A 134,433-nucleotide genomic window follows, 5' to 3' on the forward strand; every position below is an offset into this window, starting at 1 on the left:
TCTGTCTGTCTGTCTGTGTCTGTCGCTAGTAGACCATGCCCTCCCATGTGTGTGTGAGTGTGTGTCCTGGCAATGTACGCACCACTCACCTGTTGCACTGTAGTGTTTCTCCTCTGTAAACCCCACATTTGGTGATTGTTCAAGCCGATGGAAATTGCCTCTTGGCAACTGAGCGAATGACCTGATTTGGGCAGGGTGAAAGATGATGAGTGGGTTTGGGGCGGGGGTATCAAAGGATTTCTGCCGAGTGGCAGAAGTCCAGAAGATTCCATGTTCAAACAATCAGAGGCCCATGTGTCAAATGCTCTATTTTGGGTCCTTTAAGACCGTGGCAGAGTCCTCCCACACACAGGGAGCAAGGTGTCCAGCATCTGCTAGCAGCATTTTAGAAGCTGCCTGTCTTTTTATAGCTGGGACTGTCTTTATGGAGCTACAGCCAAACTGAGGTGAATGGCAGGTGCAGTGCAGTGATGTGTTGGTAGCTAGCGCTTCACGCTGACTGGGGGTATTTTTAACCCAGAAGGAGGTTATTGCTGTAGCTGCCTGCCTGCTCTCTACTGTGCAGCTCTGCCTCCCTCCAGGAGTACAGTAGACACGTGTAACGCTGCTTGACCCCATGTTGACACAGTAGCTGTGGTGTAACACCTCTCAACAGACCAGGAGACAGACAGGCATCCTTAAAGACAGCAAATCACTCCCCAAGGTGCTCCTCTTGTGAGAAGCCATGCAGGCTACAAAGTGTCAGCATGTTTCAAAGGGTAGCACCAGTCCCATGGTGTGTCTGTACAAGGTGTGATCTCGGTGGGAAAGTGACGAGAGGGCCTCCATGCTCCCAGTGTGTAGGTAGGTCGACCTCCATGTTGCATGCTGGGCCCTGTAGTTCAGTACTGTAGACTCATGCTGTTCTTGTTCTGCATGGGAGAGAATGGGATGGGAGGGGGATGATTATACTACTGACGTGATTAATGTGATGTGATACATGTTGGTGCTGTCCCAATATGAAACTGTGATCAAAGGAATCCCTGACATTGGAGACGGGATGGTTGCTACTCTGCTTGTGATATCATTGACCAGTGTTAATCCTGCAGCTCCCTATTTTACTGCAGCCTGATTGGTCACTTAATGGAGGATGACTACACACCCCAGCACCTAATAATCCCAACTTGAACTAGCCGCTGTCTACTTAACAGGCTCCACTTTAGAGGGTGACCATGTAACTTGAACTATTTTACTGTTGTGCAATACAACGGGGACCAATTCTGACTGAAACCATGCTGTAAGCATGCTTTTACCAAGATTTTGGACAATTGGATTCATATTTCAATATTATTAAAAATTATTCTTATCAAAAATAAATATCAGAACTATATTTTCTTTGCTCTGCTGTAAAATACAAGCGTTTGTATGGACAAGTACAGATGAAACAGATCAGACAGTTTAGCAGAAAAACTTTACAACAAGCTTTTTGTAGTGATCCAAAATTCACACCCAACACAACGTAAACTCCAGGCACCTCCCTTCAATGCTTTCATTTGTATTTAGGCTCCTCTAGAATGCAAAATAACAAGTCTTTCATTCAAACTGGGTCTATACAGTAGAATGTGTATATATATAAATATACAGTATATCAATGCCAATGGTTACTGGACAGTATACAGTAGGTTGCCGAGTTACAGCAGTTCAAAATAAAGTACAGCATGCAGCGTCCTGCTGACTACTACCTCATCACTATTGTCGATACTTTCGATTTCAAGACGTATTCTTCATCAGTATCATCATCATCATGGCTGTATTGAAATATACATGAGCCGTCCACGTTTCTATCAAAGATTTATTGTCTAGAAATGCCCCTGCAAAGATACACTATATATACAAAGGTATGTGGACACCCCTTCAAATTAGTGGATTCGGCTATTTCAACCACACCCATTGCTGACTGTTGTATAAAATTGAGCACACAGCCATGCAATCTCCATAAACAAACATTGGCAGTAGAATGGCCTTACTGAAGAGCTCAGTGACTTTCAACGTGGCACCGTTATTGGATGCCACCTTTCCAACAAGTCAGTTTGTCAAATTTCTGCCCTGCTAGAGCTGCCCCGGTCAAATGTAAGTGCTGTTATTGTGAAGTGGAAACATCTAGGAGCAACAACGGCTCAGCCGCGAAATGGTAGGCCACACAAGCTCACAGAACGGGACCGCCAAGTGCTGAAGCACATAGCGTGTAAAAATCACTACCAAGTTCCAAACTGCCTCTGGAAGCAAGTCAGCACAAGAACTGTTCGTCAGGAGCTTCATGAAATGGGTTTCCATGGCTGAGCAAGCCTAAGATCACCATGCGCAATGCCAAGTGTCGGCTGGACTGGTGTAAAGCTCGCCACCATTGGACTCTGGAGCGGTGTAAACACGTTCTCTGGAGTGATGAATTACGCTTCACCATCTGGCAGTCCAATGGACAATTCTGGGTTTGGCGGATGCCAGGAGAATGCTACCTGCCCCAATGCATAATGGTCTGGGGCTGTTTTTCATGGTTCGGGCTACAGTAGGCCCCTTAGTTCCAGTGAAGGGAAAGCCTAACGCTACAGCATATAATGACATTGTAGACAATCCTGTGCTTCTAAGTTTGTGGCAACAGTTTGGAGTAGGCCCTTCATGTTTTAGCATGCCAATGCCCCCGTGCACAAAGCAAGGTCCATACAGAAATGGTTTGTCGAGATCGATATCTAAGAACTTGACTGGCCTGCACAGAGCCCAGACCTCAACCCCACCGATCACCTTTGGGATGAATTGGAATGCCGACTGCGAGCCAGGTCTAATCGCCCAACATCAGTGCCCGACCTTACTAATGCTCTTGTGGCTGAATGGAAGCAAGTCCCCACAGCAATGTTCCAACATCTAGTGGAAAGCCTTCCCAGAAAAGTGGAGGCTGTTATAGCAGCAAAGGGGGACCAACTCCACATTAATGCCCATGATATTAGAATGAGATGTTCGACGAGCATGTGTCCACATACTTTTGATCATGTAGTGTATTTGTAATTATAGTCAGCAGTAGTCTCTTACCATCCATATATCTGTTTGTAAAGGTAAAGCATGCTTAAAGTTGAATTCATGATTTGGCTATCAGTGGGCGAGACTCATTTTGGTTATGAAGCGGGTACATGTTTTTATTAACATCAATGTGTCAGAATTGGTCCCTTGATGATAAACTTGCATTAAGGAACAGGTACTTAAAATTATTTCCTGTTCCTACAGTATAAATATTAATGGTGTGAATTATATCATTTGGCAACAGTGTACATTGTGATCTCTGATTGTTGAATCACCAATATCTGTCACCTTTATGTTTTGATTTGCTAAAAGGTAAAGGAAGAAATAATTAAATAACTCCCAGAAGTCTGTGATTCATTTATTATCCCACTACACCAAGGACCATCAACTAGATTCACCCACGGGCTGATTTTTTGGAGTGGATGGTCGGGGGGGCCGGAACATAATTACAAATAATTTGTAGACAGCAAATTGACCGCAAGAAGCCAAAACAGATCATGTTTGACTAAAAAATAATAATTTCAAACCTTGCTTACATTTGTATACAATCACGTCTCTATTAGGTGTGGGAATACCTGGGAACAGATTTCTTAAATTAAAGTCATTTGGAGCTTATTTCCTGGTGTCTTTAGTCTTTTTTGTCCAACAATGAAAAGGTGTTGTTATTTATATTTTTTTTAATTGCTCAAAAAACTTGGGGAGTCAAATAAAACCACCCGCGGGCTGCCAGTTGGGGAAGCCTGCACTACACTATTGATGATGTTGTGATGCATTTAAATGTACATTTAAAAGATCCCAAACAAACCTGACCTCTTTCAGCACAGTACATACTCGTGTAAGGATATGTCAATCATAGTGCATTTATAAAGTCACATTTGTGATGATGAGGGCACATTTTTAGTAATAATATCATTCGACTCAGAAAGAGGATCAGACAGAATACATATCTGTGGCCAATCCAAATAACTTCACAGGTCTTCATTGTAAAGAGTTTAAACGCTGTTTCCCATGCTTGTTCAATGAACCATAAACAATTAATGAACATGCACCTGTGGAACGGTTGTTAAGACACTAACAGCTTACAGATGGTAGGCAATTAAGGTCACAGTAATGAAAACATAGGACACTAAAGAGGCCTTTCTACTGACTCTGAAGAACCCCAAAAGAAAGGATGCCCAGGGTCCCTGCTCATCTGCGTGAACGTGCCTTAGGCATGCTGCAAGGAGGCATGAGGACCGCAGATGTGGCCAGGGCAATATATTGCAATGTCCGTACTGTGAGACACCTAAGACAGTGCTACAGGGAGACAGGACGGACAGCTGATCGTCCTCACAGTGGCAGACCACGTGTAACAACACCTGCACAGGATTGGTACATCCAAACATCACACCTGCGTGACAGGTACAGGATGGTAACAACAACTGCCCGAGTTACACCAGGAATGCACAATCCCTCCATCAGTGCTCAGACTGTCCGCAATTGGCTGAGAGAGGCTTGTAGGCCTGTTGTAAGGCAGGTCCTCACCAGACATCACGGGCGGTGTGTCACAGCATCATCAGTCTGAGCTTGTTGTCATTGAAGGCAATCCCAACACTGTGCGTTGCAGGAAAGACATCCTCCTCCCTCATGTGGTACCCTTCCTGCAGGCTCATCCTGACATGACCCTCCAGCATGACAATGCCACCAGCCATACTGCTCGTTCTGTGTGTGATTTCCTGCAAGACAGTATTGTCAGTGTTCTGCCATGGCCAGCGAAGAGCCCGGATCTCAATCCCATTGAGCACGTCTGGCACCTGTTGGATCGGAGGGTGAGGGCTAGGGCCATTCCCCCCAGAAATGTCCAGGAACTTGCAGGTGCCTTGGTGGAAGAGTGGGGTAACATCTCACAGCAATAACTAGCAAATCTAGTGCAGTCCACGAGGAGGAGATGCACTGCAGTACTTAATGCAGCTGGTGGCCACATCAGATACTGACTGTTACTTTTGATTTTGACCCCCCTTTGTTCAGGGAGACATTATTCCATTTCTGTTAGTCACATGTCTGTGGAACTTGTTCAGTTTATGTCTCAGTTGTTGAATGTTGTTATGGTCATATAAATATTTACACATGTTAAGTTTGCTGAAAATAAACGCAGTTGACAGTGAGAGGACTGAGTTTGCTGAGTTTATATTATTCCATGTTTCCAGTGCCTATTTTAGCATGTAAATCTTGGTGGGGCAAGAAAGAAAAAATGTGGGATGCATGACAGCAAAGCCACTACACAATACAACACTAAACAATACAGTAATTGCACTATTACAGTGACAAACGGTGCCCACAAACTGTTAGGGCCTACATAAAGCTATCCCAACACAACCACTGCTACACCTGGCTATCAGCTGAGCCTTGGCTGGCAGCAAAACAGTTAATTCAGCCTCATTAACTGCTTTTTCTTTTAAAACATAGCTGATATTTTTTGTATTTATTTAACCTTTATTTAACTAGGCAAGTCAGTTAAGAACAACTTCTTATTTACAATGACGGCCTACCCCGGCCAAACCCTAACCCAGACGACGCTGGGCCAATTGTGTACCGCCCTATGGGACTCCCAATCACGGCCGGTTGTGATACAGCCTGGAATCAAAACATGGTCTGTAGTGACGCCTCTAGCACTGAGATGCAGTGCCTTAGACCACTGCACCACTCGGGTGCCCCATGACGGACTTGCTATGGCTGACTTTCTTAAAGAAATTTGGTTTCTACTGACAATTGCGATATACAAAGTTTGTCATAAGGGGACAACAAGCAGATAAGAGGCCATCCGTAATTTCGATTAAGACATTAATGAGCGAGCTAGGACGTCCGTAGTCAATATAACTATTTGTTCAGCACTCTTGAAGTGTACAGCGACAGAATTCAGAACATGGGCTGTTCTTACAGTGTTCTCCCTGTACACCAAGTCAGAACTGTAGGATAAATAAAGGGGGCATATAATATAAGCAGACAATGAAAGCTCTTACAATATTCAATGATTAAATTTCTAAAAAAAACAGCTGCACCACCAAGTCAGGACAGTAGGCCAAATTTAGAGGTGATAATAGACCAAATTATTAGGGTGAGGCACATGGCCTACTAACAGCTTACTACACAACATACACTCAGTATTACTTTCTTAACTATAGTATTTTTTCTATTTATTTAACTAGGCAAGTCAGTTAAGAACAAATTCTTATTTTCAATGACGGCCTAGGAACAGTGTGTTAACTCACTTGTTCAGGGGCAGAATGACAGATTTGAACCTTGTCAGCTCGGGGATTCGATATTGCACCCTTCCGGTTACTAGTCCAACGCTCTAACCACTAGGCTACCTGCCGCCCCACAGGCATATTACATCATTTATGCAGCAGCATACAAGACATTTTTGGACTCACCTTGTTGTGCTGTGCTCACTTGAACAGGAAGGTGGTAAGACAGTCCTTCGTGGTCATATTTTGTTATCAAACTTTGTCATCAAAATCTGACATTCTCTGGATTTATGGTGCTTTCAAGACAACTGGGACCTCGGAGAAAAAAAAGGTTGAATCATGATGATGTCAGTGATCTTCAGGTCGTAGCTCTAGAAAGAGGCCCGAGTTCTGGATTTACAATTCTGAGTTGGATGAAAGTTAAAAACGTATTTTCCCAGTCGCAACTCGTTTTTCCCGAGTTCCCAGTTGTCGTGAACTCAGTAAAGTCAGATTTTGCAGTTCCGAGTCAACAGTTGTTTTGAGCGCGGCACAAATCATGCTTCATTGATAGCATGTGAAATGTTGCATGTTTAAAATTTTAAACTAGGAAAAGAGATCCTTAATCTTAGGCTTGGGACCACACAGCCACTCCACTGAATAGCAGTCTAATGATTGCTTTGCAATGCTTGCAGTTAGCCACTGATTCCTTCCAAACCACTCATTGTTGAATTTGCGATTTCCAAGTTGTTGTGTAATGTTTGTCCAATGGCCGATGAGCACCAATAGGTTTTACCTATAATTTCTCTTCTTTATTTCTCTTCATATGACAAGGATTAAAAATGATTTTCCAGTAGATTGTCGACTTGATTCATGATGACTGCTAGCTAAGATTCTGAAAGTATGATGTTGACATGATCAGTCAAATCAAAGCTACTGTACATATAACGTGATTTGGCGTAATTTTATCTGTGACCAATGACCTTGAGCCTTCTTGGATGGGCATTTCTAATGTAACTCTATGGCAGCACCCAAGGGGCTTGAATTTTCTAGCTCTACCCTTAGACTTGGCGGTGATGTAGTGTCCCCATGAGTGACAGAACACTAAGCCAATCATGGCGCAATGCTCCTTATTTTCTGCTGGCTTGCCCCCCAACCACAGAAAGCACTGTATACATTTAAACTCAGTTTTCACAATTCCTGACATTTAATCCTAATAAAGATTCCCTGTTTTAGGTCAGTTAGGATCACCACTCTATTTTAAGAATGTGAAATGTCAGAATAATAGTAGAGAGAATGATTTATTTCAGCTTTTATTTCTTTCATCAAATTCCCAGTAGGTCAGAAGTTTACATACACTCAATTAGTCTTTGGTAGCATTGCCTTTAATTGTTTAACTTGGGTCAAACGTTTCGGGTAGCCTTCCACAAGCTTCCCACAATAAGTTGGGTGAATTTTGTCCAATTCCTCCTGACAGAGCTGTTGTAACTGAGTCAGGTTTGTAGGCCTCCTTGCTCGTACACACTTTCTCAGTTCTGCCCACAAATGTTCTATGTGATTGAGGTCAGGGCTTTGTGATGGCCACTCCAATAGTTTGACTTTGTTGTCCTTTGGAAGTATGTTTGGGGTCATTGTCCATTTGGAAGACCCATTTGCGACCAAGCTTTAACTTCCTGACCGATGTCTTGAGATGTTGCTTCAATATATCCACATATTTTTCCATCCTCATGATGCCATCTATTTTGTGAAGTTCACCAGTCCCTCCTGCAGGCCCTCCTGCAGCAAAGCACCCCCACAACATTCACGGTTGGGATGGTGTTCTTCGGCTTGCAGGCCTCCCCCTTTTTCCTCCGAACATAACGATGGTCATTATGGCCAAACAGTTCTATTTTTGTTTCATCAGACCAGAGGACATTTCTCCAAACAGTACGATCTTTGTCCCCATGTGCAGTTGCAAACCGTAGTCTGGCTTTTTTATGGCGGTTTAGGAGCAGAGGCTTCTTCCTTGCTGAGCGGCCTTTCAGGTTATGTCGATATAGGACTCGTTTTACTGTGGATATAGATACTTTTGTACCTGTTTCCTTCAGCATCTTCACAAGGTCCTTTGCTGTTGTTCTGGGATTGATTTGCACTTTTCACACCAAAGTACGTTCATCTCTATGAGACAGAACGCGTCTCCTTCCTGAGCGATATAACGGCTGCGTGATCCCATGGTGTTTATACTTGCATACTATTGTTTGTACAGATGAGCGTGGTACCTTCAGGCGTTTGGAAATTGCTCCCAAGGATGAACCATACTTGTGGAGGTCTACAATTTTTTTCTGAGATCTTGGCTGATTTCTTTTGATTTTCTCATGATGTCAAGCAAAGAGGCACTGAGTTTGAAGGTAGGCCTTGAAATACATCCACAGGTACACCTCCAATTGACTCAAATGACGTCAATTAGCCTATCAGAAGCTTCTAAAGACATCATTTTCTGGAAATTTCTAAGCTGTTTAAAGGCACAGTCAACTTAGTGTATGTAAACTTCTGACCCACTGGAATTGTGATACAGTGAATTATAAGTGAAATAATCTGTCTGTAAACAATTGTTGGAAAAATGACTTGTGTCATGCACAAAGTAGATGTCCTAACCGACTTGCCAAAACTATAGTTTGTTAACAAGAAACTTGTGGATTGGTTGAAAAACAAGTTTTAATGACTCCAACCTCAATGTATGTAAACTTCCGACTTCAACTGTATATTTGACATTGTTTGTGTCAAATATGTGACACGTATTAATGCCAAAATAACATGCAAAACAGGCAAGCCCCCAAATATATATATATATATATACTGTATATATATGTTGGGCTCAAAATGTGACGGGTCGCCACTGCATGTTTCACTCTCTCATGTCTAGGCCACTTACTCATTGAGCTTACCCATCCCCCCTCAGTGTATTTACCCAATCTGCAGGGACACTAGCATGTTGCTTGTCCAAAGGGTTGACAGACACTCAGATTGTGCTTGACTTAACGCTGTGAGTTCAAAAGCGGTGAGAGCAGAGCAGAGAGCAATAGTCCCAGCAGACCAGAGGAGAGCAGCCGGGGCGGTAAAGTAGCCAGGCCACCGGCGAAGAGCAGACGAGCTAACAGCCTCGGCCTCCATTGAGCCAGACCAGGAGCTATGGAAGTGAACCATAGAAAATGCATTCATCACAGAAAACAGGCAGACACGCTAACACTACCGGGGGAGGTGGAGGACTGGGATGGGATGGGATGGGGGAGGTGTGGTGGAGGGAAGATGGTTCCATCATTTCAGGAAGCTGAGATTCCCTGACTTGCGTATTCCCTGCTCTATATAATTATAAGAGGCAATTTCCTTTTTTGAAATAATGTCTGGCTAACCAATTAATTGTAATAATCCTCCATGTAAAAACGGCAGTATTAAACGACACGAGACAGCGCCAGGGTGATGGTGGCTTTAGGTTGACTGAAGGAAGAAAGTAAAGGAAAGACGGGTGTATTCTCTCTCTGTCGCTGTGGGGTCTGGTAGCTCCTACACATACTGTGTACATATCTGAGATGTAATGGGTACATTTAGAGTTATGTTATTTTCATGCTAAATGAGGATCACCCAGCCTTTCCAGATATCCCAAGCTGTACAGCACCCTCTCAACTGAAAACAGGCAGCTGTACAACCAGCCAGCTATTGACAAGTAAAAACACCTTTCATTAAGGTTACAACGCATCTCATCAGAATGCAATCTCGATTGCAGGTGTATGACGGCTGTGTATTGCTTAAGTGTGTTTCATTATTCTCTGAGCAGCACTGATGATGTGGAGGGAAAGGATTACACGTCAGTGTGAGTGATTGGGTTTGAACAGAGCTGCTGCACAGACTTTGCATCAACCAAAGGCCCGAATTACACTTAGGTTGAAAACGGAGCACGCAAATACCCAGGAGAACATGTGGCACAGATATAAAGCATGGGCCACCATCTCTCTCCCTGTCTCTCTCTCGCGCTCTCTCTCTCTCTTGCTCTCTCGCTCTCTTGCTCTCTCTCCCCTCACCCGGTCTAATTTTCTTTATCCCTTTCTCCTCTCTTCCCCTCCTTTCTCTTTTTAAATCCTCAGCTGCTCTGTACGATAAGGTTGAACTTATAGTGAGACTGGCTTTATTGTGCTTATTTATTGCTCCATTTGTGAAATTTGAGGCATTGCCAGACAAGTCTATTATTATTCAATAACAGGAGCGCGGCATATTTCACAACCTAAGGGTATCAGTGTCTAAGGCAGCACAATGTACAGAGAACTTTTATGTCATTTACTTCTAAAAGTAGGGTCAAATACTGTAGTATTGTGTTATATTTTGTGTCCTCTTAACAGGGGAAAGCTGACTAAGATTTCCCAGGACAGGACCATGTATCCTGTAGTGTTCAGTACTCAGGTTGACTAATGTAATGTGTAATGTAAGTGCTCAGCTGAATGAGGTTGTGGCCAGGGGCCAGGGGCCAGTGGTAGGTGTTACTTTGGACCAATAAATCCTATTGCCCTTTTAGCCTGGCATCGCTCCATTCACTGTGCCTAAATAAACACTGGCTCCATCCCCATCTCTTGCCCGATATTTTGTTCCGTACACCCTCAGTTAGTTGTACCTTGTACCTGATTCATCTTATTCTACTGCAGTATACTATATAAAATATATCTAACCAACCATTTTTTCAATGTCATGATTTTTGTGAATCGCTCTCCCATTGTACCTGTTACTCAAGCATAAGATGATCCATGAAGCCAACACCTCTGACCCTCCTTTGGACTCTGTGTGGCTAATCAATAGCCTCTAACTGCCTAGCAGGCAGACTGGGCTACAGCCCGTCTGAGATTTCCTCCTTTCCCTGTCCGGCTTCACTGTTTTAAGTGCATTTATCAGGTTACACGCCTACTGTCCTCCCCATTTAATGCACTGGAAGCAGGGAGGTCAAGCTGTTGTGCATACACGGCCCTCACTGAATCAGCATGCAGGAGTGTTTTGGTCCTGATATCCACTCAGGCCTCACACACACACACACACACACACACACACACACACACACACACACACACACACACACACACACACACACACACACACACACACACACACACACACACACACACACACGCACACGCACACGCACACGCACACACACACACACACACACACACACACACACACGCACCCACACACACACACACGCACGTACAGAGGCTGGGGAAGAGTCAGCCGACACTCAGTTGAAAACATAGCCCATTCTGGAGCCTGTATTTCTAAAGTGACATACCAGTCGAGTGCATCCTGTGAGCTGATATGGTTTCTGGACAGAGCACTCACTGAGGTCATTCACACCAATTGGAGAGCGCTGGCTGAATGGCCCTGCCATTTCAGCTGATCAACACCATAGAAATGAAGTGATCCAAAAAATCCCTTGAGCAATGGTCCTGAGGGAGCAGACAGAGGGGAAAACGACAGCAGTCCTCAGAAGAGAGAAGCAGGCAAGCATGCACGTCTATATAACAGGGACTCCACTAATACTAAAACGTACTGCAAAACAGTGCACACTTTCCTTATTTGTTTAGTATAAGAAGTATTTCTGAGACTATAACAATGCAAACACACACACACACTACATAATCCTACCTGAAGTTTTGTTCCTTCATTTGAGATTTATATGGCTGGCTGTATCTTTATCTATACGGCTCTATATGGTGCTGTGGGGAGCAGAAATATCCTTGCTATCTGTGGAGTCTATCTTCTATTGCCGAAGCAAAGCCCTGGTGTGGTGGGACTGCTTCTCCCTCTGTTTTATTTTATTGCCTCTGCCATGTATTCACACGTTCTTATGGGATTTTCCAATTTAGCCACTGGTTTGGAAATAATGAAGGTAGATAAGGAGCTCAGATAAGCATGAATACGTCCATCAAATGGAGAAAAACTCAGAGAGTATGCTCACTTCACAGGAATTGAACACAATCACCATGGCATTAAAGACCAGTACTGTAATGTGTACACTTACAGCTAGATAAAGACATGCATTTGATTAATGTGTGCAAGAACACTTGAGCATACCACGTGCTGATTTTAGTATACTATTGCCTAGTATTTCCTCAAGTGTTTTCCTTGTAATACAGTATTTTTATCTCAAATGTGGATGTCTCATACATAGTTTTTTCAGATGTGAATTAATTCAAATATTTTCACCACTGCTAAAAACCCAAATTTAAGATGCATTAATATTTTTTCAAATGATCAAATCTGCAAAGGATTTGTTTGATTTTAAGCAACAAAGAAATTTCATACTCAAGGAAATGCTTTGTGTATAGACCTCATAGAAACACATTTTGATTTAGTAAATTATAACCAATCCTTACTCAGCAAGATCTTTGCATTGTACTCGTATATTTATTTAGAGATATACAGAATATCACCTGTTCATGCATTTGTGTTTGTCGTGACCATGTGACTTTCTCAGTGATAGTAGCAGTGGCAGTAGTGACAGTGACAGGGTGGTGGCAGGATGGGAAATTGTGTTTCTTCACTTGCATGCAGACTTCAGGCTCCTTCAGAGCCCCAGCCAGATAATAAAATGGTCAGGAGTAACTCACAGGGGGAAGCCAGGGATGGACGTGACCTTTTCTGCATGTCAACCAAAGGTTAGAAATCTCCCCTGGCCTTAAAGGAAAGGCACTTGTATGCCATAATGGAGGAGGCCCCTGCTTATTCTGGCAAACAGGGAGAGACCAGGTCCAATCCCAGGAGAATAGCCCTGGCTGCTGAGGAATTCTTTCTGCAACTACACATACATACTGTCTATCCTCCCTTCACCTTTCCTTCTGCCTCTCAGTCTCATTCTATCGCTCTCTCACCCTCCCCTCTCCGCAGCCTTTTGGTTTCTGATATCAAACAAAGCCTTTTGAGAATAAAAATACTGTGTTGCTGCTCAAAAAGGAGGGTGAAAATATAGCTGGTCAAAGACAAAAAAGGTGTACATATTTTTTTTATTAACAGGAATTCATAAGTATCTTGTAAGTCAGAATATATTTACTTACATTTCCTACCATTTTATATTTGAGGAGGTTTAATTGTCAAACGTGTAAGGAGATGATAAGAAATCATTTGATGGAAGGAAATAGGTGATCAACTGCCTAAAATAAATCGCTCGTTCCTTATCCTCTTATGAGACATAGAAATCTAGTAAATATTGGCGTGGGACTTTGTCTGGAGCCCATATACATATTGAACATCATATAACACATATGACCGCTCTCAATTCAAATATTTATATTCAAAAATGGGATTTTGTATTTAAAATATGACTCATAAACCATGATATATGGAAATTGACAGATCATATGTGATTCCTAAATTAAATATCATATAGATGACATGTTTGATGTCCTTTCCTTTTCCTTTTCGCCTGAGAAAAGAGCCTTGACCATGCAGGTAATTTACAGTGTTATCGGAGTGCAAAACATGCTGTAAATAAATAAGAGTCAATCCATTTCATTTTAGAACAGGGGGAGGTTAGCCCCCCAATGTCCCCTGAAGTGGTTGTCCCTTCACAGTGCACATCTGTATATCACACAGAGAGGACTGGACAGCAAATGTGGCAGCAAGCGACACTCTTCAGTCCATTTGCTAATTTCAATATGGTGTCTGTCTGTGTGGTTATGGCCTTGGGCACGGTACAGTAGCAACCCCCCTCTTACCACACCACTCACCCCATCTCTCCATCTCTCCCCCTCTCTCCCCGTCTTTCCCGTCTCCCATATGTCCCTTTGACCTTGCTCTCAATCACAGAGAGACGTAATAAACACACACACACACATACACACACATGCACACACAAACACACACGCGTCACACACGTGCAGATGCTACATTTCGATGTCATGGACATAATGCCATTTAGGAAGCCTTTCAAGCCTTGTTAAAGACTTGGTGTAAACAAACCATCTCTCAATCACATGCCGACATAGCCTACACACACAAATCCACAAACAAAGTGTAGATGGCACTCTAAAGAAAAGGTTCAATGTGAAATATAATAACAACAACAAAAATAGCATGACTTCCAAATTCATTAATTCATAAAAAAAATGTGACAGTGCTCTTCAGATACGTTTTTTTAACCATAGAAATACTGTAGAAAGTGTCTTTTGCATTGTCAGTCTAGAGCTGTACGATGTGAGACACAAAAGGTACCTCTGTCAAGTCCTGACATCCATCAATACCATCAAGCTATAGCTGCGGGGCTGGACTATTGTCTTTGTGTAGTTAAAGCTCACATATCGGCAGGTATTTTAGGACACTTTTCACTGGAATTAACACTGTCACTACACAGCTAATGAGAATGGTCAGAGAATAGATTATTGTAGAATAGATTATTGTAGAATAGATTATTGTAAGCACTTCAATAGGTAAATGTAGCTTAATTGTCCTTAGTCTCTGTCTGCAGCTGCAACATGTTCTGTGCATGGGCATGTTTGGACTGTCCTGATTGACTCAGTAGCAGAATGATGGGACAGCTGCAACATGTTCTGTGCATGGGCATGTTTGGACTGTCCTGATTGACTCAGTAGCAGAATGATGGGACAGCTGCAACATGTTCTGTGCATGGGCATGTTTGGACTGTCCTGATTGACTCAGTAGCAGAATGATGGGACAGCTGCAACATGTTCTGTGCATGGGCATGTTTGGACTGTCCTGATTGACTCAGTAGCAGAATGATGGGACAGCTGCAACATGTTCTGTGCATGGGCATGTTTGGACTGTCCTGATTGACTCAGTAGCAGAATGATGGGACAGCTGCAACATGTTCTGTGCATGGGCATGTTTGGACTGTCCTGATTGACTCAGTAGCAGAATGATGGGACAGCTGCAACATGTTCTGTGCATGGGCATGTTTGGACTGTCCTGATTGACTCAGTAGCAGAATGATGGGACAGCTGCAACATGTTCTGTGCATGGGCATGTTTGGACTGTCCTGATTGACTCAGTAGCAGAATGATGGGACAGCTGCAACATGTTCTGTGCATGGGCATGTTTGGACTGTCCTGATTGACTCAGTAGCAGAATGATGGGACAGCTGCAACATGTTCTGTGCATGGGCATGTTTGGACTGTCCTGATTGACTCAGTAGCAGAATGATGGGACAGCTGCAACATGTTCTGTGCATGGGCATGTTTGGACTGTCCTGATTGACTCAGTAGCAGAATGATGGGACAGCTGCAACATGTTCTGTGCATGGGCATGTTTGGACTGTCCTGATTGACTCAGTAGCAGAATGATGGGACAGCTGCACTACATGATACAGTACATGCATCATCATACTGGAGAGCTAGTGAACGAGGATCGCCCCGGTGTATAAGATGTTTATCTCATTTTAAATCAATTTTATTTGTGTTGTTTCCCATCTTTTTACATTTCCCATAAAAAAAACACAAATATGTCTCTTATTACTTCTTCAGTTCCATGATCTAAGATGGAGGTGATGGTTTTGCCAACACTTGGCCCCAGACATGGAGACTGACTGACTTTACTGGCTCAGAAATAATGATCAAAACCCTTCCAATGAATTTCTTTATTGTTGTTACTGTTTCATTTGTGTGTGTGTGTGTGTGTGTGTGTGTGTGTGTGTGTGTGTGTGTGTGTGTGTGTGTGTGTGTGTGTGTGTGTGTGTGTGTGTGCGTGCGTGCGTGCGTGCGTGCGTGCGTGCGTGCGTGCGTGCGTGCGTGCGTGCGTGTGTCGAGGTAAAACAGAGAAAAGATTACCCAATCCTCTCCATGCATTATTGTAATTATATTTCCCAGGATAGCTCAATTAAGTCATACTGCTCCAGGGAACACAGTGGTTTATGGTTTGACACTCACAAGGGGTCCAGTCTGTTAAGTAAGAAAAAGGAATACAACTATTAAAATGGCCGCAATATCTATTTAATGAAGAAATCATTTTAGGCCCCCCAGTTAGGTGTGGATCATATGTTTTTAACCACTTTGTGCTGCTCAAGGTCAGATAAAGGTAGCTTTCTCCTCTCTGCTCTGACCGATGCTCCATGGGAGATGAACGGACACAGTAACATGAAGACAGGCTTTTAGCGTAATGTAATGTATTCTAATGAGAAGAGCTCCATCTATGGACCACCTGTTGAACTGCATTTATTATAGAGAGCAGCTTGACAGCTGGATTTGTCAGTTCCATCACGATCATGGACTGATTCTGAAGCTTGGAATTAAATTCAAGAATGTCTAAAAGGAAATGCTTGCACTATTTTCTATTGTCCGGTTTCTCTGAGTATAAATGACAGTCAGCTTGAAAAATATTGGAGGTCAGACAGTAGCCTTTATGATTATATATTTGTGTGAATCAGAACAAATGTGAATATTTGAAGGAATTGCATGTCATGCCCGATGACACAGGTATATTCAGCACTTTAGATGATATGTGGTTACATCACTGTCCTCAAGGCTGGGCCTCAAGGCTGGGCCTCATGCTGGGCCTCAAGGCTGGGCCTCAAGGCTGGCTCCCAAAAATATCCAGTAACATTTCCTTTTATTTATAGTATATTCGTAGACCTTGGCTGAAATAAATGAGTTGAGACAAGTGTGAGGAGCTGATGTTATCAACAATTTCTTCCTGACATCGGGAAATGAGTATGCGCGAAACATTCAACTCTTTCACTGCCAGTGTCTGACAGGCAGCAGCCCCAGTAAGACGGGGGGATGCACCATCGTAAAACTCGTTGTGTCATTCATTATCTTAAATCTTAACTATCCTGCTGGATGGAAGTGTGAGAGACAGCCATATCTGTCAGGGGTGAGCAGAAGATGCTTTATACTCTGTGTACAGTGAGTACACCCCCTCACACGGTGAGATTAGCAGTCTGAACCGCAGACCACTGCACTGCATGGCACTCTAAAGGGGTCATTCTTGCAGCGTGCCTTAAATTTACTACCTCTTTTAATATTCTGTCATAGTTAAACATTTTATTGGTCTTTTTTATGACCATATCCTTATGTCCCAAGCTTATGAACTTCTCTATGCAAATCACTCACTTCTCTCCCTATCTTTACAAAAGTGGTGGTCTTCTGGTATCCTTTTTGTTGAGGAAGGACATTATTCAATGTAGCCTAGTCTCAATTTGGTGAACAGGGTTGCTCTTCATACAAACAATATAACTATTTGTTGTGTTTTACCTATCCCAAATGCAGTGCTTCAGGGCTGGTGTATGTATAGCACAGCTCAGCAGAGAGCTGGCTATTAAACCATTGGAGTTATACTGTGAGTTCCTGTTCCAACATATTACTGCTCTGGTGAAGTTAATTGTAGCCAACACATTTCTCCACCTCATTTGTCAATGTAAGTCTTTGCTTTAACTTTGTCGATTTCCTCTTAACCCCCTGAATTAGAGGCAGCTAAGGCCCTCACAGGGAGATAGAGGGAAGAGGGGGCAGCTGTGGTCGGCTACAAATGACTGAAGGAACTGGTGCCTGCCTCAGCCATAAGGAATTCATGACATTGCCTCTCCACTGTGACTGTACGCTCTTTGTGTTGGCCACTGTAGGCTCAAGACAGGCAGAGGAGAGGAGAGAAGCTTTGTGTATACATCAAAGGTGGCTGGTGGGAGGAGTTATAGGAGGACGGGCTCATTGTAATGGCTAGAATGGGAAAAATGGAACAGTATCAAACACGTCAAACAAATGGAAACCACACGTTTGACTCCGTTCCACTAATTCCATTCCAGCCATTACAATGAGCCTGTCCTCGTATAGCTCCTCCCACCAGCCTCTTCTGGTGTACATAGACTATTGTAAAGCTGGAGCATTATGGTGAGAGCTGAAAGAAAATTATGAACTGACACTGTTTTTCAACCCCTTGTCTTGAGTTTTCCTTGTGGTTCTACTGCACTGCACTGCTCTGGACTGTAACACACAGGGGACTGGCTTCTCTGAGATCAACACTTGTACTCACTTCACCTCTGTTGCTCTCTCCATTCTTGTTTTTCTTTTTCCCCCTCTGAGGCCAGATGAGCCAGCAGCCAGAGACAAGGGGGGAGAGGATGAGCAGGAGATTTACCAGCGTGAATCTGACACTTTGGGCAGGGGTTTATGAATTAGATTTTGTCCCCTGACTTTGACTCCCAGTGCACTGCTCTCTCAGAGATACACATAGAGAAGAGAACGTGGCTACTTTTACAGATAGAGCAGTCAGGCTTCATAACCATGTGTTGTTGTTTTTGTCTGCGGCCGTGTGGATCCTTTAGAGACAGGCCAGTGGAGGGAGGAGGGGGCCCCGTGGAGAGCAGAGTGCCTGCCTGCAGGCTGCCAGAAGACAGAAGAAGAGAGGACTGACCAGTGGCCAGGGACCTGAGCTATTGTCCTGGTGCCATGGTGACTGTCTGGGAGTGATCAATATTACATTAGTAAAATCTTGCTATATGTATTCAACTCTCTCTCCCTCTCTGCCCTCCCCCTCTCTCTCCCTGCCTCTCTCTCCCTGCCTCTCTCTCCATCTCTCTGTCTCCTGCATGGTTTTTAATGGTAGTTATTTGATTGGGGAAGGTGCTTTAAGGAGAGAGCAGCCTCTAAGTGTTCCTGAATGGTCCTAATGAAGGTGGCAAATGGAGACATAAAGAGGGAATGGGTACACTTTTCACTTTGCTCTGACATACCGTCACTGCCCCCCAAAGCCCTTGAGGGGGCATTTGGAGAGGGTGCGACCATGCTTAAAATTCCCCTCCTCCTCCTCAGACTAATCTTTGAGGATATTGACCTTGGAAAGGAGCGAGTATCGGAGAGGGGGTTGGGTGAGGGCCGGGGTAGAGGTGGCTCTCTAGGTAGAGAATATGCATGGGTTAGTTGACCTACAGAGAAGCCACGCCCTGATACAGTACAACCTGCCTGCATGCGCCCAGCCTGAGCCTACACACATGCGTGTTGCTCACAAACAGGAAGTCAGAGGAGAAATCAAAAGGAAAGTCACACAAATCAAAAGGAAATCAAATGAACATGGCATCATAACTGCTGGAATCAATCATTCCAATTTCAGTCCTCATCTCCAGCCCTTGGCTATTGATTGGAGCGTGTCATAGTCACACACAGCACTATTGGATCCATGGCCCAGAATGTGGGTGTCTCTCAAACACCACTCCCCCTAGCCCCTGTCCCTCGCCCTGACCCATCTCCATGTTAGACAAGTTCACCATCCTGTTCTCTCTCAAGCCCCAGTCAATGGGTGTCAATACTGTGGATTGTCTCAGCGACAGGGGGCTGGAAGGAGAGTCGATGAGGGGCTGATAAGCGAGAGGCTGCTTTGTTTTAGTAATGACGGATTAAAAGAATGCCACTGCCTCTTCCTTTAACCTGCAGCAAAACCTCAAACACAAAGCAACATCAATACATGGCTGCTGGACACAAACCTTGATCGCTGTGTTAGATCAGACATTCTGCATGTCCACAGAGCACTCACACTGTATTGGTGAAAGACTGCGTTTTTCAATTCTATATTGAAAGTGATGTATAGGATACTGCATAGCTTGCAGGTTCTTTTCTTATTCTGTAGTTTATGATAGTTACGGCACATGATGCATCCTCTCAGAGGAATGTTTGTATGATTCTGTTGAAAATGGTGCTGAGCTTAAATCCCAAGTGGGAGTAGTACTGAAGCATAGTCTACAGGGATTTATCCTGAAACACTCAATGGAAGGAAGAGGGCAGAAATCTATAGAATTTGGGGCTATAAAATAGTTCATTTTATTTTTCGAGCTGATTAATTGCTAGGTTAATGATATTTTATAATGTTACATTAACACTTTAACGATTTAATACTCTTGCTTCTGCACTGCAATATCCAAAGTTCATTAGAAATTAATCAAATCTCACTGCTGATGGTGCAGCAGTCATTAAATTTGTTGTAATTATGATCTACTTCTCAATAAGACACTAAGTTTGGAAAAAATAGTGGTGCTTTGACTTTATTTTGGACACACAGTCATGTGCAAACACACACGCACGCACACGCACACGCGCGCACACACACACACACACACACACACACACACACACACACACACACACACACACACACACACACACACACACACACACACACACACACACACACACACACACACACACACACACACACACACACACACACACACACAAACAAACAAACACACACAATACAGTACACTAGAGACGGCACTGTGCAAACGTAAATCAGAATATATGTTTTGGTTTTCACAAGCATTGATTCAGTCTGCTGTTTGTTTTGTGTCTGGTCTGCTCAGTCCCTTGTCCCCACAACCAACAAATCACATCTCAATGTATTTCAATACGGCCACAAGAGACCCACAGTGAATGCTGAAACCATGCAACTACTACTACCATGCAACTACTACTACCATGCAACTACCACTACCATGCAACTACTACTACCATGCAACTACTACTACCATGCAACTACTACTGCAACTACTACTACCATGCAACTACTACTACCATGCAACTACTACTGCAACTACTACTGCAACTACTACTACCATGCAACTACTACTACCATGCAACTACTACTGCAACTACTACTACCATGCAACTACTACTACCATGCAACTACTACTGCAACTACTACTACCATGCAACTACTACTACCATGCAACTACTACTGCAACTACTACTACCATGCAACTACTACTGCAACTACTACTACTCTACCAAACATTTCTGGTATCGTACCATACCAGTGGTACATGCTTCCTCTACTGTTAGGGGACAGAAACGGCATTGTCTCTGCTGTTACTAAATAGGGGTAGCTATGATTTTATTGCAATATTCATAATAATGGGTGCATGAATGATTGTGTCCAGTATTTGATAGAGGACTATCATCCTATATTCAGTACACAAAGAAAGAGACAGTAGAAAAACACAATGATCTTTTAAAAGGCTCATTGGTTCTGTTTACATTTTGGTGTAGGGCGGATTCTCCCTTTCTCTAACCAGATTCTTCCAGCGGTGTTAGCCTGCAAACAATACAGTCTAACACTAGAGTCCTCCTCTTCTCCAATGACAGGCCTTTTATGGCGTGACAGTTGCACTATACCTCCGCAATTACTTTTCAATTAGCACGATGAACATTTCCAACACTGCGGAGCAATTATTTTATAGCCCAGTGTCTTAGCCCATTAATGGTGCTACCAACAGCACAGGAGTGATAAACCATCTGTCCAGGCTCCCAAAGAGATAGAGAACACTTAATGGAGTGAAAAAGTAAAAGCAATTAATGTCACATTAATATAATGATAATAATGCCTTCCCTTGCAGCACTAGTGAGCAGGGGGCCTGGGGACTAGGAACTGGGCTTCCACTGGGGCTGCTGCCCTGCTAAACAGAGGAGAGGGGACCCATCCTGCCCAGGCTGTTGGTCCCAAAACAGCTCCCACTATGGGTTGGAGGCCAAACAAACCCCGCTTAAAGCTGTACTGTAAATCAAATCAAATGTATTTATATAGCCCTTCGTACATCAGCTGATATCTCAAAGTGCTGTACAGAAACCCAGCCTAAAACCCCAAACAGCAAGCAATGCAGGTGTAGAAGCACGGGGCCCGTTTTTACTCTTTGAAAAGATATATTGGTGAAATATTGGTTTACCTGTGTTTTAGTGCCCGTATGTTAGTGCTGAATTAATGGAGAGATGGCTGAATGGCTGAAATATTGAATTGAAGAAATAAAACTCAAGAATGCATGAATTCCTGTATTTTAGAGTTTTAGGTGATCCCACTATGTCCTCTGTGTGTTGGAAAATATACACTGTAGGTGAGGCTTTGGAGTTTTGTGTGCTTTCAAGGCATACGTTCTTTAGGGATTTAAGTTATATCAGTCCTGTGGGAGGGTGTATGTATTCATGCAAATGTGTGTGTGTGTGTGTGTGTGTGTGTGTGTGTGTGTGTGTGTGTGTGTGTGTGTGTGTGTGTGTGTGTGTGTGTGTGTGTGTGTGTGTGTGTGTGTGTGTGTGTGTGTGTGTGTGTGTGTGTGTGTGTGTGTGTGTGTGTGTGTGTGCTGTCTCCTGAGTGGCTCCCTTGTCCCCTCCTATCTCCTGACCCCTCTGTGTTCCCACCGCCCTGCTCTGTTTTTGTTAATTCCTCTACATCTCCTGGGTGGCTTACATTAGAATATCTTAACCACTGGGCTGCATTAGCATAGCGTGATGGATGCCACTGAATCTCCGTGCCAGATAACGTCCACATTTTGCATTTTAAACTAAGCTACGCCATGGACGTGCTATCCATTTTCACATGGGGAAATTAGGCCCTGGTGGGAGAACGCCTGGCACTCTGTCATCCCAGGCAAAGCTCCCTGCCCAGGTTTTATGACACCTCTGGGGCACCATACTGAGACAGGTTGAGGGTCACTGACTGTCCAGAGCTATGATGTCATTGAAAAAACATTGAATAAACTTTCAAATTATTCGACTTCTTGTTGTGAAGACTGAACAAAGTAATGGATGTTGGGTGTTTTCAGACAGAGGTATGTACTTCCTTTAGTTAGGTCTATGTTTTCTGAACTCCTATGGCAGTCAATAGCAGTCCCATTCAACACTGAGCTACATACAAGTGAAGCAACATACATCATACATCATGTTCTATTTAATCTGTATAATTCTCCAGATGCCACCTGCGCATTGGTCTCAATGCATTCAGGCTCCATCTCCTGTGTGACTGTGAGAGGCTGGGTGTTGATTTCCTTTACAAGGCTGTCACGGCCCCCAGCAGCTGATCAATAGGAATAAATCAGCTCACTCCTTTATGTGACATGAGATAGTTGTACATTTATAAGCCTCTTTATGAGATAAGATCTTGAAACTTGAGCTTACGTCATACTTAGCGACACACTCACAACCCCAGCAGCAGCTCACAATGTGCTGCAATGCTTAGTGGGTAATAGAGAGGCAGAGTCTATATCAGACCTCTGCTAAAGAGGACTAATGGAATAGCAACTTATGAAAAAAAAAATATCATACCGATGTCGTTTTCAAAATTTTAGAATTCTGTTCATATTCATATAAAAAAAGTCAAACTAAATAATTGTGATCTGTACAATTATTGTTCAGCAAATGTGTATGCATCTACTATTTTAAACATCACACCTTAAGCACTTTAGAATTAATGTGTCTGTAATACTGTACTGTATGTGAGACTGATGAATTGTGTCTCTCCTTGCTTTCTCCTTATAGAAGCATGAAATACATTCCAGAGCAGCTCAGTGATTCTGTAATGTTCCGCTAATTACGTTTGACTAATTATGATTCTTTTACGTGGCAATATTATATGCTGGGAGTTTCCCCCCTCATAATGCTGTGGCACCTCTTTCTGCTTCATTGATCATGATTGGATACAAGGGCCTCTGTTGTTTTGTTTATTTTCTAATTAAATATAAGCTTTGACCCCTTTATGGGTGATAATTAAACTATTAATTCCCCACTCATTGACCGCCCAGAATGTGATCAAGTGAGACTTGGGAATTAATGTGATGGCTGGACATATTATTTTTTTCCTTCTAGGTTAGGAAAACCCAGACAGGATGCTTTCAACGTTGAGCACATTGACTGGGATCAAATTACATCCGCTTCTACAGTAAGTACAACATTGATCTGAAAGAAAAGCCTGTCTTTACAACCTAAGTGTTTCTGAATACAGCACCACACATTGCTCCCCTCTGTCCTCTCACATGCCCCATGAAGACAGATCCCCTAGAATGGAGTGTGGAGTATGTGAAAAACAGGGTAGCTAATTTAACAGCACATGTGCTGCAGATGAGGAGGAGGACCTACAGTGGCAAATAAAAGATGTCTCAACAGAGTGGTGCTGAGAGAGAGAGAGAGAGAGAGAGAGAGAGAGAGAGAGAGAGAGAGAGAGAGAGAGAGAGAGAGAGAGAGAGAGAGAGAGAGAGGAATGGGAGGGAGAGGGGAGGTCGAGGGAAGAGAGCACGGCTGTGCTTTCCTCTGATGATGGATAGCAACAGTGGGGAGAACAAAACCAAGCATTCCTCATGCTGTCACCACAACGAAACAGGGACATAACAGGATTTGGTCACAATGCGAGCAGAGCACTTCAGAGAGATACCAGGCCATCATGCCATTTCTACTGGAAGTCAACGACTCCATCCATCACACTGCATGTCCCCTCAGCATCTGACTGCCAGGGCTCCCCTCTCCACTCTTCTCCATGTTGTCTGTCTTTCCTGGGACTTCCCAGAGTAGCTCCAGAGCCTCTTTGATGCATTTATTTTTGTGGTCATTGTTGTTCTGTTGTTGGTATTCCATTGAAGTTGAAGGCAGGCGGGGGAGAGGAGTGAAGGGTGTAATGTACTGTATGTGTACAGCTGGCTGTGGTCTGAAACACAACACAACTAGTTTAGTTGTGATGGTTTAAGCTGATCTCATCAATCTTACTGGACTCCTCCAGTACTGAGATCAGTTTCTCTAATTCAGATAAATTATGCTTTGCCTACCGCATATTCAGACTAGCATTGGTCAATCTATTCCTTATTCACCCAGGAGTTCCCAAACAAAAAAATAGGATTAAAATCTTCAGTTGTTTAAATTCAAGATTCTGACATCAATAATCAATTGTTTTATTGCATACAAATGTTCTATGACAACATAATTGTATTTAATATTTTTTTTTACCTTAGTAAGAACTTTACAAATAAAAGTCACACAGAGCATCCCATGATTTGAATTGACTTGTGGACAGTCCATCTGGGGGAGCAATGTGACAGCTGACTGACCCCTCAGTGTCCAGAGGTAAGAGATCAGCACTATCAGTATAGAGGGTGAGATCCCCTCTGTAGAGTGTAGCCTCCCAGTAACCTCCCAGCCACACCATAGCAGAAAATAACAGGGTAGGAATACCACTTCTTCACAGAGCTGTATGGATGCTGGTTGTTCATTAACATGATCGCGTAATCCTCCGATGTGATATGAAGGATTAGGAGGGTATTCTCAAAATTAAAAGTTGTAGCCTATTAGTCTGTATTTGGTAGCTGAGCATGCTCCCATGCCTAGCACAGCTGCTAATAGGAAAAGATGTCTGGAAGTGTATGATTTATGGTTGCACGCAGGCAGGGGTGGAATAATTTGGTGCAGAACGGGTACTTACTGAACGGAAACAACTCAGCTACTTATCCGTACTTTCTGGTGATAAATTAGCTCTTGTTTAAAGTAGCCGGAGACCCATTTTTCATTTCGATTACTACACTTGATATCTCTTTCTTTCTTACTCTTTCTTTGTCAGCAGTGGTCCTTGGCAATTGTTGTGTATTGAAGCAATGTGTTTCAGAAGCTCTGTGCTCAGCTCAGGGCTGGTTCTTAATACTTCTCTGCCTGGAAGCTGCTCTGTGTTTTATTCTCTATCCCCACCATGTCGTTGTTAAAAGCAGTCATTTGGTTAATTGTGTTGTGGCCCAACATGAGAAGGAAGCAACATGGCTTCTCTCATTGACCGTGGGCTGTCCTGTCCTGCTGCCAGCTGGAGGCTGGGGTCCTGTCAGTCACTGGGCGACCCCTGCCAGGACCTTCCCCTGCTCAGACAAGGTTCCCATTGATCCCCCCGTCGGCCCTCTGACAGGAAGCAGCCTCGGCAGGGGAAATAAGCAGGTGAAATATTAAGTTATAAGGCAGCTTCCAATCAATAAACAGGGCTGGGACCGCGAGGGGCAAAGCCAGGTCCCACAGCAGCAGCTACAGTGGTCCGAGTTAATACGATTGAGGACTGTGGATCACCCCAAAAGACCTGCAGGCAGAGCCCCCCTTCACTGACTGGAGCTATCACACTCTGTCCATGGGCAATTATCTGTAGAAGTCTGGCACCTGCTCCTATTGTCCTCTCCCTGGCAGTGCCAGCCGTGCCCAGGCCCAGCCTATTGCTGGCAGAGCTGGACACTCTACAGACAGCATAAATAAAACATATGAGAGCTGTAATGAGGACAGAGCTGCTGGGCCAACACAGCCAGAGAGCTACAGGCACAGCCACAGACAGGTTCAGGGTCCACTGTAGGGCCAACAGAGCCAGAATGCCGCAGGTTCTCCAGATCCACTGGCTCCACCTTTAGTTGTCATTGAGAGCTACACTGTGATACTAACCATACAGTCAGTCCAGTGTGTGTCCAGATGTGTCTCAAGTCCATTGTCCAGACGTGGCTTTGTGATTAAGTGTGTTCTTGGCCCCTGAGTGCAAAAGCTTGGCAGGTGTCATTACTTATCTTAGCCTTTACACTTTGAACAGGACAGCTGAAGTCATGGCATGCACCCTCCTGTCAGGCCTGTCCCCTGTCCCTGTTAGCCCCTGAGGGGACAGGGGAGGAGGGGAGGAGGGCCAGGCCAGCGGGGCAGGGCGGCTCACTGAGAGGGCCCTCGGTCCAGGAGGGCTGGGTCTCCAGGGCCCCTCTCCCCCTCTCCCACCCCACCACTGCTGACTGACAGCTATCTTCCAGCTGCGGGACACGCACTTCAGCAACCCGGCGCTGATAAAATGTTAATGTAATTAACAGATAATGGCTGTTGTTTTTAGCTGTCAATACTCGGACCGTGAAGGGATAAAGGATTGGAGCTCACAAAGTCACATTCAGATATCTGCTAGCCATTGTAGAATTCAATTATTTCGCTAACACTACACCCACCTGTCTCCTGCAGCCCCTCCACCCCTCCACCTGTCTCCTGCAGCCCCCTCCACCCCTCCACCTGTCTCCTGCAGCCCCCTCCACCCTTCCACCTGTCTCCTGCAGCCCCTCCACCCCTCCACCTGTCTCCTGCAGCCCCTCCACCCTTCCACCTGTCTCCTGCAGCCCCTCCACCCCTCCAACTGTCTCCTGCAGCCCCCTCCACCCTTCCACCTGTCTCCTGCAGCCCCTCCACCCCTCCACCTGTCTCCTGCAGCCCCTCCACCCCTCCACCTGTCTCCTGCAGCCCCCTCCACCCTTCCACCTGTCTTCTGCAGCCCCTCCACCCCTCCACCTGTCTCCTGCAGCCCCTCCACCCCTCCACCTGTCTCCTGCAGCCCCCTCCACCATTCCACCTGTCTCCTGCAGCCCCTCCACCCCTCCACCTGTCTCCTGCAGCCCCCTCCACCCTCCCACCTGTCTCCTGCAGCCCCTCCACCCCTCCACCTGTCTCCTGCAGCCCCCTCCACCCTCCACCTGTCTCCTGCAGCCCCTCCACCCCTCCACCTGTCTCCTGCAGCCCCTCCACCCCTCCACCTGTCTCCTGCAGCCCCTCCACCCCTCCACCTGTCTCCTGCAGCCCCCTCCACCCCTCCACCTGTCTCCTGCAGCCCCCTCCACCCCTCCACCTGTCTCCTGCAGCCCCCTCCACCCTTCCACCTGTCTCCTGCAGCCCCCTCCACCCCTCCACCTGTCTCCTGCAGCCCCCTCCACCCCTCCACCTGTCTCCTGCAGCCCCCTCCACCCCTCCACCTGTCTCCTGCAGCCCCCTCCACCCCTCCACCTGTCTCCTGCAGCCCCCTCCACCCCTCCACCTGTCTCCTGCAGCCCCTCCACCCCTCCACCTGTCTCCTGCAGCCCCCTCCACCCCTCCACCTGTCTCCTGCAGCCCCCTCCACCCTCCACCTGTCTCCTGCAGCCCCCTCCACCCTCCACCTGTCTCCTGCAGCCCCCTCCACCCCTCTACCTGTCTCCTGCAGTCCCATCCACCCCTCCACCTGTCTCCTGCAGCCCCCTCCACCCCTCCACCTGTCTCCTGCAGCCCCCTCCACCCTCCACCTGTCTCCTGCAGCCCCCTCCACCCCTCCACCTGTCTCCTGCAGCCCCCTCCACCCCTCCACCTGTCTCCTGCAGCCCCTACACCTCTCCACCTGTCTCCTGCAGCCCCTACAATCCTCCACCGGTCTCCTGCACCCCCTGCACCCCTCCACCTGTCTCCTGCAGCCCCTACACCTCTCCACCTGTCTCCTGCAGCCCATACACTCATCCACCTGTCTCCTGCAGCCCCCTACACTCCTCCACCTGTCTCCTGCAGCCCCTACACTCCTCTACCTATCTTTATCTTCTGCTCCACACATGTGATCGTCCTCATGTGATATTGACAGCATCTCACCTACAGCCAGCCTGCTTTGGACGTGTGGATGAAGGTCTTCTCTCTGCTCTCTGCCTAGCACTCTGCCCTGCCTCGTTAACTCTTTCATAGTCAGCCACGTTTCAGAGCCACATCTCAGAGCCACATCTCAGAGCCTCGTCTCAGAGCCACATCTCAGAGCCACATCTCAGAGCCACATCTCAGACCCTCGTCTCAGAGCCACATCTCAGAGCCACATCTCAGACCCTCGTCTCAGAGCCACATCTCAGAGCCACATCTCAGAGCCACATCTCAGAGCCACATCTCAGAGCCACATCGCAGACCCTCGTCTCAGAGCCACATCTCAGAGGCAGATCACAGACCCTCGTCTCAGAGCCACATCTCAGGGCCACATCTCAGACCCTCGTCTCAGAGCCACATCTCAGAGCCACATCTCAGACCCTCGTCTCAGAGCTAAAGTCAGTACAGCTAGGATCATACATCATGTGACTGAGGCAGGCATGCAGCCACTGAGCCCCTCTCACCTCAGACACAGCGGCAGGCGGATGGTGACGCGACAAGCCACAAGACAAATGTATTTATTTTAAACCAAAAACACAACGCCTAACAGGACATGGGCAGTGCTGCTTTGGGTGTCTGCTCCCTCACTATTCTCGTATTTTAATAAGTATCAAGCCCAAACAAGATTAGGCGCTTCCAGTTTACGAAATGTCAGGGAAGGCAGCGCTATCGCTCATAATAAATGGGTTTATGCAAACAGTGGGGTTTTTGCCATGCATAAGAGCTTGTTTGGTGCGCACTGCTGTGATGCTGTGTGCTGATATGCAATTATTCTAAAGAGTATCAAAGTTCAGGTGTGAGTCTGCCGCCTTGCTGGAGAAGCCAGGGATACTCTGAGCAGCTACAGATTACCACAGGAATATTTCATGAATAAAGAGATGGGAAAATATCTAAGACAACAAGCAGAAACCTGAAAGTATGATAAAAATGCATTAAATAATGGATGATTGGCGGTGTATTCATAATAGTAAATAGATGTTGTTTTGGTTACAGTTAGGTAGCTGATAGAAATGATTACAACAGTGTGCTTGTGTTAGGTTGGGTTACCCTTCATGACGGTGGACCTGAACTTTGATCAGTCCATCTAAAATGTTTGCGTGTCTGCACTCTAATTAACCCAGTTTATGTGTGCTGCTAATGATGCCTAATTATCATTTGTGTAACAAGATTGCTCTCATTGGCTGCTTACAACTGGCTTTCTCCACTTATTAGTAGAGTGTTTATGCAATTATGGCTAATTGAAGTGTTAATTAAATCAGGAATACAATTTTTCTAAACCAAGATGCTAACAACACAAGTGCAGGGAGTTCTGTATACATAACAACCATGCAAACCACCCGGTTCTCCTCCCCTCCTCTCCCTTTAACCCCATCACAGTGTACAGACCAGCTACCCTTCACCTACCTGCTCCCCTAACATCCACACCAGGGGGACTCAAACCAATCACAGCTGATTGGCACTTTGACTGGCTACTGAAATCAGCTCTCTCCCTCCCACTGCTTCAGCGTTAATTGCCATGCAGGAGAGGCGTGAGAGGCAGGAGGCCCAGCGGCTCTTGACCTTGTCTCTACTTCTCTGAAAATATAGTTTACCAAGCTACTAATTACTTCACACTGGAAGAAGTTAAGGTACACTAAAGCTACATTTAGAAAAATATAGTTTAATTAATAAAGACATTGTCACGCCCTGAACTTAGAGAGCCTTTTTATTCTCTATTTTGGTTAGGTCAGGGTGTGACTAGGGTGGGTACTCTAGTTTTTGTATTTCTATGTTGGCCTGGTATGGTTCCCAATCAGAGGCAGCTGTCTATCGTTGTCTCTGATTGGGGATCATATTAAGGCAGCCTTTTCCCACTGGGTTTTGTGGGATCTTGTTAATGTATTGTTGCTTGTGAGCGAGCACTGCATAGCGTCACGTTCGTTTTACTCGTTATTGGTTTCTGTGCGTTTCACTGGAATAAAGATGATGAAACCATTCCACGCTGCACCTTGGTCCGATTCATACAACAACGATCCTGACAGACATGCTCCGGAACCTTGGCGACTACTACTGTAAGTATTTTTTTTAACTTCCCGTTTTGGGCTGGATGTGTCAATGTGTAGTTCATACATGCATAATCTATGAACAGAATGACTTAACTCAATTAGCCAGGAAATCCCTAGTTTGAAAGATACTGTTTTTCTGGAAGCTGGGCCAGCCCCTAGAAATTCGAGTTCTAGCATAAGTCCCACGCCATTTGAGAAACAGCTAGCAAGATGCACACACAGCAGAGCGAGAGAGAGCGCAATGACCTGGTGCACATTTCTGCACATACAGTATGTGACATAGTACACAGTGTTTGGGGACTACTTTTGGCTTGTGAGCACTACTTTCAGAGGTAAAGTACTGAAGTATCTCTTTAACTAAAGCTATTTTGAAAAGGTAGTTCACTACTTCATGAAAAATTATAATGAAATAGAATACTATTTGCAAGAACAGATCACTGTAGTCAGATGTTAATAGAATGTGTAATTTATCCTATTAAACACAAAAACAATGTTTCAAGTGAGAACTAGACAGGTCTGATGCAGAAAATAAAAGGAATTCTTGCCTACTTCCACCATGTTTAATTTTTGCATAGAAAAGTTGTGTGTAGTTCACGTAGATAGCTACACCTCTACATGGTAGAAAAGGAATTAACTACTGACAACTACCAAGATTTAAATTTAGTTTAATTACTTAAAATATGAACCAGCCATCTATCAGATGGAATGGTTTCTACATTTATATTTTACATTCATGTCATTGGGCATTTAGTGGAAGAACTTGGGAAGGTTGAACACCAGGCGGGTTGCAGCGTTCTGGATGAGTTGCATGGGTTTGATGGCACAAGCGGGGAGCCCAGCAAGCAGCCAGTTGCAGTAGTCCAGACAGGAGATGACAGGATGCAGAATACACACAGGATAGACAGGATGCAGAATACAGGGAACCGGAAGAGGAAAATGGTGGATGATTGGATCAGTCCTCGTTCAGAGATTTTCACACACATAGGACAGGGTAATAACTGATGTTTTCTCCCCATGTCAATAGGGTTATGTCCTCATCTGATATCATACTGTAGACATTCTGTTTCTCCATTGCATCAGGAAGAGAATTAATTCCATCCCTCTCCTCTTCATCTTAAGTCATCCTACACTCATGTCTCTACCTGTCCCACTCTGCTCCTGAAGAAACCCCTTGGTTTTGATTCATCATCTGCATTTGACTTAATGAGAGGTCATTCACATATCTGGTCACAGTGGTTAGATCAATCGATGATGGGCGGCCAATTGGCAGAAATACCCCAAAAACTGGATTGACATCGTCTGCTTACTGTGTAATAGTATATCTTCAGTGGTGCAGGAAGTTACATTTTATGTGACTATATCGCCGTCTGAGTTGGAGAGGTAAGGTGAACCCAATGACTTAGATAGTGTGCCTCTGTATGTAAAGTAGATTCTATAAACATGTGATAGGTCAATCAGTAATATTTATATTATACACATACTGTGGACACACCTACAACAGACATCGTACACACACACAGCCTGGTCTCATAGACTAGACGTAACATAGTAAATGTAAATCCAGGACACTCAGGTTAGTATTATATGATACGTTTGGTATGGTTACATAAGACAGAAGGTTACCTGGCCCTTTTCTGCAGTAAAATGACCTTGTGGTCTCATGGGTGGAGTGTTATAAATATTTTTCAGAATGTCATAATTAATAAACATATACTATATTTTAAACTGACTAAAATCCAGTGTTTATACAGTATGTTAAACGGTTTGTTATATTTCAGGCTTCTGTGATGTATATAACATGTAATATTGGAATGCAAATTCAAAATGTAATACATTTCAACTCTATATCTGACATGGTACAGGTGTCTTATTTTTTTAAGCCCATAACCATGTGTGTGAGGTGTATACTTTTGTTTCACAGTAGATTTGTTTCAGACTACCAAGAAACACCCTGTGTGACCCTGATTTAGCTCACTGCAGTAAAAGGTTAAGGCAAAAACAAAAGTAGGGTATGTTGGTCGATTGGTGGATGTGACACGAGCGTCTAGCAAGCCAAAGGTTTCATGATTCCATCACGGACAACTTTAGAATTTTAGATAATTAGCAACTTTTTAACTACATACTACTTTTGTTAGCTAACCCTTCCACTAACATTAACCCCTAGCCGAGCTAGGGGTTAGCTAACGTTAGCCACAACAAATTAGCTAACGTTAGCCATAACAAATTGGAATTCAAATTAAATGTTATCTGTCACATGCTTTGTAAACAACAGTGAAATGCTTACTTACGAGCCCTTCCCAACAATGCAGAGAAATTATATACATAATTTAACCTTTTAAAAATAACACCAGGAATAAATACACATTGAGTAATGATAACTTGGTACCGAGTTGATGTGCAGGGGTACATAGTAACATATCATACATTTTGCAAATTTGTAACATTTAATATGAAATGGATGATGGACAACCACAAATGAATGCAAACCATACAAAACGTAATATGTCATACTAATTGGAGTGTCCCGGATTTACATTTACTACGTTACATCTACCCCTGAGTCAGGTTGCACCAACACACCATACACACACCAGTACACATGAAAAGAAAAACATTCTGGTAGGAGTTTATTCATTGATTTATTCTGGCCTATAATGCCGACGTCTTCCTCCCTGAATGCCGTAATGTGTCCACTTGACCTTTTTTTGTGGCTCCTTCCTGGTGAATTGACTCTTAAATGTTTGGCCCTGGCCTTTTCAGCACCATTGGTGTCCTCCATCTGCAGTGTGGCCTACCTGGCAGACATCAGCAGCCTGTCAGCACATCTCACATATACACAGCACTGCTAAGCTAGAGATCCACACAGCACAGAACGGTGCATATAGCTTACTGTAGAGAGGCTACTCACAGTACAGTCCATATAGCTTACTGTAGAGAGGCTACTCACAGCACAGTACAGTCCATATAGCTTACTGTAGAGAGGCTACTCACAGTACAGTCCACATAGCTTACTGTAGAGAGGCTACTCACAGCACAGTACAGTCCATATAGCTTACTGTAGAGAGGCTACTCACAGCACAGTACAGCCCATATAGCTTACTGTAGAGAGGCTACTCACAGCACAGTACAGTCCATATAGCTTACTGTAGAGAGGCTACTCACAGCACAGTCCATCTAGCTTACTGTAGACAGGCTACTCACAGTACAGCCCATATAGCTTACTGTAGAGAGGCTACTCACAGCACAGTACAGTCCATATAGCTTACTGTAGAGAGGCTACTCACAGCACAGTACAGCCCATATAGCTTACTGTAGAGAGGCTACTCACAGCACAGTACAGTCCATATAGCTTACTGTAGAGAGGCTACTCACAGCACAGTACAGTCCATATAGCTTACTGTAGAGAGGCTACTCACAGCACAGTACAGTCCATCTAACTTACTGTAGAGAAGCTACTCACAGCACAATACAGTCCACCTAGCTTACTGTAGAGAGGCTACTCACAGCACAGTCCATCTAGCTTACTGTAGACAGGCTACTCACAGTACAGTCCATATAGCTTACTGTAGAGAGGTTACTCACAGCCATGAAAAAAAATGTTAAGATCTTATACCATGCTTATAAACCTGAGTCTGTACAAATACTGTATATTCCTGTGATTTGTCGCTGTGATATTTAAAATGATTGTGTAAATAAATGGTATTTACTTTTTTCTTTGTAAAATGTTCTAATTTCTGGAGCATGGCGAAAGAGAGGGCTGGTCAGTGCCACCCGGGTCCTGGGCATCTGAACTGGCATCTGCTGCAGCCGGGAGCAGCTCAGCGGTCGCCCTGTCCTCACCATTGGCCGACACCACTCCGCACTCTCAAATGTCTGTCACACCCAGCATCCTGCACAGTTAATTGTGAATTGGACTGCGCTGCCCAGGCCCCTCTCAGTAAGCAGCCCCTAATGACAGGCAAAGAGACAACTACACATGTTCTCCTCTCTCCCTCTGGAGGACGCTACAGATAGCGGGCCATGCAGACACTGCCCTGTCACAAACCTGTCAGCAGACAGACTGTCAGACAGCAAAACAGCCCAGGCCCAGCACGTGGGCCCTATCACAGGTGCACCGGTGACAATCCCTCCCTCCCTCCACCCTGATCTGCTCTGTCTCCTGCTCTGCCGAGCCTGCTGCAAGGATTCATTAACACTTTATTCTAATGCCTCACCGTGGCCAGTTCATTATCAACACACCAAAGAGACATATTGGACATGTTTAGATTCAGAAAATCCAGCAAGAAATCCCCGAAAACGCAAATAATCCAGCCAGAGGAAATTAAATAAGTAGTGATATTACCAGTTCAGTTGTTAGTCTCTATAATAATCCAAAGGAAAATAGTATACAGAGAGAACCCCCAAATGTATTATAGATCTTAGAAATAGCCTTTCACACGTTGGTTCTTGGAAGTCAATAGTCCACACAAAGGAAACTTCTGCTGGTGATCAATACAATATCCCATTGAGAAACCTATCCCTTGGAAAGGTTCTCATAATGGAAAACCTAGGCTTTTTAAGTTTTCTACTGTAGTTACCAAACACTTCTGACCATGACATAAAGATGACTTCTGCACTTTGACACACCCACTACCTATTTCATTCAAACCAGGAAGTGACTATGGGTGTGGCTAGGGAGTGACTGGGGCAGAGCCCACAGCCGATCAGTGGAGGATCCTCAGAGGAGGAAGGGGAGGGCCATCCTCAGTGAATTTCATAAAAATAAACATTTTAAATAATTTAAAAAGTTATCCTTTTTAGATAAAACCTATAGTAAATATATTCACGTCATCAAATAATTGATTAAAACACACTGTTTTGCAATGAAGATCTACAGTAGCCGCAACAGCACTCTGTAGGATAGCACCATGGTGTAGCCGGAGGACAGCTAGCTTCTGTCCTCCTCTGGGTACACTGTCTTCAATACAAAACCTAGGAGGCTCATGGTTCTAACCCCCTTCCATAGACTTACACAGTAACCCATCAGAGCTCTTGCAGTATGAATTGACATGTTGTCCACCCAATCAAAGGATCAGAGAATTAATCTAGTACCGAAAGCATAAGCTAGCTACAGCTAGCTAGCACTGCAGTGCATAAAATGTGATGAGTAGCTGACTCAAAGAGAGAAAAAGACAATAGTTTAACAGTTTTGTACAAATTCAATTCTCCAAAATGAAGGAGAAGCTAGAGAGATTTCGCCATTTTTTTCACTTTCAGTTTCAGTTTCTTAGCTAGCAAATGCAGCTAGCTAGTTTAGCCTACTCAAACCCCCTGCTCAAACAGAGGGATGCTATGTTAGCTGGCTATGACTATCCAACACATCACTGGAACTCTTCCAAGTCAAGTTAAGCTTTTGGTTTGACTAATTTATTGCCCCAGGGCCCGCCGGTGTAACTGCTTACTGACTATACACGTTACTGCATGATTGTAAGTGCACAAGTGCACAAGCAAAGGGAAAAGGTGAGAAGAGGAGAGCGCATAGACGCGAGAAGGAATACAATGTGGCTGCTATAAAAGTGAACTGTGTTTACGCGTGATCAGGGGTGTATTCATTCTGACGATTCTGTGGAGAAAAGAAATCTTTAAAGGAAGCAAACGGAACGAAACAGGGATAAACATACCTGAATTTGTCCAATAGAAACTTTTGTTTGCAACTGTTGAACTAATGATTACACTCTAGATCAGCTAGATGCAAGGCGGTATTGAATGTGTCACTGTCTGTCCGTGTGTCACTGTCTGTCAGCTCAAATTTTTCTCTCGATCTGTGTGCACCTACGTTGTTAATGTTCATTCACAGGCTAGGTTGTAGCAACCTCATGATGTGTATAGGACAAAATTTGAGGATCATGTAGAAGCCTAAAGTTATCACTTTTACATTGAACTGGGTGAATAAAATATGAATGACAGTCATCCAATATGCTGTAATAGAAATAAGGCCAGGCTCATGAAAAAAATTGTTTTCCTCCCTCATCTTAAATGGCAGCGACTGCCACTGCAGCCTATGCACATCTCAAGGAACCATGGAACCTTGTGGGTTACAGATTAAAAATAATAATCATACAATAAAAACACATGCCTTGACACTGTTGTCGGTCTATAAAAAAGTGTTCAGATGAAGCAGATGCTAAACTACATGACTGTTTTGCTAGCACAGACTGGAATATGTTCCGGGATTCTTCTGATGGCATTGTGGAGTACACCACATCAGTCACTGGCTTCATCAATAAGTGCATCGAGGAGATCGTCCCCACAGTGACTGTACGTACATACCCCAACCAGAAGCCATGGATTACAGGCAACATTCGCACTGAGCTAAAGGGTAGAGCTGCCGCTTTCAAGGAGCGGGACTCTAACCCGGAAGCTTATAAGAAATCCCGCTATGCCCTCCGATGAACCATCAAACAGGCAAAGCGTCAATAAAGGACTAAGATTGAATTGTACTACACCGGCTCTGACGTTCGTCTGACGTGGCAGGGCTTGCAAACTATTACAGACTTGCAAACTATTACAGAACGTGATCAAGACAAAGGAGATGATGGTGGACTACAGGAAAAGGAGGACCGAGCACACCCCCATTCTCATCGATGGGGCTGTAGAGGAGCAGGTTGAGACCTTCAAGTTCCTCGGCGTCCACATCACCAACAAACTAACATGGTTCAAGCAGACCAAGACAGTTGTGAAATGGGCAGGACAAAACCTAATCCCCCTTCATGAGACTGAAAAGATTTGCCATGTGTCCTCAGATCCTCAAAAGGTTTTACAGCTGCACCACTGAGAGCATCCTGATGGGTTGCATCACTGCCTGGTATGGCAACTGCTCAGCCTCCAACCGCAAGGCACTACAGAGGGTAGTGCGTACAGCCCAGTACATCACCGGGGCCAAGCTTCCTGCCATCCAGGACTTCTATACCAGGTGGTGTCAGAAGAAGGCCCTAAAAATGGTCAAAGACTCCAGCCACCCTAGTCATAGACTGTTCTCTCTGCTATTGTACGGAAAGCGCTACCGGAGCGCCAAGTCTAGGTCCAAGAGGCTTCTAAACAACTTCTACCACCAGGCCATAAGACTCCTGAACAGCTAATCAAATGGCTACCCAGACTATTTGCATTGCCCCCCCCCCCCCCCTTCTATGCTGCTGCTACTCACTGTTATTATCTATGCATAGTCACTTTAATAACTCTGTACATATTACCTCAATTACCTCGACACCGGTGCCCCCGCACATTGACTCTGTACCGGTACCCCCTGTATATATCCCCGCTATTGTTATTTACTGCTGCTCTTTATTGTTTGTTTTTTTATCTCTTACTTTTTTTTTTTTTTTTTTTTTTTTCTTAAAACTGCATTGTCGGTTAAGGTCTTGTAAGTAAGCATTTCACTGTAAGTTCTTCACCTGTTGAATTCGGAGCATGTGACAAATTTGATTTGATGGTGTCTATCTATCCAGTTGTTTTTTTTACCTCAGTGCAAATTCTGGTAACAACCTCACTCCGTTTCACTGACTTCCTCCTCTGGTTAGGAAGACTCTGCAGGTGTGTGTGGAGTAAATTAAGGATACTCCTGGTAGTGTAATAGACCTGAGCACAGACGTATGGAACACATGTGATAATATCTCCTCATAGGAGCCCAAATGAGCCATTACAACAGCTAATCTGAGAGGCACACTCCATTCAGCTCTCCATCTGCCAGCCGTGTCTCTAGGTGCCGCTTGCTAGGTTTCTCCTGAACACAGCACAGCCATACAGGGGCCAGATGGAATACACACCATTAAGACTCATCCATTGGCAATAGGTAGTTGGAATGGAGAGGGAAGAGGACTGTGGAGAGGCAGTGAGATGATGCAAGAAGAAAGACCAGGTGAAAGCATTGAACAGATTCTCTCAACTCAACACTAACTTCAACATACTGACTGTGTAAGTAATCAAGTATTTATTTTATTCACTTGGCTTTGGATGACTTGGACCCCCATGCTTGGTAGTGTAAGCATGTGGTGCTAACACATCCACCACAGAGATACACCAGTAAACGTCCTGGCCCCTCTCATGCTCTCCTACCACTACAATCTCCAGGCTCTATCCCACCCTCACCAACCAGGGGGAGGGAAAGAGCTGGGAAGGGGAGCGAGCAAAAGGGGTGATGGGGAGGGAAAGAAGCAGTTTGTGCTGCCGTCTACCTCTGGGTGAAGAAGACATACAACATTAATGGTATCCTTTAACATCTCCTTAACCCCAATCCCCCTAGCCCCTAGCCCTACCCCCTCTCCAGCCCACTGCCCCCCAACCCACTCCACCCCCCAGGCACTGTTCCCCAGGGGCCTGTTTGTTTCCCTGCCAGGGGCACAGGCGGCGGAACACTGATGAGGTGCTCAGGCCACCGTGAAATGCACCATAACATGCCAGCGCGGGGGCCTGGTGAGATTGCCGTATTTACTTTTTAATCTGGCAGCCCTAATACATGCGATAAAAACTTTGTCACATTAGATGGTGACAGATGGGCCTGGAGATATTATTACTGGTCTGGGGGGGTGGGAGGAGTGTGACTGGGGTTGGAGGGGGGGAGAAGCAATGCCCCCAATCACGATAATTTTTCATCACCCCAATTACATTGTTGAGTGCGTTTCGGCAGCAGCATGTGCACACTAGTCCTGCTGCTAGGAAGAGAAAAGGGAAACATATACATTTAAAGATAAAATGAGGTGCCCTAGGTCTCCCATCCTGCTGACTATTCTTCTGCCATCTCTCCAAACTGATGGAAGCCCGGTTTAAATTAAGTCTAAATCTTATTTAGATAAGGGAACTGAACTGCTGCCCAGCCAGGACTCATGCATCATTGTTTGTTCCAGATGGAAGGGGGGGGTTTGGGGGCAGTGACTGGTGTTTGTATGCTTTATATACTGCAACTGATGGAATAACATGTAAATGTGTGAGCTGGGAGATATTCAGATCACATGAAAAACATATCTATCGTTGTGCACATAAATTAGTGTAGATTTGAGGCGTATAAATATATATACCAAATGACAGGAGTCACCTGCTAATCAAATTTTATTTCAATAATTGTATTTGTGCCTGTGTGTGTGTGCATGTCTTTGAGTGAGTGGTGCACCTCACAGAGTAGGCTGGTGGTAGGAGCTATAGGAGGACAGGCTTATTGTAATGGCTGGAATGGAATTAAGGGAACGTATCAAACACATCAAACATATGAAAACCACATTTGACTCTGTTCCATTGATTCCATTCCAGCCATTACAATAAGCATGTCCTCCTATAGCTCCTCCCACCAGCCCCCACTGGTACCTCACCACTGTTTGTGCTATTGTTCACTCACAACACCAAGCCTGCCTCAAGCAGCACAAGTTTACCAACTTTTTTTTCCACCTTAATTGTTGTCGAAATTAAAAAAGAGTGTTTGTGACATGAATATTGATGTAATGAGCAAGTCTGAGAGGAGAGCAGCTGCCTGCCGAGGCTGTGAGCCTCCGCTCCGCTCTGCTCGCATCATTAGGAGCTCAGAGCCTCCCTCCCGGCCTCCACGCTAGCGTAAGCCACTAATGAAAAGAATGTAGTCACAGATCTCATTTTTCAGGCAATTCTTGTGTAAACTGGAGATTTTCCAGTGTACGCACTGTGGAACAGGGGCTCCTCCATAAATCAGCCAGCTCTGCCGCTCTGCCGTGTGCTGCCTTCTGAGAGGGGGTTCTGAGCACACGCTAACCACACAGACATATGCTGCAGCAAAGCAGAATCTGCACAGGCACAGGGCCATTCACAGCACCTACACCTGTCTCACACACGCAAACACACACACACATACACCAACCCTCTCTCCACATCACATCCTCCCCCTCTCTATCCATCTCAACCTTGCTGTCCATCTGCCCAACCCCCACCCTATCTCCATATAACCCACTCTCAAACGTTCCCTCCGACCCCCCAGGCAAAGCAGCCAGCGACGCCTGCGTGCAAGCCACTGAAATGGGTCATTTTTTAATTAAATATAATATTAATTACTGCGAGCATCATTAACGATATGTGAGATTTGACTAATTAGTGTAATAGTTTTGAGTCACGCTCATTAAATATGAAAATTACAGCAGTAGAAAGGATTGGTTGCGTGATCAATCTTGTATGGACAGAGAGGAAATTATTTAGAGAATATCTTTTATTGTTCAATTAACTCCATTACAACCTGGCAGACAGAAATAAAGAGAGCAGGGAATTTGGTCTGCCTTGAGAGTTTCACAGATGTGGTGCCTTTGGCTGGTGGCTTTCCCTCCCTTTCAAATGCAATCTTTTCCGTTTAACCAGATGAGACACTTGCCAAAGCACACAGTCCTATCCAGAGAAGGCCCAGCCTATCGTCCAGTCAATCAGGACAGCTGCTAAATGGAACTGACTTGTTGATCGTTTCACATAACACTTTTAGAGTTCAGGTCAGTTGTTCTGACTCTCATTTCAAAACCTATTTCAGAGTGATTCATTCCAAAAGGAAAAATAGAACAAATATACATACAGTGGGGAGAACAAGTATTTGATACACTGCCGATTTTGCAGGTTTTCCTACTTACAAAGCATGTAGAGGTCTGTAATTTTTATCATAGGTACACTTCAACTGTGAGAGACGGAATCTAAAACAAAAATCCAGAAAATCACATTGTATGATTTTTAAGTAATTAATTTGCATTTTATTGCATGACATAAGTATTTGATCACCTACCAACCAGTAAGAATTCCGGCTCTCACAGACCTGTTAGTTTTTCTTTAAGAAGCCCTCCTGTTCTCCACTCATTACCTGTATTAACTGCACCTGTTTGAACTCGTTACCTGTATAAAAGACACCTGTCCACACACTCAATCAAACAGACTCCAACCTCTCCACAATGGCCAAGACCAGAGAGCTGTGTAAGGACATCAGGGATAAATTGTAGACCTGTACAAGGCTGGGATGGGCTACAGGACAATAGCCAAGCAGCTTGGTGAGAAGGCAACAACTGTTGGCACAATTATTAGAAAATGGAAGAAGTTCAAGATGACGGTCAATCACCCTCGGTCTGGGGCTCCATGCAAGATCTCACCTCGTGGGGCATCAATGATCATGAGGAATGTGAGGGATCAGCCCAGAACTACACGGCAGGACCTGGTCAATGACCTGAAGAGAGCTGGGACCACAGTCTCAAAGAAAACCATTAGTAACACACTACGCCGTCATGGATAAAAAATCCTGCAGCGCACGCAAGGTCCCCCTGCTCAAGCCAGCGCATGTCCAGGCCCGTCTGAAGTTTGCCAATGACCATCTGGATAATCCAGAGGAGGAATGGGAGAAGGTCATGTGGTCTGATGAGACAAAAATAGAGCTTTTTGCTCTAAACTCCACTCGCCGTGTTTGGAGGAATAGAAGGATGAGTACAACCCCAAGAACACCATCCCAACCGTGAAGCATGGAGGTGGAAACATCATTCTTTGGGGATGCTTTTCTGCAAAGGGGACAGGACGACTGCACCGTATTGAGGGGAGGATGGATGGGGCCATGTATCGCGAGATCTTGACCAACAACCTCCTTCCCTCAGTAAGAGCATTGAAGATGGGTCGTGGCTGGGTCTTCCAGCATGACAACGACCCGAAACACACAGCCAGGGCAACTAAGGAGTGGCTCCGTAAGAAGCATCTCAAGGTCCTGGAGTGGCCTAGCCAGTCTCCAGACCTGAACCCAATAGAAAATCTTTGGAGGGAGCCGAAAGTCCGTATTGCCCAGCGACAGCCCCGAAACCTGAAGGATCTGGAGAAGGTCTGTATGGAGGAGTGGGCCAAAATCCCTGCTGCAGTGTGTGCAAACCTGGTCAAGAACTACAGGAAACGTATGATCTCTGTAATTGCAAACTAAGGTTTCTGTACCAAATATTCAGTTCTGCTTTTCTGATGTATCAAATACTTATGTCATGCAATAAAATGCAAATTAATTACTTAAAAATCATACAATGTGATTTTCTGGATTTTTGTTTTAGATTCCTTCTCTCACAGTTGAAGTGTACCTATGATAAAAATTACAGACCTCTACATGCTTTGTAAGTAGGAAAACCTGCAAAATTGTCAGTGTATCAAATACTTGTTCTCCCCACTGTATCATCCAGCATAAAACGATGACTTCTATTAATATGATGTCAATAGGTATGAGTGAATTGAGGGAGCCAAGCCAAAGAGATAACAGAGAGAAATAGCCACAGAAGAGATTTCTGCCCATCTTCAACTCATCAGCCTCTGTTCTCCCAGGCTGGAGCTGGAGGAAAGGAGCTGTCCATTCAGCACCACTCTCCACTATATTGCAAGTACATGAGAATTTCACAAATCTCTAAAATAAGACTGTGAAAAAATGACTGGAGTATGGATGGCCTCCAAGGTGTGTCACTGGCCAGTGAGCTCCATGCCTTGTTTGTCCATATCAGGTTGTCTGTCATATGCTCTGGTAAACAGGCTGGCTGGGACCACGGCCAGACAGGCCGGTGTGTGAGTGTTAGTGACCCTGGGCTGTTTAGATTGCTTGAAGTGTGTTGGTTTAGCATTTGAAAGCTGTGAAAATAAACGTGTTTGCTGTGCATCCAGTCTGTCCAGGTGTTCTATCATATTTGGAGCCTGATGCTGGATGGTATACACTCTTGTGTTGATCACTATGGCATCTGAAAGCAGGAAGCACCCCTGGTAACATGAATGTGTGGGCTACTGACGGTCCAGAAAAAGAAACAATTAAGACCTCTTCAAATGATAGTGCTTTAATTCAGACTTAAAAAATAATCTTTGTGGAGCAATCTTATTCATATCTTTTTGGCTTGCAAATATTTTTTTTAGATGGACAGTTGGGTAATGTTCAGTGTGTTGAGATAAAGTTTGGTGAAGTTCTAACTACTGAACATATTGAATCCTCCCTGATATTCCTCTCTCTGTAAAGTAAGACTGCATTGTTCATGACCTTGTAGCTCTGGAGCACTTTTGACGGCCTCCTCTTGTTTACATACATACCATAAACATTTCCTCCTCTTGTATACATACATACCATAAACATTTCCTCCTCTTGTATACATACATACCATAAACATTTCCTCCTCTTTGAATATATGCAATAATACTATCTCTAGCCTCTTGAATAAGAGCCCTCCATATTGTAATGCTAACCTCCGACTTCATGTGGGATAGCCAATACTTCATCACATTTTTTTAAAATGTTTGTGTCCGGTGTCTCTTTAAAATGATTGCCCGTTTTGATCTGATTAATTTTGTGTGAGCACAAACAATTACTTTTCATCTTTATCAGTTAAAGGAATCATCCTTTTTATGGGTAGCATTTATTACAAGTGGACAGCTCCTTGTTTATTAGAATTTCAAGCAGCATATCGCAGCGCTGATCTCCCGCAGTCTATATTTACATTTCAACTTCAGCTCAACAAGCATGCAAACACACATAGCAGAGGCTGGCATCAGCAAGGATTCATTTTCATACCACCTCAGCAGGCCAGACATAATGTAGAGATGCATACATTTCCAGGGCCAGTGGCAGAAGGAGCTGACCGGTGAGAGGCAGAGGGAGAGGGAGGGAGTTTGACTAGACAGAGTGTCTGTGTTTGAGCTTTCAGGTGAGTGTCCATCATTCAGTGAGAAAGGATGGGTTCATGGCCTCTGAAATCCATCCATGGCACGGGGTCTTCTCAGTGAATATAAATGTATGTGCGTGTGCCATGGCCAGGGCCACTCTTGACAAGCCAACAGCTGTTAATTATGAATTGGCCTGTGGCGAGGGAGACAGGCTGGTGAATATGTAGACCTGAAGGATTGGGCAGAACCCACAGAACACAAGTGTCAGACCCCCACTGCACCCAGAGTGGCAGGGGCTGCCCTGTGTGTCAATCACCGGACCTGACCCAGCCACCAGGGACAGCTTGAACTGGACACCGAAAACTACACTCTGGGTACCGTTTAAATCACCTGGCTTCAATTTCCCTTTTCTGTAAAAGCAGATCTAAACAGACAATGGTATTTTTACCTGGCAACCTTTTGAGGTGTGGAGTCCTCTGGCCAGATCTAGATGGATATGGTGAAGCGGGACAGCAGTCCTCCTAGTGTCTGGAACAGCTGTTGCCTATGGATGAATTTAGAGAATAGGATTAATTTGCTCATTGCTGATTGGTGTAGTGGTCAGCCAATCATCACAATTATTCAACCATTTGAGATAGCACCATTAATCTAGGGATCCTCAACAGCCTTTATCTGTCACCACTTAAACCCCCATATTTCTCCCTACAGCAGAACATGCAGGGAGCCTGGTGGTACAGTACAGCCACTCCCAAGCCCAGGGTTAACAGTGCCTATGCCTTTAACATGAGAAATATCTTCAGGAATTTTAATTAATTTTCCACTCTTAGCAGCTGAATCTACATTCCCCCCCTTCCCCCCCAAGGACTTTTAATGAATTTCATCATTAATAAAATTAGACATTCAATTAGTCCCAAAATCCAGATTGCCAACTGTTTCATAACAGTCCTGGTCGGAATCCATTTTTTGCTGTTATTAAGGTGGGGGGAAAGAAAGTTAAAACAAATTTCATTAATCTAATTGTCATCACTTCAAACCATCTCTTAATTAGTACAAATTAATATGATTAATCAAAATAATGACAAAAACTCATTCAATTACAGGTTTTCAATGGCAAGTGGATGTGTTGGGGGTGATAGGGGTATAAAGGATTAGGGCGGGAGGCAGAGATGGTTGTGTGGGACGGGATTGGTCCTGATTATTTCCATGACTGACAGGTTATCAATCACGGACACACTTTTAATAACTGCTGGTTGAAAATTCAAAGGAGAGGCTGATCTTTGTTGCCTCCCTTCTCACAATTTAGGAAAGTCTATATAATTTTACTATAAATAAAGCAATCTTTACCACCGCTCTAGGCAGCACTTTTCCCCCTCTTTTCTCCACTCCCCCTCTCCACCCCCCCTCCATCTCTCTCTCTCTTTCTCTCTCTCCCCCTCTTTCTTCTATTCTATCTGAGAAACAAGGATCTGAAAGTCGCCTGCTGTTTCAATATCCATCAGGACCTCCGATCAAACCAAGCAGGAGAGCAGAAACATGTCACCATTTGTCACATGGCACTGGGGCACACAAGCCGAGCAGCAGGTACACCCTGGGGTGTGTAGGCCAGGGAGCTGGGGGAAAGATGCAGCTGTCAGTCCTGTCCCCTGGGACCAGCGACCAAGACGTCCCCTGTGATGCTTCTGGGCCGGACTGACCTGTGTTCCACCCATCTGGAGAGAAGGGCCAATATGGTCTCCCACCCAAGGGAAGGGGGCAGATCAGCAGGCCCATCTAGGGTTGGTGACCCCCTGGAGAGGAGTCCCAGTAGTCCCTGGAGAAGGTTCCCCAGGAGGAATGTTCAACTGTGCTCCTCAAGCTTACACCTCCTCATGGCATCTCCACAAAGAAAGGTGTAACTCCAATGGTACCTGGGTTCATACTCTGGTCCTCCTGGGTGAGGTGGTGGTTTCATGGGCACTCTGCAGGGAATACACCTCCCACCCCTTGTAGAATCAGCATTGTACTTTAGCATAGATACATGTATAATGTCTCTCTGTCACACATGCCACATACAGTTGTAGGATCTTCATTTGAGCCAGTACGCTACAGCAGGAAAAAAATCATGCAGCAACAGCAAATGTGAATTATTGTGTGGATTATAATGAATGGACATTTTTGTAGGGGTTGACACATTTTTCATTAGGAAAAATCAAGTCTGAAATGTCAAAGTGGACATTATAAACTTTATAAGTATTAAAGCTCAAATACACTACAAGTTTGCATCAACAAAAGAGGGATCAAATTAAGACCCTGCATCTGTAGTATGCGCTCTCATACCCTAGGATACCCATTAGACATATCTCACGCAGGAGTGGATTCATGTTCGTTACTTATCTTCTATATTTGAGGCTCAAGTTGACAGGCCTGTTGAAAGTCTGAAACATGCTACACAACATGTCTAGATGTATAAGTATACATTTCATGTCCCATATGTGTTCAGGTATTTTCATTCATATGTTTTCCATAATGCCAATATTTTTAAACCCTTGCAAAGCCAGTCAACAGTGTCATATTTAAGGTATGCTGTGTCCACATGAGGCATATGGAGATATTTCCTACACTCTCCACTGCCCTGATCAGATATGTCAGTTGGGTCCTAATCATGCATTTTTCTGCATGGTGAGAGAGCTGAAGTATCGGTACCGAACCAGCCACTGTGCCCTCAATGCAATGTCTTTCAATAATATCACACAGTGGCTTTCAACCCTATCCTTACGGTTGTCATACCTTTTAATTAGAGTAGAGTGGGAGCCATGAAATGGGAGAAACCAGGGCTCAAATGGGGCATTTTTCAAGAACTAAGCCCACTCTCTCTCCATACACACACACAGCCACCTCTCTCTCACCTCACACACCCCCGAGACAATGGCAAAAGGCTTCCATGTGCATAAAGTAGAAATAAACTGCAGTCCATATTTTCATTGGGGAGAAAGTGAACCCAATTTACACAGTGCTCCATTTGAGAGGAGACCTCCAGTATACCCTGCCAGTAATCTTGCCCAGGTTCCCCCTTTGTGTCCTGCGTTATTGTAGAAATAAATAACCTTTCTCTACAATCAGTGTTGGGATCTTCACTTGAATTATCGGCCCGTAGATAGCTCACTCATGATCTGCTTCTAGATCCATTAACTATACTGGGAAGTGATTTATTGGTGAAAGGGAAGAAAGAAGAGATGGAGAAGAGGGAGAGAAAGAGTGGCTTCAGAAAGACAATATTGCCCTCTACTGGTTAGTAATGTTACCATCACTTCTTACATGGAGATACAGTACAAAGTACTTAGAATTAATAGGATCTTAATTTATGTCTGTGAAAGTTAACTTAAACCTCTAATCTCTGTACGAATACCAACTGTTTCTCACGCCACAATGTTCTATAATCCATAATGTTCTATAACCAACACAAAAGAGTAACTTCTCAGAGGGGCCTCTAATTGCCTCTCACCGAACAACCATCATCTTGGAGATAGGCTACAGACAGATTTGAGAAAGAGATGGGAGTGGTTATACTAAAGCATAATCAAAAACAGTCTCTCTGTGTTTCTCACAATACTATAGAGCTTCAGAGAGCATTGCTTGACTGAGGACTTCAACTCACTTATCACAATCAACACAAGGGCCTGTGTGGTGCTTAAGGTGGGAAGAACAGAGCGTTCCATGATGGGCAGGGGCATGTGCTAGGTGCATATATTTGCATATATCCACAATGCAAGCCAATACTTCAGTATCTACCCCCCCCCCCCCCCCTCCCACCGGCCTTCCTCTCCTTCCCTCCCTCGCTCCCTCCCTCCCGGTCCCTCCCTCCCGGTCTCTCCTTCCCCACACTCCTGTGATGTGTCGTTACACGCTTGGCTGGCTCCTCTTCCATGACAGACTGTTACTTCCTGGAGCGGAAACACATTTGATTGTTAACATCTGGGCCATTACAATTGCAAACTAGGGCTCTGTACATCAATCAGGAAGTGATTTCAAAACAAAGAGACTGTCCTCCAATCAATCTATTGGGAAGCAGGGGCATTACATGCTCCTGCAATCCTGGCTAATTAGTGGGATAATGGGAATGAGATTTATGAATCTGCAGAGGAGAGTGGAGGTGCGAGGACACACTCAAATTAGCAGGGATGCACACCAGTCGCAATAAGCTGGATGAGCTTTTTGAAGTGTTGTTTTATATCAACTTTACTCCGCCTGTCCATCTCTCTGTCTCTATACTGTGAAAACCACAGGCTGGTGTGACCAAGTTTAATGTGTTAACTAACATCAAATAGCTTCAAGAGGACTTCAAATAGAAAGAATATACGATTTATTGAAATAATTCCTTCTTGAGGTAGATTGTCAGAACCATTTAAAACCTCTACCATTACCATATCGCATTGTTAGGTTTTGTTATCTTACATTGACGCCTCTGGTGATCATCCTGGCCATAGTGACAGACAGAGTAGATCCCAATACCTATTCCATCCATAATGACTCCATTGAATTGGCTGTGAAGGCATTAGTTACAAACAGTGGCTCTGGGCTGTAGAGAACACTGACATGTGGTGGTTTCTCAGATGGATAAACAGATGAGGAGAGAGAGGGCTACAGTATCTACCTCCCTCCCTGATCCTGAACCTGGGTTTGTTTACTCCAAAACAGGTGGGGTAGAGGGCATGACCTCCAACCCCTATTGTCTGCTTGGCTTTCTCATACGATGAGAGGTCGTGCCATTTAGAGGATAATTTTATACCATATACCAGTTACTACAACAATTGTCAACATTGTAGAACCCAAAACCAGAGAGAAGTTTGTTATTCGTTGGTACAATTTCCTCACTGACTGATCCAGCTGTAATGACAGTCACAGTGGAGTTGAGCTCTCTCGGGGCTGAATGAGTGTGTGAGGGAGAGAGTGAGTGAGAGAGTGAGTTAGGCAGTGCATTGTCCCTTGTGCCACTCTGCAGGATGCCCTTCCTCTCCAGTGGCCACAGAGCCCTGACCTTGCCTGGCAGTGGGGTACATCACCCATTAAAGCTTTGCATTCTGATAAGGCCATTTCTTTTCCTTCAGCATCTCTGAATGTCATCTCTGAAATATGAAGTCATTAGGCGATATTAAAACAGTGCTGACAAACTAATTAACAGAAGACATTATACGGGATGGGCTCGATTAATCTGCTTTAATTGCTCTTTTAAATGGGGGCTCCAATTAAAATTAATAAAGATTTACCGGTGATCACACAAAACTATGCCAAGGAGTGGCTGTCTGAAGGGCAGCCGAAAGTCAGCCTTCTCTATTCTCAAGTTTCCCTCCCTGTGCTCCCTACGCCCTCCCAACGTGAGTGTTCCAAAGAGCCCATATCTTGGAGGAAGAAATTGGAGATGAAGCATAATAACGGTCCCAGTGCCACCACTTTTCTCCTATTGTCTTCAGCTCCTTTGCGTTTGCTCCCGGCTTTGTCTACCAGACCCAGCATGAGGCATGATGTGCTTACTCTGTTTCATTACAGTAATATCAAAGGGATGTTGCACAGCACATACTGTACATAAATCCAAGCAATTCTGTAGACATTTCATCAAAAATATGTGCAAATATCTCTGTTTTTCCCCTGCCCAAAATTGCAGCCATGGAATAGTTTGAGGCAAGAATGGCTGCTACAATTGAACAGGAGATTGTGATTTTCAAGGTATTAAAATGCATGCAGCTTCACATGATTGATTGTTTACATCACAGTTAATTTCTTATAATAGGGGAACATTTAAAAGTTTTGAGGACAGGCTCAGGTTCAGTATTGCGACTATAGGGACTATGGCACCCCTGTGTGGAGACTTTCATAAACAACATGACTGTGTAACTATATTTAATATCAGATTGTTTAAATACGATAACATGTTGGGAGAATAATGCTGTATGCATGCTGTAAACTATCATATGTATCATCAACTGAAAATTCAAACGTCTTAAAGCTGGATCTTGCGCAATAGTCCCACCCCCGACTCTCTACAGCCTGTTACTTCAAAGGTCCACTAGATGACACTGTTTCTCTAATGAGTCTTTATTATGTCCTTTTATGAGGCTTAGTGATGATAATTATGCTTTCATCTGATTTTCATGCTTGATCTTCAACATTATATAACATTTTGAAACATTTCCCTTTCTATTCACGTCTCAATAATGATGTAGGCTACTATACCAGGTCATCACAATAACACAATAACAGTCCATGACAGTTCCAACATGTAAATGTGGGGGCATGTTTTCATTCAATTGTTTCTCATAATTGCTTCTTGACTAGAGGGTGTTCTCATAATCAACAAACAAGAATAGCTATCCCCCATTGTCCCCCGTCTCAAAAATCAATGCGAACTCTTTTTAGTATTTGGGGAAACAAAACAGTATTTAAATATCAAATCAAATCAAATTGTATTGGTCACATACACATATTTAGCAGATGTTATTGCGGGAAATGCTTGTAAAGCCTGTTGACATTACACAAACAACACAACTATACCAAAATGTTATGTTTTTTATTTTATTTAGAATGTCTTTTGATTTTCCGTAAAGATGCGGTAAAGGAGCCATTGGAACGCAGACCCTGGGGGATAGAAGATAGACGCCATATTGGGACACATTCATCAAATCTGATCTAACAAAGTGGATATTCGTCAAATCCGTGATGTATTAAATACATGTATTATAAAGGAAAAAATTCAAACCTTCACCATTACAATTGTAGACATAGAAGAAAAGCCAACCCGATATCATTTGGGATGCCTTGAAGGCGTACATTAGGGGAATGATAATCTCATACGGCAAAAGTTCAATCTGATTTGGAAATTAAAATGAAGGATAAAGGATCTTAGAAAAAGTCCATACATTTCTGAACTTAAGCAGGAATACACACTTTTATTTCTGAAGAGAGCCAATGACTACAGGTTAAACTCAAATAAAGCATACTACTTAATGGCAAATAAACCTGATAAATATCTCACAGCTCTCACAAAACAAATACATGCTAAACCAGTTATATATGTTTAAGATAAAGATACAAAAGCAGTAATTAGAAACAACAATGCAATTAATGGTAATTTTAAAAGCTTCTATGAAAATGTATATAAATTGGAATAAACAATGGTTGAATGGATCCTATAGCCTTCTTAGGCTCAACAACTCTGAAGCAACTATCAGCAGACAAAAAATAATCACTAAAAACAGAGATCACCCAAGAATAAATATTAGATACTGTTAGAACATTAGCAGGAGAAAAGCACCAGGAATGGACGGCTTTCCTATAGAATTCTATTTAATATTTTGGGACAAAGTAGCCCCCCTATTTACGCAAATGACAAGACATGTCACTCAATTCAGTACTCATAGTTCCATGTATCAAACAGATTTTTCAGTTATATTAAAACCACGAAAATCTGGAGAGTCCCCTGCTGATTAAAGACCCATAAGTTTAATAAATTGTGACGGTAAAATAATAACAAAGCTTATAAGTAATAGAATGGCAAAGGTCTTACCAGACTTGATACAGTCCAGCAGGGTTTATAAAAATAGACACAAACAAATACAAGAACAATGTTTCAGTTTAATACAATACCCCAAAAAACAAGATATAGATTTATCAAAAATGTCTTTTGATGCAGAAAAGGCTTTTGACATTCTTGAATGGCCCGTTCTATTCAAAACTTTGGAAGCTTTCAACTTTCCAGCTGCAATAATACATTTTCTAAAAATATTGTATAAATGTTGTAAAGCTAATATACAAAAATAATACATTATCTGATGAATTTGCTTTTAGAAAAGGGGCACAATACAGGGATATCCCCACTCCCCCCTCCTGTTTGCACTGGCAATTGAACCGCTTGCAGAAAGAATTAGACAGGACACAAACGTAACAGGTATCAGTATTGGTAAACATGAATATAAACTAAACTTATTTGCAGGTGATCGCCTGATATACCTGACCAACATTGAAAACTCAATGTCCCCTTTGCTAAAATATTTTCAGAATACTAAAATGATCTCAGGTTATAAAATTAAAGTAGAATGTTGTATATATTTTGAAAAATCTGAAAATAATCGCAGTAGGAAAAAGAAAAATAATAACTCACAATATACAGCAATCCTTTAAGTGGACCACAAAAAATATTAAATACTTAGGATGCTTAATGAGTGACAACAAAATAGAAATATATAAAGATAACTTTATTCCATTACTCAACAATATGAAAGCAGATCTAATTAAATGGAATAATCTTCCCATAAATCTTACAGATGGAATAAACCTCTTTAGAATGTTGTATTTATTCCAGTAATAGCAATTACCCCCCCATGGGGGGGTAATTTCTTATTTATAAATAAATTCCTTGAATTACTCCACATAACTGGGGGGGCTAGTAGCATGGGCTAGCATAGCATGAGAAAAGCAAATGGAATAAATCATTAGTGTCATGACTTCCGCCGAAGTCGGTCCCTCTCCTTGTTCGGGCGGCGTTCGGAGGTCGACGTCACCGGCTTTCTAGCTACTGCCGATCCACTTTTCATTTTCCATTTGTTTTGTCTTTGTTTCACACACCTGTTTTCAATCCCACAATCACTAGTTCATTATTTAACCCTCTGTTCCCCCCATGGTTTTTGTGAGTGATTGTTTATTTTGTATTTTCGGTCTGTCATGGTGTACGTGTATTTGTTACTTTGTATATTTTACATTTTTGAGTAAAGTACGTTTGATTAATCATATCTGCTGTCCTGGGCCTGACTCTCTACACTAGCTACACCTAGGACCCATTACAATAGATTTTTCCATTGTGTCAATGATGGTGGATTGATTGGTTTCCAAGTTTTTAGTGTGTGTTTTTTCAAGATTAGTGATGAGAAGAGAAACATCCAGCCCATTGAGTATCCTACTACACCCCCATATGTCATGTCTTAGTAGTTATTGTTGTTTTGGGGCTGTATCGCTTTGCTGTATTTGAACACCTTTTATTTATTAGGTTCAAAGGAAAGTAATAGTGAATTGCGTGTGGGCATTCCTTGTCAAGTTACTACAGTAGTCAAGTCGTTTTTTAACAGTAATGCAGTTGATTGGTGATGATGACATGAATATGTGTTGGGGTTGACATCCAACAAGCATAATACTCTTATTTTTATCTGGACATAGTGTGAAATGCACATATAAACAATAGCCTAAATGTACAGTGCCTTGCAAAAGTATTCAATCCAGTTGGCATTTTTCCTATAATTAATAACCTGTAATTTAAATGGATTTTTATTTGGATTTCATGTAACGGTGTAACGGCATTCATCGGAAGAAAGTGAGGACCAAGGTGCAGCGTGATACGTGTTCATATTATTTATTTGAAACTGAACACTGAATACAAAATAACAAAAGGAATAACCGGAACAGTTCTGACAGGTGCAACAAACACTAAACAGAAAATAACCACCCACAACTACCAGTGGGAAAACAGGCTACCTAAGTATGGTTCTCAATCAGAGACAACGATAGACAGCTGCCTCTGATTGGGAACCACACCAGGCCAAAACATAGAAATACAAAACCTAGACATACAAACATAGAATGCCCCACCCACATCACACACTGACCAAAAAAAATATATAAACATAGAAAGCAATCTAGGGTCAGGGCGTGACAAACGGACATACACAAAATAGTCCAAATTGGTGAAGTGAAATGCTAAATATTACTTGTTTCGAAATATAAAAAAAAGTGTGCATATGTATTCACCCCCTTTGCTGTGAAGCACCGAAATTAGTTTTATTTATTTATTTCACATTTATTTAACCGGGTAGGCCAGTTGAGAACAAGTTCTCATTTACAACTGCGACCTGGCCAAGATAAAGCAAAGCAGTGTGACAAAAACAACAACACAGAGTTACACATAAACAGACGTACAGTCAAAAACACAATAGAAAAATCTAGGTACAGTGTGTGTAAATGTAGAAGAGGAGGGAGGTAAGGCAATAAATAGGTCATATAGGCGAAATAATTTCAATTTAGCATTAACACTGGAGTGATAGACGTGCAGATGATGATGTGCAGGTAGAGATACTGGAGTGCAAAAGAGCAAGAGGATAAATAACAATATGGGGATGAGGTAGTTGGGTGTGCTATTTACAGATTGGCTGTGTAGAGATACATTGATCGGTAAGCTGCTCTGACAGCTGATGCTTAAAGTTAGAAAGGGAGATATAAGTCTCCAGCTTCAGTGATTTTTGCAATTCGTTCCAGTCATTGGCAGCAGAGAACTGTAAGGAAAAGCGGCCAAAGGAAGTGTTGGCTTTGGGGATGACCAGTGAAATATACCTGCTGTAGCGCGTGCTACGGGTGGGTGTTGCTATGGGGACCAGTGAGCTGAGATAAGGCGGGGCTTTACCTAGCAAAGACTTATAGATGACCTGGAGCCAGTGGGTTTGGCGACGAATATGTAGTGAGGGCCAGCCAACGAAATCATACAGGTCGCAGTGGTGGGTAGTATATGGGGCTTTGGTGACAAAATGGATGGCACTGTGATATACTACATCCAGTTTGTGGATTAGAGTGTTGGAGGCTATTTTGTAAATGACATCGCCGAAGTCAAGGATCGGTATGATAGTCAGTTTTACGAGGGTATGTTTGGCAGCATGAGTGAAGGAGGCTTTGTTGCAAAATAGGAAGCCGATTCTAGATTTCATGTTGGATTGGAGATGCTTAATGTGAGTCTGGAAGGAGAGTTTACAGTCTAACCAGACACCTAGGTATTTTTAGTTGTACACATATTCTAAGTCAGAACCGTCCAGAGTAGTGATGCTGGACGGGCGGGCAGGTGCAGGCAGCGATCGTTTGAAGAGCATGTATTTAGTTTTACTAGCATTTAAAAGCAGTTGGATGCCACGGAAGGAGTGTTATATGGTATTGAAGCTAATTTGGAGGTTTGTCAGCACAGTGGTCAAAGAAGGGCCAGATGTGTACAGAATGGTGTCGTCTGCGTAGAGGTAGATCAGAGAATCACCAGCAGCAAGATCGACGTCATTGATATACAGAGAAGAGTCGGCCCGAGAATTGAATCCTGTGGCACCCCCATAGAGACTGCCAGAGGTCCAGACAACAGGCCCTCCGATTTGACACACTGAACTCTATCTGAGAAGTAGTTGGTGAACCAGGCGAGGCAGTCATTTGAGAAACCAAGGATGTTGAGTCTGCTGATAAGAATGCGATGATTGACAGAGTCGAAAGCCTTGGCCAGGTCAATGAAGATGGCTGTACAGTACCATCTTTTATCAATAGCATTTATGATATCGTTTAGGACCTTGAGCGTGGCTGAGGTGCACCCATGACCAGCTCGGAAACCAGATTGCATAGTGGAGAAGGTACGGTGGGATTCAAAATGGTCGGTGATCTGTTTGTTAACTTGGCATTCGAAGGGCTGGATGGATATAGGTCTATAACAGTTTGGGTCTAGAGTGTCTCCCCCTTTGAAGAGGGGGATGACTGCGGCAGCTTTCCAATCTTTGGGGATCTCAGACAATACGAAAGAGAGGTTGAACAAGCTAGTAATAGGGGTTGCAACAATTTCGGCAGATAATTTTAGAAAGAGAGGGTCCAGATTGTCTAACCCAGCTGATTTGTAGAGATCCAGTTTTTGCAGCTCTTTCTAAACATCGGCTTTCTGGATTTGGGTTAAGGAGAAGCGGGGGGGGGGCTTGGGCACGTTGCTGCAGGGGGTGCTGGGGTGTTGGCCGGCGTAGGGTTAGCCAGGTGGAAAGCATGGCTTGCCGTAGCAAAATTCTTATTGAAATGATCGATTATAGTAGATTTATCAGTGGTGACAGGGTTTCCTAGCCTCAGTGCAGTGGACAGCTGGGAGGAGGAGCTCTTATTCTCCATGGACTTTACAGTGTCCCAAAACTTTTTGGAATTAGTGGTACAGGATGCACATTTCTGTTTGAAAAAGCTAGCCTTAGCTTTCCTAACTGACTGAGTATATTGGTTCCTGACTTCCCTGAAAAGTTGCATATCGCGGGGGCTATTTGATGCTAATGCGGAACGCCACAGGATGTTTTTGTGCTGGTCAAGGGCAGTCAAGTCTGGGGTGAGCCAAGGGCTATATCTGTTCTTAGTTCAACATTTTTTGAATGGGGCATGCTTATTTAAGCATCCTCTACTGACGGCAACCAGGCATCCTCCAGGCATCCTCTACTGACGGGATGAGGTCAATATCCTTCCTCGATACCCAGGCCAGGTCGATTAAAAAGGCCTGCTCGCTGAAGTGTTTTAGGGAGCGTTTGACAGTGATGAGGGGTGATCGTTTGACCGCAGACCCATTACGCATGCAGGCAATGAGGCAGTGATCGCTGAAATCGTGGTTGAAGACAGCAGAGTTGTATTTAGAGGGCAAGTTGGTCAGGATGATATCTAAGAGGGTGCCCATGGTTACGGATTTGGGGTTGTACCTGGTAGGTTCCTTGATAATTTGTGTGAGATTGAGGGCATCTAGTTTAGATTGTAGGACGGCCGGGGCATGTCCTAGTTTAGGTCACCTAACAGTTTGATCTCTGAAGATTCACATATGGTGTCCAAGGCACAGCTGGGGGCTGAAGGGGGTCTATAACAAGGAGCAACGGTGAGAGACTTGTTTCTGGAAATGTGGATTTTTAAAAGTAGAAGCACAAATTGTTTGGGCACAGACCTGGATAGTAAGATCGAACTCTGCAGGCTATCTCTGCAGTAGATTGCAACTCCGCCCCCTTTGGCAGTTCTATCTTGTCGGAAAATGTTATAGTTAGTGATGGAAATTTCAGGATTTTTGGTGGCCTTCCTAAGCCAGGATTCAGACACGGCTAGGATATCCGGGTTGGCAGAGTGTGCTAAAGCAGTGAATAAAACAAAATTAGGGAGGAAGCTTCTAATGTTAACATGCATGAAACCAAGGCTTTTACGGTTACAGAAGTCAACAAATGAGAGCGCCTGGGGAATGGGAGTGGTGCAGGGGGCTGCAGAGCCTGGGTTAACCGCTACATCACCAGAGGAACAGAGGAGGAGTAGGATAAGGGTACGGCTAAAGGCTATAAGAACTGGTCGTCTAGTGCGTTCGGAACAGAGAGTAAAAGGAACAGATTTCTGGGCGCGGAAGAATAGATTCAAGGCATAATGTACAGATAAGGGTATGGTAGGATGTGAGTACAGCGGCGGTAAACCTAGGCATTGAGTGACGATGAGAGAGGTTTTGTCTCTAGAAGCACCAGTTAAGCCAGGTGAGGTCACTGCATGTGTGGGGGGTGGAACAGAAGGGCTAGTTGAGGCATATTGGGCAGGGCTGGAGGCTCTACAGTGAAATAAGACAATAATCACTAACAAAAACAGCAATAGACAAGGCATATTGACATTAGGGAGAGGCATGTGTAGCCGAGTGATCATAGGATCCAGTGAGTAGCAATACATGAGTCAGGGAGCTAATTCAGTAGTGCTACTACGCTAGGTGAGCTGGAGACAGGGCGATTCAGACAGCTAGCGGGCCGGGGCTAGCAGATGGGCATCCGGGGACGTCGCAACGGACGAGCCTGTTGAAACCACCTTGGACGGTTATGTTGGCAGACCAGTCGTGATGGATCGGCGGTGCGCCGTGTCGACAGTAAATGGTCCAGGCCAATTGGCAAACGAGGCATTGTAGCCCAAGAATTGGCTGATGGGCCTCTTCGGCTAGCTGGGAGATGGGCCTAGCTCCAGGCTAGCTCCAGGCTATCTGGTGCTTGCTTCAGGACAGAGACATTAGCCAGGAATAGCCACTCGGATAGCAGCCAGCTAGCTGTGATGATCCGGTGTAAAGGTTCAGAGCTTGCGGTAGGAATCCGGAGATGTGGTTGAGAAAAAGCAGTACGATATGCTCTGGGTTGATAACGCGCTGTGCAGACTGGCAGGAATTGACCGGGCTGAGGCTGGCTGATGTCCGAGTTAATGGTGACGACCGCTAGCAGTGACTAACTGACTAGTAGCTAGTAGCTAGTTAGCTGGCTAGCTTCTGGTGGGGGTTCCAGTTCTAATGTATAAAAATATCAGATCCGTACCACATTGGGTGAGGTGGGTTGCAGAGTATGTTCAGTCCGTAGATGGAAATTGAGATTGAAAATATATATGAAATATATACGAAGAAAACGATATATACACGAGACAGGAAGGGACAAGACAAAAACAGACGTCTGACTGCTACACCATCTTGGATTCTGGTGCAACCAATTACTTTCAGAAGTCACATAATTAGTGAAATAAAGTCCACCTGTGTGCAATCTAAGTGTCACATGATCTGTCACATGATCTCAGTAGATATACACCTGTTCTGAAAGGCCCCAGAGTCTGCAACACCACTCAGCAAGGGGCACCAACAAGCAAGTGGCACCATGAAGACCAAGGAGCTCTCCAAACATGTCAGGGACAAAGTTGTGGAGAAGTACAGATCAAGGTTGGGTTGTAAAAAATATACGAAACTTCGAACATCTCACGGAGCACCATTAAATCCATTATTAAAAAAATGGAAAGAACATGTCACCACAACAAACCTGCCAAGAGTGGGCCGCCCACCAAAACCTATGGACCAGGCAAGGAGGGCATTAATCAGAGATGCAACAAAGAGACCAAAGATAACCCTGAAAGAGCTGCAAAGCTCCACAGCAGAGATTGGAGTATCTGTCCATAGGACCACTTTAACCCGTACAGTCCACAGAGCTGGGCTTTATGGAAGAGTGGCCAGAAAAAAAGCCATTGCTTAATGAAAAGAATAAGCAAACACGTTTGGTATTCGCCAAAATGCATGTGGGAGACTCCCCAAACATATGGAGAACTGTAGCGGGGTGCGTAATTGGCGGCAGAGACGTCAGGTGCAGGAGAGCAGAACTGGGTAATAACCAGAGATTTATTAAGCAAAACCAACGGCATCCAGAACAACAAGATAAATGGGCACAAAAATAACCTGTCGTGCGCTCACAGGGAACGTGCACAAGCACTACAATAAACAATCCCACACAAAGACATGGGGGAACAGAGGGTTAAATACACAACAAGTAAATGAGGGAATTGAAACCAGGTATGTGGAAAAACAAGACAAAACAAATGGAAAGTGAAAAGTCGATCGACGATGGCTAGAAGACCGGCGACGCCGAGTGCCGCCCGAACAAGGAGAGGACCCAACTTCAGCAGAAGTTGTGACAAGAAGGTACTCTAGATAGATAAGACTAAAATTTAGTCAAGGAGAAATGCTATGTCTGGTGCAAGCCAAACACCGCGCATCACCCCGAGAACAACATCCCCACATTGAAGCATGGTGGTGGCAGCATCATGCCGTGGGTATGTTTTTCATCGGCAGGGTACTGGGAAACTGGTCAGAATTGAAGGAATGATGGATGGCGCTAAATACAGGGAAATCCTTGAGGGAAACCTGTTTCAGTCTTCAAGAGATTTCAGACTGGGGCGGAGGTTCACCTTCCAGCAGGACAATGACCCGAAGCATATTGCTAAAGCAACACTCGAGTGGTTTAAGGGGAAACATTTAAATGTATTGGAATGGCCTAGTCAAAGCCCAGACCTCAATCCAATTGAGAATCTGCGGTATGACTTAAAGATTGCTGTACCCATCCAATTTGAAGGAGCTGGAGAAGTTTTGCCTTGAACAATGGGCAAAAGTCCCAGTGGCTAGATGTGCCAAGCTTATAGAGACATACCCCAAGAGACTTGCAGCTGTAATTGCTGCAAAAGGTGGCTCTACAAAGTATTGACTTTGGGGGGGTGAATAGTAATGCACGCTCAAGTTTTTTTTTTTTTGTCTTATTTCTTGTTTGTTTCACAGTAAAAAATATATCAAATGATACAAACCACCCAATAATCTATTTTAATTCCAGGTTATAAGTCAACAAAATAGGAAAAATGCAAATGGGGTGAATACTTTCGCAAGCCACTGTAGTCAAATTTTGCTGGGGGGCAATGAGATGATTCAGGATCTTTTCCCCACAGCCCTTTCCCCCACGCGTTTTCATGGCAATTCCATTGTTTTGGTCGAGTTCGATTGACCTATTTACCTTCCTATTTCTATGTTGTCACAATGGGAGCTTTAGCATTGTAAACCCTGGGGGCAGTTGGACATTTGAGACAATTCTCTTTGTTTTATTTGATCATATCAGACATTACCAAGTCTTGTACTGAAAATTTAAAAACAAATTGACTTAAACTAAGCACTTTGGTTCAACCGGTGGCTTTTAAATTTAGTTGACATTTTAAGTCAATTTATGGAGGAAGATGATCTATTAAATGATTACCTCAGTTTCTATTCCCCACTCCTCCTCATGAAGCTAATAAAACAAATGTTTTAATTTCTTTAATGTTGTCATTTCAGATGCAATTGGTGCTTGGGTGCTTAGCAGGTTTTTCAATGAAATGTTTGTTTTGTGAATTGTCAAAATAATTGAACACATTAACATGAAACAGTTTACTTTAATAAAAAGCTTCAATTCTCAATCTATGCAAACTCCTTTTGGATTCTTTAAATTCCTATTCATTTATGTTAATAAGAAGTCAAAGCTGTAGCTAGAGCATGTTTATTCGTACATTTAAGGGTATTGTAGTGATAGTCTTTTGATAGATTTATAATCAATCATCATGGCTGAATGTCATGGCAGGTTTGAAGTTGAAAGGCTTGCATTGAGCTAACAGCAGACGGCTCTCTATCAGATAACAGGGAGAGGAACCACACCATTCATAGTTGTGGTGTCACAGTGTGTGTGAGCGTGTGTGTTTGTAAAGTGACTAACACGCTTTGAGCGGGCCGGTGCCTGGAAGAAAAAGTCAACGGTTTTGTGGAATTTTGCTTTGGTGGCACAACTCTGATATGAGGTCACATTGGGCATTACTCATTAGGAGGGAATGCATTGTGTCTGTTTTTAAGACATGGCAGTTGTTCGCATCCGCGCTGCCCGCAGAATGAATGCAGGCCTTAGAAAGTTGACTTGTATTGGCTTCAGTGAACAATGTGAGCAACATAGTTTGTAGGACTTCAAACAGCTGTCTTTTATGCCATGGATTAGAGGCACCTTAGTGGCTCAGAATTGAGGCAGAATACTGGGTTGTTACAAACATTAGAACTTAAAATGTAAATGATATTTAATAAATGTTTGGTAATGCCTGAAACTAATTGTGAAATAATTCAATAAAATAAAATTGTGCTTGTTTACATTTAAGTCATTTTAGTAGACACTCTCACCCAGAGCAACTTACAATCAGTTATAACAAAACAAGACGTCACGAGATGAAGTTAAGTGCAGCTTTAATCTATCAACTGGACTATCAAATAACCACTCAAAATATGGTGTCTATGGACGTAAGATGACAGTAGGCCATAGACTATAGCAATAGGCACACAAACATCTAAACAGCTTTTTTTTGTACATGTAAGTTTCTGGTCATTTGCAATATTGACATGTTATTAGGTTATTTATTTGGTCTTAAACACTTTAGAGTATCCAAACGTAATTGTAGCGTATTTACATTTACATAAAACACTTGATACGAATCAATCTTTCTCTCACCTATAGAGACAATTAAATCCCATGTCCATTGAGGAAGCATAAGTAAAATATGTATAAAAAGTACAAATTTCTTAACACTGGTAAGTCTACCAGACCTAGCAAGTACACTATAGTACTGAAACACTGCCTTTAAATATCAGTAAATCTACAAACATGCAACTACATATTGTATTAATTGAATCCACATGGAAACACAACGACACAGTAATACTATCTTCTCTCAGCAAAGTCTTTAAAAAAACTCAGTAACACTTTACTTGACACCCACGGTCATAACCATGTCATAATATGTCATAACAGCTGACATAACTTGTCATAACCTGTTATAATATGGTCATAACACTGTCATGACACATATATTTCAACCTATTGTGACACATATTGCGTTATTTTATGGCTGGTTATGACACCTACATAATAGTGTCAAAACCCACAAAGCCTATTACACAAGGTAAAAAATTCCATAACACCATAGCCTATGTGTCAACAGTATGTTTTTGTTATATATATATATACACTGCTCAAAAAAATAAAGGGAACACTTAAACAACACAATGTAACTCCAAGTCAATCACACTTCTGTGAAATCAAACTGTCCACTTAGGAAGCAACACTGATTGACAATAAATTTCACATGCTGTTGTGCAAATGGAATAGACAAAAGGTGGAAATTATAGGCAATTAGCAAGACACCCCCAATAAAGGAGTGGTTCTGCAGGTGGTGACCACAGACCACTTCTCAGTTCCTATGCTTTCTGGCTGATGTTTTGGTCACTTTTGAATGCTGGCGGTGCTTTCACTCTAGTGGTAGCATGAGACGGAGTCTACAACCCACACAAGTGGCTCAGGTAGTGCAGCTCATCCAGGATGGCACATCAATGCGAGCTGTGGCAAGAAGATTTGCTGTGTCTGTCAGCGTAGTGTCCAGAGCATGGAGGCTCTACCAGGAGACAGGCCAGTACATCAGGAGACGTGGAGGAGGCCGTAGGAGGGCAACAACCCAGCAGCAGGACCGCTACCTCTGCTTTTGTGCAAGGAGGAGCAGGAGGAGCACTGCCAGAGCCCTGCAAAACGACCTCCAGCAGGCCACAAATGTGCATGTGTCTGCTCAAACGGTCAGAAACAGACTCCATGAGGGTGGTATGAGGGCCCGACGTCCACAGGTGGGGGTTGTGCTTACAGCCCAACACCGTGCAGGACGTTTGGCATTTGCCAGAGAACACCAAGATTGGAAAATTCGCCACTGGCGCCCTGTGCTCTTCACAGATGAAAGCAGGTTCACACTGAGCACATGTGACAGACGTGACAGAGTCTGGAGATGCCGTGGAGAACGTTCTGCTGCCTGCAACATCCTCCAGCATGACCGGTTTGGCGGTAGGTCAGTCATGGTGTGGGGTGGCATTTCTTTGGGGGGCCGCACAGCCCTCCATGTGCTTGCCAGAGGTAGCCTGACTGCCATTAGGTACCGAGATGAGATCCTCAGACCCCTTGTGAGACCATATGCTGGTGCGGTTGGCCCTGGGTTCCTCCTAATGCAAGACAATGCTAGACCTCATGTGGCTGGAGTGTGTCAGCAGTTCCTGCAAGAGGAAGGCATTGATGCTATGGACTGGCCCGCCCGTTCCCCAGACCTGAATCCAATTGAGCACATCTGGGACATCATGTCTCGCTCCATCCACCAACGCCACGTTGCACCACAGACTGTCCAGGAGTTGGCGGATGCTTTAGTCCAGGTCTGGGAGGAGATCCCTCAGGAGACCATCCGACACCTCATCATGAGCATGCCCAGGCGTTGTAAGGAGGTCATACAGGCACGTGGAGGCCACACACACTACTGAGCCTAATTTTGACTTGTTTTAAGGACATTACATCAAAGTTGGATCAGCCTGTAGTGTGGTTTTCCACTTTAATTTTGAGTGTGACTCCAAATCCAGACCTCCATGGGTTGATAAATTTGATTTCCATTGATCATTTTTGTGTGATTTTGTTGTCAGCACATTCAACTATGTAAAGAAAAAAGTATTTAATAAGAATATTTCATTCATTCAGATCTAGGATGTGTTATTTTAGTGTTCCCTTTATTTTTTTGAGCAGTGTATATATTTATTTATAAATTTAACATATTGAATTATCATTGTAATTGCACAAACATTGATGTCAGACATGCACCTACCCCAATGCTTTGTTGATGATGACTGGGATGAATGCAGGAGCAGATTTCAGGAGCAGATGACTGATGACTGATATAAGGTCATGTACGTGATAGGCCTATCTGCCTTATATGATTATGATGGTCATAATGCTTCTTGACAGTGTCATAAAGTGTATTTTCTTAGTCCAAGTAAAGTGACACAGGATGGTCATAATGCTTCATGACAGTGTCATAAAGTGTATTTTCTACAAGTTATTTAAAATATGATGAAAAAAAACATGACTAAAGAATTCATAACAACAACAAAATATTGAAGAAACAAACTTTCAAATGAAAGGAAACCTCTTGTCAGGGAAAAAAATATTTTGAATAAAAGTGGGTTGTGACCCTCTTATGTAGTAATAATCAGCTGTTATGAGATATTATGACATGGTTATGACCTTGGTGTCAAGTATGTGTTACCAAAAAACTCATAGGAGAGAGCTGAAGCAGTGTGATAATGTGTTTACTGAGACGGTAAATAGTGTGCCATAAGTAGGTTCCTGCAGTGTAAAATACGTCATTTACAACATGTTTTTTTTCCAGAATTTCCTCACTAAAATCCAATTCATTGGCAACGGGTTCAAATCTGAATTTATTGTCATTGCATGACTTCAAAATGTCCTTCCTTCCTTGAGCATGGCTTTTGCTTGCTCTGTCTATAGGCAGGTGGATGATTTGAACTCATCTGGGACATCACTGTCCAGCTTACAGATGACCTTGTAGATTGCCTTCTTCCAAGAGGGGTCAGAATCTTTAGCAGTTGAAATGGCATTGAAAAACTCCTGAAGAGTAATTTCAGAAACCTCAAGGAATCTCTCAGGAACCTGTTGGTAGAGGGATCAAACACAATGTTGTGCTCAAAGTCAAGTATCATCATAATCACCTGCACTGGTAGCAACAAAAATCTAAGCCAACAGCTTAGATGTTGTGAGTGGCAAACCACTTCAGTAGATGGTAAGTGTGTTGTCTCATTGATTTACATTACTAGTGCTCTGTGTAACGTCTGCTTCCAACTCACACTCTCAAACACGTAGATCCCCTGAACGCAGCTCACTCTCCAGATCCCAATCCCCTTAATTCTGATCACCTGTTCACACACCTGTATGTCATTTACACACACTATTTAGTTAAGTTCTTTGCACCCCATCATTGTGAGGTATTTTTTGTTTTGATACACATTCTATTCGGAGCTCTGTTTATTTCTTTATTAGTCCTCCTGTGTATCGTAGTTTTTTGGCCATCCTCACTAACGACGCCTTTTTGCCTATTCCTTGCCTGTACTTTTGCCTATCAGATTTCCTGTTGTCAACCTCTTGCCTGATCTCCCGGACTACGTTATTAGCCTTTTCCCTGCCTGTACTGTTACTGTTTTGGAGTCCCTGTGTATGACCTTCTGCCTGTCCCTGGACAAAGCTACCTGCCTCTTCCTGTGGTCCTTTGCTAATAAACACCTGCTGCGCCCTGCGCTTAAAACCAGCTCTGTCTCCCATCGTCTTCATTACACTCTGAACCAACACTGTGGAACCCAGACCTACCAGCATGTTTTTCAAAAACGGACAGCTCCTTGTTCTCTGTCCTCTCTGTCCGTTCCGAATCATTAGTCGTCTGTGGTGGGATTCTGCTTTGACTTTGCAGCCTTAAACTTAACTGTTCGGAAAGAACGAAAGCACCAAGCCTTCCCAGGAATTTCACTCTGCTCTCAACAAAGATCATCAGATCGAGGCTTGGATGTTGGGACAAGGACCTATCCGGTGCAATTATTTCCCATAGACCAGCTAACAGTCAACTTGTTGGCATAACTTATTTTTCTTTGCCCTCATCTCCCAACAGAAAGCATCCCTGGGAAAGGAATGTATTGGTCCCAAGGTAAAGAAAATGGTCTCTGCTCTTTCCCACCAAACAGCTTTCTCCCCTGGAATTTACAGCGTCTTTCTCAGCATTCTGCATCAGTAGCAATCTGAGCCTCGCTCAGGCATACTGGTCCTCTAATCCCGAGTTGTTTTAGTGGGATTCATGCGGCTTCCTCTTCCCACAGTTTGATAACGCATCGCTCTAGAGTTTAGATAATGGCTGTGAAGCCACAGGTGCAGAGTGACACATGGGTCAGGGCAAGGACACGGTCATACGTGGCCGCAACCACAGAGGTAGGAGTTAGCTGACCAGACCAGAATCACAGAGGTAGGAGTTAGCTGACCAGACCAGAATCACAGAGGTAGGAGATAGCTGACCAGACCAGAACCACAGAGGTAGGAGATAGCTGACCAGACCAGAACCACAGAGGTAGGAGATAGCTGACCAGACCAGAACCACAGAGGTAGGAGATAGCTGACCAGACCAGAACCACAGAGGTACTGTAGGAGACAGCTGATGAGACCAGAACCACAGAGGTACTGTAGGAGATAGCTGACCAGACCCGAACCACAGAGGTAGGAGATAGTTGACCAGACCAGAATCACAGAGGTAGGAGATAGCTGACCAGACCAGAACCACAGAGGTAGGAGATAGCTGACCAGACCAGAACCACAGAGGTAGGAGATAGCTGACCAGACCAGAACCACAGAGGTAGGAGATAGCTGACCAGACCAGAACCACAGAGGTAGGAGGTAGCTGACCAGACCAGAACCACAGAGGTAGGAGGTAGCTGACCAGACCAGGAACATTTAACACCCATGTTTCTGTGAGGAGTTCTCTGATATGCTAATGAAGGTGTATTACATTTATATTACATCACACACACAATATATCACATTCATGCCAAAACAACTGTATTGTTTTGCTCACTTTAATACAAATTGTAGTTTCCAATTGTTTCTCTCAGTACAAAAAACACAGAATTGGCTGTATAAACTGAGGAGTGCTGATGAAAGCAGAATGAACACACTGTTCCCATACATAAACATAATTCACTCAATTTACTTTGGAAAGGGAGGGTGTTAATGTAATATCTAATGATTTAAAAGTCATGGAAAAACATTGACAAGCTTATATACAGTATATAGTTACATTGGATTCCAGGGGAGGAGCTGACCATATGGTAAGATACAAGTATTTTGACTTACCTGGAGGTCATTGGCTTTGTTGTAGTGCATGTTGAGGGCTCTGAACAGCTCAGAGTCTCTGCTGATGGACATGTCTTTCACGTCCGTGACGCCGTCCACTATGGCCTGGCGGGCAAACTTCTCCATCTGGATGTAGTAAAACTCCCGGAAGTTACTGAACCATTTGATGAGCTGAGAGGTGATGCAGCGATTGAACTGGGGACACAAGGTCAACAACAAGTTTGAGAAGATGGCCTGATTTTGTCATTATCAACCAAATCATGATAAACTTGATATCAAGATGTTTGGAAAAAAACGGTAATATTTATTTTTCATTATTGACTCGTAAAACCTTCCACAAGATAATAAATGTATGGATTGTATGTTTTGCCTTGGTCTGTCATTTTATTCAATGTTAATTACTCTGATCTTTTGCCACCAACTTACTGAATGAAAAAAACATCTGTCAAAGCCATGTATTTCTAAACTCAGTCTTGACATTAGCCTTCTTATTCTATCTTTTCATCCAGAGAAGAAGAAAGAAAAACACCCAAGGGCTGGGCAGGCGTTTCTTTTCTCTGGTGTTTTCGGACGGTGAGAAAGCCGCAGAGCAGTGTCAGGACAGAAGGAAGCTTCCCTCTCAATGACTCTGCCTGATAGGATTGATACAGACACCAGGATTAGAACTGTCTTTTGTTCAGTGCCACTTCCCACCACAGGGTCGTGGGCAAGGAGGAGACGCAGTGGACTGCTGGCTGCAGGTCTCCCCCATGACCTTATGGGTCAGACAGAGTAGTGAGGAGGCCTGGGCCAGATACGGACAGGCTCCAGTAGAACATGTCCCAGCCATGGTGGAAGGAGAGGAGACATACAGGGCACACAGACATATGGTATATCGTGGTTAGGCCCAGAGCTCGCCTCACAGTCTGCCTGCCTGCATTTTAAAAACCTGCCCTGTGTTGACGCCAAATGACAGTGGCTTTATTACAGAGGCTTTTGTCACTCCATTTGCTGACTGGAGTGGCTTTTAAAATAAATAATGCCTCTCTATCTCCCTGGCCTATGCCCCAGGACATGCTACTGGCTTAACAGCTTTGTTTTTCTAAACCGTGTATTCTTTTGTTTCCTTCCTCCAACCCACTTCTCATTCTGTCCCAAAAATACATCCATAAGTATTCTATAGGCAAATATGGTGAACGTAGAACAAACTATTAATTCTAACAGTGAATACTATCATGTTAAATAATAATGTGATTGCTTACCTTGACATCTGGAAAGAAGGTTTTCAGCACGTTGGAGCTGGGGTAACGGGTGTAGAAGAACATCAGCTTAGCTTTCTTCAGATGGTTGGGGGTTAGGCCTTGCTGGATGTGTCAATGTGTTAAGTACTTTCAGTCAATCACAATACAGTTCAAATACAATGTTCAAAGTGTTAATGGGCTAGAATACTAGGTTGCTTCTGTCTCCAGTTAAAATGGATGACACTAAATAACAGCTCTGCGGTAACCAGGAAGTCAATAATGACCCTACAACAATATTCATTAGATTAGGGATTTAATTAGTGACTGCGGCTCTGTTGCAGCTATTTCTTTGTATTAAACTAATCAAATGTTTAACATTTAAAAATACATTTTTGTCACTGCATTGGTATTTTCATAAATTATATTTTACATCATCCCTCTGAACTTTAAAAGAATAGTAGTTTGGGAGGAACAATTTAGTCTTATTAAATTAAATACATCATGTAACAAATAAAATATCTCATATTTCAACGCAACTTTTCTATGCATCTAGATCTTTAGAGGCCTTTCTCTCTGTAGCCCAAAGCCACGCCTTAGGTAATAGTTTTCAGCAGGTCACAGCACACCATACATTTATTAGGGAATCCTACTTTGACATAAGGAAGTTGGAATGAAAGATTGATGAGAAATTGTTCAAAGAGAACCATAGCTCTTTACACAGTAAAGATAAAACATATCTTGAGAAGGAGATGATAATATTCTTCTCCAGATACCTACAACCAAGGACAATGACCACTTCGGAGCTGTTAAGGATCTTCACATAACTTTGAGTTGTTCAGTAGCTTAAATAAATATCACACAGGAGCTGCCTTACAACAGTTTACCTGTGATGTCTCTATAACATATTAGATTTTTGAAAAATGATCCCACATTCTTTTTTAAATGATCCAAATTTGTTTTCTGTAATAGTGATTATGGACATAATTATTATTACGCTGCTTATGATAATGTTATTATATTAATAATTATCATTATAGTTATCATAATCATAGAATTCATTATAATAAAATGCAGAGTGGTGTGGCTGAAAATATTCTCACTGGATTATATTTCTTGGATTGCTTGTCTCTTATTTTGCAAAAACATTATTTATAAAATGTACTCATTCGTGTACTTTATAAATCTATATATTTTTTTATGGCTGTGTATGTATGCTCAAGAAGACAAGTGTTCTGCTAGGGAGGCACTTCTGCTTTCCACAGGCACTCAGCTCTGACCTTTCAGATACACCCCTATCACGCTGATGATAGAGAAATATATTCTGTACCTTTTCAAGTCCGAAAAAACACTGTTTCCTGGACAGAAACTGATGCTTTCTCTGCCTTTGAAAATGGGCTTTTGTTCCTGACAATTCTTATCAAAGCCTTGTATTCCTTTTTATTTGTCTTTTTCTAGACTTAAAGTCATTACTCTGCTCAGATTAAAGAAGATGCTATAATTTTCTTTGTGGTTAGCGAGATCAAAGAAAGGAAACATTTCCTTGAAGTCTGTTTTACTGGAATTGCTCGTGCTGCAATGAACCTCCACAAGTCTTTGTTCAACTGGGAAGGCAAAACACAGGGAGTTTGAATACTGAGGTACTGGATACTAAGGTATATATCAGATAACAAAATATTACTAAACATTTAGGATTCAGTGTGTATGTGATGCTCTATAGGCTATCTTAGTGGGAAAAAATATAATACAATTTTATTCATACAGCCATTAATTATATCAAATCCTATGCAATTATAGAGGTTAACTGGGACACTATGAGAGTAAGAGATTTTTCAGGCCAGTAAAAGGATATATTGAGAGACATGTAGGAGTTTCTCTCTGCTATGCTCTGCAGGTCCCCACACTCCATCTTGACATGAGGGTGACACAGACTGTCCACAGTCACTGGACCCAGGCCTGATGGGTGACGGTGGTGGGCCAGGTGGCTGGATGTGACTTTGGACCTCATGACGATGGCATCCCAGGGTAGGTCCACCGAGTTTGGTGAGGTTCTGTCCATGGATGGGGGCATGCATGGGAGACCTCCGAAGTTAGTGTTGGGTCCGTATTTGAGGAGGTGTTCCAGCATTTGACTGTCATGGAGAGGTGTGCTGTAGTTGAACTGGAATGGAGACTGGTGTAAGGGATAGGGCCTCTTCACCGTCGGGGTAACTGAGCTAAGCTGGCTCAGGGGCGGCTTACGGACCACTAGAGACAGAGCTTCGGTCTGATCCTCAGGACTGCAAGCCTCACTTCTCTCATAGTACTCTAGAGCCTGGGGTTTGACTGGCTCCTCAGTGTGTGATTGCTCCTGGTTACAGGGTACCTGGCTCTTCCTCTCAGCTCCCATAATGACGTGCTCCAGAGTGTGACACATGCGCTGATGAGATGACTGGTTGAGCCCCGTGGAGGAGAGTTTCTTGAACACCCTATCTACACTGTCACTCACCGCTTTGGAGAGCTCATGCTTCAGAGTCTCCTGTAGGTTCTTGCCTCCCCTTTGATGTGTCAGATAACTTCTGTCTGTCTTCACTCTGTCCTTACAGCCCCCTTTACCACTGTCATGCTTCCTCTCTAACTCCTCATCCATGTTTATACGGAACATGAGCCCAGACTCTTTGCTTGGTGTGGTGTCATCATTTTCAGCAGGGCTGGCTGTGCCTGTGTCATCTCTGTCTTCGTGCACAACGTCTTCCTGATTATAAACCTGTAAGAACTTATCCTGGAGCTGTCTCAGGATTCTCTGCATGCTCTGGAGCTGCACCTTCAGCTTGTGACACTCTTCATCCTTACTGCTGCTGATGCTACTGCTGCCTCTGTTAGCTGGAGCTGCCGCATTGAGACTGTGCTCCTGATGCTGGGGGAGCATCTGTTTACGTTTGTTCTCCCTGTAGGCCTCTCTAGCATCCCTGGTGTCTGACTCAGCCCTTTCACTGTCCCCATGGAGCCTACTGTTGGGAGACCCCGCCATGCCTCGGATGATGTTCTCCACACGGGCACGCTTGGCCTGGAGGTGATCACTCAGGGGCCTGTCCTCCTCAGGGCTGACCCTGGTCGAGAGGTGCCTGCCTGGGGATGCAGACTCTGCCGCACTGTCCTTGGACGAGACACTGCTCTGGTCCTCCTGACTGGAGTCAGCCATTGTGGAGCTGGACACAGTCGATGTGGGTAGGTAGAAATGGCTTTCGTCCAGAGCCTTCTTATTGTGGATGGTTTTGCGCAGGAGGTGAGAGATGATGGATCCATTGGAGTATGAAATTAGAGGCTCATCGTACATGTTTCTACGGAAGCAGGGGATCATGAGCCCAGCCCTGTTATCCTCCAGACCACCGTCACTGGGGTTGTGCATGTTCTGGTCAGGGAGGCTCAGGTTCATGCTCACTGTGCAACCTTTTTACTAGCTGTGTCAGGACACCTTGGAGTGAGTCAGTATGAGATGACTGGACCTCAGACTGCTCTCAAAAAAGTAAGGGGAAAAAAGGAATATACCGTAAATCTCTCATTCTGTACACTATCTATACTACAGTAGATATGTGAACAGTATAGCACACTTAACAATATTTTTGATTCGTATGGTTATGTTTTGGGGAAAGTAGAAAGCACAAGTGCAAGTTAAACATTCAAAACATAGAGCAGAGGACTTGCACCAGAACACTTCGGCTACTAAATGTTAGTAGACAGCTCTCCCTCATTTCTCTACTAAATGTTAGTAGACAGCTCTCCCTCATTTCTCTACTAAATGTTAGTAGACAGCTCTCCCTCATTTCTCTACTAAATGTTAGTAGACAGCTCTCCCTCATTTCTCTACTAAATGTTAGTAGACAGCTCTCCCTCATTTCTCTACTAAATGTTAGTAGACAGCACTCCCTCATTTCTCTACTAAATTTTAGTAGACAGCTCTCCCTCATTTCTCTACTAAATGCCACTTAGATTCAATCAACTCTGTTGAATATAATTTATGTAATCATGGTGTGAAACAATAATCTCCTCCTTCCATTATGCTTATGACACCTGAGTTAGGAGCTTAAAGTAGTGATGTCCACCACCACACATTTTTATTTATTTAAATAATATAAAATATAATGCAATAGCCTCACATTTTTAGAACATGACATTTAATCTGGGATCTTATTTTTATTTTATTTTTATTTCACCTTTATTTAACCAGGTAGGCTAGTTGAGAACAAGTTCTCATTTGCAACTGCGACCTGGCCAAGATAAAGCATAGCAGTGTGAACAGACAACACAGAGTTACACATGGAGTAAACAATAAACAAGTCAATAACATGGTAGAAAAAAGAGAATCTATATACAATGTGTGCAAAAGGCATGAGGTAGGCAATAAATCGAATAATTACAATTTAGCAGATTAACACTGGAGTGATAATATTATATAATTTCTACCTCAGCTAACAAAGTTGTTATTACATATTTATAGCATGGAATATCAAATGACCCGTCGCTCATTATATGAAGACCCTCAGATTTATAAGTGAAATCTCTAAGATCTCAAGGCACAGGGGAGTGCACACTAGTGTCTCCCTTTCATCTTGGGTTGGAAATAGTCAATATGAATGATAAAAAGAATAGCAGTTTTATACTCATGAAAGGTATTCTTTAATCAGTATATGAAAGGCAAGAAAAGATTCCGAAAAACCACACAAAGGTTCAATGTACAGGTAACTGCCAAAATAATGGAAACACTTGAGTAAATGAGGGATACAAAGTACATTAAAAGCAGGTTCTTCCACACAGGTGTGGTTCCTGAGTTAATTAAGAAATTAACATCCCTTAGGTTCATGTCTAAAAATACTGGTCAGGCCCTTATTTTGGCCATTATTTTGGCTACCATGGCTATGCCCCCATATGATGACAATGTTTCCATCCACAGGGCATGAGTGGTCACTGAAAGGTTTGATGAGCATGAAGATGATGTAAACCATATGCTATGGCCTTGTCAGTCACCAGATCTCAACCCAATTGAACACTTATGGGAGATTCTGGAGTGGCGCCTGAGACAGCGTTTTCCACCACCATCAACAAAACACCAAATGATGGAATTTCTCATGGAAGAATGGTGTTGCATTCCTCCAATATAGTTCCAGACACTTGTAGAATCTATGCCAAGGTGCATTGAAGCTGTTCTGGCTTATGGTGTCCCAACGCCCTATTAAGACACTTTATGTTCGTGTTTACTTTATTTTGGCAGTTACCTGTATATTATTAAGAGGAAAATAAAGGGATTAACATTTTCATCTCTCAGTTGCGTTAAATTGTAGTTTCTTAGTAAATGGATTTTATTCCAATGTGTGGACCATGTATGCACTGTTTTAAAATCTCTGTAAAAACAATAGGTTAAATTGGCTCGTAAAAATGTATCCTGGTGAAAACATGCATGGATCGAATTCACCTTTAACCACAAATTACAAATGACAGAATTTCAGTCTATAAAAACAAAACAACTAATTTGTGAGAGATCCACATTTTATATATTTCTATTTCACCTAGTCCTCACACCATAAACCTCTACTTTTATATAAGTCCAAAATAACCATAAGCCTCGAGCCAATAACATGAACCATTTTTTACAATAACAATTTACGAGAGGACAAAACAACAACAAAAAGTTGTAAAAAGAGGCATCCTCAATAAATACAGTGAAGTCATTCATATTCCACATACAGCACCTATCCCAGGTGTCATAATTTACAGCACATTCCATATTGTATACCTGGTATATGACTGAAGAGCAGATAGTCTCTACACTTGATTTACAGTTTAAATAAGGATTATTTCATCATTATTTCATCTTTTTTATTTGATGGAAACCCTCCTTGCAACTTTTAGTAAGGCTAGCCTATTTAATATATAGTAAGGTAAGGCTATCTAATATATCGTATTCTTTAGGCAACTCATGATGAAAGGTACATTATGAAGTACTTTAATTTTGATCAATCCTAAACGAGGCAAGATATTCTACCATAATACCAAACAGCCTATACATCAATCTGCATAGAAATGACGAAACAATCCAAAAAACTGTAATCAATAAAATCAATATGAATATATTTTCACAAGACAAGCATTACAAACTGTTACAGTGCAGCTTGTATCTGTAATGAAAAGTAGTATATATGTGCTCATTGATGATGAGATAAGTTGAGAGTTCTTGTCCAGCAAATGTTTGATAAGTTAGTCTAACATCACCGTAAAATACCAAATAAACTTGCCTTTATTCACTGAATTATTGATAGAAACAAAAAAAACGTACAGATTTCAACTTTGAAATCATAAGCAGCGAAGTTATTTGGACGTGGACAATGCTGTCCATTATTGACATCAACTAAGGTCAACCAACAATCATAGCCATTAATTTTGAAACTACGGATGCATCTGAGTTATTTAGACTTGGTTGTCATCATGGGCATGTCCCAAAGTAAAATAACACAGAGCATGTGAACCTTACCTGTTACGTTGAGTAGAGTCGGGTCGGGTTATACGCGGAGTGATGAGATGAGATGAGTGCGAGAGCGACTGTCACTGTATCAAACAGAAACAGAGGCGTGGCCTCGGAGTTGACTCAAACAACTGGGAAAGTGAAGAGACAAGCATATAAAGGATTGTCATTCAAAAGAACTCCTCAATACAAATTAGTTGATCTCATATTAGTTGCTTTATAGAAAAAAAAATGAAAACCTAATTTACAACAAATCTATGTATTGGCATAATAGGCCAATATTTCAGAGCGGTGAGTTAGTACAATTTGCAAGAAAACTGATTATGGAATTTGAAAAAAAATATAGGCTACAATTTGTGGTGAACTCATAGTTTGTTTTAGGCACTAACTTTATTGAGTGTAGACGAGAATAAATCACATTGTCAATGATTCGATTGGCCTACCATACGTAAAATGTATATACGCATTACTGTAAATCGCTTTGGATAAAAGCGTCTGCTAAATGGCATATGTCATGTTACCATTTTTAGTTATATTACACATTAATAAACTGTCATAAAAATACACATGTATAATCGTATTATGCAATTATATTTAGCCAATCCTAGATGAGTAAATATAAAACATACATTAAGCTATTTTATTGTAGCTCATTCATTCCCACTCATGCCACTAGCTTTTCCACAGTGAATCCTCTTTGGGATAGCCTTTGATCACTCCCCACTTTAGCTGGTTCCTCCCAGTCCCACACTGCTTCCGCTGGATCTAGCAATTTTGGGTTTCCACTAGTTACCACAGCCGTAAAAAAAATTACCCTGCGAAACATTACCTGAAGAAACTCAAAAAACACATGCACATTAACTGTGTTTTTTGTGTTGAGCATCCAAAAACAGTTTTGCATTTATTTTGGCATTGTCTACATGTAAAGAAATTATGGCAAGATATTTATGGTTTTATAAATTCACTAATAAAAAAACACTCTTCCATGTTTTCTATAAGGAATTCGAGCAGTACTTTAAGACCATTCTACATTCTTTCAATAAGAAAGCTGATAAAACAATAAGTACGTGTGTATCTTTTAAGGTATTTGTATAACCTGTAATTTGTTGTATGTTATCATTGTCTGTTTGTATGCTTATTGTATGTATCCCGGTGTTTCTGAAGAAATCACAAGATACATTTTAGAAATCGGCGGGGTTCATGACTTTGTGACTGCGGTAACTAGTGACGACCCAACTTGGCCTGCTGAAGGAGATTCCCTTCTGCGGACAGGTTTCTGTCATTTCAGCCACCATGTTATCCCACTCCCGGTGTGTCACCCGGAATGTTAGCCGTTTTATCGCTGTCATTAGTCAGGTAAGCATTACACCACTGGCAAGCTTGAGTGTTTTCTGTGATCGCATGCGTAGATTCATCCATGCTGCTGCCAATGCTAACGTTAGCTCGCTAGCTAGAGAGTGGCGCCGCCGGTGCGAGCAGTAGGCCATGGTAGGCCTTCTTCGCATTGTCAAACCAAGGACAGCCTGACACCCTGTTTGGTTCAAACCTATTTTGAATTCTAAAGTAGTCTCTCCCATGTAGCTAACGTTAATCTGATTTGTTAGCTGACATTTTGGTTTTACGCGCTAGCTTGTTCGTTAGTCAACCAGTGGTTTATTTGGATAGCTAATTTAGCTAGCTTGCCTCTTGGAAACAATCTGAGGTCATTTGAGAGTTTTGGCTAGCACACATACCGGTAACTATTTGTGTAACGTTAATGATAAAGACTATTGTACGTGGCCTAGCAAGTTAGTTATATATATCTTGAACTATGTCATTTTTTATTGAGATTAACGTTACATTGCACATGATGTTCGAATTCCCTATTCAAAGTTCCATCACCCCTCTATTGACTGTCCAATCTTAGCATAAGATAAACAGACCGGTTTGAAGTTGAACTTTCACACACAGATAGCTCTCTATTCAGTCTATTTTCACTTGGTCATATATTCAATTATAGTAGTATGATAATGTAGTTGACCCTATGTCTACATTGTTTCCAAGTGTTGAATTCACTGATTGGTCCAACACACACATGTTGACCTCCCCAACCACGACTACACTGACCTTTGACTTGGGAGGTACAGAACAGTATGTACCAGTTTGTCTGTCAGACTGTTAATGTGGACAGGGGTGCAACTTTGACGTTAGAAGTTGGGGTGAGACATAAATTATATATTTTTTATCCAGTCGGATTAACACTCCAAACAGCCTACCCGTCTGCTTGGAGGCATCCGCATGGTCCTAAAGCAAACTGTTGACTAGTTTTGTGTCACATTCCAATGATACAACTGGGGGGGCGGCATGACCCCAGTGAAAGTTGGAACCCTGCATGTGGACGTTGTAAAAACATGGTCCTTGGTAACAAATACATGTTGATTTTATGCATATTCACTCCCTTGTTTTGGAAGAGGGGAATATGATATGAGCAATCTGAGTACTTCCAACTTTTTAAAACTATGTCTGAATTGTACTGTAAACCACCTGAACAACATCACATCAGGATATTATTTAGAATTGTTTAATAAACACTTTATATTGATAGCTAACAGGTTGATGTTCTCTATGACAGGGAAACAATGTATTGGCACGGCAGGCTGTGTCAGGTGAGTGTGTTTTGAAACCGCATGTACAGTGCATTTAGAAGTTTTCAGACCCCTTGACTTTTTCCATATTTTGTTACATTACAGCCTTATTCAAAAATGTATGAAATCGTTTCCCCCCCTCAATCTACCCACAATAACCCATAATGACAAAGCAAAAACAGATTAAAAAAAAAAAAAAAATGTTTGCAAATTTATACAAAATTAAAAGCTGAAATATGACATTTACATAATTATTCAGACCCTTTACTCAGTACTTTGTTGAAACACCTTTGGCAGTGATTACAGCCTCGAGTCTTATTGGGTATAATGCTACAAGCTTGGCACACCTGTATTTGTGGAGTTTCTCCCATTCCTCTCTGCAGATCCTCTCAAGCTCTGTCAGGTTGGATGGGGAGCGTTGTTGCACAGCTATTTTCAGGTCTCTCCAGAGATGTTCGATCGTGTTCAAGTCCTGGATCTGGCTAGGCCACTCAAGGACATTCAGAGACTTGTCCCGAAGCCACTCCTGCGTTGTCTTGGCTGTGTTTTTAGTGTCGTTGTCCTGTTGGAAGGTGAACCTTCGCCCCAGTCTGAGGTCCTGAGCGCTCTGGAGCAGGTTTTCATCAAGAATCTCGCTGTACTTTGCTCTGTTCATCTTTCTCTCGATCCTGACTAGTCTCCCAGTCCTTGCCGCTGAAAAACATCCCCACAGTATGATGCTGCCGCCACCTGCTTCCCCGTAGGGATGGTACCAGGTTTCCTCCAGATGTGATGCTTGGCATTCAGGCCAAAGGGTTCAATCTTGGTTTCATCAGACCAGAGAATATTGTTTCTCATGGTCTGAGAGTCCTTAGGTGCCTTTTGGCAAACTCCAAGCGGGCTGTCATGTGCTCTTTACTGAGGAGTGACTTCTGTCTGACCACTCTACAATAAAGGCCTGATTGGTGGAGTACTGCAGAGATGGTTGTCCTTCTAGAGCTCTGTCAGAGTGACCATCGGGTTTTTGGTCACCTCCCTGACCAAGGCCCTTCTCCCCTGATTGCTCAGTTTGACTGGGCAGCCAGCTCTAGGAAGAGTCTTGGTGGTTCCAAACTTCTTCCATTTTAAAAATGATGGAGGCCACTGTGTTCTTGGGGACTTCACCCCTTCAATGCTCTAGACATTTTTTGGTACCCTTCCCCAGATCTGTGCCTCGACACAATCCTGTCTCGGAGCTCTACTGACAATTCCTTCGAGCTCATGGCTTGATTTTTGCTCTGGCATGCACTGTCAACTGTGGGACCTTTTTATATAGTCAGGTGTGTGCCTTTCTAAATCATGTCCAATCAATTGAATTTACCACAGGTGGACTCCAATCAAGTTGTAGAAACATCAAGGATGATCAATGGAAACAGGATGCACCTGAGCTCAATTTCGAGTCTCATAGCAAAGGGTCTGAATACTTATGTAAATAAGGTATGTTTTTTATTTTTAATACGTTTAATACGCAAAATAATCTACAAACCTTTTTTCGTGTTGTCATTATGGGGTATTGTGTGTAGATTGCTGAGAAAGAAATTCTATTTAACCTATTTTAGAACAAGGCTGTAATGTAACAAAATGAGGAAAAAGTCAAGGGGTCTAAATACTTTCCGAAGGCACTGTAAATCACGGTAGTTCAACCCAGCTCTTGCATGTATGAAGTCGTTTTAGATTCTGCACGAGAAGGGAGTGATTTACTGTTGTCATCTGCTCCAGGACTGTCAGCTAGCCGTAGTGTCACAGTCAACAACCCAGCGTAAGTATTATCAATGCACCATTGACCTCCGTCTTCTCATTAGAGCATGGCTTCACCTGTGTTTTAGCCTCGTACTGTGCAGTTGGACTTTCTATATTGACACTTTTTATTTATCTGTAGGAAATGCGAAGCCAGGTCCAGCGTCTTCCAAATCAGATACTTCAAGACGTCTTCAGCTTGCAGTATGTATCGGCTTCGACTCTTCTCCCTTTTTTTGACCCTTGTGATCTAAGCAGTAATGTGTATAACCCTACAGGAGTTGTATGAAGTCAATATTGTGTGGTCTTCTAGGGAATGAAGTTATCACAGTAAAGACACCTGCGTTTGCGGAGTCAGTCACAGAGGGGGATGTGAGGTGGGAGAAAGGTAAAGTAACTTAGGCTTATTTTATTTGTGTCTGTTCTTTGTGCTCATTTAGATGTCTGTTGCAGCCGGGTAAATATTTCTCTGTTAGCCACACTAAATGTAACCTTCTCCTTGCAGTGGTTGGTGACTCTGTCAAAGAGGATGAGGTGGTTTGTGAAATTGAGACGGACAAGGTATGACCGCTCTGGAAGTCTATTGTTTGAAATGCCATTTTTACAACCTCCTTATATATTAATAGACTAATACGGTTGACTGTTTTTTGTTAATAACAGATCCATGGATAGTTTGTTGTATCATGCATGGTCTGCAATGCTTTGTCTTGCTCCACAGACATCAGTGCAGGTGCCGTCTCCTGCTGCTGGGGTGATTGAGGAGCTACTGGTCCCTGATGGGGAGAAGGTCGAGGGAGGACAGGCTCTCTTCAAACTCCGGAAAGGAGGTCAGTACCACTGAGTTTACCAGGTGTATGGTCGGCACACTGTTCTGATCTGATTGTGGCATGTTAATGTTGGAGGACCCAATAAAAAAAATCTTCTAAATTCCATCAATTCAAGACACATGGTAGATGTTGTTTACTGAGGTATTAGATAATATTTATCTACACTGCAAACACATGTGCTATTGTCTAGTGTTAATCTTGCCTGATGCACATTCTTATAACTTTCTCTCTTCAGCTGTTGCTGCCCAAGCTGCAGAGGCCCCAGCATCAGCAGCAGTAGCAGGCCCTCCACCCCCTGCTGCTGCCACACCTCCATCCTTTGCTCCCTCTGCAGTGGGCCCCATCCCCTCCACTATGCCACCCGTGCCAGGAACTGCCATCTCTGCCACACCAGGTTAATCAATCAATCACATTCATTTATAAAGCCCTTTTTACATCAGCAGATGTCACAAAGTGCTTATACAGAAACCCAGCCTAAAACCACAAAGAGCAAGCAATGCAGATGTAGAAGCACGTTTGCTAGGAAAAACTCCCTAGAAAGGCAGAAACCTAGAGAGGAAGCAGGCTCTGAGGGGTGGCCAGTCCTCTTCTGGCTGTGCCGGGTGGACATTATAAGAGTACATGGCCGTAAAGGCCAGATCATTCTTCAAGATGTTCAAACATCGTTAAGAGGAGAGAAAAGAGAACAAGAGGAGAATTAGAGGGAGCATACTTGCATTCACACAGGACACCAGATAAGACAGGATAATTACACCAGATAGCACAGACCCTAGTCCCCCCGCACAGACTATTGCAGCGTAGATACAGGAGACTGAGACAGCGGGGGTCTGTAGACATTGTGGCCCCGTCTGACGATACCCCCGGACAGGGCGAACCATGCAGGGTATAACCTCACCCACTTTGCCAAAGCACAGCCCCCACACCACTAGTGGGCTATCAGCAGACCACCAAATTACTACCCTGAGACGAGGCTGACTATAGCCCACAAAAATCTTCCCCACCGCACGAGCCCCAGGGGCCCAAAACATGACAGGAAAATCAGGTCATAGGACCTACTGAAGAGCTGATTCTTCAGTAAAGACTTAAAGGTTGGGACTGAGTCTGTATCTCTCAGATAGGCAGATCATTTCATAAAAATGGAGCTCTATAGGAGAAAGCCCTGCCTCCAGCTGTTTGCTTAGAAATTCCAGGGACAATAAGGAGGCCTGTGTCTTGTGATCGCCGTAGCGTACCTGTAGTTATGTACGGCAGGAACAAATCAGAGAGATTGGTAGGAGCGAGTCCATGTAATGCTTTTTAGTTTTGCAGTAAAACCTTGAAATCAGACCTAGCCTTAACAGGAAGCCAGTGTAGAGAGGCTAGCACTGGAGTAATATGATCACATTTTTTGGTTCTAGTCAAGATTCTAGCAGCCGTATTTAGCACTAACTGAATTTTATTTAGTGCTTTATCTGGGTAGCCTGAGAGAAAGATAATTGCAGTAGTCTAACCTAGAAGTGACAAAAGCATGGAATAGCTTTTATTTGCACAAAAAGTTTCAGATTTTTGCAATGTTGCGAAGATGGGGAAAAAGCAGCCCTTGAAAAAGTCTTGAAATGTTCGTCAGACGATAGATCAGGGTCCAGAGTAACGTTGTGGTCCTTCACTGTTTTATTTGAGACGACTGTACAACCATCAAGATTCATTGTTTAGATCAAACAGGAGATCTCTTTGTTTCCTGGGACCTAGAACGAGCATCTCGTTAATAAATCACTTAGCCCTTGCCTGTTGACAGTGACAATTGCTAATGGCTAAATGGAGGTGGCGAGGTACTAACAGCTCCTGTTCCCCTGTCTGTCTGACACAGTTTCAGCCATCAAACCCACTACTGCCCCAGCCGCTGTTGCCCCAGCCGCTGTTGCAGATGGAAGGGGGATACCAGCCAGGACAGAGCACAGGGTGAGGGATCGTAATCACGAAATACTGCAGTAAAGCACCCATGTTATTCACAATAGCTCAGACCGTAGGTGGAGTTGGTATATTAAGCAAAAAATAATAATCAACTGTATCTGCTAGTATGCATAGCTGTTGTGGCAGTGTTTTAAAAATTTTCTTCAGAGAATATATTTTGAGAAATTCTTAAAATAGTTTTTCTATTTTCTTTTTTATCTCAGGTGAAGATGAACCGTATGCGTCTGAGAATCGCCCAGAGACTGAAGGAAGCCCAGAACACCTGCGCTATGTTGACAACATTTAATGAGGTCGACATGAGGTAGGAAATAACAGAATAGGTTGCCCTATATCCCTATTAACATTATTAGATAGGAAGTTCTTCTTAAGGGAGATGATTACTCATCCACCACATATTTAACATTAGCAGTACACTTTCAGTGAAACAGATTCACTTATATTAATGTATACATTTTATATTAGGGATTATATATGTTATCTGGAAATGTAAATCCTGTATCTAAAATAATAGTCTGGATAAAGTAAGGTCAAAAGTAAAGAAATGCTATACTTCTCTATGTTATTCAAGCTGAGGCCTACAGACAATGGTTATAGATTGGATCTGCTCAACAGGAAAACCTTTTTGAAACCTGATCCTCTCTTAAACGATGGAATGTAAATATTTGGTCCTAATGTTGGTGAAAACAAAGATAAGATTTGTTAAAACGAGGCTTTATTAATTTACAAGGAAATGTTAGTGCTCATGTTTGCCCCCCCGTGCTGAAGATGAAACTTTGAGGATTTCTTTTCTGTGTAAATGTGTGGTGTCAGCTTTCAGCTATTCAGGGGTTTCTGTGCATCTTAATTGAATTGGCATTGATGGTCTGGAGGAAGACTTCCAGGCCTGGACTCATCTGGAGCCGAAGGAGCAGCTAGAGCAGGAGGCCAGAGCATCTACTGGGGCCCACAGAGACCTGCGCTCTGAGTGGACGAGCTGCCTCAACCGATATGGGCTTTTATGACAGGCCAATAAGATTTAGAGGGTTTGGAAAGTGAAGATTTTTATCGCTTCTTCTCTCCTTTCTCGGAGAGTGCGTGTCTTGGGAGGGGCTAATGCCGTTAGCGGAGAAACCCTAGAGTTTAAACCGGGTTAGAGACAGGAAAACAAACAATTAAAAAGTGAGATATAAGAGTCCTTTTTCATCATACAGAAGAGAAATGAGCAATGGTGTAACATTAGCAGCCCAGTGTCAATGGCACTCAATCACCATGACCTGGAGAAGCAGAACTTTGACAGAAAAATATGTATTGGTTTTTAAGCTTGGTTGAAAATATTGAGAGAGTAATGCATGTTTGTGCTGTCAATCAATATCAGAGATGTCTATGAAAAATGTATTTAAGTATTGTCAATTACGTAACATTTTCCTGAAAATAAGTACATATACTGGGTGTTGGTTAGGACAGCAGCATTCTGACTTGGTCTCGTTTCTGTCCACAGCAACATCAGTGAGATGAGGAAGGCATACAAAGACGCTTTCCTGAAGAAACACAACATCAAGCTGGGTTTCATGTCTGCATTTGTCAAGGCTTCAGCATACGCTCTGATGGACCAACCTTCCGTCAACGGAGGTATGCTCTCCTTTACCCAAAGTCACATCCATCTGAATATGGCAAAAAAAACATACGTTTTGCCTCTTGCATAGACAACCTTCAGAACCACAGTGTACCTATGTACTCCACCTAGGCCTCTCTGGCCTATTTAAACTAACCATAGCCAAGTAGGTTTGATCTTCACTGCTAACCCATTAGTGTCTAAAATTGTCTGTGGGTTTCCCCACCCACAGAGAAAAAACACTATATGCTTCAAGGAAGTGAATCATAGAAGCTAAATCAATATTTAAAGTTCATTAGTTAACCTCTTAAATGTAATGGCAAAATGTTAGATTTTCGCCTAAATAGACATACCCAAAAGTAACTGCTATTCATGTGTAATTACATGATTCTGATATGCAACAACTTGGTATATTTGGAAAGAAGACATCTGGGAGATTGTGAGGAAATGATCAGAAGATAGGAGTTACATAGTTCAGAATACACAAGATCAATCACACACAAAATAACCTTTTTAAATGTTGAAAGTCATATTTCATTGACAAGCAATACGTGCGTTATTGATTCCCAGAGCTGGAAACACATCAGATGGCTTCCACAACATGTGCCACTATCAGGGGGAAAAATGGGATTGATAGACCTAACAACTAGAAATGGGCAGATGTTTTAGTAAGTGGTGTCAGGTGTGGTCATGGGACGTTTCCAAGTGTCCTTTACCCCACCAGACATGCCACCAGGGGTCTTTTCACAGTCCCCAAATCCAGAACAAATTCAAGAAAACATATAGTATTATATAGAGCCATTGTTGCGTGGAACTCCGTTCCATCTCATATTGGTCAAATAAACTGAAAACCTGGTTTCAAAAAACAGATAAAGCAACACCCCACGGCACAATGCCTCTCCCCTATTTGATCTAGATAGTTTGTGTGTATGCATTGATATGTAGGCTTCGTGTGCCTTTTAAAACATTGATGTAGTTCTGTTCTTGTCTATTAATGTTCATTCTGTATTATGTGTGGACCCCGGGAAGAGTAGCTGCTGCTTTAGCAGCAGGAGATCCTAATAAAATTCCAAATACCAAACCTCTCCAAAGTGGCATATGTCTGTAAATTAGATAATTCCAGTGCTATTACATATTTGCAATCCCTAACTGCTATTTGTTCAGTATAAAACACAATTTCTACCATATCAACCTCACTCAAACATTGTGGTGGTGTTATGGGGTATCCAGGGTACATTCAAGTCCTTTCAACCTCTCCAAAGTGTCTGAATATGGTAATTGCACTGTTTTTGCACCCTGGATGTGCCTAAAAGTTATTGTTCACTATAAAAACTACATGTCTACAACATCAACCTCTCTCAAACATTGTGGTGGTGTCAGAGGATATCCAAGTGTTTTTTTTTTTTTCAACCTCTCCAAAGTGCCTGAACATTTAGCCTAGGCATATCCAATGTATTGGTCCCACATACAAATGAACTGTTTACAAAAACAATATAAAAGCAACAGATATACGTACAAAAAATATAAACATTTCTTATCAAACACAAACTTGCTTACACACGCGTCCTTCACTAAAAAAGGTTAAAAAAAATGTTTTGAAATAAGCTGAACTATTTACAAATGGTGTTCGTATTACATCCCTGGTGTAGATGATTAGATTTCACTTTCACCATAGCTTGTGCATGTCGTGATGGTCTTTGAAGCAGTCCCTCTCTGCCAGGAAACAAAAAGCAAACTGGCATTTCGGAAAGAAGATCTGGCATTTCACCCCCCTGTGTTTTGTGCAATGCTTGCAGTTCTTCCTTTTTTCTTTTGGCATGTGTGTTGGATAGTGGCACTCACCTTGAGTGGGGGGTCTTGTGATGGTTGTGAGGTTGCTTTGGGCCCCCAATTCAGCCATTCCCAACACCAGCTGCTCTCGGAAGGCCAACTGGGAGAGAGAGGATTGACCTTTTGCTTTGGCCATCTGCTTGTGGAGAATGAAAGCATTTACTGTAGCAATGTCCACAAAGTGGTTAAAAAAAAGTATTATACCACTTTTTGGTCTTGTGGAGGGCCTGGTAGTAGCCTATCAGAGCATCAGATAGGTCGACACCCCCCATGCTGGCATTGTAGTTCTTCACAGAAACAGGAATAGGGACATTCTTCCTTTTTCACCCTCCTTGAGACATGGCTGTTATTGAATGCCTTATGCTGTGTGGTGAGCATGGTTACTTCCCTAGTGTCCTTCCATTTCACAAAAAGCAGCTTGTTTCAATGTATGGTCCCCCTCTCCGGTGTCTTTGTCATGTCGTTTACCTTGGTCTTGAGGAAACCGATTCTGTTAGGGGCTTGTGGCACCATTCGTCCTATTTTCTTTTACAAGAGGTCTATGAAAAGTGGATGTAGAACCATCAGACGGGGTGATTGACATAGCAGTGGGGGGTGAAGACCTTGACTGGTGGCTCCCAAATGTCATCATCCAAATAAAATAAAGAGATATATTGTTGTAAGGCAAAAATAATTGCAGTTGACAAAATTTACAAAACCACATTACTGTAAAGTGACTCACATAGGTGTGAAGCACACACACAATGCAAACAGTAACATTTTGGAGACAAAGGCAGAGGTGAGAACCACAAAGCAAAAATGGCCATGAGAGTTTAGTGGCCTCTCCAAAGTTACAAGGATGAAACTTAGAACAGCAAACAATGAACTAATATGAAACAGACAATAACTACTATGGAATTATATAACATGAAATGAATTGTTACATAGGCTTATGTAAACTAAATCCAATGCACAAAAAGCAGACTACTTATAAAAAACATAATACATATAGTAAATTAGCTATTATAAATTTATGAAAATAATTTACTTACAGATCTAAAAGTGGATCCAATCCTTCTAGAAAGCAATCTTTGTCGGCCGTGTCAAAATACTCGTCCAAATCGCTCCCCTGATCTGAGTCCGACCAGTATTTTATTCAAAGCTTCTATGTCGGTATACTTAATCAGAGCTGCTGCCTTTTTATCTTCCTGCTCGATATTCTTAGTTTTGACCTTTTTCCCCCCCTTGAGAACACATCTTATGCTAAAGCGATGACATCTGTTTACAATGTAATGTAGCGTGCTCGGTGTGTCTCGTCTCTGAGATAGGTAGCAATAGTTTGCATTATGGATAAAAGGTTCTAGACCAGGGGTGGGCAAACTTTTTGGCTCGAGGGCCACATCGGGATTTTGAAATTCCTCAGAGGGCTGCATTTTATAGGGACTATAAAGGGACTTTACATTTAAGAGGTTAATACAGTATTTAAACTTTGAAACCCTATTTTCATAACTTTTCTCTTTTTAGTAATTGATGACACCACCAAAGAGGTTGTGTACAGGGACTACGTGGACATCAGTGTGGCTGTAGCAACACCAAAGGTAATGCCTATGGTTGGCTACTCACTGTTAACACATTTACAACAGGGCTAATACAACTGAAGTCGGAAGTTTACATACACTTAGGTTGGAGTCATTAAAACTTGTTTTTCAACCACCCCACAAATTTCTTGTTAACAAACTATAGTTTTGGCAAGTCGGTTAGGACATCTACTTTGTGCATGACACAAGTAGTTTTTCCAACAACTGTTTACAGACCGATTATTTCACTTATAACTCACTATCACAATTCCAGTGGGTCAGAAGTTTACATACACTAAGTTGACTGTGCCTTTAAACAGCTTGGAAAATTCCAGAAAAGTATGTGTTGGCTTTAGAAGCTTCTGATAGGCTAATTGACGTCATTTCAGCCAATTGGAGGTGTACTTGTGGATGTATTTCAAGGCCTACCTTCAAACTCAGTGCCTCTTTGCTTGACATCATGGGAAAATCAAAATAAATAAATAATTGTAGACCTCCACAAGTCTGGTTCATCCTTGGGTGCAATTTCCAAACGCCTGAAGATACCACGTTCATCTGTACAACCAATAGTACGCAAGTATAAACACCATGGGACCACACAGCCGTCATACCGCTCAGGAAGGAGACGTGTTCTGTCTCCTAGAGATGAACGTACTTTGGTGCGAAACGTGCACATCAATCCCAGAACAACAGCAAAGGACCTTGTGAAGATGCTGGAGGAAACTGGTACAAATGTATCTATATCCACAGTAAAACGAGTCCTATATCGACATAACCTGAAAGGCCGCTCAGCAAGGAAGAAGCCACTGCTCCAAAACCGCCATAAAAAAGCCAGACTACGGTTTGCAACTGCACATGGGGACAAAGATCGTACTTTTTGGAGAAATGTCCTCTGGTCTGATGAAACAAAAATAGAACTGTTTGGCCATAATGACCATCATTATGTTTAGAGGAAAAACGGGGGGGGGGGGCAGCAGCATCATGTTGTGGGTGTGCTTTGCTGCAGGAGGGACTGGTGCATTTCACAAAATAGATGGCATCATGAGAAAGGAATATTATGTGGATATATTGAAGCAACATCTCAAGACATCAGTCAGGAAGTTAAAGCTTGGTCGCAAATGGGTCTTCCAAATTAACAATAACTCCAAGCATAATTCCAAAGTTGTGGCAAAATGGCTAAAGGACAACAAAGTCAAGGTATTGGAGTGGCCATCACAAAGCCCTGACCTCAATCCTATAGAAAATGTGTGTACCAAATACTAATTGAGTGTATGTAAACTTCTGACCAACTGGGAATGTGATGAAAGAAATAAAAGCTGAAATAAATCATTCTCTCTACTATTATTCTGACATTTCACATTCTTAAAATAAAGTGGTGATCCTAACTGACCTAAGACAAGGACTTTTTACTAGGATTAAATGTCAGGAATTGTGAAAATGTAAATGTATTTGGCGAAGGTATATGTAAACTTCCGACTTCAACTGTGTACATGAACCAAAGCTCTGAATATCTCATTCGTCCTGTCTCCCAGGGCCTGGTGGTGCCTGTGATCCGTGGGGTGGAGGGAATGAACTTCGCTGACATCGAGAAGACCATCAACGAGCTGGGGGAGAAAGTAGGAGGACAAGGATATGCGCTGTTTTGCTGTACTTTGTTTTGACTGTTGTGCATTTTCTAAGTTGATGTTGTTTGCAGGCCCGTAAGAATGAGCTGGCCGTGGAAGACATGGATGGAGGCACCTTCACCATCAGCAACGGTGGCGTATTTGGATCAATGTTTGGCACGCCTATCATCAACCCTCCGCAGTCTGCCATCCTTGGCATGCATGGCATCTTCGACAGGCCAGTGGCCATCGGGGGCAAGGTGGGTGTTGGCTCTGTTCTGTAGACTTTGAATTACTCCAAATAATATAGACTCACATCTCAGGAGACCTCCTTATCAGATGTGGTATAGGGACAGGAAGCAGTATTTGTTTGTCTCTGAAGCTCCTCCTCTGCTGCAGGTGGAGATCCGCCCCATGATGTACGTGGCTCTGACATATGACCATCGGCTCATCGATGGCAGAGAGGCAGTCACCTTCCTGCGTAAGATCAAGGCAGTGGTAGAAGACCCCAGAGTGCTGCTCCTGGACATGTGAGCCAGCCTCTCGGCAGTCACAACAAACCACCCTTCACACACAGTGGCTATACCCTTCCTCCTGATGTCGTTTATTGTTGAATAACTAGACAGTGATACTTGAACAGAGCGAAAGGTGCATTGGACTTATTGCATGGGCTGAAATGATGAAAGAATTTATGCTAAATGTTCTATATGTCTGGGGCAGGGGTTTCACTAAAACGGGTCTCTGGAGATGGAGAGGGTGTTGTACAACGCAAAGCACCATTTGCCATTTTCTACCTACAATAAATATTTGTCAAATAATTGTAATATAAATGACCAAAAAAATATCTTAGTTGTGTATTGTTCATTTATTTTTGCTGAGAAAAGAACAATTGTAACTTATCATAAGATGGACTGCAAACACTATAGGCTAAGATGTGGTACATGGGACAGGTTTTTATGCGTTGTTACACTGAAATCACAGTGGGTCCTTAAAGCATTAAAAACAAATCTGATTCACACCCTAAGAAAAGTATCTTTATGTTGTGTAAAAAATATATATAATAATATTTAAAGAAAAAAAGATTTTAAACAAAATCTTAACTATCCTTTTTGTTGTCTACTGTTTACAACGACACTTGCCTTTTTTACAGAATGCTCTCAAAATGACTGATGACAATAATTCAGAAACCAGGTGGCTGGTGTGGTTTAAAATAGCTATTGCCAGGGCTTGGAAGCTAAAAGAAATGGAGAAGTTTGAAAGAAGCAAGCCACATCACAAGTACGTTTTAATTTCACATGCACAAGTCAGGAAGTGGGTAGACTGTCTGAGCTGTGGTAAATGTTTAGTTATGAAGGCTATGTACAGATGACCAAGCAAAAATACAAGGCATTGCTTCTTTTTTATTAACCTCCAAAAAGTCAGTGTTTGACAATGAAAAAAATGTTCATGCTTGGTGATAAGGATAATATTCATGGAATCACTGAACAAAAATATAAACGCAACATGCAAGAATTTACAGAGTTACAGTTCACTTTACCCCTACCTACATGTACAAATTACGTCGACTAACCTGTATCCTTGCACGTTGACTCGGTACCCCCTGTATATAGCCTCGTTATTGTTACTTTTTATTACATTTCTTACTTTAGTTTATTTAGTAAATTTGTTCTTAACTCTTATTTCTTGAACTGCATTGTTGGTTAAGGGCTTGTAAGTAAGCATTTCACAGTAAGGTCTACCTACACCTGTTGTAGTCAGCGCATGTGACAAATCAAATTTGATATAAGGAAATAAATTCAGCATGGATCAGAAAACCAGTCAGTATCTGGTGTGTCCACCATTTGCCTCATGCAGCACAACACATCTCCTTCGCATAGAGCTCTCGATTGTGCAAACCCACAGTTTCCTCAGCTGTCCGGGTGGCTACACTCAGACAATCCCGTAGGTGAAGAAGAATGTGTAGGTCCTGAACTGGTGTGGTTACACGTGGTTGGCTGGTTGTACTGCAAAGTTCTCTAAAATGACGTTGGAGGCGGCTTACGGAAGAGAAATTAACATTACATACTCTGGCAACAGCTCTCGTGGACATTACTGCAGTCAGCATGGCAATTGCACGCTCCCTCAAAACTTGTGACATCTGTGGCAACACATTTTAGAGTAGCCTTTTATTGTCCCCAGCACAAGGTGCACCTGTGTAATGATCATGCTTCTTGGTATACCACACCTGTCAGGTGGATGGATTATATTGGCAAAGGATAAATGCTCACTAACAGGAATGTAAAAAAAAAAAACAATTTAACAAAATTTGAGAGAAATACATTTGTGTTTATGGAACATTTCTGGGGTCTTTTATTTCAGCTCATGAAACACGGGACCAACACTTTGTTGCGTTTATATTTTTGTTCAGTATATTAACAGAAGTATTGCTTGTCATTTGTATAACAGAAGTACCCCAAAAGTCAGCTGATAAAGAGTACACTTTAATCTTTAAAACATCTTGCCCTACCATATGTCAAAAGGACAGGTGAGGTTTACACTAGCCTCTATCATTCAAACATGGAGGTTGGTTGTTGCAGGGTTGACATGTTAGCTGTGTGTCTGCTGCTCTGAATTACACTTCTAATCAATCTATCATCTTTCTTTGGGAAGTAAGATGCTCAGGAAGTAGCACCAGAGCTGGGGCTTCAACTATTTTAGCCACAAGGGGGCAGTGGCTGCCCAGAACAGTTCAGGCTGCATTTAGGCCAGAGACACACAGGTAGTCTGTTGGCATGTTAACTTGACAGTGCCTTCCAGGAGACACCATTGAAGAAGGGGTGACACTTGATGTCACTCACACCACCGCCTCCAGAGCCCAAACGATAACCAGCATCAAACTGCAGCAGCTGTGGAACATATAATTGTCACTCATTCAGAAATATATGAGTTTGTACAATATTTGTGGCTCTGTGTTTCTGTGATAGCAGGCTAGCGTTTATATGTTTACGGTACCTAAAGTACAGGCCACATGGGTGTGTAAGGGGGATGTAGTTCTTACCTCAGTGAGCAGGGAGGCGGCTGCAGTACTCAGGTGGTCTGGGATCAGGAGCTGGGTGTGAGAATGCACCCCGGCTGGGTGGAACTGCCACAGGGGCTGGAGGCACAGGCATACAGTTTCATTAAACAACCATGCCTTGATAATGGTACCAACCAGAGGAGCAACTTTGGTTTTAGAACTGGGGGGGACATATATAAAATGTATATTTCCCCCCGTCTTATAAACACTACAAACAGCCTACCCGACCGCTCGGAGGCGTCCGCATGGTCCTAAAGCACACCGTTGCCTGGTTTTGTATAACTTTCCAATTATAAAAACGGGGGGGGGGACAAACATGCAATTTCAGAATGTTGGGAGGGGGACATGTTCCCAGTGAAAGTTGTGCCCCTGGTACCAACAACAGATATACATTATCAACAGGCCCAGTGGGCAGCAGTGTCAATATATACAGGTTTGGATTTACTACAGCATAGGGAAAGAAACAGATAGAGACCATGGAAAACAGATTATTCAATAGAGTGTTGTTTACCATTCCAGTAAGAAGTTCAATCAGCAATGCCCCCAGACTCCACCAGTCACAAGCCTCTGTGATTTTGGACACACCTCCAATCTCTGTTGGCCAACAACAGAACTTGTTATTCACAGATTTATTGTTGGATCAAGCTAAATGTCTGATTCTTACCACTAGATGGCACTTTATATCTAGGGTAGGAACCCTATGTGTAACGGTTGTAACATGTGACTGAAGTTTATTGAATAAAGAGTATTTTCACCTGGGGCACAGTACATCTGGTCCATAGCTTTAGAGTTGATTTCTGACTGAACTTCACTCCACTGGCCAAAGAATGTCAGGCAGACCTTTCCTAGTGAGAAACATGAAATTATGTCACAATCAAAGTTAGTTGAGTTTTCAAGACTCATGCCAAAAACAGACCAACAATGACACCCCATACCAAGTTAAAGTGATTTAGGTGACTAACCATTGCTCGTGAGCAGGATATTCTTTGGGTTGAGGTCTCGGCACACCACACCTTGCTGGTGAAGACTTTCCAGGGCCAGGAGGATCTGAGCCCCCAACAGACGCACCTCTGGCTCAGGCAGCCCCCAGCTACTTTGCCTGGCCCTGTCTCTCCCTCTGGAGGCCTTGGCTGGGAACTTGGGTAGGTGGCACCAGCCATCCACCTCAATGATTTGATCCTCATCCTGTCCATCCGATTCCTCTGACTTTAGGAAAGCATCCATGTCCCCCTTCCGGCACTGTGGGGAGGCCCCTGTGGGATCAGGGGTGTTGGGGTAACATAGTGATCCTTTCTCTCGGGGGAGGTCCTTACTCACAGGGCTCAGCAGCTCCCAGCCCTCCTCCACTGGCTCTCTGCCAGGAGGCCCCACCTGATACTTCACCCCTGTGAGGGCCAGAGAAGTGCCTGGCTGGATCCCCAGCTGTGTCCCAGTACTGTGACAGTGAGAGACTGAGGGGGGGTGAGAGTTCCCTGAGGATGTCCTCATGAGCTTCAGCTTGTCTACTGTAGAGGGACACACAGCTCTGCCAGGCTGGGAAGTCTCTGTGTCCCTGGTTACTGAATTCACCATGCTCTCCTCAGTAATGTGATGGTTTACCTTCTCCTTCCCTCTACCCTGGTGTGTGTCTGTCACAGTGTTCTCAAGGTCTCTACCTGAAACACTGTCTTGGTGAGAGCCATTGGAGGTCAAAGTTGCTCTCTCACTAACCTGGCTTTGATTATGGAGGGGTAATTGCAATGTAGTGGGAACGTAACTTTTCTGTGAATATAAACTGATAGAATGATCCTTGAAGTTCAATGTTGACCCTGTACCACCAGAAGAGGTCTGAGTTGTTTGAGGTACAGATTTACCTGCAGCTATATCTGAGTCAGTACGAGTCTCTGCATAGGGGGCTGAACTTTCACAGTTACGAGTCAGATCAGCCTTCCACACAATGTTGAAATCCAAACTGGATTCAATTTTTTCTGTTCCAGTGGCCTTCCTAGAGGGCTCAGAGGTGACATCAGGGGCCTGATCGATACACAGATGACCACAGAGAGCAGGTTTGTCCTGAGTTTTAGAGTGCAAACACTGACTGAGGCCTGCTGGATGGATATGGGGACTGGTGTCTGACCTAGATAAGGAGGGCTGTGTCGCCGGAGTGTGTGGCGCTGCAGACCTGGAGTTGTTCTGCAGGCAGCCTGTCTCCTCGCAGTAGGAGTGGGTCCTACAGCTTTCTAGACGATGCTGAGCCTCGAGCCAGAATGCCGGGGAGTCTGTGTCTGGGCTCTCCTCGTTCTCCGTCTCCAGGAGAGAGGTTTTCTCTGTGCCCTTTCTGTCATTCTGCTGGTAGTCTGAGCTGATGGTAGGGGAGGTGTAGCTGTTCTTCATTTTGATCCTGTGCTGGCTGGGACTGGAGCATTCTGCGTGCTCTTTGGCTCGGTCGTTCCTCACCTTGTGCAGTTTGGAGAAAAGCTTCCCACCTACAGATCAAAGAAAAGTCAACACATCAGACAATAGTTGTTTTTCTTCATTTGAATTCAGCTATCTTTTCTACTCTCTATGGCATCCTTGACCCAAAATGGCTGAAAAGTGCAGACATCAGCAAAAAATGAAAACTGTTGGTCCACTGCCTTTGCATGGCTATAGGCTAGATAAGAGCATCAGCTAAATCTCCCATACTGCAGGGCTGGCAGGCAGAGCCTGTGTTCAGCTCACCTTGAACATGCTCCAGATGCAGGTACACAGCATCCTCACTGACATAGTACCTCAGCAGCTTCACCATGAAGGGGACCCCCTGGGGGATGATAGTGGGCTGGTCCCGGCTCTCCCAGCTCGACTTGGGCAGGCTCTGTGACGACACAGCGCAACAGATCAACACACATATTACTATGCTGTTATTACCTTTGTCAAAATACTACTGTACTACACATTATTTTCAGGCTAGTCTTAATAAGTCTATTGTTAATTGATCGAAAAACAAATCGCTCTACCAGTGCCTAGATAGCAGTTTTTCTGAGACCTACACCGTAGCCAACCCTGCAACAGTATGTTCCAATAGCAACTCTCTGGTTACAGAGATGGGAGGTGCATTTGCACTAAGAGGGTCAAAGTAGAGGGCTTTTAGCCAGATCAATGGAGAAGGATACTCATGGAGACAAGGCTGATAATATTCCTATCAACATGGGCTGCCCTGGCTGGCTGGCAGGGATCCAGACAGTACAGCAGCCATCTGTGCACTGGATATGCATCTACACAGATAGACATTTTACATTTAGCAGACACTCTTATCCAGAGCAACTTGTAGGAGCAATTAGGGTTTAGTGCCTTGCTCAAGGGCACAAAGACAGATTTTTCACCAAGTCGGCTTGGGGATTCAAACCAGCAACCTTTCAGTTACTGGCCCAACGCTCTCAACCACTAGGCTACCTGCACTGCTAGATAGCTACACTACATGTGTACTCTGTCATTCTGCCCTGCCACCCTCCCCCCTGACATACTGTATTGGCAGTGCTGAAGCATAAGTACTTACTTTAACAACGAATTTCTCCTTGGTAATCAGGCTTTGGACAATCAGGACCTTGGGGAGAAGACATACATTTTATGTTAGTTTAAATAAAGCTGAGAATAAATTGAGTAGTATGTTATTAGATGGTTATGACAGTTTTGGGACAAGTTCATATTTGGAAAGGTAAGCATCATGGTTCACTGGATCTATAAGACGTGGCTAATAAAGGGTTAACTACAGCCAGGATGTCTGTTCAAGAGATTATCATCAGCTGGAACAAACAGTTCAAGTATACTGGTTGAGAGCAGTGAGTGTAAAAACCTCCCTACCTTATCGATGATCCCCACCACTCTACACATCTCCAGATCCTCCACTGGGGAGCTCAGGTGTCTGATTGGCCGGAATCTCAGACTACTGTAACCCTGGTGATAAAAAGAGATTACTGCACAGATGTCAGCAATGTGGACACGTGTTTGTGTTGAATTCACATCTGAAAGTGCTTCTACTCTGGGATTAGTTACATTCTTAGGACATATATTAGAATGTTACATAAGAGAGAGGGGAAGAGAGAGTGCCCAGCGGCCCAGTGCGAGCCACCCTGGCAGATCGTGTAACAGAGGGGATGTTGTGCTGCTCTGTAGCCAACCTCCAGAGACTGTTAGCAGCACAGACTGGTTGCTCTGAAGATGTGACTCAGACTTTCCCAGAAGGAAATGATTCAGAGGTGGACATATAAATAGCATGTCAACCAACTCTTCAATAAACAGACTAGACATATAAATCAATACAGGACTGAAAATCTGGAAAATGAGTGCCCAGTATCATTGAGTAACACAGATGGTCAGACCAGGTTGATTACCATTCATAAGATGTGCACAGTAGTATGGCATGTTAATTGTGTCGAAGGAGGGTTTACTGTAAAAAGTAATCTTCTTACCCCTAAGTGAGAGTTCCCCTTCCCCAGGTTGTCCTGCAGGTGGGAGATAAAGATTTCCTCTGCCCTCTTTAGATACTGAGTAGTCTTCCTCTTCACTGCCTCCCGGCGCTCCTTGTTAGGGTCCACTGGAAGACAGACCAACCTCAGATTTCTCTCACCCTCAAACAGAGAGGGACTGAAACCTCACTTGACTAAACTGAAATCAACTCACAGGGATTGACATTAAGGGTTGCCCTATTGCCCGGGGCAAGTGAACTGAGCAGTTGCGCAACTTGAGCCTGCTCTGAGGTTGCCCTATTGGCCAGGTGATAAAAAAAAGAAAAAGTAAAACAACCAAACTGTAAAGAGTTCCAGTAGCCTAAAACTGATCTTTCTCATTCCTCCACATTGTTTATCCTAAGTGAATGTATGGCATTATGCCAGTCAGAGAAGCTGAGCCTGCTCTTAATTGTTTTTTTTACTGAACTACCGAATTCAAAGAATTCCAGTCCTGCAAAGTGATCATAATCTTCGGGCAACCAAAAAATACTCCTGACTTGCCGTATGGGCAAGTGCCTTTCAGACTTTAATGTCAATCCCTGACTCATATAATTCAAAAGCTTCTGTTTTACCTACCTCACTAAAACAGCAGAGGAAAGAGAGCAGAATAAAATTCAGCATGCTTTACCAGTATGGAAATCTCTCCTCTGACTTTGGCTTTCTGAATTCCTGTTTTTCATAGCAATTATTTAATTCTGCTTTTCAATGGATGAATCATGGACCGACAAATCCACATGTTCCTGTTTCATACCGCGTGACTTGTTCTCACTGTGTTGACTAGCTGATCTACTCAATATCACCATAACCAGAACCCTGCATGTTGACAGAATACAGTACAGTAGATTTACCGCTGTACCTTGAACTCCATTGAGCAGCAGGTCAACCCCGTTCTTGTAGTAGCTGAAGGCAGCCTCATAGTCTTCACTGACCTCCCTGTCCAGAGCCATGCGGATCTGCTTGGCTGCCTCCACCAGGTAGTCTCTCTTGGCCATGGCTGTCCTGGCTCGACCCTGTGGAGGTCCAGACGGGCCTAGAAGCCGCACAACAGACCCGGTTAAAGGAGTGTACTGTATGTAATCACACTGATCTGTATGTTCTAGGAGGGATCATAACACGACTAGCCACCGCTAAGACTTTCCTCTCTTTAAAGGAAGTTGGCTAAGAATAATCCCTATACTGGCGGTGAATGATTGATGAAATCTCCAGAGGTGGTAACTGCCGAAAACCAAGAGTCAATATATCCCCAGGGCTATAGTAAATCCCTTATCTAGTCACTTGTCTGAGAAAAACATGACAGCAAAGCACGAGACAGAGAGTAATGTGATCAATAACAGACTGTTTCTGTTTCTCTCCCCTTCTCCATGCTAGCGTCAGATCATAAACCTGTGGAGTAAGTTGTCTCACATTTGCTCCCTGGTCCTATCAGCAGTGGAACTCATCACTGGCAGCAGTCAGTCGGCTCACTGGGGGGTTATCCTCCTCCACTTGAAGGTTAAAGTCTTTGTTGACGAGCATGACGATACGAACCTGGGTAATCAGAGAGTTTGGTTCAACTTCAGCAGAGCACAGGAAGTGATTATGAGTGTGCTGCTCCTGTATTATTGGTGATGAATGAACAGACACTGTCAGTGCTGCCGGGGTGGCCGAGGATCGAACGATGACTCAGAGTGCTTAACTGCCTGATGTCCACTCACTCATGTCAGACTAAATACATATAGGAAAGCTGTGGGCAGATCCCTGTTGTCAGGGGACTTGTAAATGCTAATGTATTGCAATCAGAGAAGCTCTTAGAATACCACAAATGTGCACTATGAAAATGTGCTGATGCCTTACTACAGTACCATTGTGACATGGGGTTAGCGTTGTATACACACCCACACACATACATTCATTATCATCTCTCATACAGTCTGAGGGGAAGTCAAGCCAAGTAGCACTGCAGCACCCTAGTGTGTCTGTCGTTGAGAATCCACACAGAAATAACATGCAGTCAGCCTCCTGCAGTATTCCCATGATACATGCACCGACATCCTTGATACCAATGACAAACATATCATGTGATAATAGAGACAAGATTCACAATGGAATAATCACATTTGTTTGTCTCGAATGGATAATTGCTTGCATCATACACACATCATGGTCGCCACACGACAGACAGGGATGCTATAGCATATAATAAGCCACTGTCATGAAACAGCCATCTGCAGTCTCTCTTGATCCTCCCTCACACTGCTATTTAAGCATATCTGATCTGGCCCTCCTTAGAGGGGGAGGCAGGCTAGAATAGATCTAGAAATCAGTGCTGCTACACACACACAAACACCACTACATATATTCTACCTACCTGATGTGATCAGAGCATGCCCTGGACCCACCGCTCCAGTAGCAGCCTGCGTCCTCAGCAGCCTCCCTCCCTTCACGGATCTCAGGAAAAGGAGGAGAGAGCTCAGCGAGGCTGCCTATTGGCTTGCGATGATGTCACTAAGGGTACCATTAGCCACAAGGCCTTCACTTCCCCTCTCTCATCCTGACAGATGCAAGATTTAAAAAGACAGTGCTATTTTTGTCTTGCTGTATCTCCAGACCTTTTTTTTCAATTTCAGATAGATTTTGCAATATGTTACAGTATGCTATAGTGTACTTTTGTATGAAAATGTGAATGATTCAATGGATTTGTTCAACAATTACCTGAAACCGTAAGAATAAAATAATGTGCCTGGTTCATTGTTGTATATGCAGTGGGTGGCTGCTATGTGGGCTCACCCTGCCTGGTTAGTCTAATCAGCTCTGACTTGGTCCTCAGTACCAGATGGAGCCAGCTTCTCACTGGAGTACAAAGAACAAACCCAGGGGAGGGCTTGCTTACAGAGGAGCCGGGTGGAAGCTCCAGCCTGAGCCAAAGGAGGGGAGGAAAGGAGAGGCCCAGCCCATCAGCCCTAAGCTAGGGTGGGAGGGGTCTGATATCATACTGGGGATGAGTCATATTGAGGTGCTAGTTATACGGATTGACTCAAATTCGACTGAAAATTAAGGGGTGGGATACTGCACCCCTATACTCTTTCTTATTGGACTGCCTAGGTAATGGGAGGGAATCTGACACAGTGGCTGGGTATTTTTAGTAATGATAATAATGCACATTTTATTTTTCAATCCAATTTCAAATGAACCGAAATAGAACACACAGTTATTTCAATGATTCAGTTTGATTTTATTTCAGGAATTCAAGAGACATGATTTTAAAATGCATGTCAATGTATCAGACAAAGTAATGAATATCTATCTATTCAGCGAAGCCCCATGCTATCAGAAAGTCATATCAGTGGCATCAGTCAAGATACGATAGACCAGAGGGGGAATCTAGTCTTTGTTAAACTTGACACTATAGGACACATAGTAGCCCTTGTTGTACATGTAGATTTTCTGATCAATAGGGTTGTAGTGCAGGTTTAAATCTTCATCCTGGAACTTCTCAAATGGAATGCTGAGGTAGTTCTCCTGCTCTGTTTTGGTGTCATAGGAGTAGAATATCTCCTCTGTGTGAACATCGACTGGTCTAGTAGCATAGAGAACACCACACACCATGAAGGCATTACCTACCAATGATTTGTACACACCGGTACTCCATACATCCTCTATACCAAATTCATCCTCGTTTACTTTGGCAATGACCATTTTACCTTTGGATTCATATGTGGCACGTTACCCACAGTCCATTCTCATCGGCTGAGAAATCCATGTTCTGATTGGCTGAGAAACTGTATGAGAACGTTGCACTGGCCTTTTCAATTACTCTGTAGTCATATTTGGATATGGTCAAATTCAGTTTAGCCATGCTGAATGGGCCTTTGTGCAAGGAGGAGCACTGCCAGAGTCCTGCAAAATGACCTCCAGCAGGCCACAAATGTGCATGTGTCTGCTCAAACGGTCAGAAACAGACCCCATGAGGGTGGTATGAGGGCCCGACGTCCACAGGTGGGGGTTGTGCTTACAGCCTAACACCGTGCAGGACGTTTGGCATTTGCCAGAGAACACCAAGATTGGAAAATTCGCCACTGGCGCCCTGTGCTCTTCACAGATGAAAGCAGGTTCACACTGAGCACATGAGCACATGTGACAGACGTGACAGAGTCTGGAGACGCCGTGGAGAACGTTCTGCTGCCTGCAACATCCTCCAGCATGACCGGTTTGGCGGTGGGTCAGTCATGGTGTGGGGTGGCATTTCTTTGTGGGGCCGCACAGCCCTCCATGTGCTCGCCAGAGGTAGCCTGACTGCCATTAGGTACCGAGATGAGATCCTCAGACCCCTTGTGAGACCATATGCTGACACATGCACATTTGTGGCCTGCTGGAGGTCGTTTTGCAGGGCTCTGGCAGTGCTCCTCCTTGCACAAAGGCGGAGGTAGCGGTCCTGCTGCTGGGTTGTTGCCCTCCTACGGCCTCCTCCACGTCTCCTGATGTACTGGCCTGTCTCCTGGTAGCGCCTCCATGCTCTGGACACTACGCTGACAGACACAGCAAACCTTCTTGCCACAGCTCGCATTGATGTGCCATCCTGGATGAGCTGCACTACCTGAGCCACTTGTGTGGGTTGTAGACTCCGTCTCATGCTACCACTAGAGTGAACGCACCGCCAGCATTCAAAAGTGACCAAAACATCAGCCAGGAAGCATAGGAACTGAGAAGTGGTCAACACCTGCAGAACCACTCCTTTATTGGGGGTGTCTGCTAATTACCTATAATTTCCACCTTTTGTCTATTCCATTTGCACAACAGCATGTTAAATTTATTGTCAATCAGTGTTGCTTCCTAAGTGGACAGTTTGATTTCACAAATGAAAGTCCCTTACCAGCCAAGCCACCGCAGGGCAAAGGAAAGTCAGGAGCAGTAGAAATGGAGCCATCTTGTCTCCAGTGTTGTTCTGGTGAGTCTCCTTGTCTGTTCGCACTGTATTTTTAAAGACCCTCCTATCAGCTCATCAGAAACATCTTGCTTCTTCCCAAAGTTACTGCTGTTGCGTAATAGACTCCCTTCAATTCTTGACACAATATATGCAGACATCCTTGTTTGCTTGTGATAAAATACTCAAATACAATTTTCTGAAACCTGTCTCTTATCCTTTTATTGATCACAATGATGATGTGGACATAGAGTTCATGAGAAACAGGCCATATGGGCATATGATGACATCATGTTATAGATGGTACATGATATTATCAACCGCGTAACCTTACTATCAGTCATCAGCAATGTGGCAGGATATCATGTTGACATAAGCATATGATAGTATAATAAAGAATTGTCATCCTTATTCCAATTTTATAGCCTAGCAAGTTCCAGCACACAAATATTACTTTATTTCTCCTCATGGGACTTTAGATTGTATGTTGGTAAGAAGTATAGTACTGGTTTATGTGTTTGATTCTGCCCTAGTTTTTCCATGAACCACATTTTAGTAGTTAATTCAATCAAGCAGAGTTCCATAGTCCGATCAATACTGTTATGCATGTTTGAATAATAATAAATTGCTAATATAATAAATGGCCTTTGTAAATGATTCTTTAATTTACAGGAAATGATGGCCAAAGTGGATTGGGTCTATGTTCAACATGGTTTTATCGTAGTATTTTTTAGATAAGAAAGGGAACAAAGAAAATGTGGTTTTTCAAGACTTTTCTGTAGTCTACACATGTAAACTTTCAAATTAAATTGAACACGTTTTATTTTCTATTTGGTTAGATATCAATAATGAGCAGACTAAGTATACTCAGGAATGAAGGGGTTTATTGTTAATTAATTCTTAACAATGTGCTGCATATTGAGAGATATTATCCCCTAATACAGTATCACAATACCCCGCTTTAATGTTGGTGACACTGTTTGATACCTACAGTACATGAAGATTAACAAAGTCTACAGCCCAAAACTACGTTTCCTCTAACTTTAAGTTTGGAACTGAATTTGCTACCAGCATAAGGGACTGTTATCAGCATGGAAAAAACACAATTAAAGTATTTTATATAAGATATAGTCATGCTTATTAGCCACAACTGACCTTCATTTGGCTGATACACATCATTATATAAGTACTAATACACCTCATTATATACAGTGGGGAGAACAAGTATTTGATACACTGCCGATTTTGCAGGTTTTCCTACTTACAAAGCATGTAGAGGTCTGTCATTTTTATCATAGGTACACTTCAACTGTGAGAGACGGAATCTAAAACAAAAATCCAGAAAATCACATTGTATGATTTTTAAGTAATTAATTTGCATTTTATTGCATGACATAAGTATTTGATCACCTACCAACCAGTAAGAATTCCGGCTCTCACAGACCTGTTAGTTTTTCTTTAAGAAGCCCTCCTGTTCTCCACTCATTACCTGTATTAACTGCACCTGTTTGAACTCGTTACCTGTATAAAAGACACCTGTCCACACACTCAATCAAACAGACTCCAACCTCTCCACAATGGCCAAGACCAGAGAGCTGTGTAAGGACATCAGGGATAAATTGTAGACCTGTACAAGGCTGGGATGGGCTACAGGACAATAGGCAAGCAGCTTGGTGAGAAGGCAACAACTGTTGGCACAATTATTAGAAAATGGAAGAAGTTCAAGATGACGGTCAATCACCCTCGGTCTGGGGCTCCATGCAAGATCTCACCTCGTGGGGCATCAATGATCATGAGGAATGTGAGGGATCAGCCCAGAACTACACGGCAGGACCTGGTCAATGACCTGAAGAGAGCTGGGACCACAGTCTCAAAGAAAACCATTAGTAACACACTACGCCGTCATGGATTAAAATCCTGCAGCGCACGCAAGGTCCCCCTGCTCAAGCCAGCGCATGTCCAGGCCCGTCTGAAGTTTGCCAATGACCATCTGGATGATCCAGAGGAGGAATGGGAGAAGGTCATGTGGTCTGATGAGACAAAAATAGAGCTTTTTGCTCTAAACTCCACTCGCCGTGTTTGGAGGAATAGAAGGATGAGTACAACCCCAAGAACACCATCCCAACCGTGAAGCATGGAGGTGGAAACATCATTCTTTGGGGATGCTTTTCTGCAAAGGGGACAGGACGACTGCACCGTATTGAGGGGAGGATGGATGGGGCCATGTATCGCGAGATCTTGGCCAACAACCTCCTTCCCTCAGTAAGAGCATTGAAGATGGGTCGTGGCTGGGTCTTCCAGCATGACAACGACACGAAGCACACAGCCATGGCAACTAAGGAGTGGCTCCGTAAGAAGCATCTCAAGGTCCTGGAGTGGCCTAGCCAGTCTCCAGACCTGAACCCAATAGAAAATCTTTGGAGGGAGCTGAAAGTCCGTATTGCCCAGCGACAGCCCCGAAACCTGAAGGATCTGGAGAAGATCTGTAGGGAGGAGTGGGCCAAAATCCCTGCTGCAGTGTGTGCAAACCTAGTCAAGAACTACAGGAAACGTATGATCTCTGTAATTGCAAACAAAGGTTTCTGTACCAAATATTAAGTTCTGCTTTTCTGATGTATCAAATACTTATGTCATGCAATAAAATGCAAATTAATTACTTAAAAATCATACAATGTGATTTTCTGGATTTTTGTTTTAGATTCCGTCTCTCATAGTTGAAGTGTACCTATGATAAAAATGACAGACCTCTACATGCTTTGTAAGTAGGAAAACCTGCAAAATCGTCAGTGTATCAAATACTTGTTCTCCCCACTGTAGGTGCTGATTCAGCCTAAGACTGAAGGAATCATAATACTTAAATACAATGAAGACAGTACTATTTCAGATGTCAAAAGTAAACACTTGAACATTAATGCTTAGTCAGATATGTATTCTAAATCAATGAGCATAAAACAGGGTGTTCTACATAATCAGAGCAACTACAAAAGAGATTAAATCTGATTTGAGTATAATGAGTTTCAATATGAGATGCCGCAATAGGCCTTTTATCAGACCAAGAGTTGTGTTGACAGTGGCCTGGTTGTCAAACCAGAGATGATAGTTGACATAGTCATCGTTGTACATGTCAAGTTTCTGTTCAGTGGGTTGAAGTCGAGGTTGACACACTTGTCCTTGAACCACTCAAATGTAATGCTCATGTAGTTCTCTTGTTTTGTCTTGTATTCATAAGTGTAAAATATCTCCTCACAGTGAATGTCAACTGTTCTGACAGCATAGAAAACCACACATGCCATGAAGGCAGATGGTTTGCACACACTGGTTTCTCACAACTCCTCTATACCCACGGATGGTTTATGCATTTTGTAACGGTTTTGACTTGAGGTTATTCATAGGGGTGCCAGGTAGGTTGTGCCTACCAGAGAAAGCATGGGTTTCTCCTTTTAGTTTGGGAGGGAATGAGTCCCATCTGGTCCGTCAAGTCACACCAATACAAAGGACTTATATAAAAGTCAAGATGGAAATATACTTTTCATAAACCCCTTAAAACATTGGAAAGAACTTCAAACAAGTGTATTCTTTTGCGTAGTTGTATTAACAACATAAATGATCACACACCCCCACACACAATATAACAAATCAATGCACTTATGTTCATTTAGAAATGTCCTGTACCTCGGGCATAAAAAGAGTCCAGCCCGGTAAATAAGTTCAGTGACTCAAGTGACCTTAGTCACGCAACGTTTGTCCGTAGCGTAAACCCAGTATATTCATACACTCAAAATTACACTTATTTTGCAACACAACTATAAAGCGTATCAAAGACTAATCAAAGAATAATACGTCTTAACAACTAGATAAATCACAGTATACATCACCCCAAACAAATGAAATACCGTGTACAAAAAGTTGTAGTCAGTCGGTCAGTCAGATAATCCGCCAACAGATCTCCAGCGGAGAAAAGGCCACGAAAACCAACGGAGAGTTGTAGTCCACAGACGCACAGAGTGGATCCAATCCTGGGTAAACTCGTTTTAAGGCTACAAAACACACTGTAAGGCAACAAACAAACGTAATAGCGAAGCTTCATGACCTGAAGGTAGTACACATCCTCATTCATGTCTCAATCACAACTTTACCTTTGCGCAGCTGATGCTGGCTATTTAATGGGGAATTAAAGGGGAAGCGCCCTATTAGAAGGAGAAGCACTGAGACGGTTCAGAAATATTCAGGGCCGTCACAATTTGAGCAATTACCATTTTACCCTTGGACTCCTCTGTGGCATAGGTCACCCACAGCCCACTCTCATCAGCAGCAAAGTCTAGGTTCTGATTGGGTGAGTGACTGTATACGAATCTGGTGCTAGCCTTTGCAATCACCCTGTGCTCATATTTTATAGTAGTACAATTCAGTTTGGCCAGGCTAAATGGGTTGTTAAATTGATAATACAGGATGTTATAACGAACAATGAAGTTGTTGCCAGTTCCATACCAGCTACTTGACAAGCTTTGGTGTTTAAATGGAGTTCTCAAAATAAGATTTTTGTATTTTCTGTAAAAGCTCATGTCAACAATTGAGGCACTGCCCAGAGTACCAGTATTGAGATTCAGAACCATGCACAGGCTAAGAATCATTCCCCCACCCTCCCCAATTTGTAGCCACCATTCAAGTGGGCATTCAGTTGAATGACGATGGGCTTGCTAATTGTGGTTATACCTCCGTGCTCCCAGGACCCTGAGAAAAGAGGGTACAGTCAGTGACATCAAACGTGCAAGAGTCTTATGACAAGGGTGTGTATAATTTTAAAAGTGGTCTTTGACTTTGAAGATTGAAGATCTGGTTGTGGTGCCTATCACACTCCTCCAGTTTGAGCTATATCTTGATGTAGTCACGACGGGTCACCAGCAGCAGGTTCTCATCGTACCTCTCCAGCTTGGTCAGGACCACCAGCATGGAGGAGATTTGAGAGAGAACACAGATGAGCAACCACAAGACCAAAAGTTGTAAATCTTACAAAAGAGAAATATCTCAAGTGAAAAGTCGACATGGTCATTGACCATAGCTGTATCATGACCATATGAGTTGTTAGGAACAGTCTTGGGTAGTTACCTGCTGGTGCAAAGACTCAAAGACAGTAGTGGAGGTCTGTATAGAGCCCAGGAGCTCCTGCACCAGTCTCCACCTGCTTGATCTGCACCTTCACCTCCTACATTAGGCCTCGCTGTACGCATCAGGGTTCTTCTCCATCAGCTCCATCAACACCGTCAGGGTCACTATATTCTCTGCACACACTGTCAGCTTATTCTCATATGTCTCAAACTGGAGGGAAGGATATTTTTTAGACAGTAAGTACCTAAGTCACATATCATAGGCAAACTGAACTATTGTTAAGGAAATATAGTCATCAGAACCGTTGCGCATTGCAGAATCTATGGTGTACATCAGAGAGTGATAGGCCTTCACACCCACACTGTCACCATCAGAGACACAAGTCAGACAACTGTGAGACGTCAGTGATCTTTGACAAACAGATTCTATCTGCCAGGATGTTTTTAGTGCAGGGATGTCATATAATGTTGTGGTGGGTATTAGAATTTTCACAGATAATTCATGGGTGTGCACTTAGCATCTACACTCGGCAACTTTCCCAGACATAATGCAAAGTGCTATGGTCTGAGCAGGATCTTTGCCAACCCTGGTACTAAATGGTATCTTAAATAAAAGAGGTCATAGTATTGAGCTAAGGCACATCAATTCAACAACTAACCCGATACATTTAAAGATAATCATACCATCTAATTTAGCTGGGTAAGAATAAGGTTTGCATGAAACGTGGCCATGTATACTGGAATAATATTTATTTTGAGGTTTTGTGTAATACATGGACTCTATGTAATTATTAATACTTATTATTAATATTTCCAGTAAAAATATATAACGATGGGTCAGTGGAGCTGTTACTGCATAGTAAGACACAGCAGCATTAGTCACTTTGATGATTGTGTTTGATTCTGTTCATGTGGAGTTTTATCCACGCGTTTCTTCTTTTTCTTCACATTGGTGGTTTTGGTTTTAGTGTCTGGCTGCTTGGAGTTCAGTGCTGGACTGGACCTGGTCAGGTGGTTGGCAGTGGGGCTCAGCTTGGTGTGGTCAACATCAGGGTTGGAGTCAGAGAGCATCCCCTGGGCCGAGGAGGGTTTGGATTGGGGGTATCGTTGGGAGTCATCCATCAGGTTGGGCTGGGAGTAGGAGCGCATGGTGGGGGAACTGGTGGGCCGTTGGTGGGTGCTGCCCCCTAGCATGGGGAGGTGGATGTGCTCACTGCTCAGGTTTGTGACAGAGTAGCGGCTGCTGTTGGACATGACAATGTGGTGCCAGGAGCTGAGTGGGGTGGCAGAGAAGTGCTGGGGGCCACTGGAGTCCTCCTTGGTGCCCTCTGGGGACATGACCATGGAGCTGCGGGGGGTGTTGGCCTCCACGGCGCTCTGGAAGGTCTTCAGGATGCGCTCGCTCTTCTGCTTCTCTTTCTTCTGACGGGACTCCACCTTACGCAGCTGCCGCCGGTGGTCCCGCATCATCTGCTTCCTGGTGTCGGCCAGGCCCCTGAGGAGAAACCAAAGAATGTATTTAATGTGATGATTCACTTAAACTCATTTAATTTCAAGTCAGATGTAAACTGGACTTTCTCAGCTTTTGAATGGGGAAAACATTGGCATGGCACTACAAGCAATTACACATAGATAAGACTGCCCTACTTCAACACTCTGACCATAAAGGTCTGCTCATGTTTTGTTTGTATGGTAAACAGGTGTAGACAGTTCATGACAAGTTTCTGTTCAGTTCTCAGGTTATTGCTGATGTTAGGTGTTTTCTTTACACACCCATAATGGTCTCCCCACTCTGGCAGTTTGTTCTTATGATAAAAGCCCACCTGTAGTCTACCATTCCTGTCCTTTCACGATCCAGTCTCTGAATCAACTCCTCAATCTGGTATCGATCCAAGGGGATGTTGGATTGCTGTAATGGTTACATAAGACATAAGAGTAAACAAATAAAGACTATGAGCTAGCTGGCCACTAACTTCAATATAAAGTACATCTTGGAGCATTGGAAATGCATTAGCTCAACAGACCTGGCAAATGTCAGGGACTATGGAATGAGCAATTAGTTTGAGACCTGCACAGCCTTCCTGAAGTCTGCCACAGGCACTCGCATTGTCCCATCTTTATCGATTTTCCGAAAGAAGTCCCAAAGACGCAGCTTCCGTTCATCCAGATAATCCTTCAAAGAAAATAATAGAGCGGTTGGGACGGGGTTTTTTGTCTTAAAATTCCCCCCTATTTCAAATCTTGCACTGTCTTTAAAAACAGCCATAAAATAGGTCCTAGTTTGTAGAATTAGCCGTAAACAAAAAAGAATACAATGCACTGGTATGCAATGATATCACTTGTGAGTACTACTTTTCTACATGACTAAAATAGTTTTATGAGTAACAGTAGCCTACCACAGTACCTGGATTACTTTCATTGGGTCAAGGCGTTTGGGTGGTTTCTTAGCGATAAAGCCCCCGACCCCTGCATACTGCACCTCTAGAGAGGGATGCTCCTGGCATGTCAGATCCAGCAGCTGCACAAAGTTCTCATTCACCAACACATTCTACACACAAACACAAAATATTAAGTTCAAATGCAGGGACCAAAACACTTCTGTACATCAAGAAGAGAACAACAACGCTCACGGATATGTTGATCTCCTCCAGAGCAGTTTTGGGGGTGTTCTTGACCACAGTAATAAGAGCCAGCGCCCCCTCCACTGTCAGAGAGTTATAAGCCAGCTGCGGGGACACAAAACATAGAAAGTCACACTAGTTTCATACCACACAGGTCAATGGGTGTGTGCCCTGTCCATCAAGCACCTACCATCAGTGCTCTGAGAGTGTCGTTGGCCTCCAGCCCCTTGCACAGCATGCCCACCCCCTCGTTGGTGATGCGGTTGTTGTTGAGGTCCAGGTACACCAGAGTGTTGTTGAATTTCAGTGCCTCTCCTAAAGCCAAGGCCCCCTCATTCCCAAAGCCATTCCAGGACAGGTCCAGGTGTTTCAGGGTCACATTCACCTATGTGAATAGTAGGTATTTTGATCACATACTGTTTTACTCTTTTTTTTAACGAACTTACACCTTAAATGTGAGAATTGGGTTGAGTATGTTTATCCAAACCTTGAGGCCGGCACAGAAAGCCACAGCTCCTTTCATTCTCAGATGGTTCCAGCTCAAGTCTAGTACCTCCAGAGCTTCATTGTTTGCTGTAGGATTATGTCAGTGACAGCAGATGTAAAACACTCACATTGTGCATGATTCTAACCCTAATGACTCCATTTGCCTGTATACTCCATGAGACTGCTCAGCTGTAATGATGTGAGATACAGACATAAAGTGAAATGGTCTCTACCTAACATCTGGCCCAGATGCTCCCCACCTCTCCCACAGAACTGATTGTGGCTCAAGTCCAGCTCCTTTACTCTATAGTTGTTCTATAGGGAGAGATATTGCAAGTAGCTAGCTATAGACTCCAATGATAGTAATATCATCAATATGCCTGCATGTTTGAATGTAATTTATTTTCACTTACTGCCAGGGCATCTGCAAAACTTTTAGCATCGTCCTCTATGAATCCATTCCCTGTGAAGAAATTGTTTATATAAAAAGATTCAGAAATAGAGTAGAGAAATATAGTATCTAACAGACCATTCTTTTTGTTTCCATTTTCAAATCTGTGTGTACTACCTGAAAGTTTGATGGATTTGATGGAAATGTTATCGAGCAACATTTTTGCTATGCACTCAGCCCCTTCAGACTGTAGGTGATTGTTGGACAAATCCTACGAGACAAACAGTGGGCATGTTAACACAGAGCTATAATTCCATGAAAGCATGACCCGCAAGACTCTTATGCCCTCTTGTGGCAGATTCAAATCAAATCAAAGATTGTGGGACATATCATGTCATACTTATCCCCACTTCTGAATAAACATGTTATAGAGATACCAGATACAATTACTTTACCTTCTTACAGAGAACTGCCTAAAGACCATCTCATACAAACTTACCAGATGCTGAATGGTGAAATTTGCCTTTAACATCTCTAGAAGGTATCTGGCTCCCTCAGCCAGCAGGTAGTTGTCTGCCAACTCCAGGTTGGTGATGTGCATGTCAGTCTGAGAAGAAACATTGGAACATAAAGAGCGTTCCTTGAACATAAAGAGCGTTCCTTGAACATAAAGAGCGTTCCTTGAACATAAAGAACGTTCCTTGAACATAAAGAGCGTTCCTTGAACATAAAGAGCGTTCCTTGAACATAAAGAGCGTTCCTTGAACATAAAGAGCGTTCCTTGAACATAAAGAGCGTTCCTTGAACATAAAGAACGTTCCTTGAACATAAAGAGCGTTCCTTGAACATAAAGAGCGTTCCTTGAACATAAAGAGCGTTCCTTGAACATAAAGAGCGTTCCTTGAACATAAAGAGCGTTCCTTGAACATAAAGAGCGTTCCTTGAACATAAAGAGCATTCCTTGAACATAAAGAGCGTTCCTTGAACATAAAGAACGTTCCTTGAACATAAAGAGCATTCCTTGAACATAAAGAGCGTTCCTTGAACATAAAGAGCATTCCTTGAACATAAAGAGCGTTCCTTGAACATAAAGAGCGTTCCTTGAACATAAAGAGCATTCCTTGAACATAAAGAGCGTTCCTTGAACATAAAGAGCGTTCCTTGAACATAAAGAGCGTTCCTTGAACATAAAGAGCATTCCTTGAACATAAAGAGCGTTCCTTGAACATAAAGAACGTTCCTTGAACATAAAGAGCGTTCCTTGAACATAAAGAGCGTTCCTTGAACATAAAGAGCGTTCCTTGAACATAAAGAACGTTCCTTGAACATAAAGAGCGTTCCTTGAACATAAAGAGCGTTCCTTGAACATAAAGAGCATTCCTTGAACATAAAGAGCGTTCCTTGAACATAAAGAACGTTCCTTGAACATAAAGAACGTTCCTTGAACATAAAGAGCATTCCTTGAACATAAAGAGCATTCCTTGAACATAAAGAGCGTTCCTTGAACATAAAGAGCATTCCTTGAACATAAAGAGCGTTCCTTGAACATAAAGAACGTTCCTTGAACATAAAGAGCGTTCCTTGAACATAAAGAGCATTCCTTGAACATAAAGAGCGTTCCTTGAACATAAAGAGCATTCCTTGAACATAAAGAGCATTCCTTGAACATAAAGAGCGTTCCTTGAACATAAAGAACGTTCCTTGAACATAAAGAGCGTTCCTTGAACATAAAGAGCGTTCCTTGAACATAAAGAGCGTTCCTTGAACATAAAGAGCATTCCTTGAACATAAAGAGCGTTCCTTGAACATAAAGAGCGTTCCTTGAACATAAAGAGCGTTCCTTGAACATAAAGAACGTTCCTTGAACATAAAGAGCGTTCCTTGAACATAAAGAGCGTTCCTTGAACATAAAGAGCATTCCTTGAACATAAAGAGCATTCCTTGAAGTTGATATTATGTCAATAGACGTCCACCAGACTTACCACCAGAGCGATGGCTAGTGCCTTGCCCCCTGGAGGTCCCAGGCCGTGGTGGTTGAGGTTCATGGTGGAGGTGCCCAGGTTCCGGAGGAAGTAGGAGACAGGAACCACCCCGACCAGCTTGCAGGCCTGCAGGTATATCTCAGCAGTCGATGTGTCTTTACTGGTCTTTTTCACCTCTAACAATGACAAGAAGTGGTGTCACTATCAGACAACCATCAGTGTGAGATATGCATCAAACAAATCAACTTACAATACAAACAATGATACATTGTAATAACAACAGTGAGGTGATGTGTTATTATCCATAAAATGTCAATATAATAGCCTACTCACCATCAATCTCCAGGTCTGTATCCCACTTATCCTCCAGGTCTAGGTCTTCTGCAGAGGATGGACTGTCATTATCTGCTAGGCAGAGGGACTCGAGAGATAGGACAGACATCTTCTCTGTCCTAACAGTCACATACTCAAGGTCTACAACATGTTTGTTGAATTTGTATTTTACTTCCCGTTATGACTTTGGCTCTTCCCACATTATGCACTGGTATCTGTGAGGGCTGAGCAACTGTTGTTGCAACAGTGAAATCAAATACCCACCTGAGTTGTCCCAAACTGTAATTCAATCCTAAGGAGACCATGGTGTGTCATAAAGAATTCACCACTCACAGGGAAGGGCTAAGAGAAGGCCTATTGAGTATTATCATTTTTAGTAGATTTCTACCTACAACACACAAACAAAATGCTGCATTCCCGGTTCAAGACCATGACAATCTTCTACAAATATTCCAACATGAGCAGCTTTCTTGTTGTTAAACTTGTTTTATTTGTTATCACTGTCATCTTGAAATCTACAGTAAAATGATAATCTGGCACTGAGGTGGTTGCAGCAGTCACGGTTAGTTCTACCTGGAAACCCTGGGATGTTTTTATCCTAAACCATAACACTTACCTAACCATTTCAAAAATGTTACCCTTTCTATGAGCATATAATATAAACTACAACGCGAAAGGTACAGTTTACTTCACTTTTAATCATGTCAGCACATGTAACAGCAGTTTACAGCACTTTTTTTGTTTTTTATTCTTCCTCTCCCCAATTCACTTAAACTATATTTCTTTATTTCCCATGGGCTTCACCAGAGTACCCCCTAGTGGCTGGAATACAACTGTATTAAGCCCCTTACAACACCCCCCTGCAAAAACTAAATGTTTCCCCAAACATTTCACTGGCCTCAAAACAAACAGAGGATGTAAGTACTGGTCATGAGAACAACTGAGAACTGGCCTAACAGCCATATAACTATCTAGACATGTCCAGTCTACCTTTATGGGCAAAGACGCAACCCCCACTAAACATTATTACACTGTGATTAGTAAAGGTAAACGAGAAAATATACACATCTGAACATCTCTAGTTGGTATCCTGATAAGAGCTTGGCAGCCCTAAAATGTTTGGGCCTCCTCTGCCGAGCTGAACCGCGGGGCAAGGTCATGGGTGACCCCAATGAATCAGTGTCCACTTCATCATGAGATGATTGAGTCTCTGAGCCCTCAGCTGTTTCCATATTTACCCCCTTCTCCACAGACCTCTACTGGGTGTTTCAACAGGTTCCTCAAATGTTAGGGAATTACATGACATGAGCATATTGCGATGCAGAATCCGGGCCCTGCCTGTACCAATCTTGTGGTGTGACCTCAGACATGGCTGTCATCACCTTTCCTGGTTACCACCACGTGTATTTGGTCCTCCCAGTGTGATCTTAGCTTTCCCGGCCCCCCACGTTCTGACATGTTCCTCACCAGTACACGATCCCCTGAGACCAGAACCAAACTCATTTTCTTCTGATCGTAGCAGGCTTTTCCCTTTGCTGTTGATTTCTCCATGTTTCTAATGGCGATGTCATAGGCTTTCACCATCTGTTACTGCCACTTCTTAGCATAATCCTGGTATGATTTCTACTGTTCCTTTATCTGTAACCCAAAGACAAGGTCAACAGGTAGCAGTGGAGCCCTTCCAAAGAGCAGGAAATACAGTGAGAACCCAGTAGCATCACTGGTGGTACAATTATATGCATGAATGACCTTGTTCAGATAATCACCCCCAGTTGGCCCTTTTCTCTTCATCTAGTGTGCGCAACATTGACAACCGTGTATGGTTAAATCTCTCCACCGGATTCCCATGTGGATGATATGGAGAGGTTCTGGAATTGGCTATTCCTGTACAGTTCTGCAAGGCTCTGAATAACTGATTTTCAAACTGTCTTCCCTGATCATGATGGATTTTTGACACAAAGCCAAACTTTGGGCAAAAAATAATCGGAAAGCTTTTTTGTTAAAGTTTTCCCTGACTTATTTCTGGTGGGGTAGGCTTGCGCAAATTTTGTAAAGTTATCTAAAATAACAAAAATGTACTCGTAGCGCCCTCTGCTTTTCTCCAAATGCACATAGTCAATTGAAATCATCTGGAAAGGAGCTGTAGCTCGTACATGTAGCATTGGAGCCCTAGTTATTACACAGGGTTTCTTTTGTTTGATACACTTACACACTTTAGTGATAAAGTGTTCAATGTCATGTTGCATACGCGGCCAATAAAGGCGTTCTCGTGCTAAGTTCAACACTCTTTCTGTTCCTAGTTGGGCCATTTCACTGTGTAAGTACTTGTAAATCAGTGTTCTATACTGACTTGGTACCATAACTTGTGTTCTTTTTGCTGTTTTCCTTTGTAATAATCCATCTAGTGAGACATGCAGCCTGTTCCACTCTTGCAGTAACTGTTTGACTTAGTTTCACTCTTGTTGACATTCTGTTGGGTTTAGGTTTAGTTCTTTGACTTTTCAGTTCCAAGATTCTTGATACAGCTGCATCCTTTAACTGAGCCTGCATGAGATCATGTGGAGACAGTGGGTGTGTAACTGTTCCCCCTCACCATGACAGCTCATCTTGCACTGATGGCCTTAGTGTGACCGTGGATATCCAAGTTACAGTCATTCTGTTGTGTCTGAACATTATTGAGTGTTGCTTTTACCATCTCAAGTGAGTGTTTCTCTGTGCAGTCTTCCATGTAATGTTCAGCATGCAAAGGAGAGCGTGACAGAAAGTCTGCGTCAGTGTTTACCTTTCCAAGACGATACTTCAGTGTGAGATTAAAGTCAGACAGCTCCGCCACCCAGCGATGACCGGTGGCATTGAGTCTTGCTGTAGTTAGTATATATGTCAAGGGGTTATTATCACAGTACACTGTCACAGAGGGAGCATAGTCACTGCCCATTTGAGGGCCAAGAATTCCAGTTTCCCAGAGTGAAGGTGATAGTTTCTCTCTGCTCGAGTCAGGGTGCGGGAGCCATATCCAATGACTCACAGTTTTCCACTTTGTCGTTGGTATAACACACCTCCCAATCCCTCTTCAGAGGCATCAACATGCAGGATAAAAGGCTCCTTGAAATCTGGGTAAGCAAGCACAGGTGGATTAGTCAACATACTCACCAAGTGCTCTAATGCTCTCTGGTGAGCATCCTCCCATATAACTTTCTGGTTGGGCAGAGCCTGTTCCGACTGCATAGCTACCTTGGTCCTTCTCTTCCCGGATGCTGGGGTCTCCGACTTCACTGCTAGTAAGTCAGAGACATTTAGCAAGTTGTGAGAAGTTTTGTACATAACCCCTATAGTACCCTAGAAACCCCAGTAGTTTCCTCAGCTCTCTCACGTTTGTTGGTGGCCTGTTTACCAGTTCTTGCACTGCTACAATTTCTTTAACATCCATTCTGTAACCCTCAGCAGAAATTATTTTTCCTAAATAACGGACCTCATTCTTGAATAGGTCACACTTATCAGCCCTGAGTTTAATAACCTATTTATTTTGCTGCCTGAGTACCTGACGGACATCTTCCACATGTTGTTCAAATGACTGACTAAAAATAAGAATATCATCCAAATATGGTATACAGATTCTCTCTCTTATACCCTCTAAACTTTCCTCCATGCTTTGTTGGAAGGCGAGGGACTGTTTGATAAGCCAAAGGGAATTCTATTGTTCAGGAGCCCCTGAAGGTGGCTTTTCACCTCAGCATACAATGGGCGTGGCACACCGTTGTATCCTCTTTGCCACTGGTATGTTATCAGTCAATGTTATCTCCATTCTGAGATTTTCAATACACCCTATGTCCATGTCATTACATTTACATTTTAGTCATTTAGCAGACGCTCTTATCCAGAGCGACTTACAGTAGAGTGCATACATTTTATTACATTTTTACATACTGAGACAAGGATATCCCTACCGGCCAAGAGCAGACGCTCTTATCCAGAGCGACTTACAGTAGAGTGCATACATTTTTATTTTTTATTTTTAATATTTTTAAATTTTATTTTTAATTAAAAAAATATATATAATTACATACTGAGACAAGGATATCCCTACCGGCCAAACCCTCCCTAACCCGGACGACGCTATGCCAATTGTGCGTCGCCCCACGGATCTCCCGGTTGCGGCCGGCTGCGACAGAGCCTGGGCGCGAACCCAGCCCAGCCTGGGCGTGAACCCAGAGACTCTGGTGGCGCAGCTAGCACTGCGATGCAGTGCCCTAGACCACTGCGCCACCCGGGAGATGTCATCTTTGGTGAAAAACAGCTGATTCCTCTCTGGGAATCTGTTTGACTAATTCTTGTTGTTCATCAAGTGCTGAACATCTACAGGTGGGTCCCACCACTCCATGTGACTGTTGTCAGGGCCAGGCTCTGGTGGGGATCTGTCCTGAACCTGTTCTACAGTAACCTTTTCTCCACTGGGCACAGGAACCGGGTGACACGCTATTACTCTGTAATGTCCCTATCACTGTTTGTCTTGGTAAGTATGTCATGTTTGGTAGTATTCACTACTGCAATGTCAACTTTTCGAGATGGCCGTTTTGATGTTTTCACAACCTGACTTTGTAGGTCCAGGCCACAGATCACTCTCACGTCCGGTTCAAATAACATAAGTTCATCATTGAAGGGGACCTCTCTTGGGATACAGGGATGAATCAATTTGGTTTGTCCACCTGGAATGATAACGTCACGTCTGCCTGCTGTAAGCAAGCATTCATCCGTGTACTCTGAGTGCTGAAGCAGAGTGAGTAGTCTTTGCCTTTCCCTGTCCTAGCTTAAGTAAATTTCTAAGCATCTTAATGTATACATCAGCGCTGAGAGCTCCTTGTTACTTTTTGTTTTAACTATTTCTTCAATTACATTAAATTATTGGTTTCTCCAGTCTTTCATTTGTGACTAATATCGGAACCCTCAACTGTTTTCCTGCAATGACCTCAGCTTTGGAATCAAGCAAACTAAAACATATGTCCATCCAACCCAGAAAGGGAATTTCAGTGCCATTGGCTGCCCTCAGATCCAGTTTCTCTGTATTGCCCATGAGTTCTATTAGTGGTCTAATTTGTGTGCGTGGCAAATTACATTTTCTCCATTCCTCACTTAGATGGATACCTGAGCCCCTGTGTCCCATAGTGCTAGGGTCTTTACGCCCTCCATATAACACAACACTTGACATTTTTTACCAATGAGCTGTGCTATATTACAATGTCCTGTGGTAGCTGGCCCCCACTCTCTCTGTGTCATGGGACAAGGGGAGTTGTGGTCAGTCTTACATGTAGGTTGGTGCTGTTTCCAATGATCCTGTTGGCACACTTTGGAACAATAGGCAGCTTTATGACACAATGAACACAACTTAAACTCTGAGGTTCTCGCTACCTTTGCACTGCAGCACTGGATGGAACTAGATGTATCGGGGGTCACTCCCCGTTCCATGGTTGTGACCCCCAGGCGTTTCCCGATGGATGTGCGTTGCCCCTGATCCTACTGGCCAATGGCTATCACTGCCACATTTGTAGCAATGATGGCAAGTCTGTTGACCAGTCTCATAACAACTTTTTCATTTTCTTTTCTCCCTGTTGGTTGGACTTGGTTTTCTGTTGGAGCGACTGTACTAATGAGGCTACCTGACAGGTCAGTTCTTTGATTTTCTCATTGCTCGCATCAATTTTACTCAGGAGAGGATTGTATTTCTTTTGTTTTTGGACTGTGGTCTGTGAGGGCTCTGCCTGTGCACATTCCTCTCCGCTATTCCCGTTATCCTCACTCTGTACTGCGTTCACTCGTGTGGGTGTGAACTTACGTGAAATCCTGGCCTTTTGCAAGCGTTCGGTTTCATTGCCCTGGGCAATTAGCATTTTCTCAAGCATCAGTTCATCACTGGTGTTAATATTCTGGAGATGCACTCACCTCTGACATTATAATTTGTTAATCCTGTAACAATGGCCTGCAGGCATTGGCTCTTGACTAACTCTGTTCCATATTTCAGTTCCGATTGGGCACGAGCTGAGGCTGACAACACTTTCCGTCTCAGGTCAAAGACTCGGACTAGGAAGTCCAAGGCAGACTCTCCCGGCTCTTGTGTTGCTTTAGTCAACTTGTGATACAGTTCAGCAGCATCCTTCTCTGCATAATGTGTCCTCAAGATTTGCCTTAGTGTGTAGAGTGTCATGTCTGTTTTTCCCTCCAGATAACTCCTCATCTTAAGCCCTGGGCTCACAGCTCTGATTACTGCTTCTATCATTTCTAATTCATGGTACCCTTTTCTCCTTCCATTTTCAATCTGATGTTGTAGGGTGCTGAAGCTGAGCTTATCTTTCTGATTCTGATCTCCTATCTGTCCATGGATTTTAAAGTCTTTATAACTGGACACACTCACTCCATTCTCTCTCTGTGGCGGGTGCCTTTCTGGAGCTGAGAACACTTCTCTGCTGGGCTGAGGAGCCCCTCCCTCTTCTTTTCGTTCTGCTGCAGCTCCCGTCTCTCTGCTGGGTTCGCTGTCCACTTGTATCGTTGGCACCGACTGGCTGGGACTCGTAGGCAGACTTTTCACAGTATCCTCAGAGTCTGATATTCCTTTGATTTCATCTTTCAGTTGAAGCAGCCAAGACATTCCCTCATCCTCTGATTCCATTAAATCCTCCTTCTCACAGTAATCTTCCATCAATTTGCGCCGCAAAGCTCGATGGCTCTTTCTTTTTACTTCAGTCATCTACACCTCCTAATCCACAAAGTACACACAAGTGCCGTAAATTGTACTCAGTTAAAGTCAATAAACTCTTCGATTTCATCCAACAACATTTCCCTCTCTCATATTGTCCTACTCACGTGGCAACAATGACAATGCAGAAAATGGCAAGATAGCTACAATCCGTTTGGTGGTTAGCCCGCTAACGTTAGCTAGCTAGCTACTCTCCCAATGTCTCTCACTCGTTGTCCGTTCCAGGAATACGGGCCGGTGCTCACATGAAAAGAAATCTCAGCAGTGCCTCCAAATTTGTTACCCTTTCTATGGTTAATCCAGGACCTGCAGTGCCTAGCTCCACTCCTACACCCCAGGTGCTCTTATTTGTTGACTTCTGTAACCGTAAAAGCCTTGGTTTCATGTATGTTAACATTAGAAGCCTACTCCCTAAGTTTGCTTTATTCACTGCTTTAGCACATTCTGCCAACCCGGATGTCTTAGTCGTGTCTGAATTTTTTAGGACAACTACCAAAACCCCTGAAATTTCCATCCCTAACTATAACATTTTCCGCCAAGATAAAACTGCCAAAGGGGGCGGTGTTGCAATTTACTGCAGAGATAGCCTGCAGAGTTCTGTCTTACTATCCAGGTCTGTACCAAAACAATTTGAGCTTCTACTTCTAAAAATTCACCTTTCCAGAAACAAGTCTCTCACCGTTGCCGCTTGCTATAGACCACCCTCTGCCCCCCCAGCTGTGCCCTGGACACCATATGTGAATTGATTGCCCACCATCTATCTTCTGAGCTCGTGCTGCTAGGTGACCTAAACTGGGACATGCTTAACACCCCGGCCATCCTACAATCTAAGCTTGATGCCCTCAATCTCACACAAATTATCAATGAACCTACCAGGTACAACCCCAAATCCGTAAACACGGGCACCCTCATAGATATCATCCTAACTAACTCGCCCTCCAAATACACCTCTGCTGTTTTCAACAAAGATCTCAGCAATCACTGCCTCATTGCCTGCATCCGTAATGGGTCTGCGGTCAAACGACCACCCCTCATCACTGTCAAACGCTCCCTAAAACACTTCAGCGAACAGGCCTTTCTAATCGACCTGGCCGGGGTATCCTGGAATGACATTGACCTCATCCCGTCAGTAGAGGATGCCTGGTTATTCTTTAAAAGTGCCTTCCTCACCATCTTAAATAAGCATGCTCCATTCAAACAATTTAGAACCAGGAACAGATATAGCCCTTGGTTCACTCCAGACCTGTCTGCTCTTGACCAGCACAAAAACATCCTGTGGCGTACTGCATTAGCATCGAATAGCCCCCGTGATATGCAACTTTTCAGGGAAGTTAGGAACCAATCTACACAGGCAGTTAGGAAAGCTAAGGCTAGCTTTTTCAAATGGAAATTTGCATTCTGTAGTACAAACTCAAAAGAGTTCTGGGACACTGTAAAGTCCAGTGCACCTCCTCCCAGCTGCCCACTGCACTGAGGCTAGGAAACACTGTCACCACCAATAAATCCACAATAATTGAGAATTTCAATAAGCATTTTTCTACAGCTGGCCATGCTTTCCACCTGGCTACCCCTACCCCGGTCAACAGCCCTGCGCTCCCCACTGCAACTCGCAAAAACCTCCCCCACTTCTCCTTCACCCAAATCCATATAGCTGATGTTCTGAAAGAGCTGCAAAATCTGGACCCCTACAAATCAGCCAGGCTAGACAATCTGGACCTTCTCTTTCTAAAATTATCAGCCGAAATTGTTGCAACCCCTATTACTAGCCTGTTCAACTTCTCTTTCGTATCGTCTGAGATTCCCATAGATTGGAAAGCTGCCACGGTCATCCCCATCTTCAAAGGGGGTGACACTCTAGACCCAAACTGCTACAGACCTATATCTATTCTACCCTGCCTTTCTAAGGTCTTTGAAAGCCAAGTTAACAAACAGATTACCGACCAGCAGGTATATCTCACTGGCCACCCCCAAAGCCAATTCTTCTTTTGGCCGTCTCTCCTTACCAGTTCTCTGCTGCCAATGACTGGAACGAACTGCAAAAATCTCAAGCTGGAGACTCTTACCTCCCTCACTAGCTTTAAGCACCAGCTGTCAGAGCAGCTCACAGATCACTGCACCTGTACATAGCTCATCTGTAAATAGCACATCCAATCTACCTCATCCCCATACTGTACTTATTTATTTATCTTGCCCCTTTGCACCCCAGTATCTCTACTTGCACATTCATCTTCTGCACACCCTACCATTTCAGGGTTTAATTGCTATATTGTAATTACTTCGCCACCATGGCCTATTTATTGCCTTACCTCTCTTATCCTACCTCATTTGCACATGCTGTATATATATTTTTCAACTGTATTATTGATTGTATGTTTGTTTATTCCATGTGTAATTCTGTGTTGTTGTATGTGTCGAACTGCTTTGCTTTATCTTGGCCAGGTCGCAGTTGCAAATGAGAACTTGTTCTCAACTAGCCTACCTGGTTAAATAAAGGTGAAATACATTTTTTTTATTTTTAAATGAGCTTATAATATAAACTACAACGCGAAAGGTACAGTTTACTTCACTTTTAATCATGTCAGCACATGTAACAGCAGTTTACAGCAGTTCTTTAGTTTTATAAAATTCCTCCGTCAGCTGCGTTTCTGTAAGGCTGCCTGTATCAGGCCACACGACCTGGAGCTCATCCCAAGGGCCACTGACAACACACACACACACAGTAAAACACACTACCACTAAAACACTTAATCTCAACAGTACTTGTGGAGGATGAATCAGAATTAGTTGGGTAACATAGATAAATAATATGTTTTATTTATCTAATATGCTTATGTGAGATACTTGTCATTAGAATGTCTCCCTTTGGACTATACTGTTGGCAGTTGCACTTTCCTTTCTCAGCTAGGCCTCAGTCACTTGGAGCCCAGAGAGGGGAGAGGTCAGGCTTGTCTTTTACATGTCTCTGGTAATATGGAAAATATCAGAAAGGGAGAGGTCAGAATGGAACATTGTCTTCATATGTGAATGTATCTGTTAAACCATGTGAAGGGATGGCATGATTAAGGGAGAACCAATTATCTCTTGGCTCCACAACGTCTGTGCGCAAGTCACTCCCCTCAGTGAGCTTGTCCAGGAGTGGGCAGAAGAGGGGGTTTACTTGAATTAGAACCTCGTCTTAGAGACCAAACTGAACGATAATTTATAGCTAATGCTATCTGGCTATGGGATACTCCTTTCTCAAGTAAAAGGCCCTTTGTGAAGTTTTCCTAAGATCTGTGGTTCGTCATGTAAGTTGAGAGGGGTGTATCTTTGCTATAAAAGATCTCAGTTGCCATTATGTTGACACTCAACTACTCATTAGAGATAGTGAATTGTTGAAAGTCAAATGCTATTGCAAAGCTTAATTATTATTAAAGGTGAAGTTTAATTATAACTCTGACTGGTGTGTGGTTTGTAACTCTCCTCATTTGGTAATACAGGAAATTGCCACGACATACTCACGGCAGGTGAGACTCCAGTTGTGTAGAGAACAGTTAAAGTGGAACTGACCACATTTTAACTACTTTGCCGATATGATTGTCTGTCTGTTTCATATCAGTCAAAAATATAAAATTCCCTAAAGTGAACCCTTATCACAAAGGGGGCATAAGCTTGATCTATACATTATTCAACTCGCACAATCTGGATTTCCTGAACTCTCTTAAGAACCAATGGGAAGAGGATTTAGGTGAACAACTTTCAGACTAAACCTGGCAGAGTATGCTTCAGAGAATACATTCATCATCTATATGTGTAAGACATGCTGTAATTCAATTTTAAAAAGTTCATCGGCTGCATTGGTCAAAGCCAAAATTATCCAAGATTAGACCATAAATATATCCCACGTGATTGATGTAAGCAGGCTCCAGCTACTTTATTACACATGTTTTGGACATGCCTGCAATTCACAGATTTCTGGATATCAATTTGAGACATTTTCTAAGATACTGGAGAGACCTACAGAACCTTCTTCCTTTTTTTTCATTATTCGGAGTGCACGACAGGAGAACCCTCTAAACAGTTCTATGGAGTGGCACGACAGGAGGCCCCTCTAAACAGTTCTATGGAGTGGCACGACAGGAGGCCCCTCTAAACAGTTCTATGGAGTGGCACGACAGGAGGCCCCTCTAAACAGTTCTATGGAGTGGCACGACAGGAGGCCCCTCTAAACAGTTCTATGGAGTGGCACGACAGGAGGCTCCTCTAAACAGTTCTATGGAGTGGCACGACAGGAGGCCCCTCTAAACAGTTCTATGGAGTGGCACGACAGGAGGCCCCTCTAAACAGTTCTATGGAGTGGCACGACAGGAGGCCCCTCTAAACAGTTCTATGGAGTGGCACGACAGGAGGCCCCTCTAAACAGTTCTATGGAGTGGCACGACAGGAGGCCCCTCTAAACAGTTCTATGGAGTGGCACGACAGGAGGCCCCTCTAAACAGTTCTATGGAGTGGCACGACAGGAGGCCCCTCTAAACAGTTCTATGGAGTGGCACGACAGGAGGCCCCTCTAAACAGTTCTATGGAGTGGCACGACAGGAGGCCCCTCTAAACAGTTCTATGGAGTGGCACGACAGGAGGCCCCTCTAAACAGTTCTATGGAGTGGCACGACAGGAGGCCCCTCTAAACAGTTCTATGGAGTGGCACGACAGGAGGCCCCTCTAAACAGTTCTATGGAGTGGCACGACAGGAGGCCCCTCTAAACAGTTCTATGGAGTGGCACGACAGGAGGCCCCTCTAAACAGTTCTATGGAGTGGCACGACAGGAGGCCCCTCTAAACAGTTCTATGGAGTGGCACGACAGGAGGCCCCTCTAAACAGTTCTATGGAGTGGCACGACAGGAGGCCCCTCTAAACAGTTCTATGGGCAAAATGCTGGCATTTAATACTCTTCTAGCTAGACGTCTTATACTATTTAAGTAGAAGGATCGGTTTCCTCCTACTTTAACCATTGGATAAAGGAAGTTATGCAACATCTCAAGCTAGAGAAAATATGCCACTCCGTTAGGGGATCTGCAATTACATTTTATAATATCTGGCAACCTTTCCTATCCTTTGTAGAAGACATGGACCCAGCTAATTTCACAACTCCATAAACCAAACCAAATTAGAAATTGTATCATTATTTTTACTCTTTCACTTTTTGATTTATAATAGCTTTGTATTTTTTTTACTATTTGATTATATTACTCATTGTATATCATACCTGCTTTAAATCTGGTTTTGGGGTGGGTTTGAATTGGTAGGTGATCCATGTGTGTTCTGCCCTCTACCTGTTCGGTCTGTTATCTGTATAATCATAAAAAAAACGTATATATATATATACACATACACACAGTTGAAGTCGGAAGTTTACATACACTTAGGTTGGAGTCATTAAAACTCGTTTTTCAACCACTCCACAAATTTCTTGTTAACAAACTATAGTTTTGGCAAGTCGGTTAGGACATCTACTTTGTGCATGACACAAGTAATTTTTCCAACAATTGTTTACAGACAGATTATTTCACTGTATTACAATTCCAGTGCGTCAGAAGTTTACATACACTAAGTTGACTGTGCCTTTAAACAGCTTGGAAAATTCCCAAAAATTATGTCATGGCTTTAGAAGCTTCTGATAGGCTAATTGACATAATTTGAGTCAATTGGAGGTGTACCTGTGGATGTATGGAGGTGTACCTGTGGCCTACCTTCAAACTCAGTGCCCCTTTGCTTGACATCATGGGAAAATCAAAAGAAATCAGCCAAGACCTCAGAAAAAAAATTGTAGACCTCCACAAGTCTGGTTCATCCTTGGGAGCAATTTCCAATCGCCTGAAGGTACCACGTTCATCTGTACAAACAATAGTACGCAAGTATAAACACCATGGGACCACGCAGCCGTCATACCGCTCAGGAAGGAGAAGCTTTCCATCTCCTAGAGATGAACATACTTCGGTGCGAAAAGTGCAAATCGAACCCAGAACAACAGCAAAGGACCTTGTGAAGATGCTGGAGGAAACATGTACAAAAGTATCTATATCCACAGTAAAACAAGTCCTATATCGATATAACCTGAAAGGCCGCTCAGCAAGGAAGAAGCCACTGCTCCAAAACCGCCATAAAAAAGCCAGACTACGGTTTGCAACTGCACATGGGGACAAATATCATACTTTTTGGAGAAATGTCCTCTGGTCTGATGAAACAAAAATAGAACTGTTTAGCCATAATGACCATCGTTATGTTTGGAGGAAAAAGGGGGAGGCTTGCAAGCCGAAGAACACCATCCCAACCGTGACGTACGGGGGTGGCAGCATCATGTTGTGGGTGTGCTTTGCTGCAGGAGGGACTGGTGTACTTCACAAAATAGATGGCATCATGAGGGAAGAAAATGATGTGGATATATTGAAGCAACATCAAGACATCAGTCAGGAAGTTAAAGCTTGGTCGCAAATGGGTCTTCCAAATGGACAATGACCTCAAGCATACTTCCAAAGTTGTGGCAAAATGGCTTAAGGACAACAAAGTCAAGGTATTGGAGTGGCCATCACAAAGCCCTGACCTCAGTCCTATAGAAAATCTGTGGGCAGAACTGAAAAAGCGTGTGCGAGTAGTTACACCAGCTCTGTCAGGAGGAATGGGCCAAAATTCACCCAACTTATTGTGCGAAGCTTGTGGAAGGCTACCCAAAACATTTGACCTAAGTTTAAATTGTTGAAGGCAATGCTACCAAATACTAATTGAGTGTATGTAAACTTCTGACCCACTGGGAATGTGATGAAAGAAGTTCTGTGCAACTTCCTTGGCCATCTACAGTCGTGGCCAAAAGTTTTGAGAATGACACAAATATTAATTTCCACAAAGTTTGCTGCTTCAGTGTCTTTAGATATTTTTGTCACATGTTACTATGGAATACTGAAGTATAATTACAAGCATTTCATAAGTGTCAAAGGCTTTTATTGACAATTACATGAAGTTGATGCAAAGAGTCAATATTTGCAGTGTTGACCCTTCTTTTTCAAGACCTCTGCAATCCACCCTGTCATGCTGTCAATTCACTTCTGGGCCACATCCTGACTGATGGCAGCCCATTCTTGCATAATCAATGCTTGGAGTTGGTCAGAATTTGTGGGTTTTTGTTTGTCCACCCGCCTCTTGAGGATTGACCACAAGTTCTCAATGGGATTAAGGTCTGGGGAGTTTCCTGGCCATGGACCAAAAATATTAATGTTTTGTTCCCCGAGCCACTTAGTTATCACTTTTGCCTTATGGCAAGGTGCTCCATCATGCTGGAAAAGGCATTGTTCGTCACCAAACTGTTCCTGGATGGTTGGGACAAGTTGCTCTCGGAGGATGTGTTGGTACCATTCTTTATTCATGGCTGTGTTCTTCGGTAAAATTGTGAGTGAGCCCACTCCCTTGGCTGAGAAGGAACCCCACACATGAATGGTCTCAGGATGCTTTACTGTTGGCATGACACAGGACTGATGGTAGCGCTCACCTTGTCTTCTCCGGACAAGCTTTTTTCCGGATGCCCCAAACAATCGGAAAGGGGATTCATCAGAGAAAAGGACTTTACCCCAGTCCTCAGCAGTCCAATCCCTGTACCTTTTGCAGAATATCAGTCTGTCCCTGATGTTTTTCCTGGAGAGAAGTGGCTTCTTTGCTGCCCTTCTTGACACCAGGCCATCCTCCAAAAGTCTTTGCTTCACTGTGCGTGCAGATGCACTCACACCTGCCTGCTGCCATTCCTGAGCAAGCTCTGTACTGGTGGTGCCCCGATCCTGCAGCTGAATCAATTTTAGGAGATGATCCTGGCGCTTGCTGGACTTTCTAGGGTGCCCTGAAGCCTTCTTCACAAAAATTGAACCGCTCTCCTTGAAGTTCTTGATGATCCGATAAATGGTTGATTTAGGTGCAATCTTACTGGCAGCAATATCGTTGCCTGGTGAAGCCCTTTTTGTGCAAAGCAATGATGACGACACGTGTTTCCTTGCAGGTAACAATGGCTGACAGAGGAAGAACAATGATTCCAAGCACGACCCTCCTTTTGAAGCTTCCAGTCTGTTATTTGAACTCAATCAGCATGACAAAGTGATCTCCAGCCTTGTCCTCGTCAACACTCACGCCTGTGTTAATTTTATTTTTATTTATTTTTATTTTACCGTTATTTTACCAGGTAAGTTGACTGAGAACACATTCTCATTTGCAGCAACGACCTGGGGAATAGTTACAGGGGAGAGGAGGGGGATGAATAAGCCAATTGTAAACTGGGGATTATTAGGTGACCGTGATGGTTGAGGGCCAGATTGGGAATTTAGCCAGGACACCGGGGTTAACACCCCTACTCTTACGATAAGTGCCATGGGATCTTTAATGACCTCAGAGAGTCAAGACACCCGTTTAACGTCCCATCCGAAAGACGGCACCCTACACAGAGCAGTGTCCCCAATCACTGCCCTGGGGCATTGGGATCTTTGTTTAGACCAGAGGAAAGAGTGCCTCCTACTGGCCCTCCAACACCACTTCCAGCAGCACCTGGTCTCCCATCCAGGGGACTGACCAGGACCAACCCTGCTTAGCTTCAGAAGCAAGCCAGCAGTGGTATGCAGGGTGGTATGCTGCTGGCAATGAGAGAATCACTGACATGATGTCAGCTGGTCCTTTTGTGGCAGGGCTGAAATGCAGTGGAAATGTTTTTGGGGGATTCAGTTCATTTGCATGGCAAAGAGGGACTTTGCAATTAATTGCAATTCATCTGATCACTCTTCATAACATTCTGGAGTATATGCAAATAGCCATCATACAAACTGAAGCTGCAGACTTTGGGGGCATCTAGCTTAGATTGTACGATGGCCGGGGTGTTAAGCATATCCCAGTTTAGGTCACCTAACAGTACAAACTCTGAAGATAAATGGGGGGCAATTCATTCACATATGGTGTCCAGAGCGCAGCTGGGGTGCTGAGGGGGGTTTGTAACAAGCAGCAACAGTGAGAGACTTATTTCTGGAAAGGTGGATTTTTAAAAGTAGAAGCTCAAACTGTTTGGGCACAGACCTGGATAGCATGGCAGAACTCTGCAGGCTGTCTCTGCAGTAGATTGCAACTCCACCCCTTTTGGCAGTTCTGTCTTGATGGAAAATCTATACACATACATAGAGGCATTTTTCAGCTATGATTTTACCACTTAGAATCCAGAATGGATATGACAATGGGGCCAGCACAGGATGTAATACACCCTTACAACAATCTACTTTTTGATCTTCTTAACTTATCTGGTAAACTGCTACTATGTGTCAAGAAAAGAGCCCCAATTAGGGGTTAGTGTACTCCAGTAAGAAAGGGCTGGTTTAGATTAAAAACTATTGCCCTGTGTCCCCGTTCATAGGGGCATGAGAGACTAGTCAGTGGTAGAATTGAGTTGGCACTTTATTGGCCCAAACACCCATAGACCCACAAGGTTGAGGTTACTCATGGACAGTAATTAGTAATTTAAAAAAATATGCATTGATGCATTGTGTCTAACTGTCCAAAAATAGGATCCAAAGTGTTAGGAAATATTTGTTCCCATAAATACAAAGGAGGATGTCTCTCCTCATACCTCTGGCACTTTAGTCAGACTGCCAGACTGTGCACCACAGAGCCAATCAGGAGAGAATACATACAGGTCAACGGTGCCAATTGAAAGTCAAGAGGTGTGTCTGTGCCTTTTGGATTACTCTCTCTTTACAGAGAAGCCCTGTGGTTCAAGTCTGCTCTGCACATGTCTGAAAGTGACAGAGCCAGCAACCAAGAGAGTTTTTCACAGTATGTCATAAAAAAGTATTACACTTATGAAAGTATGTAAAATGCTAATATGTATTAGATCCAGCACAATGGAATAACTAAGACCTGAATTTGAATGCAGCGTGTTCCGATTCCTCCTTCTCTTTCTGTCCAGCAGGGTCAACCAAAAACACTTGGCCTGATGGTTCATGCAGATACTGGGGAAGCAATATAGAAATGTATTGATCCCTTAAATGATTTTACTATTAAATTACCCATATCACAACCCTCATACCTCTTCACAAAAATGTACCTAAATACATTTTGGAAAAAGGATTTTACTCACAAAAGTTAGAAGTAGTAGGCCATGCATCAAATAACTGTTTATCAGAAAAACGAACCCTCAAATGCAATATTGCATTTTGTAAGTTGTCTGCAGGTGGCTTGTTTTGAATGCACTCAAATATCAAGTCATTATCAGGTTATGTAAACTGCGTTCTAATACTCAACGTAGAAGGATTTGTCTTAAATGTACAGTATATGAAAGTGATGCTATGAAAAGGATTCTTTCACGTTATCAAGCTCACTGTGACTGATAAATCACTGCCTATTACTGTGATTAAACAGAGCATTGAAACATTGTTGTTTCACCTTTATGAAAGGTAGGCCTTTAAGCACCTCTGTTTGAACACCTCTCCTGTCCTTGATCCATACCACATACAGCCATTTGCGGATCTTTTCAGTGTCCATGTGAAAGATAGTTATTGCGAGGCTGGAACATTTGTTGACTTAAAAAAAAATGTTTTTAACACCCATGTAAAATGAAGGCCTGCAAAGATTACAGATTTAAGTCTAATAGCATGAGATGAAAGTAGACCAACATCAGAGTGTGCGATATGAAGGTATAGTCAGTGGACATTCTGAACCTTGTTTGAGGTCAGTAGGTCACATGACCAAGGAGCTATTGAAATTCTACATTTTGAAAAATTCATGTAAAACCATATGAGATAAAAATGGACAAACTAAAGCGTGTGCAATATAGAAGGGTAGTCAGTGGACATACTGAACCTTGTTTAAAGTCATTAGGTCACATAACCAAGGAGCTATTGAAATTTGAATGTAAAAAAAGTTTGTACTTTGTTTACGCTCCCTAACTAATTCAACTTGGAATACAAAATGCTGCTCACATTTCCACATGTTTATTAGCTTTGGAAAGCGAATTCATGTCCAAATCGTGAAAATAAAACCTGTGCAATGATGTGAGCAATTCTTCCAACATCATGACACTTATTTGGAGTCTGTGGCTCAAGTGGTTTGAAAGCGCGAATATCCAACTTGAAACTGTCTTTACCTCGGTTGTCATTGGGGGTAGTGGGGTGAGTGACTGACTTCACCTCATATTGTTTGTCGGTAGCTACAGCGAGAGATGCAGGTGTTCTTTTGGTTAGTTAGCAAGAAATGTGAATCGCTTTGCTAGCTAGCTATGCTGAACGACTGTTATACACAGTTATGTATTTGGCATCGATCAAATGGGCAGGCAGGAAGGCAAGTTCACATTCAGTTGTCAAGACGTGGGTTTGGACAAAACATGCATTGTCAGGTAAACTGCAAAAGGAATAGCAGGCTACTATTCAGTGCAATTATGACGGCCAACTAACTGAGAGGGTTTATCTAATGTTCCCTTATTAGATTTTAACTCACCCTGCTAAATGCTAAATGTAATAACATTGTCCGGGTCCTTTCTCATGTTCAGACAGACTATCTCCCACTACCTAACCTGCGGTCAGCCTACGGCTAATTCATCCCTGCAACAGACTGAGCTGAGGTGACCACCATGCACTCTGAGGATGGAGCTACGGTTGACTACATCTTCTACTCCAAGGCAGGGCAATTCTGGTGCTGATCAGAAAGGTAAGGGGCATATATCCAAAATAATTACATAAATAGCCTTTGATATTGACCTTGAGTCTAGTTAGTATATAGAGAAAGAAGAATTGAGCTATGGCTTAACAGAAAAGTTATTTCAGGTGGAGGTCAACGGCAGAGCGGAGGTTTTAAGCTGCTTGGTCGTCTCTCCCCCCAATTAGAGGATGATCTCTGGTCAATGAAAGGTTTACCCAATGAATTGTTCTCTTCGGACCATCTCAGTCTCCTGGCCAGGTTCCAGCTGGACCGAAACCCTGTGTAATTTGGCCTGTTTGTGATCCATTAATAATCAGGAGGACCGAGGTCAAGCATTTAAAAATGTTTGTTCAAACTGTACATGATTTTCCCATGGTGTGATTCCATGTTTTATAAGTTAATAATTGTACTTAATTGGTTCCTTGGGCTCACAGGGTTGTTTCCTACCTGAAGAGAAACTACTCATCCCAAGGTCGAGAGGGGATGGGATGTCCTCTGAAGAATTGTTTTTGTTTACATGAATAGAGAGAAAAAACGAACCAAAAAGGTTAAATTTAGTTGAAAGTTGGAATTTATTTGACAAATTCTCTTACTGTTGAGATTTGAATGCATGACGCTTTTAGATTTTAAAAATTCATATTTTGCTTGGGGATTTTGTGAACAAACGGAGTAAACAATCTGCTACACTAGTAAATTAGAACATTTAAATCTTTACAAACTGTGTTTGATGATGTGGTGTGTTTTGTCCCTTATCATCTGGCTGTGGGCCAGTCATAGTATTCTTTTTCAAATGATAGAAATATTGAATTCATATTTTCCATATAACAATATCAGTTTGGCAGTATTTTGGGAAAATCTACATCCTGTCTTGCCTGGCTGAGATGATGTTAATCCGTGACAAGGACCGACGAGTTGTGCGTTCCGAGATGCTGTTCTGCGCACCACTTATGTACTGCGCCATTATTTGCCTGTTTGTGGCCCACCTGTTAGCTTGCACAATTCTTGCCATTCTCCAATTTTTTTGTTGGTCGCACCATTCTCGGTAAACCCTAGACAATGTCGTGCGTGAAAAGCCCAGGAGGCTAGCCGTTTCTGAGATACTGGAATAGGTGCGCCTGGCACCGGCGAGCATACCACGCTCAAAGTCGCTGAGGTCACTCGTTTTGCCCATTCTAACGTTCAATCGAACAGTAACGGAATGCCTCAATGCCTGTCTGCTTTTTTATAGCAGGCCACGTGACTCATTGTCTGTAGGCGCGAACTATTTTTGTGAACGGGGTGGTGTACCTAATAAACTGGCCACAGTGTATATTTCCACACTATGAGGTTGGAATAATACTGTGAAAATGATAATGCCCTTTTAGTGTAAGAGCTGAAATGTCAGCCTGTTTAGATGGGATTGAGTTTTGGCCTGCCTGGTGACATCACCAGGCTGTAAATTAGATAATAGATAGACCATAAGAAAGAGTTCTAAACCTCACAGCGAATAACTGGCAGTCCTAGCAAAATTCTTGCTTGAGAAATTGCTCTTCGCTAAGAACCTATTTTTGACCATTGAAAACAATCCCAGTAAGGCACTTCATTGTTACCTGCATTGGACCTTTAAGATTGTGACCTGAATGTTGGCAGTGACCCACTAATATGGGAGATCTCTCGCTCCAGCGAGGCACTGTCTGTCAGGGAGAAGATGTGTGTGGCTGGCTGAGGCATGAATGAATTATTCATTCAGATTGCAGGGAGGGAGTGTTCATGCATGATAGGGCACAGTCAGGGGTTCTGTGTGTGTACAATGCAGTCTAGAGCAGTGGTTCTCAAACTGTGGGGGGTGCGGGGGTCCCCCCCCCCCCCAAAAAAAAATGTTTTAATAGAATGCACAAGGTTCCATTTCAAAATTGGGTAGTGCATAATCAGTTCCTCTTGTCATTGCATACCTTAGAGAGCTATTTAGAACTTGTTAGAAATAGACCATGTCAGCAAAAATAAATGTTTGTTTTTTTGGCCCATAGATGTTCAATTATCACTTGAAATATCACATGAATACACAGTAGACATGGTAACATTTATAGAATTGCAAGAAAATTAGCTCAAACTGCAACATTTTCTTTGCACCCCGTGACAATGTGAAGAATTTCAGGAAATAAGCTTTAAACCTGCAAAATTCTCTCCACCAACAAGAGGGATGTGAACAGTTTGTGTCATGAACAGTGATTGTACCCATAGAAATGGACGTAGCGCGTGTGCAGGTAGTGCGCAGGATGTTCCCCAATGCTGGAAGGGGGGGGTCCCGATTGAAAAAGTTTGGAAACCCCTGGTCTAAAAGACCAGCTAACGGACTCCTGTCACCACTAAGACCTCCAGTTATATCTCACTGGAATGACACAATGTCAAGGTCTGACACTTTAGCCTAACTACAGTAAATCAGATGTTTTCTCTAGCAGGTTCTTCCAGGGAAGTAATTTCTGCATCTCATTACAATCAATCACTGAAAGAGTTAATAAAGTTAATATGAGTATAATAAATACCTAGTGCTTCAGTTCCTGGATCTACCTTGAAACCTGTACAGGAGTTGGGAATGTGCCGCTCGAACAAAGATTCCCCCTGTGGCACCAAACACACCCGCTGAGGAGAAATGGGTGAGTAGGTTTTTTAAAAGTAGGCCACTATTCCTTCTGTATTTTAATTTCATAAAGAGTTCTGTGCAGATAAGGTGGGGGAGGTACTACTGGGATCTACTTTCAGATAAGACCGGAGTTATGTTTTGGCTTCCCCAGTGCCTTCATACCTTTTGAAATCGTTCTCCATCATTCTTTCCACTGAACATTACCAACATCACCCCCACTTAACAAACTGTAACTTCAATTGCAGCTGTGATTCCTTAAAGCACTTGCACCATACTTCTTAAAACACATTTCACATGCCATACCTACATTCAGTACATTCGGCTAGCTATGCATTCAGTACATTCGGCTAGCTATGCATGCAGTACATTCGGCTAGCTATGCATGCAGTACATTCGGCTAGCTATGCATGCAGTACATTCGGCTAGCTATGCATTCAGTACATTTGGCTAGCTTTGCATTCAGTACATTTGGCAAGCTATGCATTCAGTATATTTGGCTAGCTATACATTCAGTATATTCGGCTAGCTATACATTCAGTATATTCGGCTAGCTATACATTCGGTACATTCGGCTAGCTATACATTCGGTACATTCGGCTAGCTATACATTCGGTACATTCGGCTAGCTATACATTCGGTACATTCGGCTAGCTATACATTCGGTACATTCGGCTAGCTATACATTCAGTACATTCGGCTAGCTATACATTCAGTACATTCGGCAAGCTATACATTCAGTACATTCGGCTAGCTATACATTCAGTACATTCGGCTAGCTATACATTCAGTACATTCGGTATATTCGGCTAGCTATACATTCAGTACATTCGGTATATTCGGTTAGCTATACATTCAGTACATTCGGCTAGCTATACATTCAGTACATTCGGCTAGCTATACATTCAGTACATTCGGCAAGCTATACATTCAGTACATTCGGCAAGCTATACATTCAGTACATTCGGCTAGCTATACATTCAGTACATTCGGCTAGCTATACATTCAGTATATTCGGCTAGCTATACATTCAGTACATTCGGCAAGCTATACATTCAGTACATTCGGTATATTCGGTATATTCGGCTAGCTATACATTCAGTACATTCGGCAAGCTATACATTCAGTACATTCAGTATATTCGGTATATTCGGCTAGCTATACATTCAGTACATTCGGCAAGCTATACATTCAGTATATTCGGTATATTCGGCTAGCTATACATTCAGTACATTCGGCAAGCTATACATTCAGTAAATTCGGTATATTCGGCTAGCTATACATTCAGTACATTCGGCTAGCTATACATTCAGTACATTCGGCTAGCTATACATTCAGTACATTCGGCAAGCTATACATTCAGTATATTCGGTATATTCGGCTAGCTATACATTCAGTACATTCGGCTAGCTATACATTCAGTACATTCGGCTACCTATACATTCAGTACATTCGGCTAGCTATACATTCAGTACATTCGGCTAGCTATACATTCAGTACATTCGGTATATTCGGCTAGCTATACATTCAGTACATTCGGCTAGCTATACATTCAGTACATTCGGCTAGCTATACATTCAGTACATTCGGCTAGCTATACATTCAGTACATTCGGTATATTCGGCTAGCTATGCATTCATCACATTCGGTATATTCGGCTAGCTATACATTCATCA

The 134,433-nt window shown here is 43.2% G+C and overlaps 4 protein-coding genes and 1 pseudogene across 6 annotated transcripts; 1 reads left to right on the top strand and 4 right to left on the bottom strand.

Annotated features, from left to right (window-relative positions):
* Positions 1-62,600: 62,600 nt before the first annotated feature.
* LOC139553594 (prospero homeobox protein 1-like) lies at positions 62,601-74,677 on the bottom strand. The gene is made up of 5 exons (XM_071366094.1): positions 74,646-74,677; positions 69,995-71,631; positions 68,165-68,274; positions 66,924-67,118; positions 62,601-64,688 (listed from the first exon to the last, which is right to left on the bottom strand). Exons 2-5 carry the CDS (start codon positions 71,553-71,555, stop codon positions 64,521-64,523), a joined length of 2,034 nt encoding a protein of 677 aa, XP_071222195.1. The 5' UTR covers positions 71,556-71,631; positions 74,646-74,677; the 3' UTR covers positions 62,601-64,520.
* Positions 74,678-75,813: 1,136 nt separating this feature from the next.
* Positions 75,814-89,217, top strand: LOC139553596 (dihydrolipoyllysine-residue succinyltransferase component of 2-oxoglutarate dehydrogenase complex, mitochondrial-like). Of its 2 annotated transcripts, none has more exons than XM_071366098.1 (15): positions 75,814-75,992; positions 77,248-77,281; positions 78,944-79,037; positions 79,158-79,219; positions 79,329-79,403; positions 79,521-79,576; positions 79,734-79,842; positions 80,078-80,236; positions 81,689-81,780; positions 81,996-82,093; positions 83,270-83,400; positions 86,717-86,790; positions 88,302-88,385; positions 88,466-88,633; positions 88,773-89,217. In XM_071366098.1, exons 1-15 carry the CDS (start codon positions 75,930-75,932, stop codon positions 88,905-88,907), a joined length of 1,434 nt encoding a protein of 477 aa, XP_071222199.1. In that variant the 5' UTR covers positions 75,814-75,929; the 3' UTR covers positions 88,908-89,217. The 2 variants fall into 2 exon arrangements, with proteins under 2 accessions (XP_071222199.1, XP_071222200.1); XM_071366099.1 differs by having other exon boundaries at positions 75,841-75,992; positions 78,998-79,037.
* A 424-nt stretch (positions 89,218-89,641) lies between these two features.
* LOC139553595 (ribosomal protein S6 kinase-like 1) lies at positions 89,642-98,375 on the bottom strand. 2 transcript variants are annotated; one of them, XM_071366096.1, is made up of 12 exons: positions 98,242-98,375; positions 97,299-97,421; positions 96,751-96,924; positions 95,856-95,980; positions 95,248-95,340; positions 94,943-94,990; positions 94,129-94,261; positions 92,391-93,893; positions 92,184-92,273; positions 91,940-92,022; positions 91,411-91,506; positions 89,642-91,258 (listed from the first exon to the last, which is right to left on the bottom strand). In XM_071366096.1, the coding sequence occupies exons 3-12, from the start codon at positions 96,884-96,886 to the stop codon at positions 91,148-91,150; spliced, it is 2,418 nt and encodes an 805-aa protein (XP_071222197.1). In that variant the 5' UTR covers positions 96,887-96,924; positions 97,299-97,421; positions 98,242-98,375; the 3' UTR covers positions 89,642-91,147. The 2 variants fall into 2 exon arrangements, with proteins under 2 accessions (XP_071222197.1, XP_071222198.1); XM_071366097.1 differs by lacking the exons at positions 97,299-97,421; positions 98,242-98,375 and having other exon boundaries at positions 96,743-96,823.
* An 879-nt stretch (positions 98,376-99,254) lies between these two features.
* Positions 99,255-106,271, bottom strand: LOC139553084 (olfactomedin-4-like; annotated as a pseudogene).
* Positions 106,272-106,677: 406 nt separating this feature from the next.
* Positions 106,678-112,126, bottom strand: LOC139553080 (leucine-rich repeat-containing protein 74A-like). The gene is made up of 13 exons (XM_071365046.1): positions 111,713-112,126; positions 111,380-111,555; positions 109,897-110,004; positions 109,575-109,668; positions 109,420-109,469; positions 109,240-109,321; positions 109,008-109,093; positions 108,711-108,905; positions 108,530-108,625; positions 108,304-108,447; positions 107,968-108,072; positions 107,723-107,808; positions 106,678-107,394 (listed from the first exon to the last, which is right to left on the bottom strand). The coding sequence occupies exons 1-13, from the start codon at positions 111,819-111,821 to the stop codon at positions 106,779-106,781; spliced, it is 1,947 nt and encodes a 648-aa protein (XP_071221147.1). The 5' UTR covers positions 111,822-112,126; the 3' UTR covers positions 106,678-106,778.
* Between the last annotated feature and the right edge of the window lie 22,307 nt (positions 112,127-134,433).

The sequence above is a fragment of the Salvelinus alpinus genome, chromosome 25 (assembly GCF_045679555.1).
Source record: "Salvelinus alpinus chromosome 25, SLU_Salpinus.1, whole genome shotgun sequence".
NCBI lineage: Eukaryota > Metazoa > Chordata > Actinopteri > Salmoniformes > Salmonidae > Salvelinus > Salvelinus alpinus.

Bases quoted from the DNA above. Each gene is read 5' to 3' on its own strand.
- LOC139553595 (XM_071366096.1), bottom strand. From the start codon at position 96,886: ATGGCCAAGAGAGACTACCTGGTGGAGGCAGCCAAGCAGATCCGCATG. The intron at 95,341-95,855 runs GTAAGAAGATTA...TTTTATCACCAG, and splicing joins AGGGGAACTCTCACTTAGGG to GGTTACAGTAGTCTGAGATT. The intron at 93,894-94,128 runs GTGAGCTGAACA...TTTGATCTGTAG, and splicing joins GCATCTGGAGCATGTTCAAG to GTGGGAAGCTTTTCTCCAAA.
- LOC139553594 (XM_071366094.1), bottom strand. From the start codon at position 71,555: ATGAACCTGAGCCTCCCTGACCAGAACATGCACAACCCCAGTGACGGT. The intron at 68,275-69,994 runs ATATATCCTTTT...TAACACATTGAC, and splicing joins AAACTCCTACATGTCTCTCA to ACATCCAGCAAGGCCTAACC. The intron at 67,119-68,164 runs GTAAGCAATCAC...TTGTGTCCCCAG, and splicing joins CCTTCTTTCCAGATGTCAAG to TTCAATCGCTGCATCACCTC.
- LOC139553596 (XM_071366098.1), top strand. From the start codon at position 75,930: ATGTTATCCCACTCCCGGTGTGTCACCCGGAATGTTAGCCGTTTTATC. The intron at 83,401-86,716 runs GTATGCTCTCCT...TTCTCTTTTTAG, and splicing joins CCAACCTTCCGTCAACGGAG to TAATTGATGACACCACCAAA. The intron at 88,634-88,772 runs GTGGGTGTTGGC...CCTCTGCTGCAG, and splicing joins CAGTGGCCATCGGGGGCAAG to GTGGAGATCCGCCCCATGAT.
- LOC139553080 (XM_071365046.1), bottom strand. From the start codon at position 111,821: ATGTCTGTCCTATCTCTCGAGTCCCTCTGCCTAGCAGATAATGACAGT. The intron at 109,094-109,239 runs GTAGAGACCATT...ATAATCCTACAG, and splicing joins GCATCTGGGCCAGATGTTAG to CAAACAATGAAGCTCTGGAG. The intron at 108,073-108,303 runs GTACTGTGGTAG...TTTTCTTTGAAG, and splicing joins ACCCAATGAAAGTAATCCAG to GATTATCTGGATGAACGGAA.